This window comes from Falco cherrug, chromosome 3, assembly GCF_023634085.1.
Source record: "Falco cherrug isolate bFalChe1 chromosome 3, bFalChe1.pri, whole genome shotgun sequence".
Taxonomy (NCBI): Eukaryota; Metazoa; Chordata; class Aves; order Falconiformes; family Falconidae; genus Falco; species Falco cherrug.
In genome coordinates, this window is record NC_073699.1 from 83,962,916 (window position 1) to 84,091,870 (window position 128,955).

The following is a 128,955-nucleotide window of genomic DNA, read 5'->3' on the forward strand; positions in this document are numbered from 1 at the left end:
GCTGTTTGTGCCAAAGCAGCTGTGCCCACAAGGAGTGAACTCCCAAGCTCGCTCTACCACAGCTCATTTGTGAACTAGTGAGTTTCAGACTGGAGGTTTCAGCAAGGAGAAAGCATGAGCTTAAGCAGGAAACTTCAAGGCTTTACCAGATTCCCCTAAGGGCTGATATTAGCACCTCCAGCCCTAACAACTGCTAGCACACTGCTTCCTTCTGGTCTGAAACAAATGGATCTCCATTGTTTGACAAGATCTCAGAAAGCTGATAAGTGATGGGCCATGAGGGAAAAAGCTTAGGGGCACCTTACTGAATCCATCGCAAGGTTCCTCACTAAGGCGCCTTGATTTTCCCCTTTTTTCCCCAGGAAGCTATAGAGATGATGGCCTGTCCTGTACCTGACACAGCAGCTACCAGCAGGCAGGCCCCTTCCAGAGCCCTGTCTTGAGCTGCAGCTCAGACCTCAGGCCAGGTTTGACTGTTCACTACAGCCTGTTCTCCTGGTTCAGAAGGAAAAAAACAACCCAAACCTGAAACCCTTCCCCAGCAAGCTGAAATCAAATCCCCAGTCACCTGCCTGTCTTCAAAGAGACCAGCAGTCTGCACCACAACTTATTAGCTTCCCCAAATCTCACAGCTTGCTTGTAGGTTTGCTTGGGGAGCTCAAATAATTTTTTTGAGAGAAATCACCACTTGCCTCTACCAAGCCAGACCCCGGTGGGTTTCCTTTCCTCCTTGTGCAAACCTTCTTGTAAGCCCAGATACTAACAACAAACAAGTTCTCCAGGGTATGGGTGATCTTCCAGCTTTTAATCTGGATAAAGAGGGGGAGAGAAAAAAGGGAAATTGGCCATCTTCTCCACAGAAGGAATTCATGGAGCCTCTACCGTAACATACTCTTTCTCATGGGAAAGTGATAGATTGACATTAATGGGATAGCATTTGTCTGAATATCCACACAAAAAATAAAACTTTGATATAAAGGTGATAGGAATAACACTGTGGGAGGAAGTCTTGGATAGGCTGGTCCTGAAGGAAGGACCCAGGACTTTCTATCCAAGACATATGCCCTCAGTGCGGCCTTGAAGATTTAACATAAATAGGCTGTGTCAGAGATCCATGTTCAAGCTACTGCTCCACAATGCTCATCCGTGTGGAGACTGCCATACCCACATGGCTACTTCTTACCCACTGCCTTCTCTGGGAGATCCTGCCTTTGTACAGCTACTTATATTTTTGTGTGAGCCGGAACCAGAAGCCTGATTCCACTTGTTCCAGACACCAGTATACTACTAGCTATTCCAGCATTCCCTCTCTGGTTTTCAGCAAAAATCAGTGCCTGCTGCTGATCTTTTTCCCTGAAATTTCTTCAAAAGTGGCACCAAAACTGAATTTTGATCACATGGATTTTGCTGATGATATGTATTTATCCTTAAAAAAAATAAATCAGCCAGTTCATTTCAGTTCCTCAGAGTTAAAACCCATGGTTTAGCTGAACACAACCATTTCTGTATATTATGCAATAATCATAAGTTCTTCCCTGTGAGAAAAGATGTAAATGCCAATGTTTTCAAATATAAAGCTCTGAGAGTAAAATGAATTCCCAGGAACAACTACTACATATTACGTGAGTTGAGAGCAAACAGTAAGCATGGCATGACTCAGAAGAACAGCGATGAAACTGCACATTTCTCAGTGAACTTGTGGATTATGCAAATAGATTCAGAAAATAAACAACAGACTCCTGCCTTGGCATTTGTAATTAGAGCTCTTCATTACCATGCAAGATGATTTTATAATATAGGTTTGTTAAAAGGCCTGTTTTATGTTTTCTGCTTTGATGGGATTAAAAGGTTTTGTGAAGTTTGGGAAACAACCAGTTTCCCTAAATGCAAACTTGATTTTGCACATTTCACCTGGGTGCAGTTCAGAGTAATTTTTGATGTGTTTCTGTTCATCTTTCAGGCAGCTGAACTACTGGCAGTTGTCTTGTTTACTTCTGAAAACCTCCCAGAGAACCTGCAGACTTCAAAGGCTATTAGGAACTCTCCATATTCTTTAAATATGGTATCTTTTTTGAGGAATTCATCTTTCTGTGATGTCCCAACAGCAGCTGAAAGTCAACAATTATAACCACCTTGTCACACTTTTAACTTTCTTTTCCTTTGTACTAAATGGCTCTCCCTTTATATTAAATGCATATTTTAAAAAGAAGATTTTTTTTTTCTGAAAACAAGAAAAATACGGGTCTTGATGGCTTCAGACTTAAAAAACACCCAAGCAAGGCGGAGATGCTGAAGAAGAAGCCAAGCTCAAGAGAAGCTCAGAAGAGCCAAGCCCCTACAGGTCCTGGTCCTGCAATGCATACCACTTTCCCAAGGCCCCATTCACTTTATTCCCTGGGCTCCAGCAGGGACTTTGATTTGTCCATGGAGCACAACACTTAACACATATGGCAATTTTCTAAGTACAATGGATTTAGGATGGATACTCAAGTGAGTAAAAATTTGTATCTTTCAGCTTCCAACTCTCAATAAAATATTGTCATATTAAATACCTGAAAATGAGTAGGCAAAGCATCTTATTGAGTGTCTGTGATATGTGATACTAAAGTGCAGGACATTAGTAACTACCTTTAAGAAACTGACAGAGATCAATATAGCAACTGGAATACAGCAAGCAGGGAAAGCGTGATGGAAAAGTCATTGAACTATCATTACATTTTAGTAAATGGCTTGTTGCTCTGCATATTATAAAGATGGGTTTTCAAAACCAGAAAGAGGTCTTTGATATCTTTCTAATGACATGTCTTTCTAAATTAACCCTTTTTTGGTAAGGATGGCTGATCTGGGATTGATCCTACATCTAAAATCTAGAAGCCGATCCAAAGTGTACTGCATGATCATACACGATCCAAGAACATTTCAGATATAAACATGAAAGATATATTAACCTAAGTACATCAACATATGTACATAAGCATACATATTCAAAACCCAATTTTGGACTGCAGTGAGAAAATCTAAAGCAGAAAACCAAGCGCAAGCTGTCTTTGCTGCACAGATTTCCAATTCACCTACATTCACAGATCCCCATTGCTCAGAGAAACTAGACAGCTCCAGGTCATCTTTCTCCAACCTACTTGGGCTTCCTCCTGCCGTTGCAAGATAAAGGCCGCTGGTGAGGACACATCAATTCACACACGCACACTGCTCAGTCAGGCTGTGCTGACATGCTGCCAGACTAGATCCAGTCCTTTACAGTCAGGCTCACCCAACAGGCTCCTCACATGAGGCCATTTGGTGTGTCAGTGCTGGAGCAGTCCCACACCCCATCCCTGTCCCCTGCCTCCTCCCTGGTGGGAAGCTAAAGCCTCTCTCCTCTTGACTTTGGACTGCTTGATACTGCCAACAGGACATTTTAGCAGGTAGCATTTTGCACAGAATTTCCTAGATTTGAACCAAAAATTCACTGAATGTCATTAGGATGATGGTGACCCCTACCTGGGCCCTCAGCAATAAGGCAAGGTTAGAAAGTCCCGGCACATTCTTCCCACATCACCCTGGAGAGAGGGACAAAAGCCAGTCCCTGGGGCAGGAGGAGGGACTGCTCCCTGCTGGGGCTGAAGGACCACGGCACTTTCTGCAGCTGAGTGGAGGCAGAGGCCGTCAGCCGCTGGCACATCGCCCAGGTGCTCCTGGGGGAAGCACTCGGTCCCCAGAGCTTTCTCCCCAACCACCTCCAGCCCCAGCTGAGCACAGGCAATGGGTGACTCAGCTCAAGGGGTTCTGGAAGTCGTAGGACATGATCTGGGGTTAATTCTAGTGACAGACGATACAGCAAAATACGGCAGCCTGAGGCAGGACAGCAGATCCGCAGCCCCTGGTGACTCACTCGTTCAGCTGCCACCAGCGCTGGCAAGGTCCAGGGCAGCTGTGCAGGATGCTGCTTCCGATGTTGAAGGCTTCAGACATTTGGAAATGCCCTGGGGCTGCTCAGGTAATAGGCTTAATCAGGTGGCAGCATTCGAGGCAACAGGTTTCCCAATATCGACAGCTGTTTGTTTCATGACCCATCACATTGCCAGATGCCCTCAGCCGGGTGCCTACCACCCTGGTCCCTGCCTGGCTGGCCCGCTGCAGAGCCCAGAGATGCTCCATCTCTGGCACCCTCTTCTCCAAGCCACGGAAGCCCCTGCCGGGGCCGAGCAGAGGTGCCCTCTGTGGCACCCCTGGAGCTCCGTCACCTCTCTGGATCTGCCCATGCTCCTGCTCTCCAGGTCTCTGTTACCATGAGGCTGTTTCATTGCACGTTCCATAACCTTCCTGTGGACTGAGCTTAGGCTGACTGGCCTGTAGTTCTCTCGATTGTCCTTCTCCACCTTGAAGATGGCTGTGACACTTGGCTTTTTCCCATTTTCAAGGATGTCCCCCTGTTACCAGCTCTTGACTTCTTCTAGCCTCCCTCCTAGCCCTGCGTCCTCTCAGTCACCTGCACACCCCTCTCCTCCCAACTTATCACACTCACCTTGGCCATGCTATTCACCATAATCCTTTCCACCATGGTTGGCATCTGTGTAGCTCCTGGCTGCCCTTCCCACACTTCTGCAAGGCAGGACCCCGCTGCAGAGGAGAAACTCTGCTTGCCCAGCTTCAGATTATGCCTATCAGGTCTAAGATTGAGGGAGGACAACAGAGTTGTCCATTTGCTTTCCTTGAAGCTACTGTGAGGTTCGGGCCTCCCAGAGAGCTCCCTGTCCTTTACTGTACAAAATTCTCCCCTGTCCCTTCCATAGAAGCAGGATCAGGAGCTGGCTCAGGGGGACCAGGAGTATGTAAGGACAGCAGACAGAGGGCATGCCCTCATAAGGCTATAATTTGAAGACCCCTGCTTTCTTCCTGATAAAAGACTGTTGGAAGAAGGGTTCGCCGGAGTCAAGAAGACGCTCAATATGAGTTACGCATCTTGCTCAACTTTATTAGTTTCTAACACTACTTATATAGAACCGATACACATGCATATTCGTAAAGCAGAAATATAATTGGTTAGTAGTCTCTAAACGTGCGTGGTTCTCACACCCCTAATTATCATGACTAAAATAAGAATTCTATCCATGTAGCTAATTGTGTTGCTGTGCTTCAGCCTTGTAGTTTGTTACTCCCCATTTTCCCATACCGGTCCCTATCTTACTTGGCTCTGCACCTGCTTTCCCAGCAGCTGTAGCTTGTTACAGCCACGGCCTGTTGGCACAACATAATTACTTGGTCTCAGGATTCAAGAATAGCTCAAGGCTACCTTTTTTGTTAACTTCAGCACAATTCTGATTACACGCCTATTCTAATACCAGGCCTGGATTGTGCAGATCTTCAGAGATTCTAAGGCCACGCTTCTGCAACCGTTCTTCTACAGAAGATTAGTAAGAAAATAGGAGAAAGGAAGAAGGGAACTAAACTTGAGGGTTCAGGGAAAAACTAAAGAGCAGAACCCCCTTTGCCACAGTGAAAATTTGGTACAGGTTTATGACAGCAATTTGTGTTTTCAGTGCTCAGCTGATAAGGACTCAGAAAATACAGGGTCTCAGAAGACTCTTCCTTCTAAAGCAGAGATAAACCAGACACTCCTTCCTAAAGCAGGGACCTTCCCAGACACTCCTCTTTGAAAAGGACAGATTCCAAACAGGTTTGTTCTCAGGAGCTAAATGAGGATGCTGAGTGAGCTGAGCTGCTCAGATACTCTTCAGACCCCCTGAGGACAAGGCTGTGAGAAAGAAATACCATACACTGCTATTTCTGTGTGTTTCATCATCTTTGTGAGATGACACTTTAGCACTTTTAACAAGGCAGAGGCCCTAGCAGAGGCCCATCTGACATCATGACTCCATTAGAAAATGAGCGTAACAAAATGTTTAATTGATCCACAGAGCAAAGAAAATGTAGATTTTGAATAGTAAATGTGTTTGATTTTCCATGTCAGTCATCCAACTGAAAATCTACTTCACTGAGCTAAGCATTTTGCTCTCCTCTTCAGACATCAAAAGCATTAAGTGGTTCCTTCACTGTATTCACTGACCTTACACTGAAGGCAGTACACACAGCAAATACATTATTGCTATAGGGAAACAAGAAAAAGCTGGGGTTTATGCCCAAATTCTCAGTGCAAAAGCTGCAGTGAAGCAAAAGTTACTACAGAAATCCACCTCCTAAAAGAGAGGTCATTGACTCTGATCAACCTGTAATAACTCTGACCTTTAGACCACAGCTCACTTTCCCCTGGCCAACCTTTTTCCTGTTGCTGCAAAACGCTTGAGATAAAGTAATGACAAGTCATTAGAAGTCAAAGTCCTTCTATATTTCTTTCATAGTCACGTGCAGCAGAAGCAGAGGCAGTAACATAGGTGTCGTTACAGAAAGTATCTAGTGGCTATGGGGATCATTCTCCACAACAGACACATTCTCTTTTTGGCAACACTCACAGTTTTAAACAAAGCAGAACTGAACCCTGCCGTGAGGAGTTCAATTTAATTTGGTTTGCAGTCCTAACCTCCAATAACATCTGGAAGGTCAAGAAAAAAGGTTTCTAGCAAAATAAGATTGTTCCTGCTAAATACTGAGGATAAATCCTATCTGCTGTCATCTGTAAGGCTATTTTCACAGATTTTTAAAGACGTGAGAACCAACATGTCCTCAGAAGGACTTATAAGCATTCACCTGACAATGGTAACATGTTTGACATGATGCCTTCTATTACCAAGGAGAACAAGAAGTATGAAAAAAAAAAGGGGGGGGGGGGGGGGATAATTCTAATCTAAAGACACAGATATCTATCTATCTAAAAGGTTCACTTGAAGTTGATGGAAGTGTTTTACTTAAAGAACCATATCTTTCAAATGATACTACAGTTTTTAGGAATGGGATATTCCAGAAGACAAATATAGCCCTTTTTTTTTTGGTTTTGGACACAGGGGTCCTTCACCAAGCAACAGCAGCCACAGAGCTCTGAATCCTAAGTAGATTAGTAACAGCCATCGGCTCCACTCAAATCATGACAGCGGGATCCAAACTGAATTGACAGAGCCTATGTTTTGAACAGAAAAGCCACTATAAATAGTACATGAGAAAAGATCCTGATGCATTTAAGCACAGTAATTTGGTAATGCGCATTCTGCAGATTTTGAGTCATGAAGTTCTGGAAATACTGCTTTACTGCGTGGAAATGTATATGTGTCAATCATACAAGCATTACTTAACTTCATGAAATCTGGACATATATAAACAGCCTTGATTGTCTTCTCAGTCAAACCTATTAAACTGATTTCTCTTGCAATATTACTTTAGACTAGTTTTTTTACATTCAAGCAACACCTCACCTCTCACTGAAAATTCCAACGGGCTTAGTTACTTTCTTGGTTGAAATGTTAATACTCCATAGAACAAACCCCAGTGCATAGCCAAGCATCTCCTCAGAAATAATTTCTAAAATAAGCAGTTCTGGAGCCTATACTATGACTATGCTTGACGGTGCTCAGCCATGATGGCCATCCCTAAATTCATGTTCGATGCAGTACTGCTATGCATTTTATAGCATACAGTGCGTATGCAAAACATGAATCACAAGTCACGTTTTCATTCAGAAAGCTTGACTCCTCAGGTAGCTACTAATCATAGCCTAGGTTCAGCAAGAAGCAAATGCCAGCTGAAAGGAGACACATCGGTCAATAATGAGGCTTCAGAGTCAGTATTTAATATCAGTGCAAGAGCCTGGGCCATCCTCCTGGTGCAGCAGTGCACGTTATTGTATATGCAGTACGTCTGAGACCACTTCTCTGTCGTGCCAGGAATCCACTGCTGGGCAGGGGCAGCTTTATGAGGTGGTGGGGCAAAATGACCTGTCACCAGGAAGCGCGTCCTTTACAGGCCCTGCAGTGCACCGGGAAGATCCAGGGTGGCAGCGGCTTTCACCACAGTGTTTCTGTAGTCCATAGAGCTTTGTGCTTTCCAGTTGTGCCAGACTAATTTTCTGTAAGCCATACTTAGTGCTATATACCAGAGTGCCTACTCTAACAGTTTTTCTCCTGCCATAGAAGCTCTAGACTTTGCTAGCCATGGTGCCTCATTCATTTAGGAACCAGATATGTGTTCACCCCAAATATTGCCCGATTTTTTAGGATAAACTGACATCCATTTGGTTTTCCTTAAAATAATCCACTATGTTTTCCACATTCCCGTAACCTGCTGTTCATAACCAGCTGAACCATTTTTGTGGTGAGAGTCAGGTGGACAGCTGAGGAAAAGAACTAAGACAGCATTGAAAAAACCTAAACGACTGGTTAAGAAAATAAATGTGTTTTGGAATGTTCAGCTAAAGAAAAACTGAAACGCATTAACATTTTCTGTTTTGGCTTTTTCAGTGCTTCAAACTTTTAAAATAACTCCAAAAACATATGGGAATAATTTTCATGAAGTCATTTTAAAATGGGAGAAAAGATGGAAATGTCATAGTAAAAATGCTGGATAGTTTCAATTTTGCAATGTTTATTTTGCATTCTCTTAAGAGAACTTTTGGAAAAAAGACAATATATTTTCTAAGCATTTAAATGTTACAAAGCCAAAATATTTTACCAAAATAAAACCATGCTATGTTCAAAAGAATCTTGCCTTTTTTCCACTCCTCCCACCCACTCTAAATACACCCTTCCTTTTCCCATAACCTTCTGTGATTTGGGGTTACATCTATAACTGTCCTAGGTTTCCACTTGTAAAATTTCCATATTTCCACTTTTATCCAGATAATAACTAATTTGGAGCAGAGATTGGTTTTCAGTATGTTTGTTCAATGCCTGTTGGCACTAATTCTTTGCCTTGATGACAGTCAGAAGCTAATAACAATCTCCTAACATCCTCCTCTAATGAAACTTAAAGACTCCTTAAGCTGTGGGTATTTCTCAGGTGAAGAACACCTATTACCAGACAGATGAAGATCAATAGTATGTTCACCAAAAACACCAAGAAGGCAGAGAGAGTTTTAAGTTAACTGACAATAAAATATTCAATATTTTTCTTTTCTGTTTAAATCGTAATGGCCTGCCTTCAGCTCACTTCTACTGATAACCTGTTGTGTAGCCCATATGGAAACACTGAGTAAGAATGCAATTTTGGGATTAATTTTCTCTAAATGCTGAGAAGACAGCATACATGTAATGTTTGTTAGGTAACTTAAATGACTGAATAGATAGTTACAGAGAGGAAAGAAATTATTTACTAGCAACATATAACAACTCATTTCATCTAATGAGCAAAAGCTTTCATCTAATTTTAAAAAGTCTACCATGAAAGACCAAAATTGGAGAATTATGTACATTAATCCTGCCAGGGTCTTTTGAATATGAATGATAATTCAGAGACTTTTCTACGACATTCAATTTGTATTTATCACAGCAGAATAACAACAATGGTTACATGTTTGGGAAATAAAGAGGGGAAATTAAAAATGTACTTGGAAATTGAAGTGACCCATGTCTCATTGTTCTCGTGGATTTTCCCTCATTCAGACAAATTGAATATACTGGCATTTCTCATCCTCAGTACTATGCTGGCACTTTTTTAATAAGCCCAGATAATTTGTCAAGATGAAAATGAGCTTACTTTTAAAATAAACTGATTTTTTTCTTTAAGTTATAAGCGGGAGTTTTTCATCTTGCCTTTCTGAGAGGGAGGACACAGAAGAGCTGAATATAATAGCGTAGCCCACACGTGTTTTATTGCAGCACTTTAATTGTACAGCTGCTGGAGACATTTTCCTGAGTACCTTTGCTTACACCAGCCAGTGTTGTATATACCACCAGCTTGAAGAAGGTAATCTTGAAGGGTACTAACGTGGTTAAGGTGGGGAGGGGGGTGGGGGAAGAGGTCTAAAATTGTAACTTGGGCATGTGCCACCTCTGCACTTTAAGTCCAGGCTTTAACTACCATCCGTTCTGCTGCTGATGTGACGGCCAGAGCCTTAATGCAAAGGATTTAATGACTGGTTGGGCACGAAGGGTCATACAGCAGAAAGAGCTGAAAGTTGCTGTGACTCATTGGTTGACTAAAGGGGTTAAAATAGTTGCCGCAATGGAAAACCAAAATCACATGCGCATGCATTTCATCAGTTTAGACTTTCTCTTTACCCTTAATGAAATGAACTTCTGCGTTCTCCCTTAGTAAGATCCTTGCCAGCTCCCCAGAGACCACCCAATAACTTTCTGCACACCCAGCAGAGTACAAAGTTTTAACGTTCACTGTCGCTGCCTCATCTCCGCTACTTAGGCCAGCAGGAACTGAAAACATGAAGTGATTAAGCGGAAAGATACTTTTGTGTTTACTGAAGAATTTATTAGTTCTATTGGACGTTCCAGGCTCCAGAAGGAGAGCTGCGATGTGAAGAAGCACACCGGTAACCGCTGCCTCCTGCACGGAGGGGACTGTTCCCAGGGCCAGGAGAAGGCCGCGGCCTCGGCACCCCCGACTGCCACACCGGCCCCACAAAGCCTGGCCGACACCCAGGGAGAACGCGGCCTTTCCCTTCGGTCTGGGGGAGAATTCAGCATCGGCTTTAGCCGTGCACTGCCCGGCTTCCCTGCCCTTCCTACACGCTGCCGGTCCCTCCGCCTCCACGGCCGCCAACCGCCCTGTCCCCGCTCGCCCCCCGCCGGCTCGCTCCTCGGAGCGGCGGCAGGGCCACGCGCTGCCGGAGGGGGGCGGTCACGCCGCAGCGACCGTCGGGCCGCCCGCCCCGCCCGGGCCCCCGCCCCCGGGCCTCCCGGGCCTCCCGCCCCGCCAGGAGGCGCCCGCGGCGAGAGCGGCGCTCTGGCCCCGCCGGCTCGGTGGTGCGGTCTCTACGGCGCCCGCACCGCTTGCCCGCGCGGCCCCGCCCCCCGCGGTCACACCACTCGCCGGGCCAGCGCTGCGTCAGCCAGGCAAGATGGAGACGGCCGAGGAAGGTACCGCGCTCCTTCCGCGCCCGCCGCTAGCCCCGGCCGCGCGGGGCCCTGCGCGGGCCGCCCCGGAGGGCGGAGGGGTGGGGGAAGCGCCGCCGGGCCCGCCAGCCGCCGGGCGGGCCGGGGTCTGTTGACGTCGGGAGGGGGCTCCGCGTGCCGGGGCTGCAGGTGCCCGCGCCGACCCCGGCCCCCTCCCCCCCGCTCTCCGCCACTGCCGGGCCCGCGGGGGGCGGCGCGCGCGGGCTGGCGCGCACGCGGGTGCCCCTTACATAACCGCGGCCGTTGGGGGCCGGGCGCTGCGGGGGAGGGGGGGCGGTGCTGTGGTAACACCCGGCTGGGGGCCGCCCGCGCGCCGGGCTGCTGCGGGCCGGGCCGGGCCGCCTGGGGCTGCCCCCGCTGCGGCTGCCCCCGCTGCGGCCTTCGGCGGGGGCGCGGGGCCCTGCCGGGGCTCGGGGAAGGGGCAGCCCGGCGCGGGAAGCAGGAGGCGGGGGGCGCGGGCTGGGGCAGGGGCCGTGAGGAGGGGGCTGCCCCCAGGCGTGCAAAAGGGGCCAGTTTTGTTTTGGCCGGCAGACACCGGCATACCCGGTCCTGTAACTTGGCGAGTTTTAAATTTCCACTTTAAGCTGAGCAGTAATAGCAGCTTCAGCAGCTGCTGCTGCTTTCGCAACGTTAACTTTGTCATGTACGCTAGAAAACTGAAATTGTAAAAACATGCAGGAGCTGTTAGGTTTCTCTGTCTCTTCTACACGAGACCGATACGTAGTAACTTACCTCATTTTAAAAAAGAAGTTGCCAAAGAGATTATAGTCATGTTTTTGCAGTGTCTAGTAGTTTCCATTTTTATGGGCGTTGCTTTATTTGAGATCAAATGTGGGTATGTTTTGTCAGCACTTCTGCGGTGCTGGATTGATGTTGAGGAGATATGCAGTTCAAGCTGATGATGCAGGACTTTCATAAACCAGGACTTGGTATCCTCGCGTAAACAAAAATAAATAAAGGATGTATGCCGTGCTTTGTTTCTTGCAGTATTTGAGCTTTGTTTATCATCTTAAGCTATAACTACAAATAGATATTGCAGTAGCAGGACAGTTCCAAGGAAAGTGTTTTGTGTCTTGGCTTTCGTTACTTTAGCATCATTTTGAATGTAGCTTTTTATCTAGTGGCACTTGATTTTCCAGCTTGAGAGGATTCAAAAGAAAAAAACTGGAAAAATGTGAAACTGGATGAAATAAGATGGCACCGTTGTAGAAACAACACCCTTGAGTTGTGCTGTTGACATCTTTAGTATCTGTGAAAACAGATGGCTTATCAAAATATTTTGTGTTATTAAAATCTAACAGCTTTTAGAACTGCTTGCTGCACTCTGTCATGCCTCTGTAGACCAGCAGTCTCTGCTTGGAATTTGGACTTTTCTGATTTTATACATCTAAGTGTTTGTATGTGGTCTTTTAACATATATATGTAGCCTTAGATATTATGTTGTAATCTTATCAACGTTACCCTCAAAATCTCTGAGTAGTAGAATGAAAGTAACTAGTCTATATACTCACTTTCCGTGAGTGCCACTAGAAAGTCACAACTGCTACAGTTTCAAACTTCAATTCCTACTATTAAGAGTTTCATGACACTTGCCAGAACGCTGAGGAGACTTACCAAGGTTAGAAGGCTTCAAACACTGGTAGCAGAAAACATTGTGTTAGTGCCTTAAGGAAGAGGAAATCCATGCTCTAATAATGTTGCTCTATATATATGCTCTAATAATAAAAAAAAGCAGCCTGTACTGCTGCTGCAAAGTGTCAGATGGACTTTTGTAACTACTGATAGCCTATTAACGATGTTATGGCCGTTGTGTTTCTCATGGGTTTCATGCTTGACTGACTTGCATTGCAGAAAACTTAACTGGATGGTGGGAGCTCTGATGAGAGAGGCATTTTGGGTAGCTGCAGCTGCTTTGCCTCTGAATGGATGTGAGAGTTGCTTCTCTGTAGCACCTGAAGGCGCCAGATACCAGGTTTTCCTGGTAAGAGGTGCTCCTCTTTCTCTCCGGTTAAATCAGTTTGTTGCTGTCTTGGTTTTGGCTGGGACAGAGTTAGTTTTCTTCCTAGGAGCTGGTACAGTGCTGTGGTTTGGATTTAGTAAGAGAGTAATGTTGGTAACACACTGATGCTTTAGTTGTTGCTAAGTAGTACTTACTTTGAGTCAAGGGCTTTTCAAGTTTCCCATGCTCTGCCGGTGAGGAGGGGCACAAGAAGCTGGGAGGGAGCAGAACCACAGCAGCTGACCCTAGCTAGCCAAAGGGATATTCCATACCATAGAATGTCATGCTCGGTTATATATATATGGGGGGAGTTGGCTGGGGCCTGCTGATCAGCCTGCTGATGGTTGCTCTGGGACTGGCTGGGCATCAGTCAGCGGGTGGTGAGCAATTGTTTTGTGCATCACTTGTTTCTCTTGGGTTTTATTGTTCTCTCTTTTTGTTATCTCCCTTTTCATTCCAGTTATTATTACTGTTAGTAATAGTAGTATATTTTATTTCAGTTATTAAACTGCTCTTATCTCAACCCACAGGTTTTTCCTTTCCTCCTCCCTATCTTGGGGGGGAGGGGGGACATAGTGAGCAGCTATGTGGTACTTAGCTGCCAGCTGGGGTTAAACTGTGACAGTTGCTAAATAACAATCTTCACTTTTGGATGTTAGTGACGAACATTCTGTTAGAGAGGTGATAGGCAGAGAATCATTTTCTAGTGGAACAAAAAACCGCTGTATTACCCAAGGCCATTCTTTCCAAAATGCATGCATGAAGAACGGGATACAAAGTGTGTGTGCAAGTAGAAAATCAGTGTTTATTACACAGTGGAATTCCCTCTGAACATTACAGTAGGTCATAAGGTAAATGTTGACCCTCAGCGGGGTTTATTGATTTGAAGCTGTTGGCTGCTTAACGCTCCAGATTGTTACACTCATGTTTATTTGGATTTATAAAACTAATGGGAATATCTAGAAATTGTCTTAGCCTTTGAAAAAAATATTTAGTTTTAACTTATTTTAGTAAGCTAACAGAGGAAATCCTCTTCCAAATAAAGAATTAATTTGCTTTTGGTAAAGCAAATTATGGTTTTCCTGACAGACTTGAGAATAAGTGAACAGTCTGCTGTGAGAGCCAACGGACCATTAATGAGCAGGTTCAGAGAGCTGTGGGGGCCTCTCGGAGAACAGTGTGCATTTAACTTGCTGGTGCCAGAGTGTTCTTATAGTAGCGGTTTTACATTCTGCCTTGTGTGCTGGCTGTAGAGCTTGCCTGACCCTTTATGCAGCTGATCCAGCATACGAAGTTGTCAACTTACTGTAGTGAAATAGCTCTCTTTGAAGGAGTGCTGGAGGAAGGTGGGCATGCCTGTCAGTTGAAGAGGCCTGTCTTGTGCAGCCATCTTAAATGCTCTCTATAGTAAAAGACTGATTTGTTAGGTGAAGTAGTGGTTCTAGTTGTTCTTGACGGCAGAGAAACCAGGGATTATTGATGTTTGCAGCAATATGTCATTGCTCAGTATGGCTGTGATGGAAGTGCTCTTTATGTCTCTTTGTAGCATCATTGGCATGATACTGAATACATGTTTCTGTTAATTCTAGCTTTTAGGCCTGCATGAATGAATTGAAACCTCTTTTTATGGATAGAAAAATTATTTTCTTTGGAATCACTTGAATTCTTGTGCTTTATGTGTAGAAACTGTTCTAATGTTGTGTGAACCACGGATATGGTCATGTTGTGACTTTTTAATAGAAAAACATTTTGGAACTTTTTGTTAAAAAATGTGGAAATCTCCAAAAATTAACTAAGAACAAAGATAGGTGATTCAGGCTTGAAACTGCATATTTTCAGTGTTCTTAGGTCAGTACTTCAAGTTTGTTTTTTATAACAAAGATTTCTGATGTAGATGTGTTAGTCTTGCAGGTTTGCTGAATGGTGTTTGATAGAGAAATAATTAACTAAAGAGAAAATCCAAAACTTAAATCTTCTGTAAAAATGAACATTTTATGTTCATTTCCTTAATGTAAGTAAAAAGAGGAGTAATAGGACTATACCATTCATCTCAATAAGCGAGTAAAATACTTCATTTTTATTTATATTTAGTTTTCTGTTTAAATGGTCTGTATAACCAGATGATATTAAAATAGACATTTGTTCTTCAGAGGGAGAGGTCTACACTTGCTTCTTTGTCCACAAAACATCTTGCAATCTTTAATTGTAAGAAAATGTCAAAAATAAACATAAAGGAGGTGCGGGACCCATTGAAACTATGAAATAAGAAATAGAAGATGTCTTCCCTCCTGTGACTAGACTGTAGACTGCTAAATGGATGGCTTTTTTCGACTCTGGTAGCAGACTCACAAAACACCTATTTCTGTTTATTGTGACAGGGTTTTTTTCCCCTTTCATAAGAGCACCAAGGGACACCCATGTTAGGTTCAAGAGTAGCAAATGGTGACAAATTTAAGTCATTGTCAGGCACCAGCGAATCTCTTCTGCTCAGTCTTCAACTTGTTCAAAACTCAGATGAAATTTTTCTGTTTCAAAGTCACTGCTTTCAAGAAGATTATTATTAACAGACTATGTTTTAGTGAAAACTTTTTTAGGCAAAGAGCACCTCTGCGTGTAGTTCTACTATGTCTGTTTCCTAGACATCTTAAAAATATAAGACAGCATGTTTGGGTTTTTTTATAACATGATCAGGCAGATAACATTCTTGTTGGTTTTCTGGTGATCTCTCAGTCTTCCTGTCTTGCACCAGATAAAATCTGTCTTTAATCCTCTTTCAATTTATTTTGGCTTCATTTTGCTACATGGCAAAGTTTCTAGAATTTAATTGTATAATTTGTCTTGTAAATTTCAGTTCTTTTGAGCAGTAGTGTAATAAGCTTTATGTCCTTGTCAGCAGATATATGCAGAGTCTGTCGGTCTGAAGGAACTCCTGAGAAACCCCTCTATCATCCATGTGTGTGTACTGGCAGTATTAAATTTATTCATCAGGAATGGTAAGTTCTGTATTTATGGGTTTTTTTTAAATTTTTTTTCAACAAAAACATCAGCATTCTTCTAAAAACAATACTTCCTAAGTCTTCAGGTTGACTACTAAGAAAACCCAATTTTCAGTGGAAATGTGTTAGGGATTTTGAAGTTTTTTACATGATGGTTCATTACAGTTCACAAAGAATTAATTTATCATTAGATATGAAAAGAAAGTACTGATAATCGTGTTTAGGACTATGGTTCTGCTGATATGTCAGCTTTATGAAAACTAAGCAGAAAAATGAGTACACTGGGGCTTTTTGTGCCCACTTGTAGTTGTGAATAAAAAGAACATCTAACCTCATAGCAAGAAATAAAAATACCATAGTACTTTTTGGTCATCTTGAGGTGTATGTTTGTTCAGGGAAAAGCTAAAGTGAAAACTATAATTCTGGTCTAGAATACATTCCTTTTGATGGTATTTTAATAATTAATTTTAAAATTTTCACAAATACAACAGTTATAAATCTTTCAAGATATGACACATATGCATTCAGCTAAGATTTAGAAGGAATGGTGTCACTAGTGGGTGTCTCTGTCAGGATATATGCTTTATTAGCCTTCTCAATAACGTACTCAAAGAACATACTTTGTCAATAATGTGATATATTTGAAGAGTTGCTGTTAGTCATAGCTTACCTTTTTTTACTTTTTGGAACTTACTTGATGGCCTAAAAACATTTAATAAATGTGCTAATTTAAGTCATCCTTGATAGTACCAATACCCTGATTTATGTTTGAGAACAGAATTGGTGTGTTTTTCATGATGAAGGTATAATGTGGAGAGATGTAATAGTGTGTTTTAATGTGATCACTTCTTATTGCAGCTTAGTTCAGTGGCTTAAACACAGCAGAAAAGAATACTGTGAATTATGTAAGCACAGATTTGCTTTCACACCAAGTAAGTATGTTTTACTGTTCCTATCTTTTCAAATTTTTTTTTCTCTTGGTATGTATGAAGTGATTACTTCTTCATTCAGCATGATAGATCCAAACTTGTGTTTTAACTTATATATTCTTGTTTGAATTGCACTTCTTATGCATATTATTGCAGACTTGTGAATTGTTTACATAATGAATAATCTGGTTGTTCCATAATCTTGCATGAGCCATAGAAGAAATAGTATTCTGTACCTTTTCTCACTGCCTCAGTCCCATTCTTTTGTTGCCAGCATTAGTGTATGGCTTGTTTCCAGCTTCAGTGATAAATGAGTGTTTGAAAGTCTGAATGTTAAGGTGAAACCATAGCAAAATTCGAATTGGAAAACTGGTTTTCAGTTGTATTTCAAATATTCACCTGTAACACTACCATATGACTTGTCATTTCAATTCAAATTATATTGACAGATAATGCAAATGATAATTATTCCACTAGCATTTCAGTCAAGATACAGTAACTACCTGGTATTACATTGCCTTTTATGTTAGATTCAACTAAATTAGGCAACTTATGATGAAGAATGACTGTATCTTTATATAGTTCCAAGAGGATTCTTAATTACATTTTAACTGATAGTAGTAGAAATAAGTGAGGTCCTTTGGCTTGGTGGCAGGCTAGGCTCATTATTTAGCATTGCCAACTTACTGCCTGTTCAACAGGTAAAGTGGTTCTTGTGCTATCTATTTTTCTTTACAGCTGCTGAGCTCAGTTCTTCATGGTGCAAATACGTAACTTCTCAGTTTAGAAAAAAATAATTATCTGCACTGTAGTTGGGAAAGATGATGAGGTTTGAGTATTTTAGGTGTGTGGTACAATAAAAATTAAAGCTCCTTTTCAGAGTAGCTGGTCCCAGTTAGAAGTATAGACTGCTCATCTCATCTCCTGCTCCCCTTGCCGCCTTTGGTTTTTTCTACTAGTTTTGTACATTGGTAGAGAAAACTGAGGGTAAGGACCCAGATCGCTTAGTTAAGGAGTATTACAGGATTTTTGGAACACAAAATACATTTCTTCTATATATTGAATCAGAATTTTCCATTTCTGCCAATGACTAATTAAACACATTAGACTTTAAATGATCAGCAGTGAAATGTAGAATACTAACTCTGTCTTACCACTGTGAGGAGAACAATATATTTTATTTTGGTCACAGGAACACTTTCAGGTTATTCTTTTTAAATAGTACAGAGACCTGTATAAGACATGTAAGAGGGATCTTATCTGCTTGCAGGTTTTATTTATAAACATTTTTATAAAGTTGTTACATTGCTTCTGTTTGGAAGCTTTGAAAATTGAGAGTGATCCCCATTTCTGGAGCTTCCTACAAGCTAATTAGCTTTTTTCAAAATGGTTTTCTGCTGTGAGGTCCTCTACAGAATCTAGTATGCAAGACTAGAAGACTGTATTTCAGTGATTTACTAGTTGTTAGGAAGAAAGAGGACTTTTTAGTTTTGTATGAGAAGAAAAGAAAGACAAAAGTGTAGTGTTCTCCTTAGGATATAGAAAAGGAGGATAAAAACTTCTAAATGAAGTACACTGTATATATGTTACACTGCAGAAGTTTAATCCTTGACTGCCATAGCTGTTACCAGCACAGCTGGTAATGTAGTTGCAGGTTATGGACACATAGAAAACAAAATGGAATTATTGGGGTTTAACAAGTTACTGTTTGTCATAGGAGCCTTGAAACTGGTAATAAGGAACCTCTTTCTTCTCTGTGTAGTAAGTGCTCCCTCCACGTTCAGCCTCTAGCAAAGATCTGTTTATCATCCTGTCGCACACTGGCCACTCCCCAGACTGAGCACCCTCAGCTGATAACGTTTGCTTCTTTGCTTTCCACGCTATAGTGTGCTTTCTATTCTACCAGGCTGCACACAGTGATAGCATATGTCAGGTACCTAGCACAGATTCCTCCAGCCCTCTCCCCCCAGCGTGTCTTCTTTCATTGTTTCCTTCACACCCAACACTCGCTCAGTTACAGTTTCTTCAGTTGCTCTTAGCCCTCTTTATTTGGAAGATAATGTGGCTGTCCAGTCTGAAAGATGGATCTGCTTGTGGGAGCTGGGAAAGAGTCACAAGTGCTGGAGATAGAATTCTAAGGCAGAGATGGGATTGATGTATATAACAGTCATCCAAAACAAAGTTGGATCTGTCCTATAACCATGCCAAGTTACAAGCACTCTCAGATAAGTTAATTCACTATGGGATGTGGTGGAATAAACGCATGTACATAATTAGTATCGGGGCTTCAGTGGACAGTCACTAAGTTGAGAATAATAGTTCAGTAATACCAGCAACTCCTCTTTTAGCTTGGCTTGCTTATTAAAGCTGTTGCTGTCATTCTGTCAAAAATGCTTCTTTACTAGTATAATTTTTTGCATATGGAGTATTCATAAAATATTCCTAGTGCATGTATTCTTTAAGTTCTGTAACATCTTGTGACTTCTTTAGCACCTGACCCACTAAGTTACTCATGGTTTGGAAGGAAGAAAGTAGAAGGTTCAGCTTGCATCTTGGCAGGAGTACAAAGGAAGTAATTTTTCTATTGAGTAACAGCATCGTTCTCTAGAAGTGTTTAGTCGTGTAGGCAAATGTTTTTCAAATGCATGCTTTGAAGCTAAATTTTATGTTGTAAAGACCATTGCTTTTCTGCAGTTCTTCAAGTTATGAATTAATACAGCTATTAAAAGTAGCTTTGGACTTTTCTGTCGTGGTGCTTGTTCATTTTTTACTTGTTTTCTTTTCAAGTTTTTAAAGAGCAGCTACTGTGTTCTTTTTGTCCCCCCACGTCTGCTTTTCTTTGTCATGTGCTGGCATGCACTTTTCTTGATGTTACACTAAACATCTATAAGCACTGAATCATGAAAGAAAGTGAGGCTGTATTTCCCGAGAGAAGATAGTTTTCAAAATTTTTCTTTTCCGTAGAAGGTAACAATAACAAATATTTTCAAAAATACAAATATGGAAGTAGACTAGCATGGTCTTTGGCTGGAGATTGGGATGGGTTCATTCTTCTGCTTCCTAAGCAGCCGCATTGCTGGTGTTTGATACAATGTCACAAGATTAGTTAACACAAAGATTGTGAAATGGAAGGAAGCCATTTCAGTAGGCTGTTCCTTGTTTTATAAATTATTATAGTCTGAAATAAGCTTTTGATTTATGCATGCAAAGATACTAATTCAAGGCTTGCATGCATTTGGACCTCACTGTTTGTCTTGTTACAATCGTGGTTTGTTACTGTTCTTCCTGTTTCTTGGTGTTTGCCACCTTTGTTCATGTGTAACTGTTGATAGGAAAGTTTGTTGGAACAGGAACTATTTGTTCCCTTGAATTTGCATTGATTGAGCTCCTAAGCTATCCTATAGCACACTAAGATTCTTCATATTAAATACTTATTTTTGTTTAAATTAATGCACAAGCCTTGGTATTTTTTTCATTGGCCTAAAAACTTCTCAATGTGACTAGCATATCTATCTTAATGTGAAAGAGTTCATGGTTCATAGATTATTTTTTTTAAGGCAAAGGAAAATGAGTATCACATAATTTTAAAATACTAAACTATATATTCATATTTAAGTAACTTGTGCAAGAACCATTGCTTAGTAATTATAGTTTGCTTGTAGTAACATTTAAGTTCCAAACTTTTGGATCTTTAATTTTGTACAAAATTATAAGAAGCTGTGTAATTATACTAAAATGAGTGACCTGTTTTATTGGGCTCATCATTCAAAGTAATTAAGATTTTTGTTGAAGGATATAATGAGCTATTTTTTTTTTTACTTGTTCATTTTGACAGATTTTAACAGTAGTTCATAGTTCAGGCATTTTGAAAAAGTCAGGTTTGGAAAAACATAAACTTCTGAAGTAAAATACTGCATGCAGGCACAGAATTCAACATGTCTGCTGCCAGCTCCAGGTTGCAGAGTAAACACACAACTGAGAGACATATGAGTGTCATTTCGTATGTTTTATTAGACCCTTGGTTTGCATGAGAAGGGATGGCATTTTTCTCCTTTTACCTTAGCAGTATGGAGCAAAGTCTGTGTGTGTCTCGAGAGTATGAAACATAAACACAGAATGGTTTGGGTTGGAAGGATCTTTTGAAGATCATATAGTCCAACCTAAATAACTCACAACTCCTGTGTTACCAAACCAGTGCTTTGACCCATTAGCTATAAACCACATGGTTTTTACTTATGAGTGTTATAGTCTTATTTCATAAGTGCACAAGGATGATTGACATACTTATAAATGGCTTGCAAATGTAATAGTAAATAGAAAATCTATGGGTAAGAGGACTGTAAGTGCGGAGATTCTGTGAAGGAAGCTAAATGACAGTTTTACCTGATGAAAGAAAGACATTTTGCTTGCGTCCATACTAGACATACACAGATTTAGGTTATGGGCAAATAAAGAGGCTGACTTGGATGGGGAAAGAGTGAGAAATGAAATAGGATATGGTTGCATTGTGACAGCTGAGGGGGAAGACTAGTAGAAAAATTTGAGCCTTCATAATAAATAGTGGTAGGGTTTGTTTGATACAGCATATGTCAGAACGCTGTTGCTTTTTTTAACGTCTTTCTGCAGCTCTGCTTCCCTAAGTGAAAAGAAAGGTGATGCATTATAGGAAGGGACCCGTGAGAGTCATGAAATCTGTAGGTGTAACATACACTGGGAAAATGCACTTAGAATTTTTATTCTCTTCCAGGGGGAAGATTTGCGTTTTCAAAATACTACTGAATACTACTACAGTAACATGAAACCTATGGATTGCTTTCTGTTGTATTTTATACTAGTTCATAATGATCACATATATCTGACTTTTCTGCAGATGTTTGCGCATGCTTCAGAAAGTATCCACTCTTTACCTTGTGGTGGAAATAGTCATAAATGGGGGAGATAAACATATTTAAACCTGCACAACCTGTTCCCATTCATTGGGAGTAAGCCCTTAGGAGGCAGGGAAAGTCTTGGACTGTTGCTTTGGGACCAGTTGTACATGCTGATGATTCATTGTGGATGTGGGTTTGTGATGGGATTCTCCTGCCAGTGTGGGACTGGAAAGGAGGAAAAGAATTTCAAGATTAGGAAGAGCCTGGTCTTCTCTCTGTCTTGGTCATTTTTTCTGTTGTGCAGCTGGCATTTAGAACTACAGAGAGTGCCAGTACTTCTGATGATGTTGCTTCTTTTTTCTTTTTTTAATACCAGCAACAAAAGTGAAGTCTGAAACTATCCAGTTTTGCTAATATTTATAATTATCATTACATCTTACTTTATCATAATGGAACATACAGGTATTCAAAAAGGCCCTGTTACTGCTTAGATACTGCTCTGATAACAGCCCCTTTCTGTACAGCTCATGTCATGACTAATATCTTGTCTCCTTGCAAGAGAAATTGTGTTGGCAATATAGTTTTCATTTGGATTAAATTTTGGTACTTTGAAAAGTTTGGGAAAGAGAGGTTAAATTGAAGGTGTTAGTTTGTTTTATTTCTTTGTGAGTTTGGTGGGAATAACAGCATTCAGGTTCAGCAGATTGTCCCATTGTGTTTGTCAAAGTAAAGTTGTGTGATGTTTGTACTAAATAGCCTCTGAAGAAATGGGAATGATGAGAAAGCTTCCTGTAATAAATTTAAAGGTATCACTTTGGTAAGCTAGAGCATTGGGAACTTTTTTCCCACTTTCCTGTTCTAGATTTTTTTGGCAGCTGAAATCTATTAACAAAATGTTTCCCTAAAAACTACTGATCATTATTGTCTGCTTTCTTCCTTATTTTTTCTGGGAGAAGGAAAATGTCAAAAGACAGCCTTGTGTTTTTCCTACCTTATTTTTGTGTCAGTATAATAGATTTTTGCTCTGAGTTGTCTGCTTTGGAGAAATAAAATTAATATTTTTGTTCCTGAAAATGTTAGGCTTACAAAACCCCACCCCCCACCACCCCCCTGCAAATCCAGTATCCACAAGTAAAACAGCAGTTACGCTGCACAGGTGTGACCTGAGTATCCAAAAAGCTTTCTAGTAGTTTTCCCATGCCTGGACAGCTCAAAGAAGTTGAACTTCAAGCTGTGAAAACCTAGTTAAGCTCAGTCAAGGTCTGTATGAATTTTGTGCTGTAATAGGAAAAAAGTGTTGCTTTAACTGGCCTCTAGTGGAGATGTTTATTTGGAGCAACTGTGGTAAATAATGCAGGAAATCAGTTTCTCAAACTGAGTTAGGAAAGATTACTGGGATGGGAATTAACGGGTGGAGGAAGAATGAAGAAGGCCAACTGGAAAAGGGAATGAAGAGGATGTGTACGGTGGCAGGGGTCAAAGTCTCAGGCCTCACAGTGGTGGTGGTGGTGGGTGGATAAAAGGGGGTGGAATGTGGAGAGAAAATGGCAGTAGATGACAGACACAAGTGGGGGCGATTAGCCATGAAAATCACTGGCAGCAAGCTTCAGTGCTGCAGTGTGCTTCCACACCAGGGGTTCCTGTTGTGCTAGGAATTTTTGCATTTCACCCACCCAAATGTTGTAAGACATAGACTTTATCATATCATCATGGTATAAAGCTTCTAGTAGTAGAAGCTGTATATTTTTTGAGGTGTGGTAAAGCAGGAGAAAAACACCAATCTTCCCTCCTAGACCTGCTTCCCCCCCAGCTCCTGAAATGATCCAAAAATCACCAAATTGTTAAAATTTGGGGGATGTAGCTTGTTGTCTCTGAGTAGTAGCCACATTGTGCATTTATTTGAATGCTCAGTTGTCATCCTAAAGCCTTTAGAAAAGTATGTAATGGTGCTAATATTTATAACCACTTCAGCTTTACTGAGTTAGTATGGGCATTCTTTTTTACAATTCCCTGTGTGAGTGTTCAGTAACTCCTGAAGGATTCATTTTTTAAAAGCTAAACTCTCGCAACATTCCCCTAACAAAGATAAATCATTAATGCAAAGTTAATGTTTTCCTTGTAGCCTCTGTTGCAGTTCCAAAGTGTTGATCATGATATATTTTTTGAAAATGAAAAACATAAGCCTCGAAGTACCTGTTGAGTTTGCTTTTGCCTGAGTGATACCACAAATGCGTAACGAATATAATCTAGTTAGGTATTCTTTTAGTACCCTTAACAAAGGTCTGCTTGCTTCCTCTGGTAATTTTCCGGAATGTTTTTTCAGTGTCAGATGAGAGATGGTTAGTAAATATTTAGTTGGCATTTTCTATGTCACTACCAAATTATATACTAGATCTCTTTCTGTAATAAGAAAATTGTAAATTGGTAGGCAGTGTCAAAATATGTTTGTGTCCTGCTTTCAGTTTAGGGCTCAGTGTTCTCACAACTAGTGTTTTATTGGCAGCTAGTATTTTATTTTGAGTCCTTTTTTTTACGAATTCCAGTTCCTTGCCAAATACCTGACAAGTGAGAACCTTTGAAATTTAAAACCAGTTACTATTTGTCTTACTGTAACTGTTCTGTTGTTACTTTGTGTCAAAGATAATCTGCATGTTGTTGAAATGCACCAGACTGTCTGTATTCTTTGACTACTTCTGCATGTTGATACTGGCTTTCTGTGTTCTTCCCTTCTTTTTACAATACAGAAACTTAAGGAAATGTCCTTGGAGAGAAAATAAGTTGGTTTTTTTTCTCCTGTAGAGGCTTCTTTTCTGAGATTGGTAAAAGGATGATTAGGAGCTAAGGTAGAGGTAGTAGGGGTGTTCATTAGAGTAAAGAGGGGATGCAGATGATTGCATGAAGTAGTATTTCTCAGACTGAAGTCAAAGGATTGCCTGTTAGAGGGAAGGAGAACTTTTCTCTAGTAGTTCTTGTAAATATTTAGTTTCCCTATGTAATTAAAAGTATGTGATGTCTTTAAAAAGTAGTCTCTTAATTAAATCTGTTAAAGTCTTCAAGCTTTGCTGTTTTCAACGTAACTGTTAAACATCCAGGCAGCAATGTCTTTTTCGACTCCTAACCGTAGTTTATCTTCGTTATTTAAATCTGTTATTGACACTGTGTGTTACCATCCAACAGAGATGGATATTTTCTAAAGAAGCTCTGTCAATGCTTTTTGCTGCTTTTGAGCAGGGGTGCATTTGTGTAATACATAGGTGTTGAATTCAGAAAGTCAAGAAAATTTACTATTTACTATTATGAAAACGTCTATACAGGCTGAGAGATCTGCATTATATTCTGTAATATGAGTGACCTTAGAAGAAATCTTGCATTATATGAAATAGATATCTGTTGGAAGTAAGTCATTCTGTGTAAACTTCAATGTGTCTAGATAGTTAAATCTGTTCCCTTCAGTTTTCCTGTCTGTGTGGTGCTTTCATTGTGCTGATTTTTGTTGTTGTTTTGGTGCTGTTGGATAGCAAGTGGAATCTAAATTACCTAGCACAAACAAATTGACAATCTGCAAAATTGCTAATTGTTCTTGTTCCTTGTGCTCTTTCCTTGAACTAGGTTTATAAATAACACAGGGGTATCTTCAAGGTAGTGCAGAGTGGAAGGGCTACTGAATTTAGAATGTGCTTTTTCTTGTAGGCTTGAGCTTATTTTGAGATAATCAGATTTTTATAGTTGACAAAGCTATTAAGAAAACTTCTTTAAGTCAAAAACTAGCATGGAGTTTATTAATTTTCCTGTTGCACTCAGTACACAATGTAACAAATGTATCATGTGAAGTTTTTTTGTTGTTTGAGTTCATATTTTGGGAATCTATAAAATATGCTTATTTGTCTAGTAAACTTCTGCCAAATACAAACATTTTGTAGTTGGCAGGACTTTTAAAGAAGCATTTATATAAAGGAAGAGCTGTTTCATAAGTACCTTTTCTACACAGTTTATTCCCCAGATATGCCTTCACGGCTTCCAATCCAAGACATCTTTGCTGGACTGGTTACGAGTATTGGCACAGCAATACGATACTGGTTTCATTATACACTTGTGGCCTTTGCATGGTTGGGAGTTGTACCTCTTACAGCATGTAAGTATTACTTTTTTGTATTGTACTCTTGTAGGCAGAAAAATATGTCAATTCCTGCAACAAAGTTTTGTAAGACTATTGTTTATTTAGAAAAAAATATCAGAAATTCAAAGACATTATTTCACTTATTGTCACTTAAAAGTTTTAGCTATTTGACTCTTAAGCCAGTAGTGCAATGCAGGAAGCTGTTAAGAGATGACAAAACGCATAAAAGGGCTTTTATACTGCTTATTCCAATAAAACGCCTCTTTTTAAAGTATAATCTTCAAAATCTACATTGCAGATTTTATTTGATATTGTTTATCAATATTAGGATAGAGGAATTGTTCTGATCTGTAATTTATAAATGAAAGTGCAATATTTTTTTCTGTATGAAAAGTGAAATTCTTTTAGTCATGCATAAATTTATTAGTAAAACTCCTCTTACAAAATCTGAAAGTCCTTTTAGTAGTAAAGGAATTTAACAGAAAAAAAACCACATTTAAATTACTGTAGCATCCAGTTTGAAATTCACTTTTCAAATACAAATGGAAAGAGCTATTGATGTTTCAACAAGTGAAAAATGTAGAGAAGATGGAAAAAAGCAAAAGCAATGTGGTGTGCAGTCAAGGAAATGATTGGAAGTGCATCTTTACAAGTAATATACCCCTTGAACAAAAGAGCAGGGAGCCAGTAACTGCATCTCCCTAGACAATTTCTCAATATGTTCTGTGCTTTTATTTGTAGCTGACACTGACTTAGTTTGAGAATAGTACAATACTGGCATCAGCTATAGAAGAATTATTCTGTTCCTGCAGCCTGTCCTTCCTGTGCAAGAAAAAGAGGTTTTCTGGGCGTGGAGTAAACAAAGACTTAAAGTGCTCTGCATTAAAACTAAAAAATACATCAAATTTATTCCTTGGGGTTTTAGACAAATTTTGGGTTTTTACTGTTGTCTGTCAAAATGCAACTGTTGTGTATTTTTCTTACTAAAACTTTTGAAGGACAGCAAAATCGTATTCAGTGGATTAATTAACGTAGTTATGTTTTGTTGCTTAAAATCTGATGCTGGCTCTTCAGTAATACTGAAATGTTAACAGAGGTCACCACTTACAACTTAGATATGTAAGACTTTTAAACTTTTTTTTACAAATGTCATTTTTGTTTTTTAATACTCATTTACTAAGCCAATATAACTGACTTATGAATTTTATTTACAAGTTACTTTTTAAAAATTTTGTCTTAATTTGTCTCCAACATTGCGCGTGTATCTCTTTATGGATTCCTTTACAAGTTAATGTATTGTAAAGGGTAACATTTGCACAGGAAGATATCCAACATGATAGATCCATTCAGTCTTAACAAACCTTGAAAAATCCATTTGCTTTTGAAATTTGTCAGGTTCTGTCTTGTGTGTATGATTTTGTATAGGTATTTTCTTACATTAAATGCCTTTAATGTACTCTTTAATTTTCTACAATATTTAAATACTACTTAATGTCATCTTCTGCCTTCCCCATTTGTGTCATATGGCTCACATAATTGTGTGTGGCTGGCTTCAAAGGAAGTATTCTTCTTAATATTTTATATCTGGAAGAGGAAGATGCAGCATAAAAAAAAAAAGTCAAACATACCAAAGGAAATGTATGATTGAATAAATCTGTCTTCCAGGTTAACATGCTGGTAATGCACTTATCCCATTGTGGGATAAGTTCTACATGCCATTCAAAGTATGAATGGAACTGCATTATGTGAGCACCAGAAGAATGAGCAGAAGGGCTAAAAGGAGTATTTGCTGTTTGCCAGAGAGCACTATATATGTGATTTCATTCAAATCAAGAGGAAAGATAAACAGAATAAAGATAAGGTGTCAAGAACAAGGCTGGAGTTACATAGATAAGAGCAGAACAACTGAATTTTGCCTCAGACTCAAGAGGGATGAAACAAAACAACGAGGCAAAGATCCCTAACGGCACACACTCATGAAGAGTAAGAAAGGCAAGGCTAAAATCAGTTAATAAATGCCAGTCAAGAAGAATCCAAGAGAGATGAGGAGGATGTAGTAGCTGGTGTCTTTAACCTTGAGTGTTGTCCACAAGTGGTCCAGTCCAGAGCCTTTGGGTGTACATCTCTTATTGCTTGTATGAGAGTAAGCAAGTGAAATCTGCGAGGGAAAACGGCTTGCTTAGAGAAGTTTCCTTAGAGGTTTTTGTGTAATAATCTCCTTCACATTCCATGAAATCTCACAAGGAGTTTTGTTACACTGTTTTCCTACCAGTGTTGTGTAATCAAAATTTATAAGGCTTGTGTTCTTTGACCTTTTCAGCCTGGCAGAGTTCACAGCAGTATCTTGCCCATTTGAAGTTCCCCCACCATGTAGCTAGATGGGAGGCAGAAGCAAACTTGAAACTCACTGGCAGCAGAGGATCAGTGTCATGCTAAATTTGATTCAGTGACTGTTCAATATAAAATGTGTAAATAGTACTGACTACAATGAGACTGAACGTTTTCATTAGATCAGCTACAGCCATTGTCTCTTTTGTGTTCTAACTTACTCTAGACATTTGAATTTTGTAGTATTATTTTCTGCCCAATGTCAAAACTTCAGGAGGAGTGGTGCATTGCACTGGGGATGTAAGTGTTAACTTCCTCGAAGTGCTGTGTTATATGTAAAAGGTGAGCATGAACAGCAGACCTTTTGGGCATTTCTGATGGATTGATTCATGAGAGATAGAGAAACATAAACTTCCTATAAGTTCCAAACAGGTTTAACCAAGGGATAACAACAGAACTATTTATTCTAGGTTGCAGAAACCCTAGTGTGCCAGTATATACTTGGGTACCTATGCCTGCCTAAAGGGTAGAATAAGAATTTTAAGAACTGCATTTCTGAGCATGGGTGCCTTAATTCTTCCCTCATCCTGTTCTGAGCATCTGTGTCATCCTCCTATGAATACCAACCTAACTTTCTGAAGTAGACTATATACACTGTTAACCTGCTTTTATGTGACTGAAGAATCATGGTAAAAAGGTAACATTAACTAGCATCAACTATTAATCCATAAAACAATTATTTAAAACAGATAACGAAATGGTGGGATTCCTTGATACAAGATACCACAATACCAAAAGTTTATACAGGCTCAAAACGTGAGTGAAAAATGGGATGAGGAAAAAAAAAATCCATCGGGGATTAGTTAGCACTGAGAAACTGTGGCACAGGAACTGAGCTGTTCTGTGTGAGGCATATAAGAACGTACTGAGGAAGTATTGCTCCAGGTGTCTTTAACCTGTGTCCATATTTTTCCTTAGTCATCCATTGGTGTGACCAGTGTTGGAGATGGGTCTAGATGAAGCTTGGTCTAACCTAGTATGGCAGTTCTTAGGCTTTGAAAGTATACTCTATCAAAAACGTTCAGCTAAAATAAATATACAGCTTTGTTCCATATGGTTGTATATGGTCTTGACTTCTGTTAGTTCACTGAAAGTTGATGTTTTTTCCCTTGTCGTGAATTTAGTTAGGACTCCAGGAGAAAAGCGGGGTACCTATGGTCCCTTCCAAGTGAGGCTATAACCAAAATTGGATTTATATTATGCTTCTGTTTCTTCATGCAGGTCGTATCTACAAGTGCTTGTTTACTGGCTCTGTGAGCTCACTACTGACACTGCCACTAGATATTCTGTCAACGTAAGTACTTGAACAGTTTGATACAAATAACTTCTCTAATCAGATTACCATGGAAATGGTTGCTTTGGAACTTAAGTGTCCCTTTCTTCCAGTTATGCTTGCTATCTTTCATCGTCTTGCAAGACAGTAGAAATCATTTCACTTTGAAGTTCTGTTATTCAGGATCTTTGGAGGTGGAAAACTGACTTAATGAAATGGGCCCTGACTAATAAAGATTTGTATTTGACATCAAGAAAACTTAAACTGCCAAATTACACTTAACTAAAAAAATTAATTTTCTACAATTCAAATCGGATGCCACATAGTAGGATATTAATATATATATTACTAATAATACTAATGTCACATTCTGTTTGCTTTTGAATTTAATTTTATCTATCTTGATTCTCCTGTGTGGTAGGAATGGGTTTTTTTTATCGGAATTCCTTCTAGCTGATACTTAGATTTTAATGCTTCAGTCAGCATATGCTATTGAGTATTGTCTGTCTTTGGGGTTTTCTAAATCAGTGTTAGTTATAGAATTGGGAAATAGCAACGTAATTGTGTCAGGCTAGTTCTTACTTTTTTCATTACCTTGAACCTGAGGAACTGAAACTTAGTTTGAATAGAATCAGTTGCACATCAAGCAGATTTTGAATTAATATCCTGTGTGGTTCAGCTAAGTCATCTCATTTGAGCTATTTGATTTGAATCATCAGGTCATGTTAAGTTTAATTTTTAATAATGGAGAGAGATGCTTGCTTGAGATTAAACCAGTATTCTTCCTGTTATCTCCCCGTAAGTGTAGATTTTATTTTTATTTTTCTGAGAAGAAACTGAAACAACTGGACCTAGAGCACCTCTTCCTGTCTTATACAGTCTAGAGAGAAAATAAGGCTCAAATATGTGTCAGATTTTAATGTAATGTGAAGCTGTGTTTGACGTGTATTTCTTTGTCATAGTCCATTAAAATAGCATTTTTTCATGTTGGACTTCCTGTCCCCATGGTATTCACTGTGCTGTGCAGACAAAAGTGTGTGTGTGACAATACTTTGGGGGTGGCAGAGTACTACAGTGACATATTTCTTTCTCTTTAAAAAAAACATATTCTAGTTGGCTAGTTTCCTGAGCAAATTCACTGTGGTGAAGGAGTAGTGCAAGGGTGGAAATAAGTGAAGGGAGTACCTGGAGTTAGGGATGAAGGTTGCTTAAGCCAATTCAAGTACCTCTTGCATTGCATGAAACCCTAGTTTCAGTTGATTAACTGAACTTTGTTTTGCTACTGCTTTACAGTTATGTATGACTTCAGATAGATTAGGACTGTTCAAGTATAGAAATAATAAGTGGAGTAAAAGATGAACTGAAATACAGTGAGTGCAGTTGAAGGCAAACCCTGCAGTTCCATTCTTCTGGTTGGGGTAGCTCAGCAGATAAAATGTTTCAGTGGACTGGATATTATGCATCTAGCCATTTAAACAGAAATTTTACTGTAGCAAATAATTTACTTAGTGAATATTGTGTTGCTTTTGCTGTTCTTGAGGATTGTTTTTCCCTAGTGACTCTTGAAGCTTTTCTTCATATTGAGTCAGATAGTGTTTTGCAGGAATATTTATGTTTAAACAGCAGTAATTTCACAAACAAAGCAGACAGAAGTAAAACCTATTCCAAATCAGTGTTTATCTTGTCACTTAAAACCATTTGTACACAGGTACATACAGCCTTCCTAAAATAAATATTAAATTAGTAAATGGTTATGGTATTTTAATGTATATTAATTAATGTTTTCTGGTACTATTTATATTATACATTAATAGTTATGACTCTATATTATAATTATTATAAATTACTAAAAAATTTATGTCTAGATACTTTTTTCACCTAGACACAAATAAATTCAGCTTTTTGCACAAATACCAGTGTATATGTTGATTTGGACTGGGAGGATCCGTTTGGTAGTTAGCAAAATATATTTCTCTTTTGTGTTTTTTTTTCTTTAACAGGGAGAACTTGCTGGCTGACTGTTTGCAGGGCTGTTTTGTGGTAACATGCACTCTGTGTGCATTTATCAGCCTTGTTTGGTTACGTGAACAGATTGTCCATGGAGGAGCACCACAGTGGCTGGAACAAAATCAGCAACAGCCACTCAATGGTGTTGGTCAACAAAATGAGGTAAAGCTTAGCTGCTCAGTAGTTCATGACAAATTTAGAAAACGTGGTTTTTGAATCAATATATTATCAGAACCCATCAGTACTACTATTTTACTGCAGGGTATCTTTATTTGTGCATTAGCGGAAGTTGAACATGTATTTCTGTATGAACACCACTGTTATGTTTTTGAAAAGTGACTTTAACATTGTTTAGATTCTTATGTGTGTGTCTTTACATTTTCCTTAAAATAATTTTGTGCATATAAAGCTGAATTGTCAGCCATAGTCAATGAAGATGCAGCTTGCTTTTATTTTTGTCTCTTTTATAAAAGTGTTTCAGTAGTTCATCACATAACGGTTCACTGTTCTCAAAGCAGTTGGAGGTTTAGTTGAAACCTCTGAAGTTGGACCTTCTCTGCCTTCCCCCTCACCCCCAACACACATTCACCCCTTTAGTGCTTACAGGAACCTCTTGGTCAGGAGAAGAGATGATATAAGCAATATGTGCATAGGAGGGAAGTAATTAAAGTTTTGTTTCCTTTTGTAATAAATATCAATTTTTTAAAGGCAGAGATAAGAGAACTTCAGCTTGATGGACTGACTTGGGTTGTCCTTGAATTACCATCTTTCTAATATAATGATAGTTTCCATAAGATCAGGAGAGTTCCACAGAGTCACAGAATGGTCAGGGTTGGAAGGGATCTCTGGAGAAATCTAGTCTAACACCTGCCACCACCACCCCTCCCCCGATGAAGCTGTTCACCTAGAGCAGGTTGCATAGGATCAACATCCAGGTAGGTTTTGAATGTCTCTAGAAAAGGAGACTCCACAACCTCTCTGGGCAGCCTGTTCCAGTGCTCTGTCACCCTCAAGGTAAAGAAATTCTGCCTCATATTCAGAAGGAACTTCTTGTGGTTCAGGTTGTGCCCGTTGCCCCTTGTCCTGTTGCCAGGCACTGCTGAAAAGACCCTGGCCCCATTCTCTTGACCAGGGGTCCTCAAACTGTTTAACCAGGGGGCCAGCGCGCAGATGAAGTGGCAGGCAGCCATCTGCAGCTGCTTGGTTTCCCCCCTCAACCCGTGGCGGGGGGTGAGGTGGGGGTGTGTGTGCGGGTGGGTTCTGTAAATACCAGGGGCCGGATTGAGGACCTTGAGGGGCTGTAGTTTGAGGACCCCTGCTCTTGACACTCGCCCTTCAGATATTTCTATACATTGGTAAGATCCCCTCTCAGTCTTCTCTTTTCCAGGCTAAACAGGCCCAGCTCTCTCAGCCTTTCCTCATAAGGGTGATGCTCCAGTCCCCTAACGATCTCTGTAGCCCTTGGCTGGACCCTCTCCAGCAGTTCCCTGTCTCTTTTGAACTGGGGAGCCCAGAACTGGACACAGCACTCCCAGGCGCCTCACCAGGGCAGAGCAGAGGGGAAGGATCACCTCCCTTGACCTGCTGACCATGTTCCTCCTAATGCACCCCAGAATCCCATTGGGCTTCCTGGCCCCAAGGGCACGTGCTGGCTCATGGCCATCTTGCTCTCCACCAGAACTCCCAGGCCCTTCTCTGCAGAGCTGCCTTCCAGCAGGTCAACCCCTAAGTGCGTGGGGTTGTTCCTCCCTGGGTGCAGGACCTTAAACACTTGTCTTTGTGGAACTTTATTAGTTCCCTCTCTGCCCAACTCTCCAGCCTGCCCAGGTCTGGCTGAATGGCAGTGCAGCCTGCTGGTATATCAGCCTCTCCTCCCAGTTTTGTATCATCAGCAGGCTTGCTGAAGGCACACCCTGTCCCTTCACCCAGGTGATTGACGGATAAGTTGAACAAGACTGGACCCAGTACTGACCTATGAACACCAGTAGCTACAGGCCTCCAGCTAGGCTTTCTCTACTGAGCACTGGTGAGACCACATGTGGAGTGCTGTATCCAGTTCTAGGCTCCCTTAGTACAAAAGAGTCATGGACATACCGGAGCGAGTGCAGTGAAGAGCCAACAAAAATGATTGAAGGACTGGAGCATCTGATATGTGATGAGAAGCTGAGCAAGCTGGAACTGTTCAGCCTGGAGATGAGAAGGCTTAGGGTGGACCTTGTCATCATGCATATATGCCTGATGAGAGGATGTAAAGAAGATGGAGCCAGAGTTATCTCGGTAGTGTTGAGTGACAGGACAGTGGGCAGTAGGTTGATATTAAAATATAGGAAATTCCATTCAGACAAAAAAAAAAAAGACAAAAAAACCCAAATGCGGGTTTGGTGGTTTTTTACTGTAGGAGTGATCAACTACTGGAACAGGTTGCTAGAAGAGGTTTGTGAAGTCTCCATCTCTGGAGTTACTCAAAAGCCAACTGGAAACAGCAGCAAGCAGCCTGCTTTGAGTAGGTGGGTTGCCTAGACAATCTTTAGAGGCCCCTTCCAACCTCAGACACTCTGTGAAGAAGTCTGCTTCTTTCAGTTTGAAAATGTTTAGTGGTCCCAAACTGAATGCTTATTTTAAAAAAATACATTAACTTTTTTAATGCTATTCTTTTTTTCTATATACAGGATAAAAGTATGGAGAGATGTTAATCAATTTAACTGAATACTAATTCTGTTTCTGCAGGCTCAGGCTGTTGTAAATGGAGGTGTTGAAAATGCTGTGCTTGATCAACCTGCTAATGTGGCTGCTGAGAATGTGGTTGTAGGTGAGAACCCTGAAATTCAAGAAGAACAAGTAGATGAAGAGGAGGAGGATAATGAAGATGAAGAAGATGCTGTAGTAGAAGATGCAGCAGATGCAAACAATGGAGCACAAGGTAACAGGTGACTCAAAACAGTAATGTTCTAGTTCTTTTTAAATATAAATTAAACCATTGGAAATAGAACTGTCATAATTCAAAGCAGTTGTGTAAATGCCCACTTCTGCTTATTTATCCTGGTTTTGCAAATTATTTTTTTTTGAGTACAGAAGCATTTGCTTGCTGAAAAGCTATCAGCAGTTATGAGTTGAATGTTAGGTACTGAAGTCTTTTTGTTCATTTAAAACATAGCATGGGAGTGGTTAAATCTTGTTTTGGGTGAGTAACAGCTGTAAAAATGGCCATTGTCTCCTCAGATGACATGAACTGGAATGCTTTGGAGTGGGATCGAGCAGCAGAAGAGCTTACTTGGGAGCGAGTGAGTAAGAATCATTTTCTTGAATTGAAAAATTCAGACAGATACTTGAAATGATTTGTAGTAGTATTGTGTTAAAATCCATTTGAGATCATTTTTACAGTAGACAGAGGTATCCAAATCTGTCAGTAAGAGCCTTTAGTGACCTAAAAACAGTCATTATATTAAAATACTGTTATGCTACTATTGTAACTATTGAAAAGGCATTTCTTTGATTTGAAATACAGTAGCAACTTAAAATGTGCTTTAGCATGGCCTTTCCTGAAGTGTTCAACTTGGTCAGGTTTAGAAATTGATTGCAGCTTGCACTGGGGATCCTAGGCCGGATTAGGAGCACAGAGGTATCGGGTTATGTTAGCGTAATACTTATTTTTTTGTATTCATGAAAGTGTTAAACTAAAGAAAAGAGAGAACTGGAAATTTTGGTTAATTTACTTCATTTACATATTTACAAAAGACAAACTTATTTCTTAAAAAATTGGAGCGCTTCAATGTAACATTGCTTCTGTTTTGTTTATGGATCACAAATTCCATAATTAGAGCATGAGATGCGTGTATACTGTAATCATAGTGTAGAGACTTGAGAATTCATTTTTTCTTGCTGGTTTAGAAGTAGCCAAGATCTGAGTTCAAAGCTCGCCACGTGCAGCAAATTCTACCTGAAGGTAGATACCAGCAGCTTCATGTGATTTATCAGCGTCACTAGGGCCTATGGCAGATGGCTGTAGAGCTAATCACTGTATTCCTAGGGTGTGATATTGTTGTTGCCTTGACTGCGGTGTAGTGGAAATACAGTTTTCATCATGAGGAACACGTCTTGATCTTTGTATCTAGTGAAAGCTTTAGTTGGTTTTGAAAGATATTTCATGGGAAGGGGCATACATAAATTCAGGTTTCTGTACCATTCTGCTGTGTATCTCAAGATGAAAGTGTTATATTTTTGAACCAAATTTATGTGCTGGGAAATGTTGATGTACTTCTAATTGAAAATATTTTGTTGCCTCTCCATGAATCTGGAAATCAGTTTCAGCAAACTCATAACCATTTCCAATCCTATTTGCTGGCATAGGCAATAGACATTGAGTTGACATGTAGTATCAAAAGTGGGGTAGGCTTTTTTGGTGTTTCATCTTGTGAAAATAGCATGCAAACTTTCTGAATTTTCAAAAAATATTTACATCTTGGTTTACTTTGTAAAGTATGTGCAATTTTAATATCTTGGAACTTGGCGCAAAATTCTGGTACAGAATAGCCTTGAACCTGGTACTTCATAGTACTAATCGTGGAGTAGGAGTGTCTGGATTGAAATAGTAAGACATCCTTGGAGCAGATGCAGCATATTTATTTTGTTTTAATAGATACTCTATTTTTGGCTGTTCTGTGGACACTTCCCGTAACAGCTGTGCCAGAGTGGTGGAGGATTTGTTTCCTGTCTTCCCTAGCTGTAAACCAGTTCTGATCTAAATTTAATAACATACAGTGTAGCAACATTATCCTGTTACTAGTTGCTTGTATACATTGAAGGTAAAATATTAACCTTTGACTTTTCTCAGTGCAACATAAACTGATACTTTACAATTAGGAAGCAAAAAAAAACCCCCAAACTTGTATTTTCATATTGAGCTGCTTAAACATGTTTTTAAATAACAGTTCAATCACAGAAATCTTTTATAAATACAAAATCTTTGTCAGGGTCTTCAAAGTGTTGGAAAGAAATTATCTATAAGTTCATTATATGTTTGCTTTGCCATATATAAATATATGCATTTTAGGATATTCCACATGTATATCACTGTATTTGATCAACTGAGTTTGCTGTCTTGAGCGAGAACTTTGTTTCAATCTTTATCTTTAAGAATTTATGTCTGGGTGCACTTGGTTAAGCAATAAAAAAGCTTTTGACCACATCAGATATTAAAAGTTGGTGTGAAAGAGGCTTCTATGAGGCATCTTATTTTATGTGTGTTGCTTATTTTTTCTGATAAGTAAATAAAATGAACTTGTCTTCACAGATGCTTGGACTTGACGGATCTCTGGTTTTTTTAGTAAGTGAAATCCTGCATTTCGAGAATTTCTGTAGAGGGCGCTTTTTTAAAGTAAACTGTATTTTTTAAAACTGCGTAATTCTATTTGGAGTCCCTGTTTTTGTATGGTGTATATTTTTAAAGAGACTTTCATATGATGTCATGTTCAAGCAAACTGTCTGTTTTAGGAGTTTGACAAAATGGAGTTTTGTCTATGTGGCATAAAAGTGGAATTTCTTAAAGCATAGGCAACTTTGGGTCATGTACTCTACTGTAAATAAAAATTGGATCCTTTAAAAAAGCATACACTGAAAATACTTACTGTTCTAGTCTTAAGTTTTGCTCTTTGTTATGATTACAATAGTGTCCTCATTCAGACTTCTCTGATTTGCCTTAATACCACCAGAACACTACTAGAGAATTTTTAGTGTAGGCTAGATTTTAGAATTTAAGATCTTCATTTGTTTCTTGATTTTTGTGTGTGTTCATGGGGTTTTTTTCTTGTTTTCATATTTGTGGTTCCATAGAATTTTTCTCCTCTTGAATATTACTTTATCAGTAGCAAATCTTTATTTTAAAATCTTCACAATAATCTGTCTTGTGGAGCATGTATTAATTAAATTGGTTGCAAAAAATCTTTGATACAATAATTTATCAAAGCACTTTTGAAAGGCTTTTGGCTTTTTAACACTTGCCTGTGGGTGAATTGTGCTGATTGTGTCCCTGAGAGACTCTTCCATACATAATGGGTATCTTCTAGTGGGCTTTGTTACAGATTATTTTGAAGGGCTTTGTCTGCTGCCCATCCTATCTGACTGATGGAGATGTCTAGCTCTGACTTCAGGGTCAGGCAACAAAGAGCACAGAGTCAATGGCAGGAAAACCTTAATCCATCACAGCTACATTCATTGGGTATCATCTACCAGATGACTCATTTCGAAATGAGAAGTAATTAATATTTTAAAGGGAAAGAAGATCTGTGCTCTCTTCTAGCAGTACAAATTTTACTTTGTGTGAAAGATGTAATTCTTAAATATGATTGTGTGTGTTAGGTACTGTAGTGGATAAATATCTCATGTCTGAAATAAAATGTCTTGGATTTTAATGTCTCATGTTTAAAATAATGTAGCTTATGTCATTAGTGATGGACCTTACATATTAATATCAAAAGGATTGAAATCCCAGTGTACTTATGGCTGAGTTCACATCTTAGCTAAAAGCAACACTAAAAAAAGACATGATATCATTTCTAGAGTGAGAGCTGTCAGTTTTGTTAATGGGTTTCTTGTGACAGTCTAATTGTTAAAGTTCAGGTGAACATTTTCTAGTTTAGAAAACAAATATCTGCATACATTTCATGTAATTGTTTTTAAGGTTGTAACTATTTATATTAGTTTTAAGAGCTCTTGTATGTGCTGTAACACTCTTATTTTGTAAAAATAAGATTTTATCTAGGTAAATGTCCATACATGTAATGCTTTCCTAATCTGTCCTGTGTGTTTTGATTTTTGTGTTAGAGCAAACTTCTTGGCTCTAACATGAGATGTGGAAGTTCTGGTAGTGGTAGGCTGTTGAAATAAGAAGTTTAGACACAAAAGTAAAGTTACTTTTTAAATGACTGATACTATGTACTGTTTCCTTGTCTTCCTTCCTCCTTCCCCCCTTACTCCTCGCAGGAACATGTCTTTTGGGTGGTATCTTTAAATACATTGTTCATACTTGTGTTTGGTAAGTATCATTTGCTCTTGGGTTTTAAAAAGATCCTCCTTTTGTGAAGTGATAATGCAGGTTAATTTTAAGCTTGTTCTTCCAGAATAAATGAAGTTGTGACATCTAAAAATGGAACCACAAATGAACTGGGGATATGAATAATAAATCTTTATTGCTTCTAGCTTTGTCACTTTAATTCCTTTAAGTGAATAGGTTTAAAATAGGTTGTCATGTAGATGTGTTTTCAGTAGCTCCAAGTGTGCTTTAACAAGTGGGAAACTTAACAAGTAGAGAACAGAAGGGTAGTAACTTTTCAAAGCAAGTAAGCAGGAGATCTGGGAATTTAATTTGTGCCTCTCAAGCCTATTTTTAGTATGTTTCCTACTAAGTAATACTACCTAATTTACAGCTGCCAGGTCTCTAGTTATTCCTGATTACTGTCCTGGTGAGTTCAAATGTCACAGGGGGTACTTTCTAGAAGATAAAACAGAAGGAAAACATTTGGAACCTTAATTACTGGTCCAGAATTTCTCCTATGATGTTCCTTGGACGAGTTAGTTCAGTTCAACTCACTATATATTCTACACCTCATTTTAGTACTCATGGAGGAGTTTGTACTCCTTTATGCTTTTTATTAAAAGGGAACTATTGGAAATTCTCTTGTAAAGCAAGTTATTTAAAAAAGCATGAAAAATTGCACTATAATCTCATAAAACACTCAAAAAGATACAGTTTTTAATTCATGAGTCTGGTTTCTATAGGAGTTGAGTGTGATTTTTCCCATTACTCCGCCCCCCAGTCTCATGGCTCTTACTGGGCAGGAGGAGCTCAAGTCCTCCCTTTGTCTTTTACATTTTTTCTATTCCCAGTAACTGCTGATTTCTCTGAAAGTGGCATAAATTTAAACTTTCTGATCATTGATTAGGGTAATACAAGTCCTGCTAAGTCTTTTTTTTTTTTTTTTTTTGACATATTTAAGGTGCTTTTTTTACAGGAGAGAGAAAATCATCAAGCTTTTCGTTTGAGAGTATGTTCAGGCTACAGGACTCTCCAGAGTGAATCATTATGATATAGTGAAGGCAATATAGATGAAAATAAAAGCTTGCAGTTCCTGCAGCCCCTTTACTTCCTATTGACTTCCTCTACTCTTGTAGAAAAGAGTTGCTGAATTCTATAGTCCTTCATAGCTTGGTTAGAAAACCACAGAGCAAGCTAAAACAACTACTTGATCCTGAAAATGGGGAAAGTGCTATGTGTTTTAATTCATTCCTCCTGAGACCTCAGAATTGGCAAGGGTTCATCTCGGGAATGATGGCAGTTCTTAGTACATTAATTCAAAGAAAAAGACTTCTCAGTTCCTCCTCATCCCTTCACTGCAACATCATCTTTCTCCTCAGTCTTCCGTTTGCAAGTTTTCTGCAGGGCTTTCATTTTTCATGGTATTCTTAAGAATTAAAGCACTAAAACTGAAACCTTTCTAAAGTAAGTCCCATCTGACCAAGATGTAAAATGGCTACTTAAGTCTTTTAGTGCATGAGAAAGGGTGAATATACAGAACAGGTTCATAGAGCAGTCTGAGACCAATACTACTCTAGTACTGAGAGAGAACTATGACTGAGAATATGACTGAGAAACTGAATTAATTTACACATAGCAAGATGTACTAAGGAAAAGACTGTTCTCACTCATTCTGTGTAGTTCTATATTGTTTGTAGTCTTTCAGTGTGAATTCTGATCTGATTTTCAGTGTTAGCAAGTGTTCTATTCCTATAATTTTACAAATATTTGCACATAAAGTAATTCTTTCTAGTTGTTTTCATAAAATTGATGAGTAGAATAATTACCATGTTACAATACACATCCTGTAAATAAGCTCCATTTAGCATTTTTCATGGCCATTTCCCCGCCTTCTTTCTGCTTGTGTTATGCAGCATTTTGTCCGTACCACATCGGTCACTTCTCCATTGTTGGCCTGGGCTTTGAGGAGTATGTAAGTAGTTTTGTAATTTCAAAATGAAAAAACTGCTGCTATTTAATCACATTATTGTTATATCATCTTTCCACTTTTTTTGTGACTGCAAAACTAATCTGGAGTGTCTAATTTTCTTTCTCCTCAGACCTTTTAATAAATTAAAGATGTTCTCTCACTCCCACTTCCTTCACTATTTATCTTTCAAGTGATGGTTCCTCCTTTTACAAAAAAATACATGGTTTTGTTTTTTTAACAGCCTCTTGTTCCCCATGTACATTTTTAATTTGTCTACTGAGTAGTTTCATAGTTGATTATAATAGGTGGTGAAAGCTATGAGGTAGTGAGGTACTGTAAGGGGACACTTTTTGTTTCTTATATAGAGGTTGTTTTATGTTTGAAGAAAGTAGCAGTTACATTTTTTTCAGTAAATCTAAACGTTTTCTGCTCTTGGTGGAGATAGAAAAATTAGTAGTAGACTATTAAAATATGTAAAAATAAAGTAATTATTCTTCTTGAAAAGTTAAGATTTGGAATTTATCTTGATTGCATAAAAAGGAGATGTAATATTTTAGGAGTCTGATAAAATTTCCCTTTTTTCCCCTCCCCTCCAGGTTCAAGCATCTCACTTTGAAGGCCTGATTACAACTATAGTTGGATATGTTCTGCTAGCAGTGACTCTGATTGTTTGTCATGTATCCTTTTGTCAGTAGTTACTGGGTTCATATTTTACATGTAAATTATTCTTTTGGCTATATTCTGAGGAGGCATAGACATGATGTAGGTGAAATCAATCTACTGTTTTGCTCTGCTTTTTTGGTGAAATTAGAAGAAAAGGGGTTTTTTCTGTCCTCTTGAACATTCAAGTTGTCAGTGCGACTGCATTCTTCGGAACACTTGCACACGTTTAACAACACAAAATCATAAGCTTTTATGCTTCCTTGAAAGGCCTTAAACTAAATTTTGAAGGTCTGAGTGTAGAACCATTAGTTTTTTCCTCACTGTCCTTACGCTGTTGCTGTGGACTACGTAGTTGTAGCAGAAAGAGAAGCGGGATTATGAAAATATATAGGTAAGATGGGAAACTTACTCACATCTCTTTGATCCTGCCAGATCTTCAGTGTGTTAGTCTTTTAGTTAAAATTGTGTTAGTTTTTCTTTTATGTCTTAGTCATTGAAAGAAATCCTTGCTACAAACTCTCAGGTGATAACCCTCATTATTACAGAAAAAAATTGGTAATGGCAGAGTTCTGAAAGCTAGAAGGATTTGGTCACAAGTGAAAAGTCTACATTCTAGCTGCATGTTTTTAAAGGGGCTACGCAAACTTCAGCTTGAAAGAATAAACGTTTGCTAGCAGTTTTCTGTTTCAAGAGTATGCAAAGCTCACCTCAGCTTTAGACTGCACTATACCAATGTTCAGTGCAAATATGGTAAAACAGTTGATGGGTATGTCTCTCTTGCCTCCTAAAAGAAACCAAAACAAACCCCCAGTGCATGCAGCTTTTCCAAAAAAAGGTGAGAATTTCTTTCAGACTGCACAAAATAAAAGCTACCACTAAAGGTAGGCCTTCAGTTTTGAAACTTGCTTACTCATGGCAGACACTTTCAAAAGCAACTGTTTATTTCCTGAGAAAACTTCTGGATGCTTGGTTTAAGAAGGGTGGTTGTAGTATTATTTATGTATTTATTTAGATGCATGTTTTGGGGGTTATCTAGCATGTCAGACTGACAATTCTGGAGACACAGCCAATTTTGAAAATAGAACCCTGATTAAAATGCATGCTTTCTATTTCACTTTTGTCTTTTATACAATTTCCTGTTGCTAAAAGCTACATAAGATAGTGTTTCATATTAATCAAACTATGTTATAAAGTATAATTCAGTATCATTTTCTTGACAAAACTGTTCAGGGTTTGGCAGCACTTGTTAAGTTCCAACGATCACGTCGATTATTAGGAGTTTGCTATATTGTTGTCAAGGTAATTCTATTTTTTGTGTGTGGCAAAAAGCCCTCTCAATCTAAGCTTGCATCATAATTTCATAACGCTTTTGTTAAACTAGTCAGATATTCTTTTCCGTTTTTTCCTAAAGGTTTCCTTGTTAGTGGTGGTTGAAATTGGTGTGTTTCCTCTCATCTGTGGCTGGTGGCTGGATATATGCTCTTTGGTAAGAATGGAAATGAATGCGATAAATTTTTTTTTTAATGGTGTTTATATTCAAAGGAAAAAAGTTCTTACAAGAAGAGTTGTTGTGACAGCACTCTTCTGTTATTATAAACAGTGTTTCTGGAGGGAAATGTTTTTTTAGGTACTGCTTAATGCTAACTTTGTTTTCCTTTATTTTATTAAATACAAATGAACATGCTAATCAAATAATAAGATCCTAATCTTTTTTACTGCATTTAGCAGGCCACTGTTATAATGAAATTACAGGCAGACCTGTGTGCTGAATAAACTTTTTGTATGTTGCTATCTTATGTGAAATGGGAATGACTTCATATTTTAACAGTTGTCCTGTCTCTGTTTTGAACAAGGTACATGCTCTGTTTACTAGGGGTTGAGAAGGACAGTTTTTCTGACCTGAAGAAAAATAATTAAGTGATTAATTTCAAATGGAGAAAACTAATTTCTTCTTAGTAGAAAAAGAATTTTGCTTAAGGGAATAAGTATTTGCTTCCATCACAGTGCCACTTCATCTGAACACATTTATAACTGATGTAGTATATGCTAGTGTTTCACTTCTTCCTGTCAGAAGAAAAAAACTGATCAGAAACTGATCTTTATTTGTTCTTACTGTAAACTCTTCCCTTTTTTTCTAATTAAATATTATGACTATTTGTGTTTAGCAGGAGTCAGACATTTAAATTAAATGGCTAGTAGTATGTATGAACTAGGGTAAACAAAGTGAGTAACTTTACTCAGATTTGTTTGCTGCTTACTTCTAGGAGATGTTTGATGCCACTTTAAAAGACAGAGAATTGAGCTTTCAATCTGCCCCAGGTACCACAATGTTTCTGCACTGGTTAGTTGGAATGGTTTACGTCTTTTATTTTGCATCCTTCATTCTTTTACTGAGAGAGGTAAGTCTGTAAGAACAAGACTGGTAAGTAACACAGTTAGAGAAGCTTGCATGTTGAACTGGTAGTTAAATCTTTCACATGTAGGTATTGTTGCTACTGTGTTTTGTATGTGTTTGGATTTCAACCTTATAAAAAGGTTTCCACTGCAGTGGAAAATTATTATTTAGATTATAGTTTACTTAGAGGTGTTAAGTTTACAGAGAGTCCTTGAACGTTAATGTTGCCTTCAAATTAATCTAAATTTCAGTTGTTAAAGATTAATACTTGAAAATTAAGCTTGTAATTGGTTATTGTTTCACTACTTCTCTATGATAAGGCTTCCTTGGTTCTCTTTCTGTACCATTTTATTGAACCTTGTTCAACAAATACCCCTATTATGTTTAAAACTTAGATGCTGCTAGCAGTGTTATCTGAAATGAGAAACAAAGAATACAAAGATAATTTTCTCTTCAGGTGTTTTTTTCAATTTTCTACTTCAGGTATTGAGACCTGGCGTCTTATGGTTTCTCAGGAATTTGAATGATCCAGACTTTAATCCTGTGCAGGAAATGATTCACTTGCCCATTTATAGACATCTTAGGAGGTTTATCTTATCAGTGGTAAGGACTTTTCTCCAAAATTTCTTCATTTGGAAAGAAAATTTCCTATGTTACCTCCTACTGTTGCTACTGTATATTTAGGGAAAACATCTTCACAATGAAGGTGACTAGACACTGGAACGGGTTGCCAATAGGTTCTAGGTCTTTTGAGACACTCAGAACTCAACTGGATAAAGTTCTGAGCAACCTGATGTAACTGGTTCTTCTCAGAGCAGGGGGTTGGGGTAGTTGACCTCTGGAGATACCTTCCAAAACAAACTTTTCTGTGATATTTTCTCCTTACGCAAAATCACAGGAAATGTTTGTGTATTCAGAAAACAAGTGTTTATTATTATAGATGTTGTAAATCACATAACTCCTTCATGAGGCTCTTAGTTATTGCAGTAAATATTGTGCATGCAATTCATCTAAAGTAGTGCAGCAGGGGTAGAGTAACTTTCTAGTTAAGTTTTGGATTGGATTAGGCCGATGTAGCCAGTGGTGTCTGTTTCCAGATAGATTATCATTGTAAGATACTGAAAATGCTGAAAGTTTTTTCCTTTTGCTTGTTTGTCTGCCTAGCATGGAGTAAGGGAAGGGTCTCCAACGATCTTTGACATAAATGTCATGTGAACTGTGAAAGTTGATGTACCAGAAACATTTATTATTTGATGTAGTGTCTGAATATATCTAAAGTGCTTTGAGAAGTGAAAGCTTATAGAGAGATCTTAATTCTATTGGAAAGCCCTTCAGTACATGAGAAGAGCTGACCTGTCCACCTTTGGGAGTATTTTTTCCTTAGGTAATCAGTGCTTTAAACTGGTTTTATTTAAACAGTGTACAAGTATATGTTTAAACAGTAATAAAGTGCTTTAGCTGCCTGAAACTGTCACAGCAGATGGCCCAAATATAAGCAAAGGCATGCTTGTTACTAAGGGTCTTAGAGGTATGTTTCTCAGACTGTTGGAACTGGTGGTTACTTGAACTTCACCTTTTAATTTGCTTAGCTAATTAATTCAGAATTTTACCAGCCTCATGCTAGAATACGAGACCGGAACGGACAACATTTACAGCTTACTGTTTCAAAAAACAAGTCACACCTTTCAAATTGTGTGTGTTCCTCAGTATTTTTAAGAAACTTATTGTGTAGAACATAAACTATGAATGTTTCAAGAAGCATGGGATTTGATTTTTCTTTTTTACATAGCTAAACACAGAATTTTTTTGCATATTTAGTCTCTAGTGGTGCATTTGTCTGAAGTGTAAGTAGGTTTAAAAGGTACTTGGTTTTTAATCTGGTTCTTTTAAAGAAACAGGATTTATAAAAGTTGTATGGTCTTCATACACCTGATCTCCCCTACTAAATGTTGATCTGTCAGCCAGTTTAAAATGGGAGGAGACAAATTTCTGAGGCTTCTAGAAGTTGCTTGAAAACTCAGCCACTAAGAAGGGAGGAATCCAAGATTTGTAATCCTGGTGTTGGGGGAAGGACAAGAAAGAACTGTCTTGACATTATTCTAACTGTCAGCTGGCCAGTCAGTGCTTATTCAGACGCAGTCCTCTTTGTCAAGGTCATCATAGCATACTGCTTTGCCTGGGACAGAGTTAATTTTCCTCATAGTGCCCCATTCCTTGGGTGCTTTAGATTAGTGTTGCTGAAACAGTGTTGCTAACACACAGGTGTTTTGGCTATGGCTGAACTGTGCTTGCACAGCATCAAGGCTTTTCCTCTTTCTTGCTCTGTCCCGTGCCCTCACCCCTTCAGTGAGTGACCTCGGGGTTGGGGAGAGTGTATACCTGACACAGCTGACCCAAGCTGGCCAAAGGGGTGTTCATACCATGTGACATCATGCTCAGCAGTAAAAGCTGTGGGAAAGGAGGAGGAAGGGGGTGACATTCATGGTTACGTTATGGCATTTGCCTTCCTGAGCAACTATTAACTTGCTGAGGCCCTGCATTCCAGGAAGTTGCTGATAATCTGTCTGCTGATGGGAAATAGTGACCAAATTCCCTTTTTTGTTATCTCAGTCCACGAGTGTTCTTGCCTTGCATTTTCTCCTCATTAAGATGAAGAGGGGAATGAGTGAGCAGCTGGGTAGATTTTTTGGCTGTTAGCTAGGGCTAACCCACCACACACAGGAAGCATGATGGAGAGATGGGTGGGAAACAAGGTTTGGTTGTTTCTGCTATTCAGACTAACTTGTTTAACTTCCTTGTTGCAGATTGTCTTTGGATCAATTGTACTGCTCATGCTTTGGCTTCCCATACGCATTATTAAATATTTACTGCCTCACTTTCTTCCATATAATGTTATGCTCTACAGGTAAGCATTTATTTTTTAAAAAAGATGTCTTTTCAGTCTCCCTTTAACTAGAAAAAAGTGTATTTGCACTCTTTAAGCATTAATGTGACATTGTTTGGTATGTTACTTTGTTCTCAGTTAATGTAAACTTCATTGTTCTAGAAAAGTATAAAGATAAAGGATGTGGATACATCCTACAGTTTGTCAAATAAAAAGCTACTAAGAAAAATAAAAGGCATTTTGTACTACTTCTGTAACGATAAGTGTTTGGTTTTTATATGCCCTCAAAACACTTTCCCTGTCAACTTTTTGATAGTGAGGTTACTGCTATGTGTGTTTTCCACACTTCATTCCTGATTAGTGTTGCTTCAAGAATAAAAAAAAAAAAAAACCACCTCTAACTGCATTTCTTTTTAATGATAGCAGTATCTTTCTGTTTCTAAAGAATAATTGAACCGGCAATGATAGAAGCAAATAGAAGAGCAAATCATATTCTCCGATATGATCTTTCTCAATAATTTTTCTTAAATTTCTGGTGTGCCTACGTGTCTAAACACTCATGAGCATTTAACCTGTGCTCAGAGTAGTGTATAAGGAAAAATGTCTGCAGAAACCTAAGAATTATTCCTGTTGGCATCAATATATATATATTTTTTTTTTTTACTGGGGTGGTGTTAATATGATTCATATAAAAGATTACTATCAGAATGTTCCTTATGTTTGACTTGCTGTGCTCTCCCATTGTTTGTAGTGATGCTCCAGTAAGTGAACTTTCCCTAGAGCTCCTTCTGCTTCAGGTGGTGCTTCCAGCTCTGCTAGAACAAGGACATACAAGACAGTGGTTGAAAGGTCTTGTACGAGCATGGACTGTTACTGCTGGATATTTGCTGTAAGTACAGAAAGCCAAAATCAGCTACAAGTATTGTGTGCAATTTAACCTTTTAACACAAAACAGCATGCTTTCAAGAGAGTTAGGCCAACAAGTAGCTTCAATAGCTATTTTACAGATAAATACATGATGAAAAACTTCTGCAGCAATTTTCTTCTTCTAAGCAGTAGTTGTACCTACTTCTGGACTAGTCTTTGACAAGTGATTCTTTTGGCACATTATTACAGCATTTGCTTAGTAACAAGTATGACTAACAGCTCATTAACTTTATCAAGATTCTGCCAGTACTCCTGTGTAAGATTTTTGTACAACTTGCACACATTCTGAGTAGGCCTATATTTCTGTAAGATTCTCTTTCCTATCAAAGAGAACAAAACTGAAATTTTGATTCTTACAGGGATCTTCATTCTTACTTACTTGGTGACCAGGAAGAGAACGAAAACAATGCAAACCAGCAGCCTAACAACCAGCATGCTCGCAATAATAATGCCATTCCAGTTGTGGGAGAAGGTCTTCATGCAGCCCATCAAGCCATACTTCAACAAGGAGGACCTGTGGGTTTCCAGCCTTATCGTAGGCCTTTAAAATTCCCACTCAGGGTAGGTATACCTAACACATTAGGAGAAAAGGGAAAGGCATTTGAAAAATGGTTATAAAATTGTTTTTATAAGAAAGATTTAGCCCACAGGGTATGAGAAGTCAAGTGGTGGGTCATGTTTTGCGTTTATACAGTTCGTATGTTTCTAAAAAGTAGACTCAGTTATTCTCACATACAGCATTTTTGAGCCTATAAATTAAGACCTTCAATTACCATTTTATCTATAGATTCTATACATGTTGTGTATTATTTATTAGTTAACATCTTATTTTCCTAACTGTTAGTAATGGAAAGAAACATCATAACCCCCAGCAAGCAGGTAGTTCAGGAATGTCTCTTAACAAAGCATGGCTTTCAAGAGTGCATACTTCAGTGTTGTAGCTGAAGTACATTTTAAACTATTTTCCTTTATTAATGAATTAAATGGACAACTTCTGTTGCATCTATGTTAAACGTAGGAAGGTGTTATAATACTTAGAAGTTCTAAATCCCTACAATTAGAAAGGAAATGTTGTTGGCAGATACTTAAATTTCTACAATAATATAATATACAATAATAGGTCAAACTAGATAAATTGTCTTGTTACTACCAATATGCCAATTTAATCAAATATAAATTTAAAGACAGCTCAGTTACCCATCCATCTTCATGCAGGCTTATGTCTGCAAAATCAAAAGATTTTCTTTCATTTAAGCAATGCTGAAGATCCTAACCTAGAGATGAGACTGATCTACATTGTCCCCAAAAGTCTCATCAAGGAAACTGTGTTACAGATTTAATTTTCTCTCAGTAGTCTGTTATGGTAAGCTGTTAGTTTTCCCCTGGTAAGCTTGCTTCTTGTGTGGCTTTGATTAATGAAGCAGAACTTCATAGCATATGGTACTTGACACATTCAAATATTTAAAGAACTAAAGTACATGAGAATTCTGTAATAAGATGTAAACTAAGGAGCCACCAGCTTTGCTCAGCTGCTGGTCACATAAACCTGAGGGCATCTGGAAGAACTTTCTCAGCAAGGTTTTCCTTAACTATAGAACTCACTGTCTTGCTTATCTGGCATACAGAGCTAGAAACCTTTCAGGGTTAATTGAGGCTTATGCTAGTCAGTGCAGAAATAAAGAGATAATGTAATGTAGCGAAGAACCTCAGTCATTCTGGATTCAAATGTTAAATTCTACTGTCCTAACAACTAATGCAAACTCTTGCAAAAGAAATACACAACACTAGGTGTGCTGTGTAGACTGTGGATAGGTTTCTTATCACTGATTCACTGTTACAGAGAAACATCAGCTGGTATTTGAACATTGTAGTTTAGCTGCCTTTCTAGGTTGATACATCTTTTTATATGATTTTTTTTTTTGCTTTAGTTAAGTAACTTTCTTATAAACTGTCTTTTTTTCATCTTTCAGATATTTCTTTTGATTGTTTTCATGTGCATAACATTACTGATTGCTAGTCTTATCTGCCTTACCTTACCAGGTAAGTCTATTGTAAAACTGATTAAAAACAGCTCAGCATGTTGCCATGGTCAACAATGGTGGATGTTTCAAAACAACAGTTAAAAAGAGAAAACTTGGAAAATTGTCTCATTTCTAATGGTACATCATTAAATTGTAATAATCTAAATGATAGAGGTAACACTTGTATTTAAATGACAGATTGCCATTTTTTTTTTTTTGTTGTAGAATAATTTTCTTCTAAGGGCAGAACTCCAGTTGCTGAGGCAATCTGTGGTAGTATTGAGAGGAAAAGAGAATCACAACTATTGTACCTGCTTTACAGTTTAAAAAAGAAATATATAGGTTGTTATCAGGCCTTCTACAGTATCTTCTTTAAATATTCTGAAAGTGTCATCATGATAGGTCACTAGGAGACTTTGAAGTGATATACATGCCACTTTCCAAATATCTATGAATAAGTGCAAAGCAAAAGCGCTTTGTAGGTTTTTTTAAAATAATTTGGAATAAATTAAGACATGTAAACTCATTTGAATTTTATAACCTGGCAACTGTAGTACCATGTCATTTCTACCTCCTTGTATTAATGATCCTGAAGTCAATAATGTGTTAAGATCTGGGTTAAGAATTTTGTGATGGTTTTACAATAAAATAATTCCATTAGAATACTAGTGAATAGAAACACTATTGAAAAATGTAGTGAGTCCTGTTTTTGTGGGAGAGCTTCAGAAGCCCTATCAGTAAGTCTTGAAAACATATATGATCCAGTGAAATAACCCAAATGTAGCTTGTAAGATTTAAGTTCAAGCTTATGCACTAATCCACTATTGCCCTTGCAGTTCTGAAGATTAGTGTTTAGGTTGTGAATAGTGCAGTATGCAGTGATTTGTTTTGCTGTAGTTTGGATCACATAGCAGGTATAATGAAATTTTAGGGGGGAAAAAAGATCTACATATGAATTTGGCATCATCTATGTAACTATTTACCTAGTGTTTCACATATTCATACTTCATGGGTATAGTACTAAAGTACTGGTTTATGTTGAATAATATTTGTGCATTGATATTTAACAATAAATTTGATTTGTATTTTTTAATAGGCATCCTCCCTTAATACATCAAAAAGCATTACTCTTATTTAACAGTCTTTGTGTTTTCAGTATTTGCTGGCCGATGGCTAATGTCATTTTGGACGGGGACTGCTAAAATCCATGAACTGTATACAGCTGCTTGTGGTCTTTATGTCTGTTGGCTAACGATCCGAGCAGTGACAGTGCTGGTCGCCTGGATGCCACAGGGTCGTAGAGTGATTTTTCAGAAGGTCAAAGAGTGGTCTCTCATGGTGAGTCTTGAGAAAAAAATGTACTGCGTTATCAAAAGAGTAGCTAGCAAAACTTGTTTAACTTTTGCTTGCAGGTTTTACTCTGTAATATATACTACATCATTTTTTTCAGACCATTTTTAAGCTTTCACAGCTTACATTACCATTGCCTAAGCTAACTGTATTTTTGGAAGCTATTTAGCACCATGTTAAGGAATCAGTCTAAATAAGTTTGCATATATATATATATGTTTATATATAGTGTATGTTTCTGGTTTTCTTCGAAAGTGAGTATGCATTCTATTTTCCCATATGTGCTGTGCCCTCAAATACATTTACGTTTTCACATACACCTGGAAGCTTAGCTATTACCTATTTAGTAACTTCACATTATCAAATAAAAAACCTAGAAAAGCTGATAATGATGATGAACATGTCTCTATAAAGTAGTTTGATGCATGTTTCCAGAAAGTTTTTTATGATTTCTCAGATCCCGGTTGTGTTCAAATTAATATTTTTAAAGAAAATGCCCTTTTTTTTTTTTTTTTGTTACCAGGAGTTCAGATTCTCACCATGGCAACAAATATCCCACCTTTACCTTTGTTTTAGTTTTGAGGATTTCAATAGTAGATTTCTTTTAAGTGTAGTCATTCTAAACATTCATAGCATAAGTGGTACCTTTTGGGGGACATACTTGGTGCTTATGGGACTATTACAAACAAAAGAGCAGTGTAAGTGTGTGTTTCATGTATTACCACTTTTCCGAAATGCCTCGTCCATCGTTTTCATTTAGGAAATCTTAAGCTTGTTTGAGAAAATTCAGAGCTAATATGTAATGCTCTACTTGTCCCTTGTCCCTTCTGATCACGTTAACTAAGTTAGACTAGTTTTGTGTCTGATTTTTGGATGATGTATGTAAATTAAGAGAATTTTAGAACAAAGACTATCAAGCATGGTATTCTGCGTCTTTCATTTTTAAGTCAGGAATATTCCATAATGAGTGAATTTTTAAGGTTTGGTTTTCACTGGAGAAAAATGGGCTGTTTAGGAAAGAGTCTTCTCTAATTCTCCCACATACAAGGATAGCAATATAATGAAATGCCATTGGATAGCATTCCCTATTGAAAACAGTCAAAGGTGATTTTATGATTTAAAACTATATGGACACCATAGGCACAGTCACAGATTTTTCTGGAGGGGGGCATGGAATAGGACAGAGTCTTGAAAACTTGCACTGTAAAACTATGTATGTAATAAAAATTGTTCTAGGGCTGTATATGTATGAATAAAGTTCTGCATGGGGGGGTTCTCCACCTTTATCTGTTTGTGTAGTTTAAGTTAGATTTTGAAATTGAAACAGAAAGAATCCTCTGATAAATGTATTGATTGGATGTCTTGGGTTTTGTAGATAATGAAGACATTAATAGTGGCTATACTGCTAGCTGGTGTGGTTCCACTTTTGCTTGGTCTTCTGTTTGAACTGGTCATTGTTGCACCTTTGAGAGTTCCTTTGGATCAAACACCTCTCTTCTATCCTTGGCAGGTCAGTTGCTCACGTTCTTCTGCTGTTGATACACTTCATGTTGATTTGGTGTTTCAGAGCATTTTCCAGAAGTATGTTTTTAAGTGGCACACAAAAGGCAGCCAGTCGAGATATGAAGATTATTTAAACCAAAAAGATACATTTAGGAATTCTAAGTATGAAAAGCTGAACTTCATGGGATGACAGCAGAGGATCTTTGCATTTCAGTGATAGCCACTTTTTTTTTCAGTAGCATAATTGTAACATACAGAAGTTAATATAGCTGTATATATGCACAGATGTATATATTCTGTCTGACCTATCTGCAAAGCTTTCTGCCTACAGTTATGCAGCAAGAGGTTCAGCTGATCTTTTTTGCATACAAGGTTGATGATGCACACTATGAATGGAATTTTGATATCCTTTTAGGATCATCCTAGTTTTAGGTTGAGATGTCAAATCATTAATACAAGATTTTGAAGTAGTAGTGTTTTGTTTTTCTTCAGTCAGGTCTCACAGGCTAAGGTGGTATAAACTTTTTTTCTTGCAAGATGGTGGAAGAAATGAAGGTACAGTGGGTTGAGTGACAAATACTTGCATCACCTAGGCTGAATTATGAAATAACTTGTAACTCAGAGAAACCCTGAGGGAGCCATAATTCCCGAAAGATCTAGAATGCATATTACAGAATAACAAGAAAGTGTTCAGGGATAGTGATTTTCGAAGCTGCCTGCAAGCAAGCTTTCAGTTACTTTCAGTATCCAGAAGTCTGAAAGCCATAATACAAAGAATTTGCATGCTAATTTAAATATTTCATTATTGTATGATACAAGTATATTTTGGAGGTATCTGTTTCAGTAAATGACTAATAAGTCAGGACATCATATGATTGCAGTGGTAGATGATCCTAGTTTCCAAACAAAATTCGTTTGGAAAGAATTTATAATGCTAAAGATTCCTAAAATTCTTAGGTTTTGCATGTTAGTTCTTTAAAATCTTGGAATTAAATATGCTGAAAGATTTTATTTTCATGTGGCAGAGCTTCCTCAAAATACTGGTTTAGAGGGATTTCAGACTTGTTCTAAATTAACAAGGAGCTATTGAAATTGAGAATAACTTCCATTTTTAACAAAAGAGAATAGTTATACAAAGATCACATGCTTGAGCAAATGTGAAACAACTTTAACACTGACTTTCTTGTAAAAAGTTTTTTAATTTTTTAACGTGTTTGGGGTAATAGAGGTTAATAAAAGCTGTCTTTTAAAATAGTTGGTTAAAGAAAATATATTTCCCCAGCAGTTTAAGGAAGTTAATTAACCTATGATGTCTTAAGTTTTACCAGTTCTGTAGCTGTTTATTCCGCCTTTTTAGCCTATGCTTTGCATGCAACTTTTGGTGGTTTTTATTGAAGAATCTCTTACAAATTCCTGTAATCCAGAAAGGATTGGCTCGTGATGTGCAGTGTTTACTAGAAGCCTGTAGTTATTGCATTCTTTTAATTCCGTGGCATACTAATTGTGGTATATGTTAAGGCATATATTTTCCTCTGCATAGTATGACACTCTTTCATGAAGAGCATTGCCTTGCTTTGTTTAGTTTTCCTCACCTCAGGTAGGGTTTCAGAACAAGTAAATCCTAAAAGAAGAAAAAAACCCCTTGGTTCCTGACCTGTGTGAGCACCTTTGTATCTTGTTTCTCTTTTCAAAAGGAATCAAAATAACTTATTTCTAGGTAAAAATTACCAGTCTTAATTAGTCTGCACCAGAATGTTAGTCTGTTGCTTTAAGTGTAATGCCTTTATTTTGTATTTGCTTTTGGTTTAATAGTAGTACCTGATCTTCCTGGTTACATATAGCTGAGTATTCTACAGATCTCAGTTAAGCTTGAGAGCATCTTTTTCCAAGTTTACAGATGTCACCTCTTGTAAACAATATCCCATGTAAATAGAAAGTTGTTATCTTTTAACTAGTAAGTAGTATTAACAAGTTGCTCTAAAAGCTTTTGGTAGTCAAACTACTCGAAAATATATTAATACTAACAGTCAGTTTTTACAAAATCAGGACTGGGCTCTCGGAGTTCTGCATGCCAAAATAATTGCTGCCATAACACTGATGGGTCCCCAGTGGTGGCTGAAAACTGTTATTGAACAGGTAGGAAAAAATTATCCATGTGAATTATCCGTATAATAAATTTTGAATGTTTTTTGAATATGTGAGTCAGAAAACAGAGTTACTGTTGTAAAATGGAGTAATTTGAGTAATTAAGTAAAACCCAACTGTTCTTGTAGAATCCTTTTAAATTGTATAGCCTAATGCATTAAGGTACGCTTAACAATAAAACAAAAAAACCCCTCAGGAATCAAGAAAATGCTGTGTATACAAACCTGATAAAATTGCATATATGTATTATGGTAAAAAAATCATTATTTCTTCAGATTAAGTCACATGTGTCCAAATACTGGACATTATTTATGTCTACCACTCAACAGAGAATTTCTGCCTTCTCCAGAGCTGTAGATGAGTGCATATGGAAATGGTGTCTTTTGTTCCCCTTTGATTATTCATTAAGCGAGACCAAACAGTTTCTGTGAGCAGTTCTGAGTTACATGGATCTGTTGCTTGCTTTGGAAGAAGTATCTTTTTCTTGATTATAAACTCTTTAAGTTCTGCTTGTCTCAATGCAGTATCTTAATTGTTTGTCAGAAGGCAACCCTTCAGCCCCACACTGTATGTAACAGCTATGATGTGTGTCCTGTTGTCCTCTGTACAAAAGGTGCCTTTCTTAAGTCTAGCACTTAGTCACAGTTAGTAAACCATTTACTCATCACTTTAGGTGTCACACTCTAAAAATACAATCTTAGTTCTACATAGTTATGCATCTTAGTTGATGCATACCATGGCTCTTTGGTTTTGAGTGCTCTCCCTGGGCCTGTTTGTCCCACAGCCTAGGTGTAACCATTTCTGAGGATAGCTCAGGAGAGTACGTGTGTAACTGAGTCCATCATCTAGCTGTATGTGATAGCCATTTGAAACTGTTCTTTTCCCATGATTAATCTAGTCACATTGAGATCTTAGCTTCTGGTAGTAGCTGCAGAAACTTGAAGAACTGTGGAGGCCCTTTCTTCAGGCACAGGCCCTACATGCAGAGGCTGTGCTCTGCCCAACCAAGTACAAAATAAGATCCTATTCTCTGTTACCAAATTTAAAGATTTGCTCTATTAGCACACACAGGATCCTCTCTCAGCAAGTTAACAGCATAAAGCGGTCTCAGGTCACTCACAAAACCACCATCCACAGCTGTATCTAATGATCTTTCAGTTGGTCTCTTGCACTCCTGCAACCAAATCATGACACTATTCCAGATTAAGTTGCTTTCCTGGGCACTATTTTAATGATATCCTGAAGCCCTTAGGACATACATTGGTGTAGAGTTTTTCCTTTTAACTGTGGCCATCATAGTTTTCTACAAGTTGAGAACACTTGTTCTGTCTCATAAAGGAGAATTGTGTAAAATGTTGTAACTATTACTGTAAGCACAAAGCATGGCTTTCTTGATTGATCCACTCTGCTTCTGACTTGTTCTTAGGTATATGCAAATGGGATTCGTAACATTGATTTACACTTCATAATCCGTAAACTGGCAGCACCTGTAATCTCTGTTCTGTTACTTTCCCTGTGTGTACCATACATCATAGCTTCTGGTGTTGTACCTCTGTTAGGTATGTATATATTCAGAATACCTGTTTCTGATTTGATTGTTTAGAGTAATGTAAATGTATCTGTGGAAATAAAACTTCAAGGTCTAGGTTAATTAAAAAAAAAAAAAAATCACCAACAAAAACCTATTATTCTGCCAGCAAATGTAAATTAAGGATTGCTGTGTCATCTTAGAAGTTTAGGATTTTTTGAAAAATGCAATACATTAGTCTGACTCACTTTTTAATAAACTAAGTGTAGGATGCATCGAGAGTATGGGACTACATAACAGCTAACAGCAGAAATGTAGGTATCTAGATAGGTTGGGAAAGGGATGATTAATTCATTTCTTCTTTGGATAATCAACCTTTCATTTTAGTCTGTCTTTAACAGCTATGCTGAACTGAGTACATCTTTTGTAACTTGCCAGATTCTAAAGGAAGCATAGAACAGGTGAAAATACTGGTTTTGGTTTGAGGTTTTAATTCAGTATTAAATGTAAATTGTAAATATAGGGGTTTTTTCAGACTTTCTCCTCATAACTGAGGGAAATAATTCTATCAGAAGCATGGTAGATGTGCTTTTTCAACAACAGTTGTATTTTGCTGGTTAGTTTTGATGTTAAAATGGTAAAAGAAGTCCCATTTTATTCTTCAACCTCTCACTTGAATGCATACTTCTGTAGCGTCAACTTTTTCCTGATACAAGGTATACAGGAGTCAGTAAGCAAGAAGAGCTGATAGCAGGTACAGAAGCAGAAATGCAGGAATTACTTTAGCACTGTTAGATGATGTGAGGGTTGTGTCTTGGTTTTTTAGGAGTTACCGCCGAAATGCAGAACCTAGTTCAGCGACGGATTTATCCTTTTCTGCTTATGGTGGTGGTTTTGATGGGAATTCTCTCCTTCCAAGTCCGCCAGTTCAAGCGCCTTTATGAACATATTAAAAATGACAAGTGAGTATATAGTGTGGAGGTTTAAATTTTTCCAATTTAAATTGTGATAACTTCAGATGTTTTAGATACTTAGAGCTAAAAGGGAATTTAGAAGTTTTCTATACAAATGATGCTGAGGCAGACCTAAACTGTTCTGGGCAAATGTTTTATCTGTGGTTCAGGTAGATAAACACAGGAATAGAGTATAAATGGAAGACACTTCCCTATGTCCAAGTTGAATGTGTTTTATGATAAAAAAAGCTGATTGCTTGTTTGTCTCTCCATCTGTAGTCTTAAAGGACAGGTGAATGTAATAATTATATCTGGCAGTAAAACCATGTCTCAGTCTGCTCCTTATAATAATTGGCTGCCATTTCTCCAAGCATTTCTGCATAACTGTTTTTCTTACTCTTTCTACTTCATTAGTCCAATTAACTTGTTAAAGAACATTCAGTTAATTTGAAAGTTTGTTCTTACCAAATTTTGACTGGTTTGTGATATTTTCAGTAATTATTACTCTTTATTACTCAGATCCTGATAAAACATTAAATTTCCCAGTGTTTTTTCAGGTTATCCTGCTTAATTTCTAAACCTTTTTGTTACCTTTATTACCTTATTTTTTTGTTACCCTTATAATTACCTTATGTGTTGCTTATTTAGAAAAACAAGTTTTGGACTCCAGCAACTAGTCTTCCTAGGCTTCTTTTGTGTACATGAATACATGTTTTGTATACAGGAATAGCCGAGTTTGTTCTGTTCATGTCCTGAGCTACCTAGTCCAGTTTTGCTTTCTACTGACTACAAAAGGAGTCAAATGTAACATAAACTTCTTTGAATCTTAAATGTTAGGAAGTGACTGATGCATTAAGCGTTTGGTGTAAATGTGAAATTAATAGTATTTAGAAACATCAAGAGAGTTGTAACTGAAATTAAATTCTTTGCAGATCGATTTATACTTTAGCACCTTTCATTTGATCAGTTGTTTTTAAATACTGTTCACCAACCTGCCTTCATAACATGTTCTATAGTATCTGGCCTACTGTAGTATGTATAGCTGGTATTTATATTTACAAATGGGTTTTGAGCTTAATGTTAGTATCTTTCAGGCAGAATACGTATTGGATTGCAACTTGCATTAATGTTGCTTTCTCGTGTAAATAAGGCATGTAAACAGTATGCAAAGCTGTGAAAATATATCTGGGTGAAAAATTACTTTGATATTAAATGAACATATTAAATGTTATAACTATCCTTGTAGACAAGTTTGTACAACTTAAGTTAATGATCTCATTTCAGGAAGTAAGCAAAAATAGTCAAGCTAGTCATTAGAAATTGATGGGTTTAGAAATACGCTTAATTCTTTCATGGGAAAAATTTCAAAAGCATATACAAGTTTTTGTGATGTTCTGAAATATATAAAAATCATGTGATGGTTGTATGGTTGTTTTGTTATGGTTCTTTGAGAAAAGGAATGATGGTTTAAAAGTTTCTAAAGGAAATGGCAGGTTTCCGGGGAAGAATTCATAGGTGTATATGGCTCTTCTGTACATGGCACCAGCATACAAATAGGAATCATGGAAAGAAATTTAGATGGCAAAAAGTAGAGGTGTGAAATAATGATATGGAAGAAGTAAGGAATAATGTAAAAGGTAGGAAAACTGCTAAGCTGATGAGACAGTGAGATGCTGAAACAATTTAAATAAAGGAATCCTGCAGCCCTTACACCTGACATGGAGTAGCATTAGGGTATTTTCTTTCCCTTTAAGAAAGATTGAGCTGCAGTAAAAGTTCTTCCTTAACAATATTTACTTTTTCCAACTAGGGTGTTTTACATTGGATGTAGAAAGGCTTAGCTCCTTAGTCTTACCCCAATGCATGTTCTGCATTGTGACAGATTCTTTTTTGAACTTAGAACCAAATTAAGGTCATTTGGGTTTATATCTGAGTTGTTCCAGATGTTCAGGTGGCAGTGGCTCAAACAGACACTGTGAAGATGCTCTTTAAAAGTATCATCCAACAAAGGGGTTGGGTATATAAATAGTGCAAACACATTCTTTATATTTGCTATCTTCGTTCAGCTTATACATGTCTGATTTGTGTGCCTGCCAAAGTTAAGGCTGTAACCACAAAGCTGTAATGCCTCTATTCCGTTACGGAGTGCCTGAATATTGGAAAAAAAAAAATGGGGATGGTTGAAGACCATTAAGTGAGGAGGGATCACTTGTAGAATAATTTTTATTGAAATGAGAAAGCTACCTCTGTAGCAAAGGAGGTAGAGTGGATTTGTGTAACAATTGTATTAATTTTTGTTAATTTTTCACTGTTTTTACTATCCTGTCAGGTACCTTGTTGGGCAACGACTTGTGAATTACGAACGGAAGTCTGGTAAACAAGGCACATCGACAACTCCACCTCAGTCTTCACAAGAATAAATGGTCATATGAAACAACTTGGCCTTCCCTTTGCCTTTACGTGTCCTTTTTTCATAGACTCTTCTTCAGTCTTTGGATATCTCTCCCAATAATACTCTCAGCAGTATCTTGGCTTCGGTTAGTAGCATCCAGAGAGCAGTTAAGGCTCTGTTCCTTATCTGCATGTCTGATGTTATCAATGCTGTCTGAGGTCTGTATATGTGTAAATAGAAGTATCCTGACACCCTAAAACCTTGGATTAAAAAGAATGTGCATTGTACATCTTTTAAAAAGTATATTAATTTATTAAATCTAGTTGTCACTTTATTTTGGACTGCTGTTCTGTTGACAATGTGCCACAAAGCAATAGTGCAAAGAGGCAAGATGTTTTTATAAAATTTGGAGCTTACTTTACGGTGTTCATAACAGTTCTTATTATAGTATTATAGTATGATTCTTCATGAGTGGAAAGGCCACACAGAGAATATCAAAAGTAAATAGCTGTCTTACTGTCAGCAGTTAAGTGGCTGTGATGAGAACATGATGAACTATGTATCTTGCTCTCAAGTCTTTTTTATTATTTTGTATAACACCAAAGCTGTTGTACATTTTTCTATTGCCTGATTGTTTTTCATGTGTCTGAGTTTGTAATATTGTACAGTTGCTGTTAAATCAAGAAAATATTTCCTCTTCTGAGAATTCAGATGTACTTGTTGAGGCTCAGCTGGGTTTTTCTGTTTGGTTTGGTTTGGGGGTGGGGGGAGGGAGGGTGGTTTTGGGAATCAGGAGTTCCTGAATTGAAACAATAAGTAAAAAATTTACTAAGGCTAGGTGATGGAAGCATTTAAAGGTACCAAGGAAAATTGGATAGATTCACAACTTAAATTGTAGCCAATTTCTTGTCAATAATAGAATTTTTCAGGACCTCAAGAGGAGGGATTAACCTTGTCTGAAGTGTTTGCACAGAAAAGAAGAGCATAGTGTAAGCAACATTCTGACCTGGTCATTAAAGAGCTTCAAACCTTTTTTCTGTAAGTTACCAAAGCTGCAAATTGTAGTATGAATTTTATATTGCACAATTACTTTAAAAAAACCACACAACAACAAACCAACCACAACAACAACACAAACTTTCAGAATTGGTCACTGTGAATTTTTATGGGAATAATATTGAGGAAGTGATTAACCATATACCGTTTATTGCCTGTGGGGCAGGGAAATACATATGCTATTAAACAGGCAAGGAAAACTTAGCAGATTTCTTTGCAAGGACACAGTCAAACAAAAGCCACCAAATTCAGTCTGTGTTATTTCTATATGTAGATAGAGTTCTTTTGCAGTAATGTTTGGGGTGGGGGGGTTATGTAGATATTTTAAAGAAAATGCATAACAGTATCGCAAAGCTTTAAGTAGCATCAAATCATGCTTAGATTGCAGTATCTTTCCTAGATTAAATGAGGGAAATGTGAATATCCATTGCAGTAATAAGAAAATTGATGGAACGTGTAACTTGCTACTCGGTACACTGTCCTTCAGTATTCTGTACTTAACCATATGTGTAGGTAATTAATACTTGAGAATCTGGCAGGTGCTTTGAGAGTGTCATCTCCTTTTATTGATGTTGCATCTCTGACCTCACATGTTTTGAACTGATGTGGTCCAGGCTGTGATGGTGGTAATTGATTTTTCTGGTGTCTGGACTAGTGTTTCAAGGCAGTGAGCACAAGCCAAATGCATCTGAATCTAGTGGCAGGAGGACTGGGCTGTTACTATCAGAAAGTCAGAAGCTACTATTTTACAGAATTGCTGTTGTGTCCTGATGGTTTTGAACCACATATATTACCCTTTGGAGTGATTTATTAGGAAATTTCCAGTGACACGAAATCATAGAAAAATAACCAAAATATTTCTCTCGTTCACTGTTACTAAGTGCTAAATTGAGTATTTACCCCATATACTTTTGATGTGCATAAATACTGCGTTTGACTATTTACAGTGGTGTACATTGTGGGACAGGTATATTTTCACAATATTAAATTTACTGGTAACATGCTTTCTTATGCCAAGATTCTGTCTTTGACACACATTTCGTAAACAGTTCCAAAATGGTCTTGCTACTCAAATGTTGCAAGCACTACTGTGCACCGTGCAGAATTTGCAGTAGTGTGGTTCTTGTAACTTTGTGTTTTTATCCAGAAAAACTCATCTTAACATTAAAATTTATTAAGAAAAAGCCTTTGTGCTGTTTCTTATTGCTGTTATTTTACAAGTCATGACAAAAAAAACCCTGAATTGGGCCAGTCATGTAATGTGACCTGTAGCTGTTTTCATGTAGCTTTCATTATCTGTATTTGCTCTTTGTTACAGAGAACTGGCTCAAATGAAACTGTCGTGCTTGCTTTTTGCACAGCTTTACAGATCCCTGGTGAGGTGAAGTTTATTTCTGAAACTGTCCGTTGTGAACTTCCAAAAAATCTCAGCTCCTTATGTTCTTATTTTCACATGTGTTTTGGGAAAGAAGATAGAGGTTGTTACAGAACAAGAATTAAGTAACACTGCTTTTCTTATTGTTTTAATAGTTTGCCTTGTGCCGTGTGTACTCCTCTGACATAGAAACTTGATAGTAAGTATGTAAGTTAACTGGCTGTTACTAAGACAGCTGATGAGCTCTGTACTAGTGGCTTCCATCTGTGCTAGAGTAATACAGCATGCAGTGGTCTTATTACTCGAGTGGGAAAAATTCTGTGTCTTTGTGTGTGTGCTTTCACCACAATTTGTGTTGACCTTGGGCCTTGAATGGAGGAGTTGGAGCTGCATACTGGCTTAATTGTATCCCCTTTGTGTTGTTGAGAATCTAACGCTATTTATAGTTCTGCAGGCCTTCATCTAAGGCATGTCAGATGGCTCTGTAGCTATTTTTTGCATACTGAAAGATGTTAATTGCAGCGTGGCTTCAACTGTTTTTACACAATCATTTTATATTGATTAAAAATAATTAAACTCTGCATCCTCTCTCTGACTCCCCCTTGTCCACTGGGTAAAGCTTAAAATACTTGTCTTAGTTTATGAGGGCCCTCTGGAACTTGTAACTATTTTCTGTCAGTAACTTCCTCAGTAAGATGCCAGCACCAACAGCAATTACAGTATTCACATTGCTTTTCAGCTGAGTACATTGATTCTTTCCTTGCTTTCTGCTAAGCTTGGACAAAGATCTTCATAAAAAATCTGCACAGCAGCCCAGCTGTCCCTCAGAGAACTCTGTAAAAAGCCCTTTACCTTACAAAGCACGAATGACTGGTTGATCCCACTGCCTGCCATTCTGATCAGTGTCGTTTTGTTTCCTCCTACTCCACTGTCTGTTTGTTTGTTTGTATCTAGATTGGAAAGTCTTTGTAGCAGGGTCAGTGTTCTTGTTCTGCTTGCCTTGTGAATGGGCACTGTGCAGCCTGAGCAATGAGTGGGGTTCCTAGCAGAAATGATGATACAATGATAAAAACAGTAAACAGGGAACTGAATCTTGGTAGTATAATGAAGTTCAGGATGGTAAAAAAGGAAGCCATCTTCTGAAACAGATAAGGAAACAACTTTTACACAGCAGGATGCCAAGTTAGAGCGCTCTGTTATTTCCATTTAGATTAACTGGAACTAAAGATTGCATAGTTAAAAGCAATTTTATTAAATCAATGATTATTCCAGACAAGTGATGTTTCTGGTTTTAAGTTCTTTGTTTTGAAGTCACCATAAGTTGTGAAACAATATGCTGAAATCAAAGTTACTTAATAGAAATTTTTAGAAGATGGTATTTCCAAAGGTTGAATACTGTTCCAAAAGAAACGGAATGTTTTGAATTCAATATCATACTGAGGGATGGAGCAATGGCAAGATTATTTCACAACTCTGCACCAGTTTTGCTACTTACTTGCTGTTGTCTTGTATTTGTTGAGTAGTAGTCAATGCCAAAGCTGTATGGGTGCTTTTTTTTTTCCTGTATAAGGGGAAATCAAACATACCTGGTGCTGTCTGACATCAGGGGCAGGGGAGGGGGCACTTAACCTGATTTGTCTGATTCATGTTAAATCACTTGGCTTTCAAGGAGTGTTTCTGTTCCTGGAAAATGACACTAGTTTTACCTAAAGAACAGTCTTCCTTGTTGCTTACAAAAATAGAGAACAGTGCAAAGCTCACTATACTGAATAAAATGTATGTATTAGAACCTAAATAGCGGAGATCTGCATTGGTGTGCCATGTTCAGCAGGTGCAAATTGCATAAATGGGCTGGTGAAGTTTGGCAAGGAATGTGCTGTAAAGATACTGCTGCATTAGAATGGAGTATACATGGATGCTTTGGCTAGCTGTGACCAGGAGTCATGGAAGTAGGAAGCAGCAGAATTTCTAAGCTGAAATCAGCCAATGCTGCTTTAAAGCAACAATTATGTCCATGATACACTTCCGAATGCTCTTTATATAGAGTAATGGGTAGCGTGCATGGGGAGAAGTAGTGTCAAGGAAGAATCTAAGTTACTTCTTTCCCTGAAGCTACACTTGTCTATTTACTACCTGTGTTTTCATAGAGTTTGATTAGTTTTTTCTTGACATGAATTGTTTAAGCCTTACTACCTTTATAACTTTGGGCCAAGACTCTCAACACTGACCCATCAGTGTTCCTGTCACAGTGCCTTTCTCTGATCTCTTTTTTTTTTCTCCTCATTGAAAGGGGTTTGTTGGCCTAACAGCCACATTACTTACCTGTGTAATCCCAAATGTCCTTAAACAACCTTGTATTAATCTGCATATAATTCTCAACTGTTGTCACACCACCAGCCCTCGAAACTGAAGCCTCCCTCCCTCACCTACCTCTTAATTAGTGAATAAAATTAAGATAATCTCAGAGGTTATTCCATTCTTTATTATTTCTTATGCTGTTTTAGTAATCTTCCTTTTATATCCATGAATTGCAGTAATCTTTAAGCAGATATTTTAGTGTAATTACATGTGAAAAGCATGCTCCTTTTTCGCTAGTAGTAGTTCCCCGAAGTATAAATGCATTCAGTGCATGGACTCAATGATATCCCAATATGCCAGGCTTAAAACAACATGAGTAGTCACATACACACTTTGTGCACTGTGTTAACATGGAAGTAAGGAGCAGAAAATGTGCAGCACATCTGATTTTGCTTACAAAGCGGGAGTGTAGTAAAAAGTGCACAAAAATTGTGCAGTAAGTAAGGTCATAACTCATGTCATAACTGCAGGCCAGTTGGGCCAATAGGAGTGTGGGCACTGCTCTCCTCTCTCTTCTGCAAAGAGCAAGTAGCGTATTCCCCAGAGGTGTGTTTTTTATTATTTGATGCAGGGTGTCTTGTTTAATTATTGTTACATGTAAACTTTGATATAAGATTAATTTAGTCATGCCTGTGTAGCTTAAGCATGTTCTGGAGCAGCATGTGATTAATTGGTCTCCTATTTTCCAGTTACTTTCATTCTTACATGAAAGTTTTAGCCTTTGTCGTCTTCTACCAGTTTACAATTCATATAACATGTTTTGAGAATACACAGTTTTCCGTGAAATAAATAGAAAAACTTTCCACCTGCCTGCTGTTGTTTCTTATAATATGCTCTGGCAGCTTTATGCATGATTTCACGGCACAGGACCAAATAGCTGGAAGAATTGAGGGTAAGACATTTACTACTTGAGCATTTTTAGCATAGTTCCAAGTGTGTCCGAGGACTGCAGATGACAGAGAATATGAGACTTCTGCTGTTTATGTTACCCCTAGATACCTTTGGAAAAAATATATTGTGAAATTAATGAAATTCCATTCTGTAAACCCCTGCAGGATAATGTTTGCGACAGGTTTGTTTGGGGTTTTTTTTGCTGTAGTGTTCTTGTTTTAAAGCACTACCCATGTAAAGAACAGGGATGTGATGGTGTGGCAGAAGTTTGCAATTCTCATGTAGCTGCAGGAATCTGCAAAGTATTTTCAGGTCCAACACTTGGCCTGTAGCCTCTGTGGAGTGTTCATCTTTTCTGAAAGATTAAACAGTTGTTAAAATGTGTGCTTTTTTGCTTTCCAGAGACCACAGTTTCATGTGTCCTCACTGATGAACACAGGGCTGTACAGGACAGAATGTGGATTAAGGAGGGCTGGCTTCACATGAGATGCTTCTTTTTCAGGAACTGTTTGGCCCGTTTCAAATGGTCAGCAGCTGTGTTTCTTTGGAGGAAGGGCTTGTGAAGGGTTTTTGAAGCGAATAATCCTCCTACCACGTTCACTTGAGTGTTCTGGCCCCGTGCTGGCTGTTACAGGGACAGGGGCAGCATTGCTTTGGAGCCAGGAGCTGCACCCGTGTCTTCACCGAGGGCGCCACTCGCGTTGCCTGCGCTGCTGTGTTTATCCACAGGGCAAGGCGCAGCCATCTTGTGCTCCGCCAAGGCTCTGAGGCCGAGGGGCACTTTAGCTCCTTGACCTTCTGGCGCGGTGGGACAGCCGGAGCTGGCCCTGCCCGCCCGGCCGGGCGCTGCCAGGCCCGGAGCTGCTCCAGCTCCCCTTCCCAGGACCGTGGAGGCTGACCGGCGGGGAGGGTGCTGGGGCTAGCCAGCCCTTGGAACCAGCAGCCACGGCCAGTAACGGGAACTTTAAGGAGCACGTTGCCCTGTGTCTGTAGTGCAGCTCCCAGAGGGGCTGTAGGCTCCTCCGGGCAGAAGCCAGGAGCAGGCCGGAGGCCCGGCTGCGGGGCGCCCTGGCAGCGGGGGCGGCTGCGGGGAGCCGGGGGCACCTCGGAACAAGCCCCCCCCCGCCACGGGTTCCGACCCGAGGCGCTTCATGTCCGTTCAGGAGTTAGCGTAAATCGGGCGTTGCTCTTGCATTTTAAGCAAGGTCGGCGACCACCCCCGCCTTCCCCCGTTAAGCACCGCGCCGGCCTCCCCCCGCCCCGCCCGCGTTGCCCTGGCAGCGGGGCCGCGGAGCGGGGCAGGTGAGGCGCCCTGCCCGGCCTCCCCAGCCCCGGGGCAGCACGGCCGGGGGGCGCCGTGGGACGGCGGTGAGGCTCTGCCGGCCGCAGCTCTCCCGACGCCGGGGCCTGGCGGCGGCCTCCGAGATATCGTAACGGTGGCCCGGGCGGGGGGCGGCCCTCAGCGCGGGCAGCGGGCCGGCGCGGGCAGCGGGCCGGCGCGGCCGGGCGGTGCCCGGGGCCTTCGCGTCCCGGCCGTGTTTGGGGCGGGCTGTTGGGTTGAACTCCATACCCGACACGGCTGGGGCTGGCTCTGGGTGCGTGGAATGAGGGCGGGCGCGAGGTGGGAGCGGTGAGGCGGCCTCTGTGCACGGTGTTGCCGTGGGGTGGCGGCGAGGGGCGGCCAGGCCTGGCTGAGGTGGCCGCGGGTTGCCTTGCTCCTTAGGGGGGTGTATGTACAGGAGGTTCCCTCTCAACGTCAGGGTGCCCTGTCTCGCTGTGAGGATGACCGACCGCGGGCATAGGCTGTCCTGGGGGAGTGGGGAGTCTCCATCCTCGGAGATACTCAGCCCGCCTGGACACGGCTCCCGGCACCCTGCTCTGGGGACCCCGCTCGAGCCAGGCCTGGACTGGATCATCTCCAGAGGACCCTGCCACCCTCAGCCCTTCCATGAGACTCTGCGATTAATGGCTTACTACAGAAAAGCAGTTGTAATGCTTTTTTTTGCTTCTCTACTTTTTCTTTTCAGATTAGTTTTTTTTTTTCTTTGACCGCTTCCCAAGACCACCTGCACACACATGTATTCCTTCCTCGAGGTTTTTCTGTTCTCTAGCTTCTCCTGAAATCCCCTTTTTGCCTTCAGCTTCAGTCTCTTGGCTAGAGCTGTGTTTTTGAATCATTTCTGAAAGCACGTGACCAATGTAGCAATTAAATGCACACTCTGAAGTCTGTCCCTGATGCACATTTGCTGCGTTGGAGTATGAAGATGCTGTACCCTGTCTGTATTTCTTCAGAAATGAAGTTCTAAGTATGGTTTGATCGTTAAAGGAGCCTTGAATCACAGCAGTCCCACTCCTCCATCACTGACTTTTGAGTTTTGTGGTGGGTTGTTGTGGGTTTTTTTCAATACAGAAAATATCACATGATAGGGGAGAAAGCCACCTGCCAGATACTCTTATTTTCATGTTAAAAATTCAAAATAAAGAAATCTGAAGGTATAAAGGATGCTGTTACATTGATTCCTTTTCTGATGCCATTGCTTTCACTGCTCTTCCCTTCTGCAAATAACTGACGTGTTTTCAGCTCTTCTTGCTAAATCGGTTTAAATAGACTGTAGTTTGTCCTTGAAATGATGAGGAGAGTGCTCAGATTTCCCACCAAATGTGCTCCATTGCTACAGTGGGAGAAGGAACATATGATAACCTGTCTGTCCCTTCTTTTGGATCTTGGGCAACAGGATTCCTGCAACAAGTTACATCCTGAGTGAGACAAGCCTGCCTGTAGAGCTATGTGAGCAAAGTGCAATACATAATTGTGGCACACGTGAATGTTTTGTTCATCACTGATATTTTTTATGCAAGTCTGCTAGGAGCACAAATTAGTAACTTTCTGCTACAGCCTATTTTTTTTAATACGTAAACGCAGTAGAAACTTGGTAATCTGCTTACTCTAGTTTCTGTACAAAAATGACAGGGCTCTCCTTGGCGTGCAGTAGTGAGTTTCAACATAGCTTTCACATTGGCATGTGCGGTGTGACTTGTCTGGACTGCCCATTTTGCAAATTCATATTGTGATAGGTTTGAGGAGAAAAACTGGTTTAAAAGTATCTAAAGATATCTGTTAAAGTAGTAGTTCTTCTTACCTGGAATTGTGGTTGGTGTCCAAGTGCCAGTCTTTTGCTTGGTGTTGCCATCAAGTTTAAGTTTTTTAGAGATGTGCAGCGCTTGTCTGTTCATCCTTCTGAGTCTGTCAGTTCTCCAGTAGCCCCAGCTGTCGAGTAGGACAGGCGTGAGTTTGGATATAAGCACTGTTGGCCCCCATCTGCACGCACCGTTTTTCATTCCCGTTCTGCACCTGTGAACTGCTGTTCTGTTATTTGTTTCAGGTCCTTGTAACTGAACAGGAACAGACCATGCCTCTTCCAGAAACGATGTTTTGTGCTCAGCAGATCAAAATCCCCCCTGAGCTACCTGACATTCTGAAGCAATTTACTAAAGCTGCTATTAGGACTCAGCCTCATGATGTTTTGCAGTGGGCAGCTGCGTAAGTATGATGCTCACATAACGGTGTAGTGCTATGTGTATGGATCCACAAAATCTCACTGCTCCTGCTTATTGTACAGTGGAGCTGTATTTGATTATTAAGCCAACCTGTATATTGCATGCATTAAAGCTGCATGTGAGCCTTTTAAAAACAATGTAATACTTGATTTATTTTCTGTTTCATTGAAGTTTAGAACTGGCATAGTTCTGGAATAGTTTGTTTTCCATACAGAAAATGCATCCTAATTTTTTTTGTTACTACTTTCTCTGTCCTGAAAACAAAAACTTTTTTTTTTTTTTTCAACTTCCTCTCATGAGACTTTAATTCCTGGAGTTCAAAGGAAACCTAAAAAATAGTTTTCTAATTCTTAAGCTTGCTTAGGTTTTAGGTTTTGGTTTTTTCTTTCCAGGAACAAATTTAAGGAGTCTCCTTAAATGTTATGGGAATAGGAAGAAGAGCCTGAAAAGTTGTAACTTTCAGGTGATGGTCCATGTAATAAATCTCTTACTGTAAAGTTGATTTGTTTGAATGTTTTTTCTTCAACTTCTTTTTTAATTTTACCTCAGAAGCTCACTATCATTTTCCTGTTCTATGGTTTGTGTGGACAAGCTCTTGAAAGGCATCTGAGATGTTCTCAGTTGAGAAGACTGAAAAATATCTGTATTCTGTACATGAGGGAGGGGAGGATGTTAACAAAGCCAAGGCTGGAGTCTGACTTGCCTGTTAAAAAGAGAAGAACCTGAAGCTGAATTGCTACAGCTGTGGTGTTGGAGAAAGGCAGCGGGACCATCTTAAAGTGATGTGGTGTTTCTTAGGAACGTGATGGGTGTGCGGTGCAGCACACCTCTGGTGGGTGGATGTGCAGTGAGCTTGCCCCAGCCCAGCAGCCAGAAGCAGCAGTCACCAGGTAGCTTGAGCCTGCTGGGACGGTGCTGGTGAGAGCACGGCGTAGTGCAGCAACGCCATGGCCACCTCGGTGGCCAGACCCTGACCTCTGCTGAAGGATTGCACCAGCTCGGTCAGAGGAGCCTCCGCAGAGGGGTGGGTGGCTGTTGCTGATCGCTCACCCCTCTTTCTGGAGTATGCTCTGGTGTGAGAGCACCAGGTCCAGACCTTGCTCTGCCCCAGGGAGTGACGCGAAGCAGAGCAAGGCTGTGATCACCTGCGCTGCCAGCGTTGTAGTGCTTGTCCCTGTGAATAATCAGGTGGGGAAATATCTGGCTGAAAAATAGCCCAGGAGTTATATGTGTGTACATAGGGTGACTGTACAGAAATAGATACACAGTAATTCAGTTCTGCAGTGCTGCTTGCTGTGCATTTTGGCAAGTATTTGCACAGCATGGGATAGGCTGGGCATGGACATGGGTGACCAGGGCAGGTAAGGGAGGATGAGTGGAGAAACCCTTAAATTAGACCTACCACTGACTGACAGAAAACAAAGTTTTCCTTGCACAGTTCAGTTTGCTGGCAAGTTATGGCAGAGGTGATTGCTCTTAAGGCTGTGGTAGCCTTATAATTAAAAGGACATTCATCTAATTCCCTTTATGCTCTAGTCTTAAATTTTATTTTGGAGTGGATGGAAATAGAAATGCTGATGAGAGAGTTGCAGCGCACATAGCCAGTTGTGCTTTTTGGGTAGTGTGTGAGGGGAATGTGTGCTCAGGTGACCATCAATCATATGGGAAGAGCCTGCATTTTGGTTTGCAAGCACACTCCGATGTTAATAAATCACTTGCTGCTTTTGCCACTAAAAAGAAAGGTGGCATCTGGGCACAGGGAGATGGGAGTTGTGTGTGTGGGCAGCTTGCTGAGAGCTGCCGCTCCGGCATGGGAGAGTGTGGATTCATTCACTGAACTGTAAGAGCACTTACTTTTGTGCAGCTTGTAATAGCCATAGGCATTGAAGTGTGTTGCTCTTCCTGTTCACTTAGGTATTTTTCAGCATTATCAAAAGGCGAGCCCCTTCCTGTGAAGGAAAGGATTGAAATGCCTTTAGCAACAGAGAAAACAGATGCTGTGTTAACACCGGGACTCCTTAAAATCTTGCACAAACAGGTACAAACTGGCCTTTTATCAAATGCCAGTGCTGTCAAGGAACGCTGATGTGTTGGAGGTGGCTGGGGAGATTGACTGTTATGTATTTGATGTATTTTGGGAAGGGACTGCGTTCGTTGTTTCATTCTGGTTTTCGGAGTTCTTATTGTGATACCATGGTTTTGTTTAAAGCTTTCTCCCAAAGGCATGGTGAATGTTGCAGAACTGAAGGAAAAATGGAAGCACCTGTGCTTGCCAGAGGAACAGCTGAACGCTATCCTGCAATTGGACAATTTTGGGAAGGAGGTGGAATGGATGAAGGTTCTGGCACTTGCGTGCAGTGCGCTTGGCAAGGTACGTTCAAAGCAGGAGCCCTCATACCCAAACGGAAACGGTTATATATGATCATATATGAGGCAGACCATAAAACAATTAATGCATATGGACTTTGAAGAATGGTGATTACTTTTGCAGCAACTGGCAAAGTGGCTTGCATGTTTACTTCTGTTCTCCACCAGCTTTTGTTCAGGGGAGTTTAATTAGAAAGATGTCTAAGTCCTCCGTTTACTGGGATGACAGTAGAAGAGCAAGCATGCCTGCAGGAAGCTTGGGCCATGAGAGAGAGGGTGACAGAGGAATGATGCTTATGGCATCAGTGTAAATGTCCGTGGAGGAGAACCAGAGGGAGAAATTAAAACATCAATTTTAGATTGATTGTGTAGTCAATTAAATTTTCACAGAAGCAGTTAATGTTATTAAATCACCATGTAATTCTTTTAATGTCAGTAATAAAATCTCAGCAGAGCATTTCAACAGAATGAGAGATTATAAAAGGCACTAAGCTGATGTTCTCATGAGGTATAATACTTTTAATGATTTCTACAGTAAGGAAGAGGGGGTACTAAAAAGAAAATACATATTAAATAACATTTTGAGAATCTTGCAATATCTGGAAGCTCTGAATGTTGGCCTGGTGATGCAATTGTGTGTGCATATATATTTAGTCATTTCTAACTGTATTTCTTGATTCCAATCCTCCTCCTGACATGATTTTGTAGTTTGAGCTCCTTTCTTCATTTTAAAAAAAAAGTGACAGCAACGTTACTTACTTAAAAAAAAAATCAAACCAAAAACAGGGTCACAGGAACATCATTCTAATGGAGCTAGACAGACTAAATTTACCTCCGTCTATCCTTTCATCCTTTCAGATATTAACTGAATGATTTGATTTCAGCTCTGTATAATGAAACCTAAACTTAGTTTTCCTAAACCAGAAAGACAGACATGCACAAGAAATTTACATTCATTTCCCGCAGCTGTAAAATGTGTTCGTAGTTCAGTGGGGTCACAGTTAAGATAGAAAAGTAGACAAGTATGAACCTCTTAAGAACATCAGTCATCTGAAGTATCTTTCTGTAAAGCACTGATGTGTTTTTTACAGCCTTGGAGAAATCACCACACAGGTAGCCTGTTAAATTGTCTTTCAAAGGTGGCAAAATTGAAGTGAATAACTTTGCCATATTGTGAGAGAGACAGCGGCAGCTTGGAGTGGTAGGAGCAGGAATGACAGTAGAAAGGTAGCAAACTGCAGAGGGTGGAGTCTGCCATCATATAGGCAACTGCCTCTCCTTCCCTGGCTTCCCAGAGGAGGAACCGCATTACGTAAAACTGTTAAAGGATTATAAAATGACACTTCTTTGGCCTGTGTTCTGGGTCTTGAAAAGATGCTGCATTTATTTTGAATATTGCTGTTCTACTGTTTGGAAATACTTCTATTTTTACAAAGTCGTTGCTTCCTTGTTAATGAAGAGGTAAGGATAAAGTTTGAAAACGTTACAGTAAAAATATTACTACTTGGGTTAAAAAGGTCTGTGGCTTTTTTGTTTTGTTTTGTTTGTTTCTTTGTTTTAATGGCATCCAACCAGTCTTTGACTCAGTGAAGCTCAATGCTGAATTTCTCCACACATTTCCTGTATAACTTACAATGCATAGGGCACTGTATAGAATAAAGGATTTCTTTCAAAGTGTATTTCGAGCTAATACTTTGAGGCATGTTTGTTTTTAAGGGAACTTGGATTTTATTGGGCTTTTACTAAACTGAAATACTTTTTGCCTTAGTCTATTTTCTACTAACTACTAAAATGGAACTTGCATACAGATAAGAAAAAACAGTAAATATCAGCACTCCGAAAAATTCACATTGTATGTCATGTGTCATAATAAAATATCATGAGACATGATTAATATCATGTTTCATAATAAAAATCATCAAACCCATATGAATTTTCTGGCATTTGTAGATTTGTTTGTCTTAACTGCTGCTGAGAATTCATTTAGATCCATTGAGGTAATAAATACACAGACATACCACCAGATACAGGGATGTTGGAGCTTTTACAGCAGCAGAGCAATTCAGCCATACCAGAGATAGGGCTCAGACGACCCTATGCAATCTTTAAACATCATGGGATTCTGGTCTTTTTTACTCCTGTCTCTACTAGGGCTTCACTATTGTTTCCACCCCTGGACCTGCACTGGAGGGTAAATGTGGGGTTGAAAGCTAGGCGACAATGATAAAGCCTTCATCTCATTTACACTTACTTTTAGTGGCTTACAGTGCAGATTTTGTCATGGTATGCAAAGGATGTTCATGGCCCTCATAGTGTTCCTCTTGTTTCTTGACTGAATCCCCTGCAGTCCTTACTAAGTTCAATGAAACACGCCTGCGAAATCTTAACAACGGACCCAGAAGGCGGAGCAGCTCGCATTCCCTTTGAAACCTTCTCATTCCTTTACTCATATTTGGCCAGTATTGATGGAGAGATACCAGAGGAGAAAACTGAGGCATTCCTCCACAGAATTAAAGAACAAGCGTAAGTAAAAATCCATGCATGGCATTTTAGTTTATTACCTCTGGGTTCTCTGTAAACCTTTAATTTCAGGTAAACAGTCTATCCTTACTTTGGGCATACCCGTGATGGCAGGAGTAAAGGTTGACCAAGGTTATATCAAGTGTACAGAGTTATTTCTTGTTGTCATCACTGGGGTTTGATCTGTTAAATGATAAATTGTTACTTATCCCTCTTTCTTTGAAATATTGAAGTCACTGTCTGGTGGTATAATTTTCCCCGTAGGAAGCAGTTATATACAGGTTTGTATCATCTGCATATTACTGGTACTGGAACCAGCAGCATCTTATGCGCTGCTCTTTTAATTTAAATAGATCATGAACCAGAGAGAAAATTGGGAATTCCCACTTGAATTCAGAAGTTTCTATTGTGTTTCTCCTGGATTACTTCTCCCTAGAAATTTTCTTGAGAAAACATCTAGTATGCACTTAGTCTTAAATGGTTTGGGTCTTTAATTTTTTTAATGTTAGCTATGGTAAATTGTGATTCTTGGAATGGTCTTGGTGTTGGTTGCCTCCAGTGGGTATAAAGGACAAAAGACACATAGTCCCACCTGAAATCTTCATCCTGTTTTGATGTTTGCACCAAGTCGGGGTGGTTGGGTACATTTCTAGTCTGTTGTGTTCCCCTTTCTGCTCGCTGTGAGATAGATCAGTTTATAGTTCAGTGTCAGTCTTGTCGGTGAGCCATGAACTGATGTGGCTCTTCACAGCAGGAGGTCTGTAGGCTGAAGGTTAAGCAAAACTCCCTGCCTGGCTGTCTGCTTGGCTATCACTGACAGGTCTCTTGTGCTGTTGTGTAATCTTTGACTCGCTACATAATGAAGAGGCAAGGTTTTCTCCGGTATCATTAGGTGTCCTTCACAGGACTGGGTAGAGCATACCCTGATGGTGGTTGGTCCCTTCAAATGCCATTTTCTGATATATTGTCACTGTCGTTGGTGCTCACAGCTTCTTTGTTCTGAATACTTCTGGACACTTGCACTTCATGACAATCAATAGGATATTTGCATAGTTTGGCTACCTTTTTTCTTGAGCACACCAACACTATTCTGTTGCTTTAGACTGATGGCTGATCACATTTTTGTCAACATTTACAACAGCAAAAAGCTTAAAATTCATAGACTTGTACTAACAGCTCTGCTAACTAGGCCTAACTCACGCTAACTGCTACAGGTAAAAATCTCAAATAGACTGGTTATGTGAAGTCTCGTGCCCACAAAATTTAAGCGTCAAAATCTCTTAACTTTGCAGCAGATGGAGGAAAGAATCGATCAAGATACCACATATATTCCTGCTAGAATTATCATGGAATTAGCATCAGGAATATATGAAAATGACAGTGTCTTCAATCTAGCTCTCAGTGATAACTCCCACTCATTTTATCTGTAGTCATAAATAGGTCGCACAAATTGCACTTTATTTTTGATCAGCTTTAAAAGATCTGTTAACAGGCTTGTCCCTCGAGTGCTGCCTACATGGCATGTTTGCATAGATACTTACTCTTACCACCATCTATCTGGAATTGGTCTCTGTCTGGGGTGGGTTGACCCTGGCTGGACACCAGGTGCCCACCACAGCCGCTCTGTCACTCCCCTCCTCAGCTGGACAGGGGAGAGAAAATGTGACAAAACGCTTGTGGATCAAATTAAGAACAGGGAGAGATCACTCACCAATTACTATCATAGGCAAAACACTCAACCTGGGGAAATTAGTTTAATTTATTACCAATCAAATCAGAGTAAGGTAATGAGAAATAAAATGGAATCTTAAAAATCTCTTTCTTCTCCCCTCCCTTTGTCGTGGGCTCAACTTCACTCCCAATTTCTCTACCTCCTCTCCCCAAGCAGTGCAGTGGGGCAGGGAATCAGGGTTATGGGCAGTTCATTGCATGTTGTCTTTGCTTCTCCTTCCTCCTCACACTCTTCCCCTGCTCCAGCATGTGGTCCCTCCCATGGGAGACAGTCCTTCATGAACTTCTCCGATGTGAGTTCTTCCCACAGGCTGCAGTTCTTCACAAACTGTGAAGTGTGGGTCCCTCCCATGGGGCACAGTCCTTCGGGAACAGCCGCCTCCAGCATGGGTCCCCCATGGGGTCACAAGCCCGGCCAGCAAACCTGCTCCAGTGTGGGCTCCTCTCTCCATAGGTCCTGCCACGAGCCTGCTCCAGCGTGGGCTTCCCATGGGGTCACAGCCTCCTTCAGGCACACCCACCTGCTCTGGCGTGGGGCCCCCCATGGGCTGCAGGTGGATATCTGCTCCACCATGGACCTCCATGGGCTGCAGGTGGATATCTGCTCCACCATGGACCTCCATGGGCTGCAGGGGCACAACCTACCTCACCGTGGGCTTCACCACGGGCTGCAGGGGGATCTCAGCTCCGGTGCCTGGAGCCCCTCCTGCCCTCCTTCTGCTCTGACCTGGGTGTCTGCAGGGTTGTGCTCTCACATAGCCTTGCTCTTTTCTCCAACTGCAATTGCCATTATGCAGTAACTTTTCCCCCTTCTTAAATGTCATCCCAGAGGTGCTACCACCATCGCTGATGGGCTCAGCCTTAGCCAGAGGTGGGTCCACCTTGGAGCTGGCTGGCATTGGCTCCATCAGACATAGGGGAAGCTTCTAGCAGCTTCTCACAGAAGCCACCCCTGTAGCCCCCCCACTACCAAAAGCTTGCAGTGCAAACCCAATACACTTAGATTGCTACCAGCTCTGTGTACATGGGAGCTCAAAAATGCACAAGCACGCAAATGAACTGATTTATTTTGGCATTAGTTACCAGACTGACAATTTTCAGTAAGAACCACTTTTTGATCCCACTACTCTTGCAATTAATATAACCCTCCATTGTATCTTGCCCAGCACACTAGGATTTACCATGTTAAAGTGTTGTTCTAAAACATTTTATTTTTTTCCTCTCCAGTGACCAACAAACTGGCATGGTGCTGCTCAGAAACTTTCTGCCCCAGCCTTCAACGCCGTTTTGACCAAGCCTACTCTTCAGCACTAGGTTAGAGGAAAAGAGGAATAAATACGCGCATGACAATAATTTGTGTTCAAAGGACCGTTATTTGCACACTGCAATACACGGTGAGCTCTTCTCTGGCACTTCCTTTCTTTATTCCACTCCCGAAATTGCCCTTCAGTGGATGTTAATTGAATACATGGTTACACTGTTCTCCTGCCTCAAACACTGATGCTCGCACCTATGGAGGGATACCCTGTCATCTGTTTATGTTCACTTAAAAGGTATTTTGTTACGGATCTTCCTACCTATACTTTGTAAGTGATTGTGAGAAAAGTAGTAAACCACAGAATTAAATCTAGAGAAGATTGGACAGCTGTAACTAGTGCATTTCTCATTATGCTTCCAGTAGCACTGACTGGGTTTTTGGACTCTTACACAAATACAGCTTGTCTTTTGATGACCTTGTCTGCATGAACACACTCTATTAATCGTTTTACCAAGCCTTACTCAAGAGAACTTCATGAGAACCCTGTGCCTGAGCTGGAAAAAGAAACATCAAATCAAGAAAGGACAATGGTTTTACATTGTTTTCCCTCTAATTAGGACCCTTTCAGAACTCAAATGCTTTCTCCATTTTTAGATGGACTTAATTCTAATTAAAGATCTGTTTTAAAATACATCCTGTTTTTCAAAAAGCTACTGCATTTGTCATGTAGGTGAGAAATGCCTGACAGAGTTCAGTTTGGGTTTGAGTTGGACAGCTGTAGTAGGTACAGAAGTCTGAATCAGTCAGAATTAGACCAAGTATTTAGTAACAGATAATCATGCTTAATTGCAGAAAAATTTGAGTAAGACAGGATACTAGTGGCTACAATAAAACTGGAGATTCCATTGACAGCGGCGGCCAAAATCAGGAACATATGGAGTGCCCTCTCCTGGCAACTCGATCAAACATTAAGTATTGCAGGGAGGAAAGTTGGATCTGCAAGCTTGTACTTTTATAGTTGCTTATTTTGTTGAGGTAACAAGCTTGGCTGATGATGGCTGACCTTGCTATAGTAGATTGTGTGAGAAATTAACAGGAACAGAAATTGATATAGTAAAAATCTCACTGAGCTTAAGTGGAACCCTCCTGCACACCCTTAGTATGTACTGGCATGTCTTACCAGCCTCTGTGACCAATACTTGTATATTAATCTACAGGATGGGAACTCCTTGTAGTTATTTCTGGAAGAAAAGGGGTACGCACCCAGTGTTCGGCAATCAGCAATATTACAAGTTTCTTTGGTGTCTCCCCATTAGTTTCTATGGAGAGCTGTATTCTCATCATATTTGCCAGATGACACTGATCATAAATTTCTTTGAGCATGAGCTTAGGAACAGTAGCTTTCCCGTTACTGTCCTTTTACCACTAGCTGCAGCTGAGGACATTTTAGCCTGTTAGAGAACTCTGCGATCTTCCCTCTTCCTTCTGGTACATGCTGTAACTAGGCAGTAACTGCCGTCTTTCTGGAACACTGTTCCTAGAGGTGACAGTGTCAGAGGTAGGAGGGGAGCTCTCTTCGTGCCTTTTCCATTTGTAACTGATCCTAGACTCCAGGGATTAGCTCTGTTCTGTATCTGCTATGGGCCAGGAAGGCAAGTTAGTACAGCCTTCTCACACTAAACTCCAATAGCTGAGAGAATATGATTTATTAACAGAAGCAGTAGTGTTACAGATTTACACATTTTCTGATATACATGCTGCTTCCATCTTGACAACCTTCACACTTCTTCTGTTTTTGTCTCCAAGCACAGCTGTGATGCAACACCAGTATTAACGTACACAGCATTACTGTCCCTGGCACAATGGCAGTAACGATAGCTCCTGTACAAGCCGTTTTTTGAATGGCTGACAAACAAAATAATTAGGTTCTTGTTTCTACTTTCTTCTTTTATAGTTGTGATATTTGTCTTCATCCCTGAAACAAAATCACAAACATTGTGTGGGCTGTTAGGTTCAGACTGACAAAATCTGAAGGGGATGGGGGGGGGGGGGGGGCAGAGAAAGCTCTTGTAATCACGTCCTCTTCTAAGGAAAGAAAGTAAACTACTTTAAGACAGTTTGCTTCCTATGCTGTTTTAATTGAGGCCTTCCCACGCAGCACCATAGCAGCAATCAGTTTAGGATGAACAGCATCACTGTGTAATGAAGCCAGATTTGAGACTAGTGATCATTCCCATCCATGAGTTACCTACAGCATTTCTGCTGCACAGCAGCCTAAACCTTTGCTCAAACACAGGTTTCACCTATGGTGCTGCAGATGCAAATGCGCCTTTGTTTGATGGCTTAGATTTGTCTTCTTTTGCCTAGAAATATGTCCAGAACTTGTGAAGAGCAACAGCATTGCTTTGAAGCATCTACCATAGAAAAGCTAGTCAAGTGATTGTATGTATATACATTTTAGTGAAACAAACGATCCTGTTTTCTAGAGCAGAAATCAGCATTAGACATGACAAGCACACTCAGTTAAATGGGAAATAGGTTCCCCTATGCACATGCTGATGAAGAAGTACAAGCTAATCCTGTAGCCTGCGGCTGAAAGTCTCACCTTTCAGATGCGAGTGAAGTCTGGATCACAGTTTGTGATTCTCAGCATGTTCTCTGTAGTATTAGTAGGTTTACACCTATATGTACTATATATGAGATTAGCCTAGCTTTTTAAGTGGACTAGATATTCTAATACTCTGCACTAAATTCTCATGGACGATGGCTACAGCTGCCTGATTCAGAGGCAGGAGTCAGCTGTCACTATTTATGCTCACCTCTCTCTTTTTCTCCGAGTATCTCTGTCTTTGCCTCTTTCACGACTCCTTTTCCGTTTATTCGGACTCCTGCTGCTCTCTCTCCTATGCCTGGTGCATTCCATATCCTTAGAGCTTCCTCCAGACTGCCGTGAGTCCACTGAGGCTGATCGCCTGTCTTCCTTTCTGAAAAAAATAATTATTTTATTCAATAAAAACAGCTTCAGTCACTATTGTTCTCGTACCAGTTTTGTAATATAATGACCTACTAACGGTGTCAGACAGAGGACGTAACTTTTATTAAGTGTTTCTATCTCCCCAAGAAATACAATACCTGCCAAAAGAGGCCCAAAGACCATGCTCTTACATGTCTGCACATCTCAGCACACTATTTAGTAGTTATTTCTTACAAACACTGCCCCTCTGTTTTACCACCTCTGCTCATGAAACAGGGGGCAGCAGAAGGGGTTCACTGTTTTGCTTTAAATCCCTAACTCTTCAACCACCTGCCTTCAGCTGCTACTTACAGCTGGAAAACCCAGCCAGCCTGATCTCCTGTACAGCGTTTTCATTCACCTTCATTTTAATGCTGAAAACAAAACACCTCAAGTGTCACCTTTTAATTTGTTTCAACATTTTCACCTCAAAGCTCTCCTGAAGAAGCGCAAATACCCTATCACTAGTTCATGACCATTTTTATTTCAGCAGCTAATGGCTGGAAGAGTGTGCAGTGTTGCTTGACATGGGAAGAAATAAGTATACATAAAACACACTGCTGGTTAGCACAGCAGCAATCAGTGATATGAACCGTAAAGGGTCCCCGTATTTAGTAAGTTACAAAAACCTTTTATCTGAGGTATTTTTATATTATATCTACCATAGCATTTCCTGTCATGTGGTAGGGAAGGGGAAGAAGCTGCATACTTGTATCTTCCAGTGTCCTTTTGTTTCCCAGCTATCACATACATATGTATTTAGACACAGAGGAAGCACTATTCATTCCCCAGCTCCACCAGAAACCACCTGTTCAACTGGATCCCTTGCGACCTACCTCCTTACCCCTGAAAGAAAGCTAAAAACTCAATTTCCCCCATCCTTCATGCAGGCAGAGCTTCTCAAGCAAGAGCTTAATAGAATTACTATGAAATAAATTGTGCATATGTCTCAGCCAAGGTTGGCACGTCAACTGTGGCATACCTTCCTGAAGATTTTGACTTCCCTCCTTCACATATCTCTGCGTTATCCAACCTGTTCTCCTCCTGCCAGTGATTGCTGAGTTCTTCCATATGCACACCAATCACATCCCGAATCACCTGGAGATTAAGATATATTAAAAAAGAACAAGAAAAGCAGCATGTCGTGGTAGTCGCCTAAACTAGCAACTAGGCAGCAGAAGGTAAACATCTCCAAAAAATAAAGATGCCCCCAAACCCTATACATCAGGATGTTTGAATGGAAAGTCTTATTTGCAGAAACAGGTATTTCAGCATAAATTTAAATAGAACCATTTCACATCAGACAGCCAACTATATCTTTCTGGCATTTTCAGCTTCAAAATTTAAGTCAGAAATGCTCCTGTTGTTTGTAACTTGCCGCAATAAACCAAAACCCAAAATCAGGTTCTTCCACAGTTTGCAACTCTAATAAAGGCAGGGTGCAGAAAGTGGAAAAAGAGAGACATCATTTTTGAAAGGGTTTATCACTGTTTATGCTGATATACAATAAGCACTTTTGTGCAAAAATCTCTCTTCAGATCTCACCTCAGTGTAAGACTTCTTTGTTATGTGAACATTCTTGGCTCTGTATGACTGACGCCGCCTCTTGTAGTCTCGCATTTCAGCCAGAATTTCAAGATGGGACTTTGGACCTTTCTGACTATCGTCTAGCAAAAAATTGGAAGTAAAACAAATGGACATTAGCACCCGCAGCTATGCACATCTGGTGCCTTAGTAATAAAAGTCCGAAACATAGGATATATTGTGTTCTTTCTGAAGTTTCTCCAGTTTTTAGTTAACTGGCGCAAGCTTCCTCTCCAACCTTCTTGCTAGCTGTTAACAACACTTGTTTGGTGGCTTTTTAGTCTTGTGTAATGTAATCTCAGTCTCCTGACAGCGATCCAAATCAATATACAGGCTTGCAATTTGGTCAAACACCTACAAAATATGGGCCATGTTTTCAAACCAAGTATTACAGTAAGACACAAGGACTGAGAAAGCCAGGTTCCGTAAAACATTTACCTGTGTAGATGACAAACACTGCCCTACCTCCTAGGCACAGCAGGGCTCAGAGGGTAACACAGATGGTTATGTTGCACTTAGTATAGTTACAAACGGGCATGACTCAACAGGGTTAAGAGACCTCAGTCCAATCCACCCATTGGTATATTGCTCAAGAGCTCCATCAGACACCTGCCAACCTTTCCTGTTCAGTTTTTACTTTTTAGAGATCTTTAATCTCATCGTCTCTTGCAGCAAAGACAAAAAATCCTTCCGCTAAGATACACACAATACATGAGCCAAGAGCAGAGCACCAAGGCTTTCTCGGAAGGAAAACAACATAAAGGATACCGAACTAGTGTTTTCTGATGCCATGTCTTCATTGTGGCTTTTAAGAACAGTATGCTTTTCACAACAGAAATAGCACAAGCAATTCAGTTTGGCTTTCAACAAGACTCATCAAACTACATGAAGTTCGAAGCCATAAATTGAACAATAGATCATTCTTCAAACCTTGGGTGATTTTTGCTGCTAAATCCACAAAGAGATCACTGTCATTTTCCATTATTTGGGATCTAGATCTCTGTTTCTTTGTTTCCTCAACAACATAATCATAAAGAGCAAGGCGATCAGCTTGGGTCAGGTCACAGGTGAAACGTTTGTGATTTTGAGGAACTTCTACAGGCAGTGATGAGTAAGATCCTGGAGGTTGAACAGACAGCTGCTATTAGTAAAACAGCATAATTACACAGGAAAACCCCATGAAGCTCAGCAAACAAACAATGCAGTAGCCACCCATGCTGTTTTCATTCTTCCCCTACATATATGTAAGAAGTTTCATCCATCTTAATTTGAAAGGATAAAAACTGCTCCAAGAAAAAGAAACCCTCCCTAGCCCCATGCAGGCTGTTTAACCTCTCTTGACTGCTTACACTGCTGGTTACGGGGTTTTGTATGCTTTGAATGGACTGTACCACGTTAGATCACAAGGACACTCTGTGTTGTCCCATCAGTTTCAGCTCTTGGCTAACATGCTAAAGCAAGAGAGAGGAGGCTGCAGTTCTGACTTGCAGATTTGTCTCACTCCTAAATTTTTCCGTAAAGTACTGGCAGAACAACAGGTATTTTGCAGATAACAAGAATGAAAGCTTCCCGGAGACTAAGTAATGGGTGCTGTGCAAATCAGTCTCACTCACAGTCACTTTCTCTACAGAGCTTTTATTATAGACTGCTGCAGGCATTTATAGCTAGAAGGGCTACAAAGGCACTTTGAAAATGGTCCAGATTAGTTCAGGTGACTGAAGTTATAAAGACAAACACACTGACTGCACACTCTTCTTTCCCTGAATGATCAGCCCAATACTCACTCTTCCCATTCCCCAGTTAAAAGACATATCCTCCAGACAATCTATTCTCAATGCATTGCAACAGCAGCCAAGTGACTTCCCTAAAGATACAGCACACAGGATTCTAGGATCTTGCCTGCAAAAAGTATTTTACTCAATAACATTCAAATTCCCAGCAACCATTGACCTGACCTCCATAATCCTGCTCCCCTCAACGCAACCCTTCCCTGCATGGCACAATCCCACACGGACATACATCTCCAGAAGAGCCAACACATAAGACAGGGTGTGTGCAGGACCCTTCACAACAGCAAAGCTACTGCTTCTCTACATTATTCAGCACTTAATGGAAGCTGGGCAATCTTTCACTAAAGACACCAAAGAGGAAGAGGAGCCACAATGACTCTACAACAACAAATCTAAAATACAGTTTCCTCATTACTGTACTTGGAGCCTAAACCAGAACTTTTCTAATCTGAACTAGCACATGAATAGTAGAATTTTATTTTGAAAACGCACTGTTCTTACATGGTCACAGAAGCCCATAAAAGTGCCCTAATAGTTATATGTTTGTGATTTTACATAAATTTCACAGTTTGCAATTAAAACCAGCTTTCCTGTCCTAACATATAGCTATTCTAATATTCTAAATGTGGTTAGAATTTTTACAAAAACCAAAGAAGGAAAATTACTTCCTTTGATACAGTTAGTCAAAAGAAAATTTACCATGAGAAATGCTTTCCATTTGTTTCTATTGCCAAAGACTTTAAATTAAAGAATTCCAAGTCAGTAAATCTTACAACAGGCCAAGATGCCACAATGAAAACCACCCCTATGCAGTTTTAGTTTAACTTCAGAGAAATGCAAGCTTGCAGTCAAAACCGAAGAGGTGAACGCCGGCACCTAGTGGCTCACTGACCGATCTCTGCGATGCACCACTTGATAAAGGGTTTATCTGTTTCTTCCCTACTTGGACGTCAAATGAATGAGTTACCACTTCCCTCCAGAGGAAACGCATCCGACGCGCTCCAAAGACAGTGCCCACCACATGAAAGCTCCTTCCCAAGCAGCTGTCTGTTAAGGCTCTTCTTGGTGTGCCAGAGAAACAAAGACAACACAAAAAACTATGCCTGAGCACACACTGCTATATTGGACTGTCAGGAAAGTAGAACAAATTTACTTTTCCTTCTGAATCATTCTGTTTACCAAACTAAAGGATGACAGACAGTAAATGCTGTATCTTTCAGGTGCTGAAATAATTTCCAAACCATACACTGCAGCTCTACAGTGGTTTCTATAGGTAGCCCTACTTTTCTACTTTGTCTTGGTATGAACTCTCAAAGAGTAACAGCTCAGTCGTGGTCCTCGCACTTGTCACAAAACCCACTGAAACAATGGAACTAATGAGCTGAGAGCAGTGGCAGAGGGCAATGTCATATTTTCAGATCTGTCAGCATATTTCTTATACAACTCCTTAGGATAGTCTTGAAACAATACAACATAGTAACAAGTGTGTTGTTTGGTTTTAGATCTGAGGAGTGGTGGACAAGCACATACAGCTCACGCCTAGCAATTAATCCTTAAACAAAATATTACATAAGGAACCATTAAATGAAGAGCAAGGCTGGAGGCAGCATTAGAAGAGTTTGGGCCACAAAGAGAAGGGTAATAGCAGAAAATGCAGGCAGAAAGTGAAGTGTAGGTGGTGGGATGGGATGTGAAGGACTAGTGCTGTGGTGGGATGGGACGTGAAGGATTAGCGCTTTAAGAAACTCCTGAATTTTGCAGTGTTGATTTTCCAGTCTGAAGAGAACCACAGGTGTGAGCACAACAGACTCAAATTCTCTTATCTAGTCACCCCAAGTAGAGAAAGTCGTTATGCTCCAAAACATACAAGGGAAGGAATATTAAAAATAAAGAAATAAAAATCCTCACAGCAGTTCACAAGTGGAATGAAGGAAGCTGCAAGGTGGGAGACAAGAGCAGCTCACCGCATGAGAGCTGATGAAGTCATCTCAGTACCTGCTTGCTACTTACCTTCACTGTAGCCTGTACCGTCTTTTGCACTTTGAGCTCTAGCCTGCTTAACAATGTGAAACTGTAAATCTTTATCTGCAGACACAGAAGACATAAATATCATACAAATTTTACATCAAGTAGTTGCTAGGCCTAGACTTTATTGCCCCACCTCTGAGACACGGTATGTTACAGAACACTATAGTTCTATTCATGCATAACATAAAGTCTGAACTAAAAATATAATTTTAATCTATTCCATATTTGAACAGAAGGGAGAAGAAAAAAAAAAAGGATTTCTGGGTTACAGGGATATGGAAAAAGAAATAATGCAACTCTCTTCTGTACCATTGTTATATCCCCAAATTCCAGGGTCAGTTTTTCCACCTTCTAAGCATGCATGTCAATACACTTTCTGCACTTCATGTAAGGAAAACATAGGAATAACATGGAAAAGAATATAAGGAGGGGTGGGGGGCGGGGAGTGGAATCCTCCTTGAATTTGAAGATGAAAACAGTGAAGTGCCCTACAGAGCAGAATTACACAGCCACGGAAATGTAACAAGGGTAAATTAAGGTAAAGTACAATGGTGAAAAAATAAACCCACAGGTGGTAGCACTCACGGTTTTTTGGGAGGGCTTGGAGAATTTGCACTGACAAGGCAGTGGGGTGTGCTACCGCCAGGACCCGGGCCTTGCCCCACCAGGTCTCCCCTCAGCCCCTCATCCTCTGTAGCCCCTGGGGTGTCCCCTCAGTCCCCTCCTCTGTCCCCCACCCCCCGGGTGCCCCCTCAGCCCCAGCCGCCCCCCGGGGGCGGAACGGCCCCGTCAGGCAAACCCTCCACTCACCCATGGCGACGGTGGGAACCTTCAGGTTTTCGTAGAAGAAGCTGGAGTCGTACATCTCCGCCTGCGGGACCAAGCGGCTCAGCCAGGGCCCCGGGGCCGCCCCCAGCGACACCGGCTCCGCGCTCGGCCCGGCCAGCGAGACCCCCCCCTCCGCCGGGCTGGCGACACCCCCCGGGCAGCAACGCCAGCCCCGTGCCCCCGCCCCGGTAACCGGCCCGGCCGCCCACCTCCTCCTCGGCGGAGTAGCCCATCTTGCGCAGCCGGCAGGACGCGGCGTGCCTCTCCAGCGACGCCCGGGGGACGCGGTGATGGCTGTCGTAGGGGCACAGCACCCGCTCCACCTGCCGGCGGGACACGGGTCAGCGCGCCCCGCCAGCCCCTCACCCCCGGGCCCAGCCGCCGCCCCGCTCCCCCGGCGCAGCCCCCGCCGCCACTTTACCGCGTCCCCGAGCCACACCGCGCAGGGAGCCGCCATGGCAGCGCGGCAGGCGCGGGCGCCGCAGCCCCGTGACCGGGGCGGGGGGCGGAGCCGGCGCCATGTTGACCGAGGGCGTTGCTGCTGCAGAGCATGGCGGGCCCGCGGCGCCACCGGGCTCGGCGGCCGGTTCGGGGCGGGGGGAGGAGGCGCTGCGGCAGCAGCCCCCCTCCGTCCTAGCGCGGGGAGTGGGCGGCAGCAGCCCTGGCGGGAGACCCGGGGCGCAGTAGGCACTGGGCGCGCTGCCCGCCCGCTCCTGCCCCTGCCTCCGCCTCTGCCGCCGGGGCCCGCGGTGCGGCGAGGCGGGGAGAGCGCCGCCTACCGGCGGGAGCGGCCAACGGTGGCGCGGGGAGGCCGCGTGCCCCGCCGCCCTCTCCGGGTACCGGGAGGCGGCCGCAGCGGCGGGGGATCCCGCAGGGCCCGGGGGGAGCACCACGCCCGGGTGCCCGGAGCCGTGTTGCGGAGAGGTGCCCTGTCTCTGCGGGGCGGCCGCACCTGGGCCCAAGGCCCGGCGGGCACCAGCCGCGCGGGTGGCCGGGAGCGGGCGGAGGCGCTCGCAGCGCGGGGGCCGGGGCCGGCGGCCTGAGGGACGTGCCGCTGCCGGGCCTGGGCGGGAGCCTGTGCGGCGGCCGGTGGGGCCAGGCCCCGGGCCCTGCCCGCTCTCTGGGGATGAGGGCTCCGGCAGCAGCGGGGTTCCCGGGAGGGCACCGTGACCCCCCTGCCCCATTTTGGTCTTTTTGCCATGAAGGAGCAAAGCAGAGGCTGAGTGCAGCCTGCTTCCCTTCGCCAGGCCCAGGCCTGAGCTCCTTGGCAGCTTCAGCAAGGGCTGGACCCTTCCCCGAGCGCAGCAGCGGGAGCCAGCCCCCGACGGCACATGCCTGTGAGCGACAGGCAGGGGGAACATCAGCCTCGAGCCCTCGATGCCCACTTCCCGCTTGCCACACGAGGCATGGTGCAAGGTGGCAGCCCCTCCTGCCTCGTGCTGCATGAGGGGATCGGCACGGAGCACACCATGCCATGCAGGGCCAGGGTCCCCCAGCACCGCTGCCATGTACGCGCAGCACAGGGGTGGGTGTCGGGGGGAGCTGCGTGGCTGTGGCACGCCCCAGGGAGCCCTAGAGGCTGTGGCAGCGTAAGGACTCAATAAGGCTGTAACATAGGATGAGGAAAGAACAACTGTCCTAAGGAATAATTTTCACATGACTGACATTCACGCTTGCCTATTTTTGCCATCTATGAGAAAAGCACATATGACTGGAAGGAAGAGTGGGTTTAACAAGGCAGGATGGTAGGGGGAGGCAGCATGACAGATGTAGGTGCCTGAATGACTCCTGTACATCTGCTTTCGTTAGCAGATTACAGCTCTTTCTCCTGCACAGTGAATTTGAGACTCAGCTGGGATTTTAGCCCTTTGAGAGATTTGCTGTCTCTAGCTATGTTTGCCTGAGGATCTTTGACTTCACACGGCACAGAATACTTACAGTGAAGACTTCCCAGCTCCCTTTGCAATTTCATCTATGCTGTACTAGAGTATGCTTGCTAACGTTGGCATGTTTTATTGAAAGAGTAATAAGAACTAAGCAAAATTGTTCCAACCATCTCCACTGGAAAATACCATTTTATCAATGTTATAAAAGTCATTTGACAAAGTGTCTGAGCAGGTTTGGTTTTTTTTAAGATTAAACAACAAATTTGATTTTGTTTATTTATAAATTAAATTGATAGTTAAGAATCATGATCAGAACAGATGTTTTGCTTTACTAAACATTTTGAAGTAATCAAAATTATCCTAGGGTTTTCTTTTCCGTCTAAGAAACAATTCCCAGGATCATGAAACAATAAAAAAATACTGTTTCTTCCCTTCCCCTCCCCACCCCCCTTGATGGATTTGGGGAAATGTCTGAGAAAAAAAACACCACCGGGATGAATGTTTTTCTTTCTAGAGCTCTGGGAGAAGCCTCCATCCTGTTTTACAGCACATCAGTTAGGAGGCAGCTCATGCTAGGAAGTCTGTCCTCCCATCATCCGGGTAACGCTACAGCTCACCCACAACAGGCAGCAGAGATGTGCCTCGACTAATCAAAATAAGGCTGCCACGTGGAGACCGAGTGTTCAGCAGATAGTGTCTAGGTCACTCTCTGAACCAGAGAGATACCTACAGTACTTGGGCTGCAGGGAGGAGCAGAAACCCTCTTCAGGGTCTTGAAAACAGTCTCACAGATGCATTAGCAGAGACCACAGCAAGGCCTGAAACAGCAGCAAAGATTAAGCTTCTGAAATAGGTTCACAAGAAAATCAAGGACAGTACAGGAAGATCACAGAATCGTAGAATCACTCAGGTTACAAAAGACCTTTGACATCATCAGGTCCAACTGTTAACCCAGGACTGCCAAGTCCATCACTAAACCACGTCCCTAAATGCCACACCTATGTGTTTAAATTTTAAATACCTCCAGGGATGGTCACTCAACCACCTCCCTGGGCAGCCTGCTCCAACGCTTGACCACCCTTTTGGTGAAGAAATTTTTCCTAATATCCAATCCAAACCTCCCCTGGTGAAACTTGAGGCTGTTTACTCTTGTCCTGTTACTTATTATCTGGGAGAAGAGACTGACCCCCACCTGCCCACAGCCTCCTGTCAGGGAGCTGTAGAGAGCAGTAAGGTCCCCCCTGAGCCTCCTCCAGACTAAACAGCCCCAGTTCCCTCAGCCGCCCTTACTAAGACTTCTTCTCCAGACCCTTCACCAGCCCTTCCCTGGACACGCTCCAGCACCTCTACATCCCTTTTGAAGGGAGGGGCCCAAAACTGAAGCCAGTATTCGAGGTGCCGCCTCACCAGTGCCCAGTACAGGGGGACAGTCACTGCCCTTGTCCTGCTGGCCACACTGTTGCTGATACCAGCCAGGGTGCTGTTGGCCTTCTTGGCCACCTGGGCACACTGCTGGCTCATGTTCAGCCAGCTGTCAGCCAGCACCCCCAGGGCCTTTGCCTCCAGGCAGCTTTGCAGCTGCTCTTCCCCAGGCCTGTAGCATTGCATGGATGTAGCATCCCAAGGGCAGGACCCGGCACTTCTCCTTGTTGAACCTCATACAACTGGCCTCGGCACATCGGTCCAGCCTGTCCAGATCCCTCTGCAGAGCCTCCTGCCCTCAAGCAGATCAACGCTCCCCACCAACTCGGTGTCACCTGGAGACTTACTGAGGGTGCACTCCATCCCCTCATCCAGATCATTGATAAAGGTATTAAACACAGTGAGCCCCAGTTCTGAGCCCTGGGGAACACCACTTGTGACCAGCTGCATGTATCTCCATTCACCACCACTCCTTGGGCTTGGCTGTCCAACCAGCTTCTTACCCAGTGATGAATACACCTGTCCAAGCCATGAGCAACCAGTTTCTCCAGAAGAATGCTGTGGGAGATGGTGTCAAAGGCTTTACTAAGGTCCAGGTAGACAACATCCACAGCCTTTCCCTCATCCACTAGGTGGGTCATCTTGTCACAGAAGGAGGTCAGGTTTGTCAAGCAGGACCTGCCTTTCATAAACCCATGCTGGCTGGGCTTGATCCCCCAGCTGTCCTGCATGTGCTGCATGATGGTGCTCAGGTTGATCTGCTCCATAACCTTCCCCAGTACCATGGTGCTGGCAGGCTTGTAGTACCCTGGATCCTCCTTGCAGCCCTTCTTGTAGATGGGCGTCACAGTGGCTAACCTCCAGTCTTCTGGGACCTCTGCAGTTTGCCAGGACTGCTGATAAATGATGGAGAGTGGCTTGGCAAGCTCTTTGGCCAGCTCCCTCAGTACCCTTGGGTGGATCCCATCCGGCCCTGTGGATTTGTTCATGTCTAAGTGGAACAGCAGGTCACTGACCTGATTTCCTCCTGGACTGTGGGGACTTCATTCTGCTCCTCCTCATCCCTGTCTTCCAGCTCAGGGGGCTGAGTACCCAGGAGGAAGCTGGTCTTGCTATTAAAGACTGAAGCAAAGAAAACATTGAGTACCTCAGCCTTTTCCTCATCCTTTGTGGCAGTGTTCCCCGCTGCATCCAATAAAGGATGAACTATTCTTGATCCTCTTACTGTTTCTAAGATACTGTGAAACAGGGGTAAGATCCTTCCATGAGCCACTTTCCTGCTACATATTCTGGCTGCAAACTTTCCAGGAGCAAGCTGACTGATGGGAGACAAAGACTGCCAGCTTACAAAAGTTCACAGCACTGCTTTTCCTTCCAGGCAATAGCCCACTTACTTGATTTCCCATCAAATAAGGAATGGGATTGCCACTGACGTTCAGCTACATCATTTTTCCCAGCTGGTTGTCTCCAGTCTGTGGCATACCCTCTTCTGCACCCTGGCACCGTGCTGGCTGCAGCCTAACAGCGTTGTGACTTTGTCATCAAACAATGCAGTTAATAACATACCTCAAAGTTTAACACTTCTCAGTCTCTGTGGTCCCTTCCAAGAAGGAGAAGGAACTCCACAGCTGCACCTCCCCAGGCAGGACTGCCACCTGGTTGTAGCTTCCCAGAATGGGGGTACAGGAGTATGGCCCGGACCCTTTGCGGAGCTGCAATGCTGAGCATGCCAGTAGCGCAGCATTTTTCTAGAGGCTTTTTCTGTGCAATATTGATCTCCAGAGAGTCTCTGTTGGAGCCAGCCCCAAACATCCTCACAGTGCAGCAGAACAGTCCTAAACTGCGGGATGAGCAGAAGGTACGACAGGGAAATAGCATATATATTACGCCAACATAAAGACCGTACAGCACTCCTGGAGAACTTAAACATACCACCCTGTATCCTCCTCCAGATGGAATTTATACTGCTAGATAATCCAGCTGTTGGCACACGGGGGACCATGTAGCTTGGGACCATACCCTAAGGCAGGAATCTTAACACAGGTTCAGTGATGCCAGCCCAACAAAGCCCCTTGGTACCTCCATAGAGTGCCAGGCTGAAACTGTGCTGAAATCACACTGCTCTTACAGTCCAAACCTTTCTGAAAGGTATCCACCAGCAGTGGGAGGCTCATCCTGAGCAACAAAGCCCTTCCCCACACAGGGAAGAGCATCCCTCACCCACAGCTTGTATTTGTTTTTTCCTTCACTGATAACAAAACCTTGCAGGCTTTCTGCAGCCACTTATTTAAAAGTATATTGACTGTTTGAATAAGATGATTTTTTCTGTAACATGGAAGAGAAGAGTTTTCATATTTAACGTTTCTTCTATTCCTTAGATACAAAGCATTACTTAGAGTTGTATTGTGTTCACAGTTCCTCCTGGGAATGATGAAAAAAAAAAGTGAAAGCTCAAATTACTAAATTTTTTAAAACATGCTTCTGGTAAAGATAAATAAAATAAGCTTTATAACAGCTTTCTCAGGCCGTTCCACGTCTGGCATGCACATTACTGGATGGGGAAGGGGCCAGAGAGCAGGAGCAAGAAAACTGAAGGATGAAAAGAAACTTCTTGGGACTACTCAAAAGCTGAAATGGAAGCAGCCCGGCTTATGGCCCCAGACATCCCATGCAGACCTGGAAGGCAGAAAAGACAGCTGTCAACCTGCAACTGTGATGATAGATTTTTGCTGGGCTCCACCCCAACATATCTGGCAAAGCTATGATCAAGTTCTCTGCATCTAGCCTAGCAAAGGGTATGGAGTAAGCAGCCAGCACCTGGCCGACCACAATCTGCCCTGCAGCAGGGGAATACTCCTCTGGGGCATATGTGGTGCAGAGACTGCCTCGTCCCTAGGGGAGCTTAAACAGCAGCTGCTTCGTTAGCGTTCACCCGTTGGACTGCAGGAACAGGGGACGTTGAGCAGGGAGGCAGGGGGTCCCAGCACCCCGCTGGTAAGATCGATGGTACTCAGAGCAGCTTTGCTAGTTTGCCTTTGCAGCAGTGCTGCCTCTTCTCCCTTGGCCCTAAACGCCACGTGTCAAACCCGTTTCCTCCAGGGAAGGAGATGTGGTATCCAGGCTGATAGCATGGGTGTCACTCAGCAAAAGCTACTGAACTGAAGAGAAATTTTGTAACGATGAAGCACACAGACACTTGAATTTCAATTTTTTGTCATTTCTGCTATTACTCCCTGCTCTCTTAGACGTCAGCTAAGACACCAGACTCAAAATCTTATCACGGATTCAGCTGAATCAGCTTCGTTATCTACAGGGACGTGAGGTGAATTTCTCTAGCGCACATGAATCAATTCTTCTTGGCACAGGCAGATTTTTCAAAATTCCCTTCACCAGACCCGTGAGCAGAGTTTAGTTTTATCATTTGCTCTCTGAGTTCTGGATTTGTTGCCCTTTCAGCTCATCCCAAAGCGCCGGTGTGGAGCAGTACAGGTGCTGATGGCAAGCAGAGAAGTCAGAGAAGGCTCAGACCTCACTGGTTCCTCTGCTGGGGAAGTGTAGCTGATCTGGTCCTTCATGCCCAGAGTCTGCTGCAAGTCCTTGGCTCCTGGATCTTGATGCTGCTTCTTTTGTGGCTTAGTCCAGTTCACAATTACAGCCTAAGGTGTATTTTACAAACTGCAGTAAACTGCACAATTCTAAATTGATTTACAGATGGCAACTCTAGCATCTGTTAGTGCTTTATCGATTCCTCTTTCTGTATCTCCACGTGATATCTCATGGATTCATCAGATTTAGATCAGTTTATCAGGTCATTATCATCCTTATCATTAAAGATAAAGCAATTTAAAGCTTTGTGTTGCCCCCAGTGCCAGATTCGTATGGAAGCTACATAACCATCTGTGCTTAAACATAGTGACAATACTTACCTCTGTAAGAATATTGATGGAAAGGATTCTCACTTGACAAAGCTGGGAATTCACCATTAAACAGCCAGAAGTAAATCCAATGTCCACTTGCACACTGAAGTTATATTATGTGTGTCTTTGAGCTTGCGTGGATTTTTCTGTTTAAGCCCTAGCACCTTCAAGTTGTAGAATATCACAGTGCAGGTGCTGCATTGCAGTCCTTGATCCTTTGCCTGCTCCCTCTGCCCGCCCTTTGCTCTGAGCTTTTCTGAGCCTGCAGCCGAGGTCCCTCACCTGCCTTTTCCTCCCGGGCTGTTAATGGCTCGGCAGGCAGTCTGGCATCTGCTTTCAGCCCATTCATTTATTTAACGTTTATGAAGAACAAGAGCCTCTTCCACACTTTTTTTGGTCACAAATGCTATTGAGATGGAAACCAATTAAACCAAATTGCGGCCAAGACTCCATAACCGTGGGAAGTGGCAACTTCTGGTTGGTGACGCAGCCCCTGCTCGTGCTTGGCGGTGCCAGTGCCCTGTGCGCTGCAGCGTGGAGACCCTTCCCACACACACGAGGCTGCTTGTGCTCTTTGCCAGGAAGCACAGAGCAGCCTGCGCTTTTCTTTTAAAAGCATGCTATCGACGTCCAGTTGATGGCTGCTTGCAGTTACGAGATTTTACTCATCTGCTTGCTGTTTCTGTGTTGTACCATGACAGTTAGTCTTCCTGGGAAGTTTTTACCACTCTGTGCTTGACATGAGGCTGTGTAACGTGTCCCAGCCAGGAGCTTATGTGTTGCCTTAACTGCTGAGTGGTATTGTCTTGCCTTGAGGTAGCTCCCTGCTAAAGGGTACGGGCTGAGCAAGAGAGCCCACGCTGCACGGAGCCCCGCATCACGCTGCAAGCTGCTGCGTTCTGCTGACCAGGCTTCCAAGGTCAACCGGCTGGCAAAGAGGCAGCCTGACATCAGGTGTAATCCAGTACAAACACGCACGCCTTCTGGCAATACCCACGGGTACTCCGGATTGCCCATAGCCTCAGGCTGCAGCCCCCATGGCATCGGCAGGAGGGCAGGTGTAGCGGGTTTGGGAGAGGTGTGAGGGAGGCTGGAGTGGCACCTCCTGTGTTGGTACCATAAACCAGGATTTCAGATGGGGGTGCTGGATGTGTCCATCAGAAGCGGTTACGTACCAGTGCTGCTTCTCTGGGAAGGTCTGAGAGCAGGGTCTGAGTGTCCTGTGGGCAGAAGACAGCAGAGGTGCCAATAACGCGTGGCTGTCTCAAAAAATACGTGCTTTACTGCCTCTGCTTCATTTCCCACAGCAACAGGTCCCCACCCCAGAGCAAGAGCTAATGAATTAAGTATTTGTTAATTTGTCATGTGGCTGAAAGGTGTGACCCAGATTACATTTCCCTCCCTGTGTGAATGCATCTAAGGCCACAGCAGCAGATGAATGCTGCTCCATGTGTTGCTGTCCCAGCCTTCTGCCAGGCCTTTGTCTTTGGGTCGCTGTTGCCCCTGCCTGGTGTGCATTGATAGGATTCTGTTTCCTGAGCATCGGGAACCTGCCCAGCTGATCGCCTGCCAAAGATGAGCTGGAGCAGGCTGTCCCCTTGCTGCTCACCCAACCCTTTGTCAACAGAACACATGGAAGTGCCTTCCAGGGTGGAACATCATCCCTTCCGTTGTGCCACCTGCAACCTCTGAAGCACCTCACGCGGCCAGACGAGCCAGCTGAGTCCCAGCCCTACACCACTGCACCACAGCCAGCTGGAGCCCTTCCGCAGTGCAGCAGATCAAGTGCCACACAGGGCAAGGCAACAGGGAGCTAAAACGGCACAGACCTTACAGCGCTTTCAACCCTTACACCACTTCAAAAGCTTCAGAGCAACACAGAAATCATGCAACAACTGCATGTTTCAGCTGGTGCTGAAGTCCCCCTTGCATTTGCCATGTGGGCATGTCCTAAGTGTGCCCCACTCTGTACTGGTACAGGGGACCTCAGCTCCTCCCTTGGGGACCCTGTGTATGCCCCAGTACATGGGGGATCCTTGCCTGCATGGGGCCAGTGGTCAATATCTGGACATATGGATCAAGCCGCCTGCTTTTGCTGCATCTGCAGAATTGTACAGCTTTAGAGGTCGCTTTGAAAATGTGGCCTATCATGTTCAGCACTATTAGTGCAGTGAATAATGACAGCTGTCCCTAGGTGTTGCCATTTCTTCTCATAAGGGTGTGTGAAACAAGCGATATTACTTTAACTTGAAGTAATTTCAAAGGAAGTCCACAGGAAGGGGAAATTTACTCACCCGCAACATTTTTTTTGGAAAGAAGAGTCAGCAGACACAATGACAGGCCAGGTTTTATAACAAGCTTAGTATTCTGGGTGTGGATTTGCAAGTGCTGCCTACAGGCATCCTTCTTCTTGCAGGAGGATTAGCACAGGGGATTATAGAAGCTCTTTGAAGAGATTGGTGTGTGCTTAGATGGTCACACCATCTCAGGTTTCCCAAGTGTGTGGGGGCAGAGAGAAAGAGAAAGCGAGCACAAGAGTGAAATGGAGAACTTGCTCCAAAATGGCCAAAGGGAAAAACACAGTGTGGCTTTAGGTTTCACAAGGAACTCATAATTCAAGATCACTGTATTTGCTGAGCTCATCAGTGATGGGATTTCACCAGGTTCAGCATGAAAACTGCATCTTAGCAGCATCACCCTTAGAAGCTCGACCTCTTGGCTGAGACACAAAACAGAAGTGCTGCTTGCTTGTGGTCAGAAGCAGTCCTCAGGCTCTCATGGTGCCTGAATTACAGCGTCAAACTTGACATCCTGGCCAGTTTCTCTTGGCTCTGCACACACATAAGTCATTATGAGTTTGCAGTAAAAGTACTGCATTCCCCACACACACACACACTGTGGTCTCCACATCCCTCTGTTCCCCAGTGCAGCCTCCTCCGCATCCTCTGTTACTTCTTTGCAGACTTTCCCCCATTTCCCTCCTAGTTAGACCCAAGGTTTTGCAGTCATTCTCACCTCTTCAGTATCCCCACCCCTCACATCAGAAGCTGCATGGTCCCAGGTCTTTCTGATTGTGGTCACTGATACTCCAAACATTCACAGAAAAGCAGGAACTGCTCCACTGTGTTGTTGCAATACTACCACCAAACAAGAAATGTTCCCCAGCCAAGTAAAATACCTTGCTTTGCTCAGGCCATAACTGTTTTTGCAGTTCTGAACCATCCTTCTGCTTGTCCCCTAGCACACGCTTTGTCTCTCACAACAAGGCACGGCCTTGCAAAGCAAGCAGTGTCCTGATGGTAGTGAAAAGGAGAAGCATCTACCCTCACCCACTTCACCAGGCGCATTGTCCATCCCCGTACACACAGCATCCTAGCACATGCTTCCCTGCAAGCGTACGTGAAGAATCAGGTTATTTTCTCTCTTTATCCCACTTTCCAGACACTCAGGCAGAGCTTCACATGTGCTGTTCTTCATGCCTGTCAAACGCACTGCAGCGGTGTCACACCTCAGATGTCTCTTGCCCACCACAGCAGAAGCAATATATAAACACTAATAGGACAGATCTTAAGGCAACAGCTCCATTCACATCAGCAAAATCTGTTAGCAAAGTAAACCCATGTCAATAATAGATCCAGGGTCCACCTAATACAGACACAGTTTAACATACTGTGTTAAAAAATCTGCTTTGAAACTGCATCATTTAAGCTGCAAACTCAAATGCAGGAAAAGCCAGATTTGAGCTGAGGGTCCGCGTGCAGTGCTGCAGCCTCTCGCATCCGCGGCACGCATGAACAGCAGTGCCTTGGTGGGTGGGTGGCAGATCCTACCCATGCGTATTGTAAGCGGCAATGCCCCAGCAGAACGAGCTGAATTAAGGTGTCACGCACGCGGCTGTGAATTACAAAACTATCTGTAAGGCTGCTGGGCACCAGGATTACTCTGGTCTATTCCTGGCTCTGCCAGCAGAGTCTTAATGGATACGGCTGTGATTATGAGCAGGATAAGCAAGAGCCCACAGCTGGAAGGGCTCCCTCTGAAAGTCTCTGTGGCTGTCTCGGGGGGATTTGGAGCTGTTCTGCAAGTCATACCTCCCACCCGAAACCTGGCAGGGATTCCCTTCTTGCTAAAGTAAGCGGAAAATTTACATGTCTTACAGGAATGGACATGCAACCAGGGAAGTCAGGATACCTTAACTCAGTCTTCGCTTTCATAGTCTGTAGGTGGCTACATAAGAAACCAGAAGAGGAGTCAGGTAGAAAGACTGATTTAATCCAGATGCTTGTGCAAAATATAGTATCATCTCTGCTCTTAAAGTTCCTCACTCAGTATTGGAAAAAAGTAACTGCTACTGTGTACCACTGAAAAATGCAAGATCCTGCAAACCAGGCTTTATGTTTTGGTTGCAGACAAACCCCAGAGCTGAAGATTCGGGATCCTGTTCCCTGACACCTGGGCTTCCCCCTGGTTCCCCACGGGATTGCTCAGGTGCGATCACCCAGGCAGTAGCTGCAGGGTGGGAGGCAAAGTGCTCCTTGGCTATCTCCTGTCTCCTCACCCTGGCGTCTGTAGGGCCAGCAGTGCAGTGAGTTGTAAACACACAGTTACGAAAAAAAAGCCTTAGCTGTGGCTCCTCTTACTTATAGAAAGCAAGCCTGATTAACTGGGTTGGTGTGCTTTTTGCTGCATGACCCTGCGGTGCAGAAGCACGCTTCAAGTTGCACCCAGGGTTTGTCACTGCTTACGGCCCTGTCACACCGATAAACAAGAAAGGCCACCACCAGTTTTACCCAGTAAGTGGTACTTGGCGTAAGACCCAAATGCCAATCGATCCTTTCTTAGAAATCCCAGCTGCCCATGGCAGCTGCAAAGCTCAAAAGTGTCTGGTACTAACACTGCTCCTGGAAAGGGGCAGAGCTGCCCTGGGCTGGGGTGGTGGCACTCGCCAGGCACCTCGGGAGGCTTTCATGGAGAAGCACTTTGCGCTAAGCAGGGAGAGGAGAGCAGAGGAAGCTTTTGGGATGGGAGAGGCTCTGGAAGCTCTTCCCTTGCCACAGCCCAACACCCAGTGGGGCTGGGAAAGCCACGGCACCCCAGCTGCAGGCAGCACCCCGGCCGTGCCTCCCTTCAAACAAAGTGCCCATGGCTTTGGCTTGTGACCCTGGCTCTTTGTCACACCCCTGCCGGCTGCCGATAGCGGTAGGGCATCATGCACCTCGCTGCCTGGGAAGGGCATAGCAATGTGGAGGCAGTGATACTTGAGTAATGAAACAGCTGTATGAGCCCTTTCCTTAGCTTCTGGAGGGGTCTGATGTCTTTACATCACCAGGGGTAGCCCTCAAATTCCTCTCGGTATAAACCTGGAACAGATCCTTCACCCTGCCTTTCCCCAGTTTATTCGGGTCTTTTCTTCCCCAATGCTACAAGGGACCCTGTCCCACCAGAAGCCCAGTGCTCTCCCCTCACTCTCCCGCTGGCCCTGCACAGCTCCAGGAGCTGACAAGGACCACAGAGGCCAGGGCTGTAGGCAGGTACCGACGCTCTGGCAGTAAGAGGGTGGGCAGGAGACACCATGGCAGCTCTCCTGAGCCCCCTGTTGAGGGGCTCCCCAGCCAGCCTTAGCCATGCAGTGCCCTTCCCAGCCAAAATAGAAATGTTTCCAGGGTGACATTTGCATTTTTCCTCTCTGAGGCTATGAAATGGAGATACAAGATTACTTCAACTGGAGGAGATTGTGCCAAACTCAGCCTGAAGGCTCCACGGGACAGGCAGAATGGCTGTGCTAGAACAAATCCCACAGCAGTAACATGCCATGAGCAATTCTGCAAAAACTCCATTTCCTACAACCAACGAGTGGACTTTTTGTGCTTTGAAAATTAACATCTCAAATTAAGATCACTCCTGTGCTTGTCAATGGTTTGGCCTGTTGCAACACTATTTCAGACAATGCAGAGGATATTAGAACTTGTCAGCTATTCCTTGATCTTTTCTTTTTCCTCCTCAGTTTGAGATGGGAATTGCGAAAAGCCCAGAGGATTTCGCAGGACTCTTATGACAAAATGACAACGGAAATGAGTCAAGGTTCCTTCAGCTTGGCATTGCTCTTCAGTTTCTGAGCATTTGCTTCTAAAAAATCTTCTCCACAGTAGCAATTCCCCGGTCCAATATTCTCTAGCTCTTGCTCAGAGTCTGAAATTATGAAACACATCCCCCTCCCCCCCCCACCCGACCAACAAAAAACCTCTGCAACAATTTCCAGAAATAAAACAGGCCTGCCGTTTCATCTGTCTGGAAATATTTTTCGAGAGGCTCCTAGGAATTTTCTAATATCTTAGTTTCCCTTCTGCTTCTCCAGCCTCACTCACAACCTGTGTGAGATGGAAGCCAGAGGTTTTTAAATTAAAGAGAAAATCCCCAAGGAAGTGACTTTTAAAACATATTACATATTTAGGTAAAGTATACTTATAAATGATATATTATTTATGTATATATTTAAAAGGTCAGTGTGTGTATATATATGAGTGCATGTGCATATATGCATAAAAGGTCAACAGTATGAGCAAAGAGTCTTGGTATTTTCAGTTGTCCTAATTGAAAACATACTGGAGGTCACCTAGGATAAAAGTAAAGGCTTGTAATCATTATGCTCTTCTTCAGGTTTTATAGGCTTACCTGCAGAAACCTTCCAGCTTTGGAGAAAATCCCCCCTCACTCCTTTTTCCTCGCTAAGCCTGGTAAATTCAACACCATTCTTCATCATGGGTTGTTTTCCATCTAATTACTGGGGGTGGGGAAAAAAATCCCAAATTGTGGATTACGGTATGATTTTCACCAAACAGCCCTAATTTAAAATGAACTAACTAATCAAGGAAAGGAAAAAAGTGAGGTGGGTAACAGAGGGGTCCACCATTAGGGGAAGCTCCGAAGTGAGCTCGGACTGAGCTATTGGAGGCTTCCAAACAGGCCAAAATAGCTGCTGCTAAATACTGGAATCATCAAATATACAAATCTGCCTGTAAAGGAGACAATGTTTCTACTGAAAGCAAGACTAAAATGTACAACCTCCTTATTATGCATATTTACCATGAGTGCCTTTGTGAAAAGTATGCATTGCTATTGGCTTAAGCACCCGTAGTGAACTTCTGTAACATACTTCTTTGTCCTGTCAGCCCAATTCGGGTGTGAAACCAAGAAATTCTTGGTTTACCCTTCTTACTAGAAGGTAGAAAAATCTAGTTGCAGTTAATCTTATTTGTATTCCTGTGTTCACACCTCATCTAAAGACTGAGGCTCTGGTCCAGCAAAAGCAACAAATGCATGCTTAGCTTCAGACTGGCCTTGCTTTGTAGTTTCAGTGACTTTAAATTGATGGGAAAAGACACATGCTGACAGCATGTGCTGGAGCACACCTGGGCACAGCCCACCAAACCCTGCATGTTCCGACATCCCTGGGACAGCCTCAGGCTGTGTGGGCAGCCAGGGGCAGGAGCAGGACTCTGCTGTGACTGACTGTGCCGAAGGACAATCTTTTGGATTTTGAATGAAGTTTGTAGTCACTACTTTTCCCTCCTACTGCAACTGTAGGACAGTCAGTGCAACATTCCAAGTCTTGCATTCTCTTTTTGTTGCATTTTTTACCTTTTTCCTAAGGATGTGAGGTTACTGTGACCATTTTCAGTACATCACTGTTCTACCTCCTTCCCCCAAATAAACCAGAAGCAGAATTTGAATTGACAAAATTTCATCCTCATTTTTTTTGCAGTCTTTCTCCAGTTTGTCAAGGCAAGTGCAAAGCACTACCCTTGGTCAGGAATAAGCAATTTCATGAGTACAAATAGGGACCAAAGAGCTAGGAATTGTTGGAGAAAAGGTTCTGACAATTACAGTGACCTTAAACTGGATACAGGCCTGTGGCAGCCTGCCGTGCAATAGGTGAGCACTACACAGGACCGTAAGAACAGCAGGCTAGTGAACGAGACCTACAAGTAATCCTACAAGTACTTCTTATGTTCTCTTGAGGGCTTGTAAGGCTCTTTCTGGAGGTACACACCTAGTTGAACACTCTCCTTCAAAAATGAAGGGGATCTGGAATAAACTGATGTCAGAGAGGCTGTGGAGACCCCAGTGCTAGAAACTGTTCAGTAAGGTTTACTGCTGTGCTCAGACAGGTGGCATCCTGGGTTCGTGTCACCTCTGTGGTGGCCAACCATAAAGCACCTGTTGATGGGACAACAGGGCTTCACACACTCAGACAATGCATGAAAGTCTTTTGCTTTTAGCTGGTGGTCAGAGCACAGTATCTTTGCAGCTATGTGTTCTTCTTTCGTTCTTCAGACGAAAGTATTATTTGGGCAACTAGCATCATCATGCTTGTGTTAAGGGGGTTAGAGAATCCCTCGAGTGCAAGAGAAAAAGCATAGTCACCCAAAATCTAGAAACCTGGGAGCAGCATCAGGGAAGAATCTCATGGAAAAAGAAAGCAATGCTTCATATCACCTGGGCATGATTTGTTTTTACATGGAAAACTTTTAGATAGTAAAAATATGCTATGGCAGGCCCCTATCAGTTCTCCTTTCTTCGTTTCACTCTGTGATTTGTCAGCAGTAAGGAAGATAGTTGTGCTGCTTCTCTGCACAGGCACTGATGGCAGGGGTTGTCCCCATGTTCCTGTGATGGGTTTCATTGCTTCTCTGCAAAACGCCGTGGAAGTAAAATGCAAAGGTGCAGCAAAGCAGATTAGCTAATGAGATTATGCTCTTGGTTTACCTAATGGAGAAGGGTCATCGGGAGATCAGGGGTGTTCCTGCCTGACCACATGTTGCTAGAGGGAGACTTCCACAAAACCAACAAAACTGTTTCTTAACATGTCACCCAAGTCCCTCACAGACATGCTTGGCTTTATGGTTCTAATCTTGGTAGCAGGAAGGAAAATCTGATTGTAATCAATCTTACTTGACAAATGGAGGGTGGAGCCAGAGAAACAGCAGGGCATGCTGAAGGCAGTGATGCAGCTGGGTACCAGGGCCAGGATAAGAATTCAGTCTGGCCGGACTGGGACTCCCCTGGAGGGGGTTACACCTCCCCTTGCAGCTGTGAGTAAAACCACCAAAAGTGTCCATAAAGAAAGCACACTTTCTCAGTTCTTGCTCAACTCTGTAACTACCAGAGTCAATAAATATTATTATTTTTGCAGATGAATCCGATTCTGCATTACGTACTGTGTTCCAGCGCAGTTAACATCTACTCCTCCCATGCTGCCGCATGCAGAGCGGCACTCTGGCTAGCTCACACTGAAAAGGAGATAGTTTGGTAGGAAAAATGAGACTTGCTGAGCAGCACTACTGTTGCACACATCAGGCTGGACTGAGGATAAGGAGAAAAGCAGTCAGAGGAAAGTATGATATTGGACAGTATTAGTACTCTGCGATCTCAGCTTCTAGATATGTAGCAGTACAAATAACTTTAAGTACTGCTATGAGAGAAAAAATATATACATGTACAGAAAAAACAAGAAACATCTCATCATGTAGTAGAAATTAAATTCAGTAAATTGTAGTCGACGTAGATTTTTCAGAGGAAAGAGGGATAGGTTTTATATCTGCACTTCTATTGAAAAGACCGTGGAGGGACAGACTATTCAACTGTTCATCATGCTCACCTTAAATCTTTATTCCTTTTATTTTAAATGCACACAGTTGTAAGCTGCTATATGTATTGCTTTGTTTACTTTTCACTGGTCTTGTTGGAAGTTAAACATGCCCTAGAATAGCTAATTATCGCCCCTGTAAGTAGCACAAAGGCTAATACAAAGATGTTTGCTCTTTTTAAGCTGTGATAGCCTTTTCTAAATCCCTGTGATGGCTTTTTCTAAGTCACTGCTTTTATGGTTTAGCTATTTCAAAATATGTTCAACTATTTTGCTATCTTGTTTTGAAGCTCGTTATTTCCCAGCTGGAAATAGCGCAGACTGTGTGCTGAGGCAGCTGGCAGATGGACAGAGAGGAAGAACTGCCATCCCTCAACAGGCTACACCCACACTTGCTGGGGAATTGGTTTCCTCAAAGCACAGCCCCGATTTAGGTCAGCTGGCAGCAACTCAGTTTTGAAGAAGTCTTATGATATCCAGTATTAAAAGAAACAGAGTCAAGAGCTCTAAGATGTATTGCTACATCTCACCCACCTTTAGAGCAGCAAACAACCCTACAGTACATGGTAGATTAAACAACAAAAATCTATTACAAATGAAGACACTATTTTCCCTCTTCTCACTTCATTCTCTTATGTTTTAAGCTATGCACATTCAGAACTAATGGGAAAACCCACACAGCTAATTTATTCATTTGGGCATAATAGTTGCCTCAAACGCTTGATACAGTAGAAATACCAGGTACTCGAGTCAAGCTTTTTGAGGGGAGGAAGAAGGAAGTCCAGGCATGCCCTTTTAGAAGTCTAAGAAAAGCAGCAGCGAGAGTGGACTTTTGAGTGATGAAACATGGGAGTCCCCAAGGGCTATTTTAATTGGTGCTATCTACACCAGCAGCAACAGATCTGGCTTATTCTGATCTTCCATTTCAGAAACTGTTTGACCGTGCAGCTGGGAAAGTGAGTTTCTTGTGCATATGCATATCTGCTCTATATTCCAAAATACACAAGAAAGTGCTCACAGTGCATGTGGGACTCGACTGTGCAGTTTTCATACAGGCAGCAAAACAAGGGAGCAGACTGGAGGACCCCAAGGCTGGTCCATAAACACTGCTGCTGAACAAGCGCTTTGGTTTCAGCTGCTCTTGGGAGCCCTGGAGGGTATACTATCCTGACACCTGAGTCACAAGTGAATTCCCCTTGCCCCCTCCGAGTGAGCCCTCATTCATCTGGTGTCAAACTGTGGTGATAGTCCAGAGAATGGCAATCGCAAATCTAGATATAGACAAATAAAACATCAGATCACATACGGCAAAATTCCCCTCCCACTACCACTGGTTTGCATAAAAGATTGCGGAGTGCTGTGCCTTCACCAAGATTAGCCACTATGAACAAAGAAAATTAATGACTTCTCAGACAGTTATCCTGCAGTAAAGTTGGGACTACTAAATTATAGTAATTATTTACTAGTGACAATTCTGAGGCTACTAATAAGATTGGTGCTTAGGGTCTGTCTGTCCAGTTCAAGGGCAGAAACGACAGGCACTTTAGGAGAGTTGTTAATTTCTCTGTATTCTTAGTACAGTGGCCAGCTGTAAATAACCATTGTCATATTGAGGGAAAGGCACAGGATATCCTGGAGACCTTCTGGGATTTACAGAGACTCACCACAACAGTATTCCCTTAGCAGTCGCAATCACAGTGGGTTATTGGAGCTGCCCTGCACTACTCTTCCTAAAGTGAAAGCTGCCTTGACTTTACAAGGAAATAAAGCACATTGACTACATTTAAAGAATGAGCACTGGGTCCTTCCAGGCAATTTTCAGTTCTTCTCTAGGAAGGCCATAGTCAGGTGACTGACTGCTCCCATGCAACTGACTGCATTGGCATTGCATACAGATTAGGAAATGCACTTGTATACTGTGAATTACAGGACTAGAGCTTCAGACTTTTAAATCCCTCAGGACAGGAGGCCCCTTTTAGCAAACATTATATATAATGCATAATAAAAGCCCTATGCATAGCAAAATAATGGCCTACTATGTCTACTCATTGTTATTGATGATCATATTACAGTATTAACAGTTTGCTTTATGCTAACATTTCCCCAGAAAGCATCTGGGTGGTTGAAGGCACTAAAAAGTTTTCCTTTGCTATCCTAACCTGTGACATGAATATAAAACGCTAAAACCCTGTAAAAAAAAAAAAAGGAAAAGACAAGCATTCTTCATCTTCTTGTTAAAAGGCACTTTCTTAGGGGGAGGTTAATTATTTAACAAGCAATTTAATTCACCTCATCAACCCACTTCACTTTGTCTTCTGCAGCTGGCTGCTGCAGGCTGCTATGCCAGCTCCATGCAGTCTCAGTGTCCCCAGCTGCTAGAGCCGTGGCTGTCACCCACTCAGCCCCAGGCACCAGCCCTGCCACTGTCTGGTGGAGCTGCTGCATGGTCCCCAGCACATAACTCGCCTGCACCAGCCAGCACCTAGCCAAAGAGCTGCCAGGCACCAGACAGGTGTGAGTAGGGGACTGCTCCCACCAACAGCCTGGATGCAGACATGTGGTTTTGGGAGGCGGGAGGGAAGAACTGTACGTGTGCCCACTGTGCCATGTCATTTAGACTCAGAAAAGAAGACTTGACCCATTTTAGTGACTGCCATAGATGTTGCTTCTGGCCTTCAGGGCACTGCAGTACCCTCTCCTTTCACCTCTTCCATTCTGAGCATCCTACAACCCTGACCAGAGCCCTCCCCCCAGATGTCCAGACCTGGGAAACAAGCCTTCATTTAAGCATGCATTTTGGCTTCCCCCCACCACCCCCAAGCACAGCGGGGGAAAAGCTTGCACCTGCACTACATCCCCTTGAGGAACCATTCAAGCAAGCTCCTCTCTACAAAACTGGGGGAATGGCAAAAGGTATGGCTGCATCTGTGTCACCTGAATCTACCATCAGCAGCCCTTGCTGTAATGTCCGGTAATGTGTAAAGTCACATAAAATGGCTCTAGAGTCCTTAACAGGAATGGATTTATTAAGAGGATGAAAGCTTCCCCTTTTAGCACTGGCTGATGCAGTCTTGCAGTATTGAAAGAGAAGGGACCCTCATACAGACAGTTTGGGATTGGCTCTGTCCTCATTTTAAAAAAACTTAAGAAAATATATTTGCACATAGAAGGAACCTACTTTCAGCAGGGGTCTGAGCCTGGGCTTTCCTTGGAGCAATGCAGGGACACCACATCATACAGATGGCTGTCAACAAAAGGGACAGATAAAGACGGCTGCAATAGCCCTAAGCATGTTTCTGGGGCATGAACTGCCTTCATGGAATTGTAACTCTGCATCAATAGGACAAGGGGCAATGGGCACAAACTACAACACAGGCGGTTCCATCTGAATGCGAGGAAAAACTTCTTTACCTTGAGGGTGGCAGAGCACTGGAACAGGCTGCCCAGAGGCTGTGGAGTCTGCTTCTCTGGAGACATTCAAACCCTGTCTGGATCCTGTGCAACCTGCTCTAGGTGAGCCTGCTTTAGCAGGTGTGTTGGACTAGGAGGTCATCTCCAGAGGTCCTTTCCAGTCCTCACCATTCTGTGATCCCACCTGCTGACCTCTCTCCTATCTAATCCTTCCAGCACCTGCTCTGATTTTAAAACAGTTATAATCAGCCTTTTTTTTTACCTTCTCAGACCTTTTCATAAGTCTTCCTTGATCAGTCTGAGAAGATCTCTGTCTTGTGACTTTGCTGGAAAAAGACCACTCTTACAAAATTTAGAGCAATTGTCTTATTGTTGAAGCACACTGTTGGCTCTGGGAGCATTAGCGTTCAAGTCCAACACAGAGTAAAAGGATGGATTAGGCAAAGGACTGCCTTTTTCAAAGGGACACCTGTGCTTTGAAACAGATAAGTTTTGAGACCCCCAGGAGCAACTAATACCCAAGCTGAACATGAATTCATTTTCTAATCCAATGCACTGTACTCTACTCCTAAACATATTGGTAAAAAATTATGGAAAAGAAAAAATGCTTTAAACAGCCATTATAGACTGTTAAGCGTACTTTAGCAAGACAGTATTATGTCTAAAAGACAACCAGAGTCCTATGAAAGAATCTAGGGAAAAATTAACAGCACCAGAAAGAAAACACACTGCTGTGGAAATTGGTCATTAGCAATATGGCAGTACTGCAGCAGTTCAGCCAAACAGCCCAATTTGACTGTCGGCCTGCTGGTTGTGGCCTTTTGCAGGATGTAATAACTTACAGGTTTTTTCTTAATGCTGTAGGTTAAATCCTGATCACTCTCAATACCTGTTACCAGTAAAGAAATACCATGCCTGAATAGTAAAAAAAAAATAATTAAAATACTCAATGTTTAAGATACATTTAGTTACATTTTCAATAATATCCTGAATTGAGTTATATGCTGTTTTTAACTAAAAGCATGTTAACTGCATCTGATCAGAACATTTGTTCAAGCTTATTGATCAAGCCCATTTGGTTTTTTTACTAAGTACCTGCTGAAATACTTTAATCAGAAACTTCGCATCAATTGTTTTAACACAACAAAGATCAGGAGAAATGGAGGTTCACCAATTAGCTTATTATCAGCATTCAAACCTTGTCTGCTTCTCTGCTACAAACTTTGCTAAATTAAAGAATTTCTTGGCTCCTAATCTAGATGTTATTTTCCTCAAGGAGCTTTCAGGAAGGCAGAGCTTGTAGCTGGTGGAAAGGTCTTATCTGTATTTCTAAACAAAGCGTAAATACATTGTGTGACCTAGGGGAACTCATTATGCTGTTGATTACTCAGAGAAACTGAATACATCTTTTATTTACTGTGGGGATTATTTCATCAATACTTGTAAACAAAAGAATCTTCAGTAGAAGAAAAGACCAAAGTACTATTTATTTCCTCTTCAGAAAACTTTTGGAGCATAATGATATGAAGTTAAATATAAGACAGATAAAGTTTTATAATTCTGCTTGCAGGCAAAGTACATTTTCCTGACTTGGTTCTGTTTGCTGATGGTGAGCCCATGTGTCAGCCCCAAATTAAAATAAACTCACTGCACCATTGACAATATGGCCACTTCTGTTTTCAGGGCGAGTGTGTGCACAGCCAGCACGCTAAGTTAGCCACACATAAGGTAAACCCACTTTCCAGCTGCTGAATTAGTTACACGTGTAACACCATGAGATGGAGTCCCTCACTCTTAACAAAGGCCAGATCACCAGGGCTGCTGAGTGGCTGCCCATTTGATGCAGTGTGGCCATCTATAGTACATCACATGTGACACTACACCTCTGCGTTAGTCTCTCAGCTTCTGCCATAATCAGGCAAAGCTTTTTTTAATGCTCCAAGGACCATTTTTCAGACACACTTTTCTCTGTACAACTAATGGGCTCAGACAGCTCCATCTGTAACGTGCATATTCTCATTTGAGTATTGTCTCAAGGTAGCACTCTACAAATTTGCTTTTCTGATGCAGTCAAAAATTTGAAGCGAAATCAAAACGTGAAATACCACAGTAACGTTTACTACACGTCTAGTCTTGCCATCAGAAGGCCCTGTAGCAGTAACAGGAAGGATCATAGAAGGGTTTAAGTGCGAAGGGAGCGCTGTAGTCACTTCTGATACTGTCCAGGTTTCCCTGGCAGGATCATTTGGGTCCATACAAAACAACGGCAGGGGATGGTAGTCAGAGAGTTGGAGGAGCTTCAGCCACCCCTCCACAGCATCCCCAGCCCTGGCCCCCAGCAGACCAAACTTTCTAGATGATAGACAGGTCAGGCCAAGAGATAGGTGCCTCTGTCCACTGCAGCCAGGAGCCACCTGTTTACACAGACTCCCCATTTCTTCCAGGTGGTTTTACATGGTTTAGGGTCAGGTCAGCCATATCCTTTGCCTGAGGGCATATTTGGCTCCTCTTCAACTCTGAGGGTGATAAATGTATTTTGCTGTTGTAAGCCCTTAGGTGGGGCATAGGCCTTTCTTTTGGTGCCAGAGTCACCAGCTCCATTCTCCAGCAGTTGCACTTACCTTAACATTAGGTGTGGACACTGCCTGTTTCTCTACTACAGTTGGGGTCTGGGGTTCTTCAAGCTGCTGTATCTAAGAGAGGCCTCCATATAGCTCCCTTTTCATCCTCTCTGATGCTGCACAACCTGCTCACTGCTTCCTGTAACTCCTCCAGTTGGCAGCACAGATGGCACACATTCTGCAGGACAGCAGGCCACCTCCTGCGGTGGTGGAGAGAAGCCCCAGGTCCTCCCTGTAGCCCAGGACTTCAAGGGCTGTATCTGCTCTCCAGAACTCAGTCTGCATCAGAGCCTCTGCTCTAGCAGGGGCAGCTGCTCCGACACCTGCTGGGCAGCCTGCCCAGCGGTGCATCACTACCATGACCGAGACTGTCACAGCAACACAAATTCAGCTAAGGCCCCCATCCTAATGCTCTGCTGCACAAACTGCTGCCTCTAAGGGCTCTGCTCTGGGCCACGGCTCTTATATAGTCCTCTCCCAGGCACCAGCTGAAGGATGCTTCACCCTCTCTAACTGGGGGCAGCTGCAGCAAAGGCTCCAGGCACTCTGGGTCAAGGGCGGCTGATCATGCTCATCAGAAGCTGCTAGAGCTTCCTCAGGCCCACACTCTGGTGGCTCCCAAAGCAGAATGCAGAGACTGCTGCCCAAACAGCTGCCTTTGTTGGCTGCACCCAATAATATCTTACTGAAATCTCCAGACACTTGTTCCTAGAGACTTTTGTGTGCTCTGTGTGCCTTAGCTGAAGCATGCATTTAATGTGTGTGAATAACCTTCAAAAGTATTATGTGTGTATATAAAAATGTATTTTATATATATGTATGTGTGTGTAAGTTTAATAATACATATATATATAAATTTAAGGCCCTCTTTGTATTTGAAATGTAGGCAGCCAAAATCACTGATTCGTCTCCCCAGTATGTTCAGCTGCCCATCGTCAGCTATGCATAAACATTTCCAGAGAGTGTACTTGAACTCCCATGTTTAGGACCCCGAAAGACTGCTGAGTATGCAAAAGATGAAACTTTAGTTAATTTAAACATAGCAGCATAAGAATAGCTTTGCATCAGACCGATGGTCCATCTGAAAATGTCCTATATCAGATACCTATAGGGGAGCATAGGGGCAGGGCAAGCAGGTATAGGCACTTCCTCAGCCTCCAGAGGTCTGTGCAGCAGAGTCCCCTTAAGTTGCTTTATAACTCTTCTGCCCAACCATAGATTCAGGCTGGGGTGAGTTAGGATTTTTTCACAAATTCAGCTTCATTGACCACGTGAACCGTTCAGGGTTTACTGACAGCCATTAAAACCAAGTCAGCTAAATGTTTTCTCTTTTAGAGCTATCCTTAGGGTATTTAATTAAAAATAGGCTCCTGACCAAAATAATTTCATCAGCTTATCTTTCATGAAAGCTTTACTGTGAAAGGATGTAATTGCTTGGGAAAGACTTATCCCATAACATGTTATTCTATTATTAAAGCCATTTCGCTTCACATTCTAGGTATTCTGCCAAGAAACAAAGGACCTGTATATATGGCTTTTGTCCTCTATATAGTGTTTTAAGATGATTTGACAGAAAACATGTTTTTGCTTCTTCATTAAAGCAGAAATTAAACTCTTGTCTCTCATGGAAGGCTGTTATGGCCAGGTTAATACCGAATTGTCAGTCACTTTCTTGAAAACAGAGTAAAAAATATGATTCAAATTGCTTATACATGTCAGAGTTTGTTTGATTCTTATTATGCTTACTTAACTTAAACATGTAAGGAACACCACAGAGAAGTCTCATGGTCGTTAGGATCCAACTCAAAAAAGTTGTGTTGTTAAGAAACAGCATTAAAGGTGTTCCAGATGTCTGGCAATTCAGTCCTTTGTCCATGAACTTCAGCATGTCGCATTAATTTCTCCTTTAACACATGTTAATTGCTATTATTCACATGATCGTAGCTATAGAAATGAGGCCCAGAAAGAGCAGATGATCCATCTACAGCCACACAGAAAGCCTGCACAGCACAAACCGCAATCGTCATCTCAAGCTAATGTGTTAACTAACCACCGGGACATCCCGACTCACCACCCACCAGCCCTGAAAACATGTTGTTCCGATTGAAAGCCCGAGCTACTGCCTTCACAGGCTGCAGTGCCTGGTTACCAAGCTGTTTGACAAATACAATTTCGGTTCCGCCATGAAATTCTGGCAGTTTCAGCTTCGACTTCTGATATTACAATTTAAGACATAATAAATTAATTTAAACAAATATATTCTGATATTTTAATACCACGTACAAGTCAAAATGGAATAAATTACAGTGGTAAAGTCAGAGAAAAGTCATTTTGCTTCTAATGGTTTTTGGACATTATTGAAATATCTTGATGAGATAGTGAAAGCTGTTGTATATATTTGCTCCCATCTAACATGTTGTTAAACATGGTTCACTACCACAAAGTATCTAAATAATCTGTATTTTTTTGTGGGAAACAGCTCTTTCAAAAAAATTCCTCCAGTGCAAATAAAAAAATAAGGTCTTGTAAGCCAAAGGCTTTCAGTTGTACTTGTCCCATCCCATCTCATAGTTTGTGATGGTGTATTTGCAGCATAATCTTTATCAAACACAGCTCATGAATGGACAGAGAGCAACAGGCACAGTTAAAAATTACTGTTACACTAATCCTCAAGAAACGGGGTCTTGGGAGACTTACTGGAAATCTGCTGTTCCCCAAAGCTGTTCAGCCCTGATGCTGTCTCATCACAAGGAGAAGCAATTAGCAGAGCATTGGTGTTATCTCTGTTTCTCTGCTTGTGCGATGTTGGTATTTTGTTGTGCACTGGCAGTGGGGCACTGACCCGTTTGGGAGGGAGCAGCATTTTCCCCACTGTGATTTAAAGACTTGCCTGCAGTTGGTTACTTGTGTCATGGCTGGTGTGTAGCAGGACAACCAGGAAATAAACCAAACCTTGAGGACCACCCATAAAGATGGAGCGGATACCTTTCCTAGAAGTAATGTGTAGGATAGACGGCAAATTGCAACTGAGAAAATCACATTCTCAGGCCAATCAGTTTGCAACACAGTTCAGGTAGTGTTTCTGCCTGTGTCCTTACATATAGTCTAATGGTAGCAAGTCTCCTTCCACTTAAGATAGGTTTATTGCAAGCCTAACTTTACTGCACCAACAAATCTCAGGAACAGTGACATCCACTTGATGAATTTGAGCTGCCACCAGCCGCAACATGGGAATAGACTCCCCTCACCGCCAACAGCACATTGTGGCAATTTGGTATCTATCTGGAAGGCTCTTCTGCCTGAGGCTGCTTCCAGAAGATGTGCTACTTGGTGCCTATGGGCACTGAGATCTACATCGCTTCTGGTTGGAATTCAGAAATTTTGGGCACTGGTAGAAGTTGTCAAGCCTCTTGAGCAGACTGTATGAACCTCCTCATGGTGGAAGACCTTTGCTTACCTGCCATTCAGTGGTGGTAGAGACTCAGCTGCTGTTGGGGCACCTTTTTTTCCTTTCACCTGTAGGTTCCAATCTGGTTGCTTGAGGAGACATGGGTAATTTGGAAGGGTGATGGATTACTGCTCATCTGAGGTCTTCTGCAAATTCCCTGGTGTCAGACTAGCACCAGCCCTAGCCTTTCCTCAGAAGAGGCTCTCCAGCTGAGACAGAGGAGGTCCTGAGAGGGCACAAAGGACAGGAGTATGCTGAGGCTGAGGTCCTCCTCCACTGCTCGAGGTGAGACACTGATCTTGTAGCAAAGAAGCACAAATGGTGGAGGGTTCAGGGAAAGATGGGGTGAGTGGGGCCATGAGTCACTTCATCTCTTTTTTGGCTGGAACAATTTCTCTCCATCTGTACGTACTTGGACTATGGGTAGTTAATACTCCTGAAGCATGTTTGAACTGTGCATGCTCTAGAACTGATTAGGTTTTTTTATGTAATCACCTAATTGGGGGGAAGGACCACATTACACCAGCATTCCAGAGACGGTGCCAAGTGCTGTATGCCAGGCTTCACCTCCACGCTCCATAGGTTCTGCCATGACAGATGAGCAGTTCAAGTGTGAGGATGAATTGCCTTTTCTCCAAACTACTCCAACTGCCATAGAGTTGTTCGACACTGTGGTTAAAAAGAAAATCAGGCAACTAGGTTTAGGCAAGAAGGGAAGAGCATTTTAAAGGAGGAGCAATGAGTGCTGTACTTGCCTTTCCACTGGCCTGACCTGTCTGCATCAGAATCTAAACGCAGACGTGCTCCCTTTCTTTGCATTGGTGTCAGCCTGATAAAAGTCACATTTTGCTTACTTGTTCTTCGATAACTTTCTTTTTGATCAAATACAACAAACCCACCCCTATTACTCATTTGCCTGGAAATATTAGCAAGGCTATATCTCTTACAAATCAAACAACTCCTACATGAAGACTTGGCTCACTGCCTTGATTTTGAAAGAAATGTCAGGATTGCCATCCCATTTCCCCTGACCCACCTATGTAGTTTTTACCATGACTTCCACCTTCTCTGCCCTATAGAAGCTGAGCCACAGGTCACGGTCCCCAGACTAATGAGCTGTTCTGCCATGTCTTTTACTGCCTTATTCTCCAACTAAAATCGATGCAATTTTTCTTAGTGGTAAAGGGAATCAGTAACCCAATTAAACAGAGGAGCATTTTAACCTGGAGAACAAGCCATTCAGAGACAGTATTTTTGCCTGTGAAATAATTAACCTCTATGGAACACAGAAAGCACAGTTCCTATGCACTGAAGCCTTTCTCAGATGTCAGATCCTTAGTTTTTTACATCCCTTGACCCTTGGTGTATTTTATTATGTTGAGCACTCTAATGATGCTATTCTAAGACCAGTGGGATATCAGTACTAACACAGCCTTGCCCTAACACAGCCTGTACATCGTAGAAGCAAAATGGCAAGACCTTAAAAGTACAATGTGCAAAAAGACACCACGCATTGTGTAACAGCATACACCTCCCATTAGGCAGAGACTGACCTTTACAGAAGAAAGAGGGCAATACACATTCATTGGAAAAAAAATTATTAAGGTGGGTTCTTTAGAAGCACAGCACTGGCCTAAGATGCTGCTCACATTCAGAGTCATGGCTGAGCTGCCCTACTGGTACGAGGCCAGATACCCTGCATGCAGGCTCGCAACACTCTTGAAGCGGTCTATGGCCACAAGTCCTAAGGCAAGTCTGATTCATAAGCGATTTAGATGTTTTGTTAGACCCTCACTCACTCTGTGGGAGCACTTTTTACTCTCTTCCCAGCCCCAAAGCACTGAACACTGACACCAAAAGCACTCCGCCTGCCTGGATGCTGCGATAGAGACATGCAGTTGTTGCAGTAAACGCACTCCTCTTGTTCTCCAGTGCTGCATGGGGGTCAGCAGCATTACCAGACCTCCCTCCTGTATACATCAGTAGCTGTGGTTTCAGCTAGGTTATATTAACCCTGGCTAAATCCATCACCATCACTGGAGTAACAGCTCTTAACAAATACTTCGTGTGGTCTTCTTTCTCCTGGAAAGAGTTCTTAGTTTCTTAACTGGCCCCTTGGCTGTTGTAATTCTGTAAGAGCCTGGAATATGTTCTTCACTAAATCTGCTGTATATTAATCTCAACAACATTGGGTCAGATAAACATCTAGTTTCCTTCATTTACCTCCCCAGAACCTTTGGGTGAACTGTGTCTTTCATCATGCAGCACTTGACAATGGTAACTTTATTCACCACACTGAAGGAAACACTTTGTTTACTCCATATATAACACACATGCCAGAGAATTATTCCTAGATTAAGCACTAGGGAAGATGGTGATGAAAGATCTTGTTTCACTGGACAGCTAATTACACTTGCTGGGGATGGCAGCTTAAAGAGTAATGTAAACAAACACAGTGATGCAGTAATTCCCCTCAGGACATGCCATGTGCAATTCTGTAGTGAACAAAGTCAGCTGAGACCCTCTTGGCCAAAATGTCATTAGCGACATTAAGAAAATGCCAGTGCTTGCTGATTTATGCAAAATCCAGGGACTCATCAGAACTAGAGACAGTGTGCCTGTAAAATTTAAGTCAAAAAAAGCAGTTTCATAGAGGTTTTGCAAATATTTTTGTCACTCCCACACTTTAGTCTAAAATAAAGCAAAAAAAAATTCATGATTTCTTACTTGATTCAGCCACTGAATTAAGAATACAATTATTTACACTGGAACAACAGACTTTACACTACAAAGTTGCTAGTTTAAAAGACTGCAAGGTTGCTAGATTAAAAGATAAAGTTGCAAGATTAAAAAAAAAAGACCTTTTAATTTAAATTCCATGTGTCTCTGCATGAAATATCTAGTTACACTGAACTTTCTCATTCATTCATGGTTTGCATGCACACTCTTTAACACCTTTTCTCCCTGCCCTTAGATGAATCCTGAATAGTTCAGACCAACAGCAGTCTTCAAATAATTTGTACAAGAGATATGTAATTATCTCTCTTTTGTGCCCTTGAGGTCTGCAGCACCAGAGCTGCAGTACTCGGGGTAACTGCTAAAAAGCCAGGTAGGAATTTTGGGTGGCCAGAGTGCAGTATCTATATCTGGGCCAGGTGTAGGATCCACCTAGTGCTGTCAGTGGAGAGCAGGGTCACATCTAGTCTCCACTGACTGTCCTTCAGGACTCCACTGATTGTAGCTGGAGCCCACCTCACTGTCTCAGATGTAGATACAGGTACCTCATACCTTTTCAAACACAGCAGAGCACCCCACCTCCATCCCACGTGCTGTGTCAGAAGGGTACAAGTACGCTGTGGGCCCTATGCTGCATCTGACACCGTGCCATCTCATGTAAAAGTCCCAGGCTTCACACAACATGGGTGTAGGGACGTCACCGCCGTTTAGATCACTGACCTGCTCCTCTTCACAGTGTAAAATCTTTTAATGCTGACACAGCCTATGCCGTTTGGTTCCCTGAAGTTAAATAAAAAGTATTCCATCTGCTTCTGCTCTGTTAATCTTATCGATCATACACAGCCACAAAGCAATCTAGAAATATTTTTCACACCTCTTGTTGGAGCTGGTTTGTCTGTGCTGGATTGCAGTAGCAGAAATGCTGCAGATGCCCTGCCCTCGCTGAAACACGCATATTTGCAATCAGAGCAAATTGAACCTTAAAGTGAATTCCCAAGTCTTTAAATTCCTGCTATAGCCCTGACTCCCAGTCCCAGTGCAGCAGGTTTAACTAGCCCATGCACAGCTCCACGCTGCTTCAGTGCTGGAGCCATTCAGCTCTGCACCTCCTGGTTCTGTGTGGCAAAGGGGTGGGCAACCTGCAGGACAAGTGAGACAAGTAGCAACTTTTTTAGGGGTGCTAAACTGGTCAAAGCTTTCTGTCTCTTTTTTAAATACCTGTGGCTCCTGATCCAATACTTTTTTAACTCAAGATTCATTATATTTCTTCGTGGCTTCATGTCATGGCTTACTCCTTTCTGCTCTACACCCATATGATTCAGTTCTTCCCAGATTTCTTTACTTGCCTTTAAATTGACCCTGGCTGTCTGACCGTACGGCTCCAACAGTTAACGACACCAGGGACTTGCTGGAACATCTCTAAACCCCCATCTGGCCTTTGCACCTGCTTGCTTTCTAGAAATAGAGTGGGTGTATAAACTGGTGCATGGCTTAGCCCCATACTGGAACAGCCGGATCACGTACACAAATGTTCAAAACTCTTCACCGAGCTGAAACTCACTGCTCCAGTTCTCGGAAGGTTTTCCCCCATCAGGCACTAGAGTTGCCTCCTCTTCTGACACAGGCATCTACTTACAATAATAACGGATACTGGAAGATCATCTTTTAAGTGGAGAAGAGAGAACCGGTTCCCTGTTTGGACACACTCCAAAAGTAAACACCTTTATTCTCACCTATAAACTGGACCTGAAATGGAGATGGTCAAACAGCTTTAAGGGCAATCACTTCTTCTAGGAATCTCAGACCAACACTAAGATCCGGTCCATCAAGAACTGGGTACAATGGAGTAGCAACAGAGTAAGTAAATTCCATTTACAGCAGCCTTTCCAAGGAGCATGTTTCTCCAAACAATTTTATAGCATCTAAATATTAACAAAGCACACAACATAGCAACTCATACACAAAATAATCTGGAAGACAAGCACCACCAGCCCATCTTTGTTTCAACAGTGTTGGCTTCATCTTGCCTGTTCCTGAGTCATTTTTCTTTACATCACAAAACCTGGAATGACTGAACATTCTTGCAAAATCTGTGACTATTTCACTAGTTGCTACAGCTTTTCCTTATTTTCAAAAAGATTCCTTTTCTATTTAGCTTCTACAACTTTAAGCAGAGGAACTGCTTTTCTTTTTCAATTTTCTTTGAATGTCATTTACCTATGATTCTGTTAGGAATAAAGCAGTTAAATGAATTTCTTTTGTGTGCGGTTAATATAAGCAGCATTAATATAATTGAGATGGGAGTTCCAAAGCCAACCTGCCTTTCAATTTCTTTCAATTATGTTTCATCAAAATTACCCTATGTCATTGGTAACAGTTATGTCAGGTTTATATGCCAAGGAGAGAAGCCAGCTTCAAATGACAATTTTCTACTGTACCAAACCCATAACATTTATGTGGCTACATTACTAGGCATCCACATTATTATTCATCAGATGCAAATTTCTTTATGTAATTCCTGAGTAAATAAACGCATTTTCCTAACAAAACTCTTGGATGTGCCTCTTAGTTTGTGCACAATTTTCTTACATTGTTTTAACTTATAATCAGTAGTCCTCTACATCTTGTATTCAAATGAGAGACTATTTTTGCGATACAGACAGGAATTGCACATCACTTAATTCTGCTTTAATCATATTTGAATTATTTAGGGGAGTAGTCATCTTGACAAAAACTATGCAAATCTGATCCAGTCGTGGTGTGGTGCAAGGAATTCTTTTCCAGAGATGTCAAAAGCTGTGTAATTATTGTCATTGATAATTTTTGGTTTTCATTTTGCTTACACTTTTATAAAAAGCTTCGTGAGAGCTCTCCTTAACCTGTTAACAAAAGTTACAGGCAATAAGATTGTATGCATGCAAAATGAGTGTTCTTTCTATTGTTTTCTCTGGTTTTGCCACCTGAATCCTCTTTCCTCTGGATCTTGTAATTTTCTAATTTTGTTTACCACTATAGTAAATTTTCTCTTTTAATTACTTTCTCTCCCTGTGCAGCCCAAAGGCATCACTGGAAAGCTCAATACAGAGAAGCTTTGCAAGGTATTCTAAGAAAAAAAACATGAACATGATCCAAAATCCAGTGAAGTCTGAAAATCCTCCCTCCCCCTGTCCTTTGGAATGGGTCCCAAACAAGGTGCTGCACTTTTGTGCTGGACTTCTCCCCCAAAGGAAAACAATAGTGACCTGATTCCTGCTTTTATTTCTTCCACAAGGGACTGGAAGAGGGGTGGTAGCACTTCTGCTTCTCACTCAGACAGTCCAAATGATGAGCCCTATGTGTTTATACAGGAACGTATATAAGCGTTATATGCCAGCCCTGTTCTTAGAGACTCTCACTGTAGGAAAATGAGAAAATAAACTACTTAACTGTGCAAGTAATTTCAGCTGGAGCCAATTATCCATCTGCTAATACAGTGCAGCCTGAAAGCTTTGCCAATGACAGATTAAGGTCAAACAAATGATCATTCCTACGAGATGCACTCCTCTTCCTAAACGTATTTTTCTTTAATTATGTTGTGAAATGCTGATCAGAGAGCCTATAATAATATTATATTAATATAAATTTCTTGTAGTGAGGCTACAACATGTTTCTGGAATAAAACTGGGGTCCTGACAAGCCAGACTGCGTTTAAGACAGAGACTCGGGTCTCAAGAGCTTCGGGGCCAAAAAGGCAAAACACAGGAAAAACTGCAGGAAGAAAGTGCTGTTATTTCATTTTACAGGGGCAGAACTAAAGCAGAGGGCTTGTGGGAATGGGGCATATGAGGTTTCCAGACACTGAAATAACAGTGGCAACTTTAAAGCCTGCATCCAGTCACAGGGTAAGGCTGAAACCTCCCCCATGACATGCCTAAGAATATTTTCCCCGAACTTGAATTTGTGCTGACTTGTTTTTGCAGAAGCACTTTTTTTCTAAAAGGTCTTTAAAGATCAGCTTGAGACAGCTTTGAAAATCCCAGCCTGCGCAGTTGTGCACACAGATACAAACTACATACAACTAAAGACAAGGTCTTAGTATAAAAAGTGTTAAGAAAACCGAGTTGTAAGGACTGCTACTTCCACAGCCTGAAACATAAGACATCAGAGACAGACTGGTAATTAGTAGTATTTAATTTTGTGACTGGAAGTTTACACAAAGGTAATTCAGGCATGTTTCAGATTCAGGCATAGGTCTTAAGTACTAAATAGGTAAGCCTCATTCACTCAGGCACGTTGCTGAAGAGTTTTACACCTTCGCACAAGCTGTCTTGTATTTTACCACTGCTCTGACCATGGGAAGATGCTCTTTCCTCAAAGCCAGACACAGAATATGTAAATTGAGGTTGATAACACTGACCTCTTTTTTTTTGTGCAGAGCACTTTAATACCTACTGTGAGAAGTGCTGCTTGGAAGCTGGGTACTGTTACGTAAACTGAACGTTTTCACGCCAGTAATCCACAGATGTCTCACAAATTCTTGTGCAAGGGACTGGCAGGCGTGGTGCTTATGTTGCCTCCTCTCAAAGAATCTGCTTTGCGTGGAGGATAAGAGCCTACTTAGCTTGTCCCACAGTAGCTGAGCTCCAAGGGTGCCCCATCTGTACCACACACTGCACAGGTAGGAGAAACGATAGCGTGTCACTGCCTAGTTAGGGACCGCAGCCCAATGCCAAGCACATGAGGGATCATGATGAAAAATGTTTTGAGCTACTCTTTTGAAAGGGGAGGCTGGGAAAAACAGGAGTTCGCTGAAAGTGAAGACAGTCTGGCAGAAATTCGGATTTTTTTTAAGCTAGTTCAGAAAGTATTTTAGTTCCCATCTCTCCTTCATTTTCATATTTCCTGGTAAAAAAGGAGAAGAAAGGAATAACAGGAGAAGTGAAGAGAAGTCAGACATTTTAGAGACAATGGATCACTGTGAAACAAATTTTGCCACACACTAAAAAAGCTTTTTTCAAAGAGGATAAAGCACAAAAAGACAGGGTTCATGAATGTCCACTAATTTAGAGCACACTGCTGGAGATGCTTAGGACCTGGATTTTGTCAGTACATACAGGGCAAACAAATGTATTTAGATACCTCACACACGTGCCTAATTACCTTCATCTTTCTCTTAAGAATTTCACAGGATATTCTCTCCAGCATAGGTATGTTTCTGTTGCAGTAGTGAATGAACAGTATTTTTGAAAAAACAGACCAAGGACTTTGAAAAGAAGGAATTGAGACCCTCTGAAAACCTGGAACACACAGCTAGTGACCACCAGTCATCTTGCGCCAAAGGGCTGAAAGATGACACTTCTGGGAAAAAGAATTCATCATAATATTTACAGAAAGTCAACTTTCAAAGAGGACACCGGAGTTTTTCTGACATGCCAGAACAGCACATTTGTCCTTTCTTTTTTTCCCTTCTTGAAAGTAGCAAACCAAATTAGGGTAAAAAAGCCCCAAAGACATAAAAGCAACCTTCCTAAAACCTAAGGAATTTTGCCTAAGCATTTAAAACTTGATGAATTTCTAAGTAACAGAACAGGGTTCCTTACAATGGGAAAGTGTTAAGCTGCCATAATTGCGTAAGGACCCAAGAGGCCGAATCTCTGTTATGGAATGCTTTATACTGATCATGAACTGCAGAAACTTCTCTCTTAAAGTCCACCACAAATCTATAGCTAATGAAACTTGTTCCCCACTAACGACAGGCTGGTCGTATGAAATCACTGTATTATGACCTTGAGCCACACAGGAACAGTTTGCAATACAGGAACTGAAATTAAGGGTAGATGCAGTTGCAGCCAAGAGCTTGTTGGGTTATTGATGCTGGATTGCCTATTAATTCTGAAAGGTTATTCTGCCTCTATAGCAGAATATACAGTGTGGGAGTGCCTGTTGTACTCTTGTAACCAGAATGTATAAGCTAACTAACAAATACTATATGGATATATGGTTTTGTTTAACATATTCTTGAAGAAACAATGGACACGTTATTTTGACTCAGAATGTCCCACACAAAGAACTATCAATGATGATTAACTGAAGTAATTGCTGCTTAGGAGAAGGTGGCTCTGAAGAACGTTACATCCTGGAAAGGTGGCAACACAAGACTCTTGCAATCAAGATATATCTGATACTTGTTGGACAGAGAGCCAAAGGTGTGTCCTTAAGCAAACTGCCTGCATTATAATACTAAAAATCAGACCCCTTTACACCAGATACCCCAGACCAGAATGAGACCCTTCCTCAACAAGCAATAAGATTGTGTAACCATTATGTAGCTTACCATCCCATCAGTGTTAGAGGGTTGGAAGTTAACAAATTACTGTTTGTGTAATGGTGTGTAAACCTGACTGTGGAAACTACCAAGGTGTGCTAGTTCACCTAGCACCCAAATTTGCTCAACTTCGTATTAAAAGCAATATCTTGTATTCTTAGACTTTTTCTTTCATTCTGCACACTGCATAACGAACTCACTTTTGAGATGACAGTACTACTTACCATAAATATATGTTCTTCACCAGAACTGTCAGAGGGGTGTACTTCCAAATCACTAATTCCTAACTGCTAAATTTCAAGTGATGCAGAGTTTTTAATAATTAATAACTAACTTGCAAAATCATTGAGATGCTATTGCACTGTAGCCATCAGCAAGCATTGGGAAAGCAGGTTCTGTATCCCAGGTTGCAGGAGAATTAGCAGGACAGGCCATGTATTTGGGGGCTACTCCCAACCTGTGCATTGTTTTGTGGGAAACGTACACAGTGGATTCACAGATTTCAAGGACTGACATGCTCAAGCTTTCAAAGATCCCATACTTAGCAACATAAATCACCAGATTATCTTCAAAATCATCAGGTATTTAAAATAGCAGACTTATTATTCCTTTTACTCCCCTTTCTAGTTTAGAAATGTAATTTCCAGATAAGCAGGTGATTTCAGGAGCTTTGACTTCCAGCAAAAACTGGGACGTCATGAGACTGCTGGAAATCGAGGCAGTTTGTTACACAGGACCATGGACTATTCCTATTATTCACAGAGAGTTTTCCCACCAGTGAGTATCTTGTTCTCAAACGTTACTCCCAGTAGATCTCAAAGCTTTACAAAGGCCATTAATGTGTCTTTCAGTACCAGCCTTTGCTAAAACCTCCACTGTAGCCCTCCAGCTGTGTCAGCAGCCCCCCTGGCCACATGGACCTGGGAAGTAATCCCTATTTCAGTGTCTCCTGCCTGGGCACAGTATTAGCATTGACATGCAGAAGGCAGTTCTCCTCATGCTCTCCAGAGGAATGAGGAACCTTTGCTGGCACCATGCCTTACTTCCCAACGAGACCAGAGGAACACCACAAAAGGAATGTGCCCCTGCTCCATATTTCTAATTAGCTCAAATACTGTAATTTAAAAAGCATATAACTATTGACTTAATGAATGGTTAAAATTCATTTTCTCTCAGATCCCTGCTGACAGGGCAGGTGTACCTTGCCGAGTAGCCCCTGCCTGGTGTGGTTTTGAGCTGGGCTGTTGAGGTCTTCTTACTCAGCCCCATCCCACCCAGTCTTCCTCCACCCCTGGAGGAAGCAAATCCACCCGTTGCACGAAGCCGGGAGTTTCACTAGCAGGGGTTCGCAGCATCTGTGCTGAGCTGACACACCACCACACAGAGACAGCACTATTACAGCAGTGGCGCGGGCACACTAGGCACACACAGCCCAAAATGACTCGTTCCAAAACATCTAAATGGGAAATTAGGCGTGAATTGAACTTGGCTCTCCCAGCCCACAGCTTTGTGTCTCTCGTGATTTTAAAGTGTTTTAAAGTATTATTAATGCATTTGTCTTACCTGCTATGGTGTTTACTAGGCAGAGGAAAACCCACCTGGGGTGAAGAACACTAGAAGGAACCCTGAATTCCAGTAAAGAGCTACTGCTGTCACTTCAGGAGAGGAGGATGTAACCTGCTCATAGGCCAGCCAGGTGACATGGCTGTCCCCTCTGGTGCACAGCATGTTTGTCTCCTCTCAGTCCCCCTCATCCAGGCCAACCCTCCAGCCTTCTTCCCCATACCCAGAGGGACTATGCTGGCCATGCTCCACACTCTCCTGGCTGTGAAATCACCTGGAAAGCTCGCTCAGTCTGCTCACTTTGTGAATGTCAGGAGCCTTCTGATTGCGCTAGTCAAATATTTAGGAATGCCTCGTGTGGTATAACACCAGTGATGCTAAAAACGTGATATGCTCCAAGATGTACCCATAATCCAAGACTACCCATTTTACACCGTTGCATCTTGCTACAGAAGTTGTCCTGATGGCACCAGCAAAGGATTGTCTCCACAGAAAGCAATGCCTCGCAGACATAAAAACAATTGAATCTCACCAAGATTGCTGTAGCAAGTCCTCATTTAAATGACAATTATATCTTTGCTATTTAAAGTGCATTTTGTTATCTTTCACAGCCATGATTCTAACGCCCCCCCCTTTTTTTTTTTTACAGAAACACGGGATGCTTTTGTTTCTAACACAGGCAGCACAGTTCCAGAGTTAGGTTTAATATGGGTAAGCAAAAGGCAAATTTGTAAAAGTAGATGTTAGATCTCTATTTTTTTTTTCAGCTTTGGAAAAGATATTTAGCTGAGAATGAAAGAGAGGTGCAGGAAAGGTGTTTTTAAGTTTAAGGCCATGTCATTATTTTTGAATGGCAAAACCTTCTCTTTTGTGGTTTAACTTTAGAGCACACCATACAGCACAGCATAATGCAAAACCTTACAGTAGTGCTGAGCAGTTCTGTTATACCTACAATGGTTTTCCCTCTCTCAGAAACCTTATTTGAAAATACTTACCTTTACAACTAAAATTAGCAACAGTCTGTCTTCTTTAAATATGTTGTATCCTATTATTCCCAAAACAAGACTTTCAGCAGAGTTTGCAATCAAACACAGCTCAATATAAAAGTCCCTGCTGGTAAATCTCATTACTAGGTGATAAGCAAGATGCCATTTTTATAAACCAATCAACAAAAAAATTAGATCGGCTTGCTAGCAAGTTCTCGATTCTCTCTTACTATTTTGTAAATAAAATCCCTTCTGGAAATTTCTAGGAAACGTCAAGGTTTATTTTTTGCTGTTTGCATTCTGAAATAGCATTTTTTCCAGATCAATTAATTCACACCAAGCCCTTGTACCTATTATGCTTCATGATGTTGCTTGTAATGCTAATATGCTAACTGGTGTAATGAAACTTTTACGAGTAAGACAACAAACTGTTCGCAATTAAGGCAAAGCATGTACCTCTCCCAGACTGTCTCCAGGCTTCCAGTGGGAGAGTTAACATCTTAACATCTGTCTCAGCAGCAGCCCCCACCTTGTGTTCCCCCTTATTGACTGGCCAGTGTGGGGCAGAACACAGCCAGGATGCTCAGTGCCTCCAGGCAGGACATGCCACCTCCAGGCAACAGCAAGGTGATACCCGAATTGACTCTCACTCCTCTGCCAGGGGAAAAGATAAATATACAGCATTATATTTTATATATTATATCTTTATATATATATATAAATTAAAAAAAAATATACAGCACGAGGAGGAGCCAGGTCATGCCAATGCAGAGCTAAGGTAAAGGAAGCACCTGTCTTCTTCCACTGCTGATTACTAAGTTAGGCGGGATAACTATGTTTTCTGCGTCATGTCTGATGAAAATGGGAAAACCTCTGCTTTGGGTACACGCTGCAATGTGAGGAGAGGACTGAAAGGACCGATCCATCCAAAACATTCATGTTTTTAAGTTAACCCCCCCCAGCTTTTAAGAGTTCTACAAAATCCATGCATTCATGCAATACATTTGGGGTGTCACCTCCTCAGCACTTCGTTAACAAATTACCCATAAGTGAAGAGCAGACACCACTCATACGGCTCCTCATCTGCATCACTGCTTGCCATCACCATACTCTGGATTCCTTTTCAAACAGGACTGTGTGGATGCAGAGAAGAACAGAGCACAAACTCTCTTCTGGAGAGCTGCGCTGTCTGGCCCTGGCCCTTCCCTACTCTGGGAAACCAAGATGCTCTTTCTTCCCTCTTCTCGCTTCATCAGGACAGTACATGTTTTCATCTTTTCAACAACCACCCACAGAGTAGATGATACATGTTCCTTCACGTAGCATGCAAAGTCCTTCATCAGCGCGAGACAGACCATAGTGAAGGAAACCAAAGAAATCTAAATGGAATTTAACTTTAAGAGCAAGCGAGATGTTTAAGGAAAATTTCCTCCTAAGATCTTGGTACTACAGAAGTGCAAATAAATAGAGGAGGGTAATGTAAATGCATATATCTACTGCTGAACATAAGACAAAATTCCAAAACCTAAAGACATTCAGGATATCTTTGACCGTGACCTAACATTGCCCTAAATCATTAAAGCAAGAATGTCTAACATTGGTTACAACACTCCTGGTGTATAAATAAGTGTTCAGATTGCCAGGATTCCCAAGAATGGGCAGTTCTTTTGATTTTGTAGGTTTCAGAAGTTTGCAATTCATGTCGCTAATTAAGCTGTTGAAGTCCAATCATAGATTTTAAATTGGAAGACGTTGACCTTGACCTCTTTATTTCAGTTTCACCGACTGAAAAGCAGAGATAACAATATTTACCTACCTCAGTGTCTTCAGATTATTAATTGCTGCTTCTGAAGCAGTTTGACTATGGCAATGTCATCCCTTGATGCTGCTGCCTTACAGAGGAAGTTAAGGATTTTCTTGTTGCTGGATACAACAGAAGCAATCAAAAGGAAAACACACGAGGCTCATAGGATGTTTCCAAAGAAAATACAACCACATGGAAGCATCTGTCTCCTTTACTGAGTCAGTAACAGACTTTATTTGGAGTTGCAAAGAAAATACAGGCAATGAGAACAGTGCAGCAAGGAGATACTGCATTCTGCATTTGGTATTACTTATTAACTAGCTCTGTAAAGGGGGTCAGAAAGACCCTCCGTACACGCCCTTTATGGCATAATATGCTTTGAATAGCAGCAGCTCTTCATTCTAATACACATATTCATACAGAGGAGTATGCATAGTAACAGAACTGAAACCAATGGAACTGCGTATAATTTACCACAAAAGTATAATCAGTGTTATCTACTGACTTACCCCTCTAACTTCTTCTGTAGCAAATTAATGGAAATATATTCTTAAGTGGAAGAATTCTGATAAAAAGAGTGAGTAAGATATTTAAAGCTGCTTAAATAGTGATCACATGGGAGGTATGATTTCTGAAGAGGTATGTTTTACAGATAATTTGCTTTGCCTTGAGAATCTCTTGGGATAAGTCCCATGTTGTTTGTGATTTGTGAAAACTGTGTTGTGCAAACTCCAAGAAACAAGGGAACCATTGGGTGAGATGAGCATCTATTTATTCTGGCAGTATGGCAATTTAAATTACTTCAGGAAAACATTAAATAAATAATCTCCTTGAACAGCATTGCATTTCTGCAAAGATGAAAATGTGTATGATCCTATTAGAGACAAGGAAACCTAATAGATAATGTGCACAATATGAAAATAATAATAGCCACACAGTTATTCTATGAGTTTCTAAAATGTTTGCAAATGACACACATCATTACCAGGGCACTAATTCTCTAAATCACTTAAATACCTACACAAAGCCTTTCCAGCATAGTTAAGCATATTTGTCTTCCAATACAAGCCTCTAGTTAATTGCATGATTGCATATTGTGGTGAAACACGAGTTAACACTAGAAAGACCAATTATCTGAGGAAGAGGTGGGAGAGGAAAAAGGAGAAATCCTCTGAGCATGATTCATTGCACATACAAAGAATCGTATTTCCAAATACAGGGTGTTACTATTTTGATGCTGTATGAGGAAACAAATGCAGACTCCAAAAACCTGTACTGAAGCACCGAAGTGGTCTTGTATACATGTGACCTTGCCAGAGACCACGTTGTTTCTCAGCGTCCTGGTTTATATTTAAGAATGTAGAAGAAACAGTCAGAGAAAAATCCAATATACTGAATATAGTAACTGCGTTTGTCATCAAGTGGCATTTATAATATTTGCATGCCAGCATTTGTTATGTTCTGAAAAAAGAAGTAGTTCCAAGATGACCACTTGTAGCCCTTCAGATACACCATGTATGTTCAGATGGATTTCTCTAACAGCCTCAGTAAGGAGCTATACTCCATTCTGCATCTGCCTGGCTATACAGATTTGGAGAAGCCATTTAAACCATAAGTCATTTAAAGCATTTCAGTAGCGCCAGAATAAGGCATCTGTATGTTTGATGTTATATTACACAATGCTCTGCTGCATTTGAATAGTCTCTAATTCAATTTTAGCACCTATAAAATGAGCACGATATTCACCTTTACAACATAAACTGAAAGACTTTGCTGAACCACGTCACTTGATGCAAGTTAAATTCTAAAGCACTCCAAATTCTCCCAGAAGGGCAGTTAATAAAATGAGGTGCTATATCCAAATAAATTATGGCAGCAAAACTTTTATATATATTCTCTTTAATTTCTTTTACTTTGTAAAATCATTTCGGTTTCTGCTTTTGTATTAATGTTCCTCTAGTATGGGATTGCATTAGATAGCAGTGTCCAACCCCCAGTTTGAACCAGACAAAACTGAAACAGAAAGAGGATTAAAAATGTAGTATTTCAGAAATAGGAACTGGGTCACATATTGAGGCTTTCTCTGGGGTTTGCCAGAAAAATTAGAATTAGGATGGATTCAGCACTGACTTCTTTACAGTTTACTGATGCAGGGCAACAGAAAGGACAGCTGGACATGTATCTGCACTGCTTCCATGTCTTGAAGTGAAACTCTGTCTGAACCACCATAAAACTGTAATGCCCTTAGGTCCCAAACATGCCAGTAGTAGAGAGATGTACTATTATTGCCATTCAAGAGCAAAACCTCAGGGATGGAAAGGCTTGAAGTTCCCACAGTGGTGCAGGAGATCTGTAGAAGTCAACCGATCTAAAGCTTCAGAAGTGCAAGAGTAGACGTGCTACACGCTTTCTCCATATGGAATAGCATCAGCAAGCTTGTTCATATCAGTATCAAACCAACCTTTTTTTGGTTGCATAATTTGACAATAAAGGAAGAGGAAAAATTTTAGGAAAATGTGAAGCAAATGCATGATTTATTGCCTGTCTGTGGAAAGATATCCCTTCAGGGAAGAACAAAAGATTTTGGTATAAAGATAACGTTACTTATTTATCTTGGATGACCAAGTGACATATTTTTGCACATGTATGTGGGGAGTCCTCTGCTACAGTAGAGTTCAAAATTAAAATAACAGTTCACAAATAAATTCCCATGTGTGCTAATCCAGTAAAAACCCCCTCATGATCCAATAATGACAATTGTAATGTATGTGTATTATGTAATATCCATACATAGTATGGAATGTATATGGGATTTTTCCCTGATCGTTTTTATACGTGTTAATTTCTAGTATTGTGTTCTTTTGGTAAAAGGTATCAAGATACAGGAAAACAAAATTAAACTTCTCATTTAAGAAATGATTTTGCTCTCCTACTCTCAATCTTTGTTAGCCTTCGTCCAATGACAAAGACAAACATTGACATTTCAAACAACGAATGTTTGCACATTATTATGTGCATGTGTAGCATTTTAAGAAATAGTATGGAAAGTAAAAAGAAAAAAGAAGCATTTTGAGGTAGAGATTTTTGTAATCCATTCTTCAGAGATGGCAGAGCCCCAGACAAAGACTTTTTGCAAACTTCTGTTTTCCATCAGTATTTTAATAAAGCAACATCTGAACAATAAATTGTCATCAGTTTTCTCCCAAGAGATTCCCTAAGACAGAGACAAAGAGAAATATGAAAACAGAAGTTCCATGCCGGAGAATTATTGAGAAGCCTCAAGGATCTGCACCATCAACATAGTCTACAGTAGCATATATTTGAAAAGAGCAGCTCTGCGGGGACTCAGACTCTTTCCTCTCTCCCCCCTTCACTTGCATTTGCTTCTTCGCCTTCTACGCACCACCTTCAAAAATACCAAAACAACACATAAAAGCAGAACATTAGCATACCTGATGTACCTTACCAATGCTACAATGGTTGTTCTTTACAGTCCTGAGGAAAT

The 128,955-nt window shown here is 41.4% G+C and overlaps 3 protein-coding genes across 10 annotated transcripts; 2 read left to right on the forward strand and 1 right to left on the reverse strand.

Annotated features, from left to right (window-relative positions):
* Positions 1-10,851: 10,851 nt before the first annotated feature.
* Positions 10,852-61,589, forward strand: MARCHF6 (membrane associated ring-CH-type finger 6). 4 transcript variants are annotated; one of them, XM_055704574.1, is made up of 26 exons: positions 10,852-10,973; positions 15,905-16,001; positions 16,863-16,936; positions 25,793-25,936; positions 29,531-29,603; positions 31,583-31,751; positions 34,317-34,509; positions 34,809-34,870; positions 36,880-36,912; positions 38,568-38,619; positions 40,533-40,591; positions 41,185-41,265; positions 42,482-42,550; positions 42,663-42,737; positions 43,516-43,650; positions 44,130-44,249; positions 46,451-46,551; positions 47,282-47,419; positions 47,817-48,018; positions 49,428-49,497; positions 50,620-50,816; positions 52,204-52,338; positions 54,378-54,467; positions 55,903-56,035; positions 56,831-56,966; positions 59,287-61,589. In XM_055704574.1, exons 1-26 carry the CDS (start codon positions 10,955-10,957, stop codon positions 59,375-59,377), a joined length of 2,748 nt encoding a protein of 915 aa, XP_055560549.1. In that variant the 5' UTR covers positions 10,852-10,954; the 3' UTR covers positions 59,378-61,589. The 4 variants fall into 4 exon arrangements, with proteins under 4 accessions (XP_055560549.1, XP_055560548.1, XP_055560550.1 ...); XM_055704573.1 differs by having other exon boundaries at positions 10,865-10,973; positions 15,902-16,001; XM_055704575.1 differs by having other exon boundaries at positions 10,865-10,973; positions 15,902-16,001; positions 50,635-50,816.
* A 4,290-nt stretch (positions 61,590-65,879) lies between these two features.
* Positions 65,880-76,570, forward strand: ROPN1L (rhophilin associated tail protein 1 like). Of its 5 annotated transcripts, none has more exons than XM_055705157.1 (6): positions 65,880-65,977; positions 68,413-68,570; positions 70,502-70,625; positions 70,797-70,958; positions 73,302-73,477; positions 76,433-76,570. In XM_055705157.1, exons 2-6 carry the CDS (start codon positions 68,440-68,442, stop codon positions 76,494-76,496), a joined length of 657 nt encoding a protein of 218 aa, XP_055561132.1. In that variant the 5' UTR covers positions 65,880-65,977; positions 68,413-68,439; the 3' UTR covers positions 76,497-76,570. The 5 variants fall into 5 exon arrangements, with proteins under 5 accessions (XP_055561132.1, XP_055561129.1, XP_055561130.1 ...); XM_055705154.1 differs by lacking the exon at positions 65,880-65,977 and adding an exon at positions 66,115-66,331; XM_055705155.1 differs by lacking the exon at positions 65,880-65,977 and adding an exon at positions 66,312-66,397.
* On the reverse strand, positions 76,257-86,284 carry SNRNP48 (small nuclear ribonucleoprotein U11/U12 subunit 48). The gene is made up of 9 exons (XM_055705158.1): positions 86,128-86,284; positions 85,916-86,029; positions 85,689-85,749; positions 84,861-84,935; positions 81,991-82,179; positions 81,022-81,143; positions 80,459-80,574; positions 79,283-79,447; positions 76,257-78,438 (listed from the first exon to the last, which is right to left on the reverse strand). The coding sequence occupies exons 1-9, from the start codon at positions 86,161-86,163 to the stop codon at positions 78,399-78,401; spliced, it is 918 nt and encodes a 305-aa protein (XP_055561133.1). The 5' UTR covers positions 86,164-86,284; the 3' UTR covers positions 76,257-78,398.
* Positions 86,285-128,955: the final 42,671 nt, after the last annotated feature.

Excerpts from the sequence above, each read along its gene's own strand:
- MARCHF6 (XM_055704573.1), top strand. Across the intron at positions 41,266-42,481 it reads TGACTCTGATTGTTTGTCAT|GGTTTGGCAGCACTTGTTAA; the intron begins GTATCCTTTTGT and ends AAAACTGTTCAG. Across the intron at positions 42,738-43,515 it reads GGCTGGATATATGCTCTTTG|GAGATGTTTGATGCCACTTT; the intron begins GTAAGAATGGAA and ends GCTTACTTCTAG.
- ROPN1L (XM_005434494.4), top strand. The coding sequence starts at position 66,761 with ATGTACAGGAGGTTCCCTCTCAACGTCAGGGTGCCCTGTCTCGCTGTG. Across the intron at positions 67,019-68,412 it reads CTTACTACAGAAAAGCAGTT|GTCCTTGTAACTGAACAGGA; the intron begins GTAATGCTTTTT and ends TATTTGTTTCAG. Across the intron at positions 70,626-70,796 it reads TTAAAATCTTGCACAAACAG|CTTTCTCCCAAAGGCATGGT; the intron begins GTACAAACTGGC and ends TTTTGTTTAAAG.
- SNRNP48 (XM_055705158.1), bottom strand. The coding sequence starts at position 86,163 with ATGGCGGCTCCCTGCGCGGTGTGGCTCGGGGACGCG. Across the intron at positions 82,180-84,860 it reads CGGTACAGGCTACAGTGAAG|GATCTTACTCATCACTGCCT; the intron begins GTAAGTAGCAAG and ends TTCAACCTCCAG. Across the intron at positions 81,144-81,990 it reads AGCAGCAAAAATCACCCAAG|ACGATAGTCAGAAAGGTCCA; the intron begins GTTTGAAGAATG and ends ATTTTTTGCTAG.